Consider the following 144179-nt stretch of genomic DNA (forward strand, 5'->3'; position numbering starts at 1 on the left):
ATAAAGTTGAAACAATTAAGACACCAGGCCTATTACAACCTTTATCCATTCCAAGCCAACGTTGGGAGGAGGTTTCAATGGATTTTATCACAGGTTTACCCAAGTCTGAGGGAAAGAGTGTCATCATGGTGGTAGTTGACAGACTTACCAAGTATGCACACTTTTGTGCATTATCACACCCATTTAAAGCCAGTACAGTTTCTAATGCATTTATGGAAACAATTCAAAAGCTACATGGAAACCCAAAGATTATTGTAAGTGACAGAGATCCCATTTTCACTGGAAATTTTTGGACAAAATTATTTTCTTGTCTTGGTACTCAGTTAGCTCATAGCTCATCTTATCATCCTCAATCTGATGGGCAAACTGAGATAGTAAACAAATGTTTGGAAGGATATCTTCGTTGCTTTGTATCTGATAAACAGACACAATGGGTCAAATGGTTGCCTCTGGCTGAATGGTGGTATAACACTTCCTTCCATACATCAACAAAAATGACCCCATTTATGGCACTTTATGGGTATCAACCACCATCCATCACATCATATTTAAGAGAAAATTCTAAGGTTCAGGCAGTGGAACATCACATCGAACATCAACAACAAGTCCTCCAACTCTTAAAGGATAACCTCGTGTTGGCACAAAATAGAATGAAACAACATGCAGATCAACATCGCAGTGAAATAAGTTTTGATGTAGGTGATTGGGTATTCCTACGGCTACAACCATATAAGCAAATGTCCCTAAAGCAAGCTAAGAAGGATAATAAACTATCACCAAAGTATTATGGTCCGTACAAGGTGTTGCAAAAGATTGGTACTATGGCATACAAATTGGAGCTTCTTGCAGCTTCTCGATTGCACCCAGTTTTCCATGTTTCATGTTTAAAGAAGGTTATAGGTGACAATCTCCCAATTCAAATAATATTGCCAGAACTTGACGAGGAGGGAAAAATTATATTGGAACCGGAAGCAGTCACAGAAACAAGAACTCGACAGCTACAAAATCGATCAATTTCAGAGTATCTTATCAAGTGGAAGAACTTATCTGCTGAAGATACCACATGGGAGGATGAGAATTTTATGCAGAAGTATCCAGAATTACTCAAGCGTTGAGGACAACACTTTTTTGAAGGAGAGGGGCATGTTGGGTCCCTATAATACTAGTGATTACCCCATTACTATTATAGTTATACCCCTTATTTATATTGTTGTGCCCCTATTACCCCCTTGTTGTTATTTCTATGCCCCATAGAATCCCTCTATTGTTATTTTTGTGACTTTATATTATTATTGTTAGGTCGGCTGGATTATATTGTGACTCCTTAGACTCCTAATATAGAAAGGAGGTTTTGTCATTTGAATCATCCAAGAATTGTTCATTTATGTAATGTAAAGGAGATTGCCCCATCGAAGAGGCTGAATTCTAAGGCGTTGATCTATCTTTTCTATCTTTTCTTGAGCTGGTTTCATAACCCTTGCTCACTAGAGAAATTAGCCTCCCTGGATAATTCAACCTTCTCCACAATTTGACCCTCTTCTTCAGCAACTCGACCTCCCTCTATCCTGAACTTTGGCCTCCTTGAATTTATCTTGAAATTCCCTACTACACTTCTCCTCACTTCTCTTCATTCTAGTTGAGCCTCTTGCTCTAGAGAAAATCACTTCCTACGCAATTTGTATGTCACCTCTCCCTTAGGCTTATTTTGTAATTTATTTAAGCCAAAATCCCTAACCCTAATCACCTAAGTGATCAATGGCTAAGATTAAATCATAAACTCACTTAATATCAATAATTAAGATTGCATATAAGTCACTTAAATAATTTTATTATTTATCCTTAGAATTTGGCCTAATAGTCCGCATTAATTAAGTGGATTAATTATTTTACTTTTTCTAAGTTAACCTTAGGAAAGAAACCATAAAGTCCCTTAATCCACCAAGAAATCACCTAATAAATCAAGAATATTCTACATGCTAAGATACCAAGCCAATGTAGAAGACGTTATAAACCTACAAAAACTTTAACACTCCCTCCTAGTAAGGAGGGGATCCTCCACAACCCCCATATTTTCTATGTAAAACACAAACATCCCTTTCACTAGATGCTTGATGAGAATATCTGATACTTTCTCATATATGGATATGTATTTCAATCTCACAACACCTCATTAGACTTTTTCTTTGATGAAATACTATATTTTGAGAGATCTTAATGAAACTCTTATTATCGCACTGAATCACAGTGGGCCCTATCTCAGGGCCAAATATTCTTATGAGCACCTTGCATATCCATATGACCTCACAACTCATAATACTTGTTGGCATGTACTTTGTGTTTTCTTTGTTAAGTGTTTCTTCCTGTTATACCATGAGATCATAGATGATCCCAAGTTGAAACAACAACTTGAAATACTCTTCCTATCTATTTCATTCCCTACTAAATTAGAATTGTTGTAGCCCTGTAACTCCACTCCACCAAATTTGGCATACCTCAATTCAATCACCATTGTACCATGAATATACCTAAGAACATGGTTTTCTTCCACCCAATGAACCCTCCTTGGCCCCACCTTGAAAACGTTGAGTGTGTTCACAACAAAAAATATCTAGCCTAGTATTGACCAGATACATCAAGGATCCAATAAAATTTATATATAATGTGGGATGCACCAACTCACCTTAGAGGAACTTAGCTTCCTCCCAAGTGCCTCAAATCGCTAAGGTTTCCCTATATACAACTCTTCCTCAATCATTCCATTGAATAAGGTAGTCTTAACATCCAATTGATGAATCCTCCACCCCATATCTAAGGTGTTACATATAACCACCTTGATATATACATATCTGGTGACAAGTAAAAATGTCTTATCATAGTCTGCTCCCTCCCTCTAAGATAACCCTCTCACCATGAACCCTTCCTTGTACTTATCAACACTACCATCTATTGCATGCTTTATCTTGAAGACCAATCAAGAAGTGACCACTAACTTCCCTTTAGACCTCAATAGTATATCCCATATATCATTCATCATGAGGGAACTATCCTTTCCCATCATGTCGTCTCTCAAACCTTCTAGTATATTACATCATCAAATGTAGAAGTCTCGAACTCGCTGATGTTTCTCGTCAAGGAAAAATAACTAGAAAATATAGGTGGTAGTCTAATCTCCGTCAAGGTGTTGCTAGGAGCCTCCAAAATTTTCTTAGCATTTCTTAAGATCTATTTATCCCATCGTGAATTCCTCCTCATAGAGCTCAAAGGAACATCTCACTCTGATTGATCTAAAGGATGTGCTCTACTGTTGATGTTTTTGGTCCCTTCTCAATCATTGGAGCCTCTCACTCCCAATCCTCTACCACTATTGGATCTATCCCATGTGGCCTCTTAAAGGTCCTACCCTCCCCAAATATGACATCCCTCTTTACCACTATCTTCCTTTGTCCTAGAATGTAGACCCTATATGCCTTTTAAGTCTCATGCTATCTAATAAAAATGCTTCTCTCTGATGAGCATTGTAATTTAGTGCTCTTCTCTAAAGGAATGTGGACATACACTAGACTATCAAATATATGAAGGTGTATCACTTCTAGTATCACTCCTATAAATCCTCCTCAGGAGTCATTTCTTGTACTACTCTATGAGGATTCCTCTTATGTGGATACACTATTGTGTTACAAGCCTCTACCCACAAGAAAATAAGAAGATCCTGATCATAGATCATGGCCTTAGCTACTCTGAATATACTCATGTGGTTCCTCCCAGCCACTCCATTATGTTGTGGATTGTACGGAATTTTTATATATTTCTTGATTCTTACTTCCCTACAAAAATCCTTAAACTCATTAGAGGTATACTAACACTTAGTTTATGATCTATGCATCTTGATCTTCTTCCCTATCTAGTTCTCCACTATATATTTGAACTTTTGAAAATGATTAACTACCTCATCCTTGATCTTCAGGAACTAAATCCATGTCCTCTTCAAATAGTCATCTAGGAATGTCATAAAATAATTTCTCCCTAAGCTGGACTCCACTAAGATAGGACCACAAATGTTAAAATGGACCAAATCCAATACACCATTAGATCTAGTCTAACTACTAGGAAATGTTTCCTTGGAATTTTTTCCAAGTGCACATCCCTTACACACACCATCATGGCCTACACTAAAATTTGGGAAACCAATAACTATCTCCCATAATAGTGATATAACCCTATAGTGTATATGTCCCAACCTACTGTGCTAAATCTCACTCTAGTTGTCACTACTATGTACTGGGATTTCACTAGATATCCTCTTAGAAAATACATATTGTTCTCCCTATTGCCTATGACTCACCTCACACTAGCATCAACCACTTTTAGCTTAACAACTACCTCACCTACTGCAAAATTGACCTTGACTCCTCTATCCTCCATGGAAAAAAATGAGAGTAAATTTTTCTCCAAGGTAGGTACATACATTACCTTCTCCACCTCCATAAGAAGTCTCCTTGAGTCTATATAGAACTATATATTTATAATCCCCTCCACTACATACATGGTATTGTCACCACGCTCCACATGAAGATCTCTATTCTTAGTGCCCATACTAGTTAAGATATCACAAGCGTTTTTATCTTTCTCATAGAGTTTCTATTGCTTTGATACCATGGAATTTTTTCTCATACTAGATCATATTTATTTTACTTCAAAAATTTATTAAAACAAGAGAAAATATTTATCTCAAATATTTCTATATTTTCTAAAAAGTAAGTACACTGGTATATTAACTTCAAAATGTAGAGAAAATAAAATGAACAGAGCAATCACAACACAAGAAACAATTTACACCCAATAAAAACTTCCTTCACTGAATTTCTTGAGAAAAAATTGGGTTAGACCCATAGAGTATACATATAAAAATACAATTATTGGGAAATTGGAAACTTGGCCCTACTAGGAAAATTGGACCCAAAGAATTTGGCCATTGGACGTCAAACAATGTGAAGAACGTTATCCATGGAGAATTAACGTATCTCACCAACAAATCAACCACCCTTTCTCCCTGTCTCATATGATCCCCATCCACAAGAGAATTTAGCCTCCCTGGATAATTCAACCTCCTCCACAATTCATCTCTCCTCTTCTACAACTCAACCTCCCTCTTTCTTAAATTTAGTCTCCCTGAATTTCCCCTGAAATTCATTGTTGCACTTCTCTTGACTTATCTTTATTCTAGCTAGGCCTCTTTCTCTAGAGAAAATCACTTCCTCCATAATTGTGTGCCTTCACCTCTCCCTTAGTATTTTTATAATTTTACCAAGCCAAAATCCTTAACCCTAATTTACTAAGTGATCAATGGCTATGGTTAAATCCTAATTGTCACTTGAGATCAATAGTTGAGATTATATTTTAGTTCATTAAATAATTTTTTTACTTATCGTTAGAACTTTGGCCAAATACTCCACAATAATTAATTATATTAACTATTGTACTTTTCCTAATTTAACCTTGGAAAGAAAAGATAAGATCACTTACTTCACTAAGAAATCACCTAAAGAGGCAATCACATATCTTCTACATGAGACCAAGCCAATGTAAAAGACCTTCCCAAGCTACAAAAACTTCAACAACCCCAAGTCTAAGAGTACTCATCAACATAGGCGCCAAATGGCTAGCAAGGTACTAACTAGGATTCTTGTGGAAAAGTTCGTTATGCAACCAGATCACAAAACAAGAGAAAATATAGATCAATGACTTGAAGATAAACATCTTCAAGGGGGAAACCTACTTTACATCACATAAATGAAGAATTATTAGATGATGCAAATGGAAAGACCTCCTTGATATATAGGAGTCTAAGGGGTCACAATATAATTAGAGCCTATATAACAATAATAGTGTAAGGGCACAACAATAACAATAGTGGATTTCTATGGGGCACAATAATAATCATATGGGTGTTGGGTGTAATATTTAAGGCATCCTTTTCCCCATTTTTGGCCATTTTCCCTCATTTGAACCTACAATCTCCTTAGTACAATGTCACTCCCTGCCATATTTTCTTTCACATATTATTGTGTTATTTTCTGCAAGTATTAAATGAAATGATACTTTCTTTGGGATGCCCAACTAGGGTATCTTTGTAAGAGCTTTTTGGAATTGCTACTAATAGCCATGGATGAAAAGTTGTTTCTATACCTTGTTGTTACACGGTTTGAGTTGTTGTTACACCCTGCATTGCCATTTTTTGTTATTATACCATTAAGCTTTTGTTACACCACGAATTATCAAGACTATAGCTACTATTTTCGAAGGCAGCTGGCAAGGGCTACATAAATAAATTCCATGCGGATAGTTATGAATATATGAGCATTTACAATTGTGTCTAAACAAGGGTGGTGTAACCACAACAATCATTTATTTAAACACCTTGTAACAAATTATATCTTTTTATTATTTGTGTTAGCTTAATCAACGTGAGTATTGTAGAGTCTCATGAATTATTCATTTTCCTAAATTTGGAGCTCTGTAAAGACTTTAGAAAAATAGTTTAGTCTCATGTCAGAGGGAGGATGGAACAAATACAATACCGACATTTTGATCTTGTACACCTTAGCTATTTTTAATATAAGCATATCTGGTGATGTTACTGCAATTTCAGTATTGAATCCTTAACTAAGTTTTCGTTTTTGTCCCGCACCCTGCTAGGGAAAAAGGGATCTCCTCTTTAGCAGGGATTGCAGTGTTGAGAAGATATTTGTTTCTTTCATGTGTTGGCTGTGGATTTATTATTATCATTGTACATGTTTATTTTGGGATAGATACACGTCTACTTCCAAAGTTATTTTGTGCTATCACACAGGTTAATCAATTCCATGTTATTTAATTCTTGTTATGAAGTTGGATTCTTTCCTTATCGAGTGTGTTTTATTTCTACAATGTGCCTTTTATTTCCTACAAGTGTTTATTTCCATTCTGCAAGAGTATTTTAATTTCTGCAAGCGTTTTCAATGACATCTTTTCTTTTTTACGTGGTTGTTAAATGTATAAACACAGATAGTGCATACACCTTCAAAATAAAAATACTTACCTTGGTTGATAGTTAATGATTGTTGTTTAGTTACTTTAATAAGTGATCAAATCAACCAAACATTTTGGAATTGTTTCTGGGGAAGGTTTTCAATGATACAATCAGCCAGTGCTTTCTTTTGAATTTCCTTTTGATAGAGTGTATCTAATTTTATAGGCATCGGGCGGTAAGACGAGAGGTAAGAACTTGTGCATTTCTCTAATATACATGAGCGAGCTCACATCTGTATTAACCAGAACACTTAGGGTGTGTAAACATTTGAATTTTTTTTGATAGAGTGTCTTTAATTTTACAAGCGCTGGGTGGTAAGATGAGAGGTAAGAACCTACGCATTTCTCTAATATACCTAAGCGGGCTCACCACTATAATAATTAGGACACTTAGGGTGTGCAAATAATTACACATAGGGTTGATGTGTAGAATGTATGAGTGAAGAAGAAGAAAAATGTAGGAATTCAAATAAATATGTAAGCAAAGGGGTCACAAAAAGAACAACAAAAATATCGATCAAGGGAAAAAAAATTCATCCAAGAATTGATCTCAAAAGAAGAAAGAGAGTTTTCCACACTACATAGGGACATGAGAAAAATAGGCCCATAGAAAGCTACTTATTCTACATAAAAAACAATAGTATCTAGTTTCTCTATTTTAGGACCCCATTTTCCTCAAACTAGCCTACAAACTCCCAAATCTGTAAACTCAACTCAGGAACAACAAGGAGAAACTAGTGGCAAGGGTTTTGGATTAGAAGGAAAAGGGGGAAATAGTGGGAAATATCAAGAACCAAAATCGAGATAGCATTATTTTACTTTCCAATACCCAGAATCAAGCAGTGTAGCAAAACAGCCAACCCCAAAACAATCTGAGCAACTATCACAAGAATCCTCATCTACAGAACATTCATCTGAATAATATTTTAGAATGATACTCACGAGAACAAGAATCATGATAATTTCCAATGGGATATAACACAATAAAACAATGATAGGAAATATGCCAATATTACCACTTTTTAATTTCCAATAAGTGATATAAGGGGAGAAGCTCCCATGAAAAATATCCCTCTATCAGCCCTTACACCTTTCTAGGGATTGAATGTAGAAGATATTGATACTTTTTTGTTTGAGTTTGATGTTATGTACAGGAGTTATGATTACACTTCATATGCTCAAAAGCTAAAACTATTTCCTGCCACTTTGAAAAGAGAAACATTAAGATGGTTTATGGGACTAGGTTCTGCTACTATCCGAACATGGGGATATATGAAGACTATGTTTTTGGAAAAATACCAGTATCATTGTTGAACCAGAGATCTAAGAGAGGATATATTCATAATGACACAGAAGGAAGAAGAGAACTTGAATATTATGTAGAGTAGTTCCATTATAATCTACAAAGGTCCAAGCATAACAACCTGGATCCAGATATTTTGAAAATAATAGTCATCCGAGGAAAGAGAGATGACTACCTTGACATATTGAACCTGTCAGGAAAAGGATATATATCTCAGGAGCCATATGATGAGATAATAAAAATTTATTAAGGTGTTCGTGAGGATCATCACAAGGGAGAAGTATGGCATGGGATGCCTTTATTAAAATATAGAAATCTGTGAATGGAGGTGTGACCAGAGCTAAGATTGGAAACATGTTTGAAAATATCAAGACCGATCTTCTCAGTACCTTATCTGCCCAAATGACAACAACACAACTAAAAAAGGAATAGGTTGAATTTGATAAGCCCTTGGTCATGTTCTGCCCAAAATGTAAAGAGAAACATTCCCTGAAAGAATGGAGAGTCAATAGCATTAACTTGTGCAATCTTTGTGACTTGGAGCATTCTACAGGCTATTTTCCAGAAGTCCCAAGACTGAAGGAAGAACTCAAGGAATTAGGTGAGGAGGCTTTGTCTTCTTACTTTATCTAGTCTAGGAAGTCTTGGAAACCACAACCACCAGGTATGTCTAAAGACTTTCAATCCACGGAATAATGTATATAATGCTCAACAATTTCCATGGCAGTATCCCACTCCTCTTCTAGCTCAATTTCCTTCACCATGAAACCGATGGTATCCTTCTCTAACTTATTAGTATCCTCCATCTCAATTATACTCTTGGCCTCAGAATTGGAGGGGCAACTCTTTAGGCCCAGTCCCTTCTTCATTACCAGTGCAACAGTAATTGCAACTTTCACCTCTCCCATCATTTGCTACCACTCCTCCCATACATCCCCAATAACATGTACAATCTAACCCTAACCCATATAATAAGGTAGATCAAAATACAGAAGTCCCAACTTCTTTCAAGGCTTACCACATTACCCCTATTAGATGCATTGAGATCCACCTTCGATCAAGAAAATTAGTAAACTCAAAAACCTCCCCAGTTATTACTAAAGAGGAATGTGAATTACCTAGGGATGATCTTGTGGATTTTGATGAAACTGCTACACTTGTAACAACTAATTCAAATAATGCCGATGCATCTGTAATAGCCAATACAACTGCTATAGTGACTAAGGATCCCCCATATCTGCAAAGATTAGTTAAAACTAGGATGATTCCACAACCTGAATCTGATTTTCTCAAGGAGTTAAAGAATCTACACATAAGGATGCCCTTGCTGCAAGCCATTAAAGATGTCACAATCTATGTGAAAACAGTGAGAGATCTATGTGTTAAAAAACCTGGGAGGAAGTCTAAAGATCCCGTTACCATCCATGTGATAGGAAAATTGTCGAAACTAATGACTGGTCAACCTCTTTGGTTAAATACAATGACCCGAGAATCTTGCAGTCACTATTTATATTGATGAGAAACCCATTCTGAACACATTAATTGATTTAAGGGCAAAAATCAATGTAATGACTAAGGAAATATCACCACTTTAGGGTTGCACAGGCTCAAACAAACACTTACAGTGCTATAACTAGCATCTAGGCCACGTGTTAAACCTGAAGGAGAGGTAGAGGACGTAGTCATCACAGTGTATTCATAGAGGTATCCAACAAATTTTTTTATTTTGCAAACCAAATCAAATTTGTGGGGACATCCCCTAATATTAGGGAGGCCTTGGCTGGCTATTGTGGACACATTCATAGGTTGTAGGTCGGGCTTCATGACAATTTCAAATGGAGAAGCCACAAAGAACCTCAGCATTTATCCTCCTCCAAAACCAAGTAAGGATTTGGGAAATCCCCTATGTGATGAATTTGAACATTAATCAGATCATTCCCAGCCACTCCTCACTCTTGGCAAAGCCCAATATTTTAAGAATGAAATAGAGGATTACATTATCAATGGTGTTATCAGTAATTCCCTTGTTGTTACCTCTATTAATGATTTAGGGGTAGAAGATACCACGGAAGACATGAGCCTAGAACATATGAAAACCACCCCTGATCTAAAGATCATCCCTGTTGAAATAAAGTCGGGCAAAAATCTAAATGTTAATCCTAATTTGACTCTTTAACATAACATGATGTTGTTACAGCTTCTACATAGATATAAAAAGGCATTTTCATGGGAATACATAGACACGAAAGGCATTCACCCCAACCTATGTACCCACCATATCTACTTGAAAGGAGACTGCAATCTTGTTAGGCATCCAAAATAATGCATGAACCCAATGCTTAAAGAAGTAATAAAAAAGAATTGCAAAGTCCTCTAAATGCCAACTTCATTTATCCCATTTCCAAGAGCCAATTGGTATCTCCACTTGTTATTGTTCCTAAAAAGAATGGCAAGTGGATGATCTGTGTATATTACGGAGAAATTAACAAAGCCACTCAAAAGGACCATTTCCCTTTTCCATTTATAGATCAAGTCCTTGACACCTCATCTGGAAAAAAAATCTTTTCATTTCTAGATGGGTTTAGTGGTTATAATCAAATACAAATTTCCCTAGAGGATCAAGATAAAACCACCTTTATTTTCCCTTGGGGGACTTTTGCATACAGAGTTCTTCCTTTTGGACTCTTTAATGTGCCAACAAACTTCCAGATGGAAATATTGGGAATATTTACATATTTCCTAAATGATTGTTTAGAAGTATTCATGGATGACTTTACACCTTATGGTGAGCTTTTGAAACAACATTAGCCAATCTCGAAAAGTGCTAGGGCTATGTGAGAAAACTAATGTTTCTTTAAGCATGAAAAATGTCACATGATGATGAATGAAGGAATTGTGCTTGGGCATTATATTTATGCTGCAGGAATAAAAGTAGACCCTGTTAAGATAGAAGTAATTATGAAAATTCCAACTCCCAAAACATAGAAAGAGGTATGTAGTTTTTTGGGACATGCAGGGTATTACAGGAGGTTTATAGAAAAAATTTCAAAAATTGCATCTCCATTATTTTCTCTTCTTACTAAATATATGGAATTTGTTTGGATAGGGAAATGTGAACGTGCCTTTACATATTTAAAGCATTGTGTATCAAAAGCCCCTATTTTGCGAGGACTGAACTAGGACCTGCCGTTTCACATAGCAATAGATACATCTGATACTATTGTGGGAGTTGTGTTAGGTCAAGTATAGGATAAGAAGCCATATGTCATCCAATACATCAACAGTAATTTGACTCCAATAGGGTTAAATTATACAGTTACAGAAAATGAGTTTCTTGCAGTAGTCCATGCCAATAACAAATTTAGACACTACATGACATGTTATCAAGTATTTGTGCACACTGACCACTCTTCCATTCGCTTCTTACTGAATAAACTTGTTAATAATTGTAGGGTTACACATTGGTTGTTTTTGTTACAAGAATTTCATATAAAAATCTTAGATAAACCTCGAAAAGATAATGTAGTCGTTGATTTGCTTTCTAGACTAATTGTCAATAGTGATTGCATGCATGTTGAGGATTATTTTCTAGATAAATATCTTTTTACTATTTCAACTCACTCACCATGGTATGAAGACATAGTTAACTACCTTGCTGTAGGGATATTTCCACAACATCTAGCCTCAAAAGAAAAGAAGAATATTGTTTAGCAAAGTACAAGATACTCTTGGGTAGAAGGATACCTCTACTACACAGGGCTAGATCATAAAATTAGGCATTGTGTGAAAGAGGATGAGATTTTTGACATCTTCAGAGCCTGCCATGAGGGACCTTGCAGAAAACACTTTGCTAACAAGAGGATAGGGCATAAAGTGCTTTCAATGGGATATTATTGGTCTACTATATTCCAGGATGCAAAGCAATTTGTGAAGGGATGTGACAGTTTCCAGAGAATGGGTCAACCACTCTAGTCAGATGAAATATCATTGCAACCTCAAGTAGTCTTGGAACCATTTGAGAAGTGGGTCTTAGACTTTGTAGGACCAATTAATCCTTCATCTAAATAGAAGTTCTACATTCTGTTTTGTACAGATTATGTCACAAAATGGGTTCAAGCAAAGGCACTAACCAGGGTAACTGAACAGGTTGTTTCAGGTTTCCTTGAAGACATTTTTGTTCATTTTGGAGTGCCTCGGGAAATAGTGACAAATGGAGGAACACAATTCACATTTTATTTGATCCAGAAGTTAGTTGCAAAATTCAATATCTGTCATAGAATTACCTCACCATATCATCTACAGGAAAATGGTCAAGTGGAGAGCACTAATAAGGTTATTGAAGAAATTCTCACTAAGATTGTAGCCATAGGAGGAACTGGGATGATAAACTTCCTGAAGAACTATGGGCATATAGAACTACATGGAGAAATACGACTGGATTTTCACCATACGAATTGGTGTACGGTAAAACCCATTATTTCCCATTGATCTTGAAATAAAAACACTCAGAACAACATTGCAAGTGAACCAAGATTTGATTACAACTCAAAAACATCAGTTGAATTAGATGAGAATAGATTGGCTACCATCCAGGAAACATACATCATCTAACAGTAGAGGGCTATCTCGCATGACAATTTTATTAAAAAGGTGTTTCACTAAGGCGATTGGGCTCTACAGATTCACGATTCAAATACTTCAAGGGGAAGCTTTGGACCAAGTGGCTAGGTTCTTATGAGGTAGATACATTCTTTGAAAATGGGACCATGAGATTAGTTACCAAAGACGGTGCCAAAGTGCCATTGCTTGCCAATGGGCATCATCTTCGGTTATATCATAAACCAACCTATAAAATACATTTGTCAACATTGTCATGGGATGTGATCTCCAAGTTATAAGACCAGGGGAAAATTCTCTTGTGGTGTCAAATTCTTAAATTCTAGTAAGTGTAGCAGCTGAAAACCAACCTTCGTTGGTAGTTGATACACCAAAATAATAATAACAATAATAAATTAATTAATTAATTAAAAAAATAAATAAATAAACAAATCTGCCTGTGAAAACCTCTTGTGGGGTGCAGGTAGAAAGTTGTACCAGCTACAAACCACTTTGTGGAATCTGATACACATTTTCCTTTAATAAGTTTTGTAACAACATGATATCTATGATATATGTGTAACAACATGCTGGTTACAAGCCCGTTTTTATTCATTTCACTGTATTATTTGGAGAATTCTTTTGTAGGCACAAAATTGTAATGTCGTCAAAAGAATACATTGTTGTAATAAAGTATTGTTGCAAACATTATTCAACCATCATGGAGAAATTCTTTTGTTGTTACATCTATAACAGTCCGTCAAATGAATATAGCTATCACATGAAACCAGTTGTTGTTGTCCGCTTCAATAATCACCACACTAGCACTCTGCTTTCGACATCAATCAAATCACCGTCTAGTAAGTCATTCAAAAAGGAATATTGTTTTTTTCTTTATTTAGAAATTATGGCAATTAATACGACATTTCATTTTTATGGCCAAGGATGGACTTTGAATTTAAGTTGGGGGTGACAAATCATTTTTTGATATGTGACATAACTTGGTTTAAAGTGACAATACACATTAATCATTACTACCTTGCATGATTGATTACCTCATTAATTTGAAGTGTATCCAAGTCATATTTTCACACCTTTGAATTAAGGATGAAATCATAACCCGTGTTGCACAACTTTCAGACTTGATATCCTTTCCTATCACCCTTATATACGCTCTGACATAGCTCTGCACTCTCATTGCACAGATTTTTCAGGAATTGTGAGAGTAAGTAGGGGAAAATTCATAAGTAATTGTGAAGGATACATAACAGTGAAGGATGAGGGGAACGACGATAATGCATGAACCAGATTCCACTGAGGCTTTGGAAAAATGTCTGGAAGCATATCAAATATTCATTGAAGCAGGGTGGATTGAATTTTTCGAGTGACTCATGGGGTCGGATGAGAATGTTGCTCTGGAATTTTCTCAAAATTTTAGTAGGAATCAAACATAGGTTAGAGGCCTAAGACTGGATATTACAAAAGAAATGACCGCTAGATTAACAACACTTTGACCGGAAGGGAAGAGGTGGTTCAATCAGAAAATTAATGACCCGGCTCTTAAAGCTGAATTCTTGCAAGGAGAAGAACAATTGGTCAAGAAGGGAAGAGGAATTGATCATCTTTCCCTTCCTCAATCGTGGAATGATGTTTCCCTATTCATTATTAAGTACATTACATGTGAGGGGCACTCAATGATAGTCTTTAACTATCATTTTCCATTGCTGAGCCATCTTCGGAATGCACAATCGATCAATCTTCCCTATTTCCTATTGGAAAATTTGAAACATATGGCTGTAGTGGTAAAGGTAGCCTCACATCCAGAGAGTTGCATTACCAATCATGGTCTCATAAATTTGATCGTGATGGAAGCTCTAGAGCAACAAGGAAGAAGTTGGGAAAATTTTATCGGTGAAGGAATAGAAGCCCCACAATAGGGACAAGTTGAAACATCTACAGATGCTCCAGGGGAAGCTGATATAGCTAAGGAGCAAGGAAATTTTTCGAGAGTTAGAGTCAAGAAAAGGTAACTTGAGAAACTGGTGGGTGGCATGATACTGAAGAAAAGTGTTAAGGTTGTTGCTCAATCAGAACCCTCGCCACCAAAGAAGAAAGCAGAACCCTCACTGTCAAAGAAGAATCTAGAACCCTTGCAATCATACAAGAAAAGAATAGGTTAGAAAAAATAACAAAAGGAGAAGAAAAAGAAGAGGAAATATACCAACCAGGAAGGCACTTCTTCTCCTAGTAATAACGAAACCCGAATCTTGTTGCTTAAAATTGAGAAACTAGAAGAAAAAATAAGAAATTAAAGCAGCAATTAGGAGGTAGAAAAATGAAAATGAAGGTTTCGTGTCTCAATACATTGGCTGAGGCTATTGATAAGTTAGGATCAGAAACCACCTAGGGGCCTTTATGTATAACATGTGTTGAGGGTTTGGCAACAACAGGGTATAATATTTACGTTGCAGACACCATCTCAGAAGGAACCCAAACAGAACCATGGGAGGCTAACACACAAGAACCTGTTGATGATGTTGCTGATATACAAGAACCATCAGTTGAAACAGAGCATCCCATGGATTTTAACCTAGAAACTGATACACAAGAACTAGTCAATGACGACTGATACACAAGAACAAACAGTTGAGATAGAGATTTTTAAGGAAGAAAAAATGAGATTTGTTCCACAATAACTTGTCAACAATGTTGTTGATACACAAGAACCAGTAGTTGAGGCAGAACAACTCAAAACATGAGATGTTGTTACACCCTCTAATGCTATCACACATGAAACTGCATAAGACCCTAAAGCAAGGCTGCATTCAAAAATACTTTTGTTGGTATTGGAACTGCAGAATTGGAAGAAAATGGTAGTTTCCCTAAAAAAGGGAATGAATTTTTTGGAAGAACATCATAATTTTATTCATAACCTTAAGGATCAGTGGGTTGAATAATTGCTGACAGAAAAGTTGATAAAGTGGGAAACGAGAAAAGCTAAGATGGAAAAGGAAAAACATAGACAACAACTAAAACAAGAGGTCAAGAGGCTGACCAAGGAGAAAGGTAAAATTTATGAGTTAGCCTTAATCATTTTGGGTTGTAGGTCGTCATCTCCATCCTACTCGATCATCTTGCGGGAAAAGAATTAGTTTTTCCAATTTTAATTTATTTATAAGAACAGACCCTACAAGAGTAATTCCACTAAAACTTTTATGCATGTATTTCGTTCATGTGATTTCGATGAGCAGAGTTTGTTATTCGAACTCTTTTTACATAATATATTTGTTGAGCATTCTAGTTTACAGATCAATGTAAATATCACCCCTATGTTGGATTTTTGTAGGTAAGTCCTTTCATATTTTTTATGAGAAATCAATTTGATTGGCACCTTGCCACAAAATCATATGTTATGAATGGAGAATGTGCATCCTTGATGGTAATATCAGAACCTAGTATGGCCACTATTATGAGGCATGGATTCAAGAAGTTTTCAATAACCCTGAAATGATAGAACAATTGTCCCTCTATAGGAGAAGGATTGTTGGGTTGTGTTTTAATATTCATGAACAATTGAAAAGTAGAGCAGTGGTCAAGAGCCTGAAATGATGGGAAACTTGTAGTGACACATCACAAGGAGGGGATCCCTTTGAATACCCCAATTTCGTGATTGTTGTTACTCGAGTCCCTGAATATGTACCAATTATAAAAATGATGGGAGTTTTCTAAATGGGGCTCAAATTCAAGTTTCCTTTGATTTGACTCCTAGTTGAGAAATACCATCCTCACTTCGACCTAAATAGATATGATGAACGTTCTTGGAAACAACTACTTGTCTACCCACGGGTATAAGAAAGATGATGAAGACACTATTGGTGCATATGACTTCACAATAATACATCAGCAACATGGCAGTGTCACAATAGTTGAGGACATGTTGACAATGTTGGACCCGCTAACATGTCAGGCGATCTCCCCTATAAGAAGTCTCAACTAGACCTCAAACCATTTGGTGTAGGGGTCCTAAAAGTGGATCGTATGGTATCGCCTTTAATGTGGTTGCACACAGACTCAAATAAGGTGTCCTTTTTGGTAGGAAGGGTGTGACCTATACGAAAATCCAAGGGAGGTGCATGAATGGTTCTAACACGTGAAAAGTGGGATGAGTGCACCCTTTGGAAACCTGTGTTAGCACACGGCTTGGAACGGAACACACGAGTGAAGATGCATCACAAACTGGAAATAAAGTTAGCTAAGAATCCAAAGTGATGGTTAAACTAGCAACACACCTCAGTAAGATTTATACATACTTATATAGAAAGAGTCCATACATGCATGCGTAAGCAAAAAATACACATATCACTAGAGTAACCAAGATAGTTGAGATACAATAACAACATATTCATGAAACGTGATGCCTTTGTTATATTAAGAAGTGAAAGTTCCAATCATAAAGTACAACCATGACCAACCACTAGTCCTGATAGGGAAACATTACAATCACTGCCAACTGCTCCTCCAAAGAGATGTACTAGCTCTGCATTGTCAAGAAGCCAAGGCTCGTTACAATACTCTCCAAGATTTCTCTAAGATACTCCTATCAGAAGCTTGGCTAACAAAAATCTTGTACAATGATTTATTAGATACTATATATAAAAAAGGGTGGGGTGATCCTTGACATTCCCCTTTCTGACTATTCATCTACCCTCATGACTCTTCAACTACTCTATTGTTGTTACATTCAGCTATTGACACTTGAACTTCCACTTGACAAGATGTTACATGCAATCTGCACATGTACCCATGTGAGACAAAATATTCTTGAGTAAGCCATACAAGACAGCACTATGACTCAGACAACTATGGGACGACCAACTCTTTGACATCCTCATGATGGTCGACAGTAGCGAACAGATGCCAAGCTTGGTAGTACGTGATGGTGTTTGTGTACTATGTGGTGACATCTTTTTGGAAACGAACTCTTGCATATTTTTCATCCGAGTACACTGCTTTGGCTCCTTTGTCCAACTTGTCTGATAACATGCACATCATTGTCTTGAATGCGACCAGACCAATGACATATTGATGCATGGTGTCAACACTAATCACCAAATCTGCATTGGTGACTACACACATTAACTCGTTAAAATATTAGTCTAGCTCCAGTCGAACTTGTGCATTTTTCTTTGCCTTGGTTAGTGTCCCAATTGATGGGATCTCATTTGCATGCACAACAACATCCATGCTTCTGAATACCCATGCATGGGAAGTCTGCAAACTAGTGATGAGTTGCGGGAGTTCTTCATAGTTTTGTATCTAACTCTGGATGTGTCCCTTCAACTCAACTTCTCTAGGCTTCATCATCTTGCGAAAGTGTAACAGGGCTCCCTTATATCTCATTGTCCATGTTTTCATGCAGTAAAAAATAGTATGCAAGTTTGACAAATTATGTTCTCTCCTAGCACATCATTGCTGCCAATCGTTGAAATGGACAACTGCCTTATGCACAGTAGCAAATCTAGAATACAACGCCAGCATGATTTTCTCAAGGGATGATACCTCATCTAGTATCACCTTCTTCAACTTTGCTTGGGCAGATGCTATAACTAGTTCTCCTCCTTGCTTGGCTCTCTATAACTCCTTAGCCATTTGCTCATTCTCTGCTATCAAGAAGAGAACACTTGAGCGAGTGGCTTTGGAATATGCTCTAGTAGCATTGGCTAATGTTGCTGGATGCTTGTGCATGTTAAATACGATCACTCATTCCTCAAACTACGCAGGAGATGTGTGTTCATCTGGAGTAGACAATCTACATGATTTCATAACTCTATGTTGCGACTCATCGAATGATATGTTGTGCATCTATTCTTCTGGATTGTCTCCAAGGATCTCAGTATCTCCTTGGTCGCTTGGGGCCTACTCTACTTCTCAATCCAAAGAGGTTGGTGGATCAAACAATTGGTGGTAAGGCAATAAGTCCATGTCTGGCACTAATTCTGGCTGCTCCATCTCTGTATCCATCTGCTCAAGTACTCGTTCAATCTCTTGAGTGAATTATTGCTCCTATGACTTCTCACCCTGTCTGATTTGCACCATCTTATTAGATGCATCTACTACTTGTATTGGCGCAGTTTCATCAATATATGCATGTCGCGCCCCCTACTATATTTTTTCCTGTTGTGCTTCCTTCTCTTGTCTGAGCAGCTCATATTCCTTCTCGAGTTGCTCCTTAAACTCATGCAACTCCTTCACTATTTCCTCCATCCTTTATTTTTCTCTTTGCCTTTGCGCAGTCCTGCTATCGCATTGTTGCCTCTTCACCTATATTTCCAAAGATGCTTTCTCCAAAAGTGGGTCTGCTCTGAACTTGCAGCTTTGTTCTGCCAATATGCTTTCAATAATCTTTCTCTTGCCCTTGTCGTGCACTGATATCTTTACATCTGATGCTTCCAGTGCTCTCTTGGATGCTGCTTCGCTAAACATTCCGCAACGATGCCGACCGATTCATTGGGCTTGGAAAAGCTGTAAAAATATCTCTGTGGGTCTTCCTCAGCCTAATGACATGCCGCACAGATCCACGGAAACTCTACTCTCGCGCGGTGATCCTTCACAAAACAATTCGGGTCATAAGGATTGAAGCTTTGGGTGTCGAAAGTAAATTTATTGAACTCTTCTATCTCAGCATCTGCATGCTTGAGATTTTATATCTTGTACAACCCGATCTGCAATGGAAGACTGGGTCAAGGTGGCTTCATATTCTAGTGCAGTCTAGTTGGCAGTCCTGTCAAGATGTGGTATGACACTTCTTGCATGACAAGCTTTTCCATGGAAAAATTTGACAAAACATGCGGAGGATTCTTTGCGTTGTACATTCGTATGAAGGTTCCAAGAGGTGAGGCATACCAATCCGCTATGTCGATCAATTCCTTAATTACTACCTTCGACATGCAAGGTGGATCCTACTCAAATTTCATTTTGTATACCGGGGTGACAAAAAGATTTGACAGTTGTGTGATGTCTCCTCGGAAGTTGCTTTCAGAAAACAGTTTAAAATAAGTATTGATAGAGGTTTTCGCAGGTGTCCATGCCCACTTCAAGCCTAGGAACTCTTGATGGGAACGGATTGCATCTAAGCTGTAAGCGAACATGTAGATTTCTACTTGCTAACCTTTGTGCAGTTGTTGAGATCCTGTTACATGTTCCTTCGGCCTATGAGCGAACATGTCAGACCAGTTTCATGCTTTTCCTTCACTGGACAGTTGGTCCAACATGATCACCCAACTGCGCAGGAAGGTCTCCTTTCTCTCTTGGCCATACGAGCGACACACAAAGATGACAAAGTATTGATATTCCTTTCGCAGTATCTTCATCTTGTGAATCTGGTTGGGTATCATCCTGATTTTGGCTGACTCCTTCACCCAATTCTTCAAGATACACTTGGAGTTTGCATTACTACTGGGTATGATGAAGGGTGTCTCCTTGGTGATCACTCACTTCGGCAAGTGGTACATCACCTGATAGTCTTGTGCCTTGAAAGTGGCAATATTTGTCTCACTAACGCTTCTCAATACCATCATCTCATGGTCAGGGTGCAAGATGCTCCAATGTATCATGTCCACGCATGGGAACGCGGGATATCTGCATGAAATCCAGTACAAGTCAAACTTGTGAATGTTCACATAGACTTGGCAGTCTTCAAGATCTTCGTGTCTTCATAAATCGGAAATCTTGTAGAAACTCGCTTAACTACATCTCTAATTGCGCTTCCTTCGATGTCCTTTGACCCTGCTCTCTTGGAATCAATTGATCCTGAATTGCTGAGAGATGGATGAACACCTCCTATATCTGGAGACATGGCGACATGCATGGAAATAAATCTATCAGTTAAAACCAAAGCAAACTTGAGGACTGACACGCAACATACCTGGGGAACTACTGGTAGGGATTGTACAATTTTTTTTGTGAGGACGGGAGACTAACTCCTAGAATTATGCAAAAGGTAGTCCAAACTGTTGAGAGGTTGTTTGAATGCTGGAATTGTGCAATGCACAATCCAGACTGTCCTATTGCGTGTTGAGATTGTGCAATGCACAATTTCAGCTGGCAAGTGATGCAGGCCTAGGGACTGCATTGGGCAATTTTCTTAGCCAATAGAACTTACTCTCATTAATACACAAAGAAAGACTAGAGGAAACTATCTGGCAATATTTGTGCATTTTTTGGGAGGAAGGCAGAGCCTTCCCTCTTAGAATTGCATAATTTTGTCCAAGGAAGCCAAAGTCTAGGCCAAGGTTCCCTAGACCTGTCGATGGGCAACTGAAAGCATATGAAGATGTGAATGTATGGCGATACTAAGTGTAAGAAGTAGTGAATGAAAATGTATGCAAACAGTGAATGCAAGATTTAGAAAAGGGAACAACATGGATGTGTGTGAAACGAGTTGCTGAATCGGTGATTGTTCATGCAAAATAGTGTCATGCATGCGACAGTAGTGAGGTGCAAATGAAAACTGAAGCGCTGATTGTACAGGCTAACATGCATGTAAATGAGAACAAGCATTCGTAGAAATCAAGAAGATAGAACTCACACAAGCCAAAACACAAAAACAGACATAAATGTTGCAAAAGGAAATTAAAGCGAACTTACGCGGAAATAGCTGAGCTGGATGTGTCAAATACTCCAGTATGTGTTGTGGGATGTCAGAACTCCACGATTGATGTGAAGAATGAACTTTGAAGCATCAAATAAATAAGTTTGAGACTCATGACGCACATGCCACAAATCTAGGAAAAGATGACACTTGGAGGAAAGTTTCTGAAACAATCTTTGCATGTAACCTCTAGCTACTAAAAATAGTTCCCTAAAATCTAGGTATTATTTTTTCATGTTGCTCTTTTCTATTTCGAGAAACAACAGTCCATGCATGCAAGTCAAGTTGTTGGGTCTCGAGTGGAACTGGTCAACCTGAAGGTAGATGAAATAGCGTGCTTGACTGAGAGGGATTTTTGTCCAATTTTTGGGAGTAGTTGGGCTGGCTGTTGAGAGGGATTGCACAATTTATGGGAGGAGAAGTTGAATGCTACCCAAAATTGTGTAATTTCTGGGTTGAGCTGCACTGCTGGGCCAGATTGTACAATTTTCTTGAGGAAGGTTGTTTAAATGGATTGCACAATTTCTAGGCCTAGCAGGCTACCCAACAGATTTGTGCAATTTCTAGAGGGAAGGTTGGTTCCCCTCCAGAATTGCGCAATTTTCTAAGGGCGCTTCTCAACCAGTACCAGGCCTAAGTCTGGAGGGGTATCTTTTGAAGGGAGTGAATCAAACTAACATGCACAGGTTGGCAAGCTACTAGAAAACTAATGAAGCCTATGTACTTGACAGTTCAAGACAAGCCGCTAAGGATGGTTGGTAGTGAGGCTCCAAAACAAATCTAAGGAAAAATTTTGGAGGGTGGTTATAGCCGCTACAACACTTGGTGACACCCTGGTAGAAATCCATCTCTCTGAATGGACCTTGTTCATGAAAAGCAAGTCTAACCCCTCAAGAAGTATTGATCATTTCTCTGTTCGTCTTGGTTTCAACACATGATTTATCGTAAGATGTAGCATTTGCCAAGCTCTTGGTTAGCCGACACACATTCCAAGCCAAGTCAACGCAGTTGTTTCGATTGGGGATGAGAGGTATATTGTTGCATAAGTAGTATGTTCATCAGAGTTTTAGTTTCATCTCTGGTGTTGCTCCATTTCTAGCAGGCTTGGACAGTACCCCGGTGGATTCACACAGGAACACAAGCATCACTCCACTGCCAGCAAGCCTGGTAAGTACCTCAGGGAAGTTACTTGCATCACCTCTTTGCGTAGGAAGCCTTTCTCTTCTTTCGCCTTATTCAGTTTTCATTGTTTTCAAATTTTTCACATTTTCATTTTTTCATTTTTCATTTTCATAATTGTGCATAACACTTATTCATTTTAGGCGTAGTAGAGGGATCCTGACTTATTGAGAGTAGAAGAGGTTGTTCCTTCATAGAAGTAGTTTATATGTACCTCTAACATGCTTGTTAAGTTTTTCCTCCTCACCTTACTCTACTTGACTGAGCTGATAGGGATTAACCCAAAAACAACTGACTAGAATAGGTGACACTAGTTAGACCGCAAGCGTTGTGTTTTCACAAAGGTTCACTTCTAACAGTATGTATTTTCCATTGGAATTTCATGGACTTAAGATAACAAGTTCTTCATACAGAGGTAGGACATCAGATAACCAAGTCTTGAAAACTGCACAAGTCCTCTTGTACTTTACCCAACTTGTTTCAAGAGTCGCACATGGTTCCATGCAAAACTAACCTACGAACGTAAACAAGCAAACAAACAACAAAACAAAGAAAAAGCAGAACTAAATGTGTGAGAAAAGCGAGTAAGAAAAAAATAAAGAAATCAACCAAACATGCAAAGTAAGAAGCAAACATGCATGCAAGCAAACAAACCAAAAGCAAACACTACTCCTACTCCTAAGCTAATGGTGCATGGGTCTACTCACTTGAAGTGATACATCAAATGTAACCATCAATGCATTGGTCGATCCATGTTGGTGAAGGCATGGTTCAGGAAGAACACAGTTGTGTTGTTGACAAGGTTAATCCTCTCTGTGGACAGAGACAATCCATCTAGCCCAATGAGTGGGTCTAGCAATTAAAGTGACAATCAACTAGATGATGCAGGAGCATTCAACGCAAGAAAAATCATTGTATTTTAGTAGACATAGGGGTATTGTGTTTTCAAGGAAGCTGGTTTCCTAAGTGTGAATTAAATGTAATTATTAATGTTTTGAGTGATTTTAATTAGAGAATCTAGAATAGGGATTTAATTGAATATGGTGAGGCATATTTGTGAAGGTTCTTGAATGTAGGAGAACATGAGAGAATTAGGATAGTTGAGAGATTGAGGGATTTGAGAATTAATTGTAAAACTTAGATTAGGAGTTAGTTCATGAATTTATGGATTAGAGAGGAGTTTTAGGAATGAGGGAGAGATTTAGGAATTTTGTTGAGTTTATGGATCTAAACCATAAATTGGTTTTAGAATCCCTTTTTATAAATGAAAGCCTAAAAGGGATGATCAGAAGTTAGTCAGAGGTTAGAAAAAGGTTAGATAGGTTTGATTGTAAGCCTATGGGCAGAGTGTGAAGCAAAGGCCACTAATTATAATAATTAGGCCCGAGAGATAGAGTCTCAATATGTAATCATTTGTTTTATATTTATATACAGATAATTTGATCCTGAGTGTAAGTGTGTGATCCGAATATTGAATGATGTAATCAGAGATTTTCATAGTTTATATATGCAGGCAGAATTGAGGCGAATACAAAGAGGAGGAGAAGAGACAAAGGATCATGTGGATCTTTGAACCATTCGAAGGATCAATTAGAGGCCAAGAGGACAGCGATCAAAGAAATCACAAAGTTAAGCTCACGCAGAAGTGAATTGAGAGCGAAAGGACGAAAGCATTGAAAACCCGAAACCACAGAAAACTGAAGAAAAATCTAAGTGAAGCAGAAGAGTGAAGAAATGAAGTATCACGCACAGTATCCATTGGATCCCATAGATCAACGGTCATTGCATGGTGGAAGAGAACGAAGGATAATCAGCAAAGAAGTGGTTTCGCAATAGGAAGTGGTATTTTGAGTGGCCTCAAAACCATAAGTGGTATTGAAGGTTAGTCACCCGATTCCACTAACCGAGAAACACGTAGCAGCGAGGAGCATAGAGGAAACTGCTTTTCGGGCAGTTAATCCCTGTACTTATTGTCGACCCAAAATTAATGTCAACCGTCAAATATGATGGAGGAAGTTCGACGGTGGAGGATTGTCATGCAAGTTTTTTGATCAGCGATCAAAGGTATCAGCAATCGGGGTTTCGGAGATCGGAGTGCAGCACTGTGGAAAGGTGATAACGGTAGACCCGATAAGTCATATGGCTTGGTTAATGATATTTGAAATCCGATATTTCGTTATCGCATATCTGTACGAAGACCATAGATAGGTGGAAAAGGTATTTTTTGCGGGTATTTCCTTTATAAATGGTTTATAGAGGATTAAGCACGAATATATGAGGTTTTATATATAAGTCCAACGTTATCAAAGGATGGAAGGTTTTATGTGTTAAAATATATGTAACCAATGTTAAAGAGGGGAAGGTTATATATATGCGGTTAAAGGGTTAGCGAAGGTTTAATAAGGGTTAATGAAGGGTGAATGAGTCCTGATAGGATGGATTATAATGAAAGGTTAAATAAAGTCATATTTGAATTCTTGAGGGGTGATTAAGACCCGATAAGTGTATATGGACTAGGGGTTAGCCTATGTTGGGCATTAGTTAATCATTCCGCATAAGAATTGATTAATGGGGCCTTAACCTTATATTTAAGATTTAGCTTGGTAGAGAGTTAAAATTCCTGTGACAGACAGGCTATGTGCATAATCCATGCAAACTGTGGGTGTAAGCAGGGGTGACCCTGCGTCATTTGGTATCAGAGCATAATTGTGATTGAAATAATTGATAGCAGAACAGAATAAGGGAATTCTGTAGAAAAGGACTTAGAACAGAGATGTGTTTTAAGATGTGTATGTAGGAAAGGGAGATCATATTTTAATCTGATAAATAGTAGGCACACAGAGATAAAGTGCAGCAGAACTTGCAGATGCAAGAAAAAGAGGACAATCCATTCAAAGTACAGGTAAATGGTGGAACAAGATCATGCAGAGATCTTGAAGGTGAGATGATATGTTTTGTTTGATTTGATTTGAAGATTGGAGAATGTGTGGGTTTTATATTGATGCATAGGTAACAACATAAGGAGGTGAGAAGATTGCAGCGACCTAGAGCGAGGAGTGCTCAATTGGTTCTAGGGGAAAGAACCAGAGAGATGCTAAAAGACTGAGCTCAAAGGAGAGAAGCTTAGTGAGGCATATGTAGAAAGGAGAAGACTTGTTACTGCAAAGGTATTGTTGCAGATCACAAAGGTAATTCCACAAAGGATGTGGGTAGAATTTTCAAGGTAATGAAGGAAGTTGGTAATACTTTCTAAGTGAAAGAAGAAGTGGTTAGAACCAAGTATTTCATGGTGATTGAAATACAAGAGGATAGTTGTGTTCTTGAGAAGTTGCAGATGAGTTGAAGCCTAAAGGAGCAGAGAAGAGTGCTCAAAGGAGGTTCCAGAGATATAGAACAAAGGGCTTGCCAAAAGACCGAGTATAGAGGAAATCTATGTGAGGTAAGTGGCAGCAGGGAAGATTTGTTGCTGTAGAGGATTCAGTGCAGCTCATAGTAAGTGAGTGAGGAGCTCACAAAGATAGAGAAGAAGATTGCTACTGATAGTCATAATAGAGGTTTTGAAGAAGACCACAGCAGAAGAAAGGTGGAGAAAGAGAATGTCAAGGCAAATGGCAAGAGGATGAGTCAAGAGGAGCTTGACAAAAAGATTGCAGAGATGAAAGAACAACTCAATGTATTGATGATGATACTTGAGGAAAACCAAAGATTAGGTTGGGTCTTGAGGAAAAAACTAGTGAGGTGGCATAAATTACAAAGGAGGCTACAAAAGAAGAGAAGTCAGTAGGTGAATATGCAATTAGCAGAAGAGATGATGAAGCTTGAACAGGTACTGGGTGTTCAATTGAGATCTGAAGAACTCAGAGAAGCTGAATTGGAAATGGAAGTATCCATTTGTGAACCAGAGCAGGGTGAAGTTCTGGGTGAAGAAGAAGGAATTATTGATGATTTTTTGAACTGTTGGAAAAATGCAGACCAGCAGGAAAATGTAAAACCTTGTATTGTTGAATCTAATAATTTTGATGTGATTACAGGTTTTGTAGAGGATGAGAAATATTTTGAAGTTGTCCAAAGGATGAAAGAGTATCTTTCAGAAGATAAAAACTCTAAAGTAAAGGAGGATGGAGAATATCTCTTAAATGAGAGAAGCAGTGATTTACTGCAGCAGAAAGAATTTGATAATGCATTGATATTTGAAACTGTGACAACACAGGAACAATTTCTTGTGAAAGAAGGAGATCAAATTCAGACTGAAGAGATGATATGTGAAGCAACAATTGAGACTGTTGAACCTTGTGATTTTGAAACTAATAATTTAAGTATAAATGCAGGAACCGTAAGTAATGATGAAGTACTTATGAAGTGTCATAGAGAACTTGAATGGTTGGAGTATTTGCTAGAAAATTCAGAGTATAAAAGTGTGATTGCAGAGGAAGGAATTCACTACAGTGGACAAGGGCAAAGAGTCATCATAGAAGCAGATTGTATGGAGGAGAGTCTAGTTGACAATCTCGTGAATTCTGTTGGGAATTCAAATCAGCATACTGATGTGCTAATAGAGAAGGAGAAAACAGAGCAACATACTGATGTGTTTGAGAGAATAATTTCAGCAAAATCACATAAAAAATCATTTGTCGACGCGTTTCGAACCAACTAGTGTGGTTCATCGTCAGGACAAGTTGAAGATCAAACCTGAGCGATGCGTTAAATAGGTAATGCAGGTTATTCCAACAGCTATATTTGACCGGGCAACGGATAAAAAGACTTCTAACGGCTATATTTGACCAAGGCCCAGGGGGAGGGGTCAAGGTTGTTAAAATAAATTATTAAAATAAATTTATATTATTAATAATATTAATAATTTGAATAATATTAAAAAGTATCAATATTATGGAATAATCCTGTTAAGAATAATATACAGATATTATAATTCCTAATATCAGGGTAAATCCCATATTTTTTAAGTGACCATTGTTTTATATAGATGTTAATAAACATTATTGCTATTATTAACTTCAAGTTAATATTACTAGTCTAGGGTAAATAATCCAATATTACTAACTTATAATGTGAATAATTCCACTAATATTATAAATATTAACTATTTTATTTATTTATTTATTATTATTATTATTATTATTCATAGTGATATAGTTATAATGCTTATTATAATGGTAAATTTATTTCTAAAAACAAAATTGACCTAATGTTATATTAGTAAGACAATAATAATATAATGGTCTAGGTTGAAATTTTTTTTTTTTTAATTTATTTATTTATTTATTTTTTTAACCGATTTTAATGATATTCTATTAAAGACTAATTAAAAATAATAAAAACCTGATCAAGGGAAGAAAAAACATAACGAAGGCAAAAGGAAAGCTTAAGAAACCAAAAGGCCAAGGAAAGGAAAAACGATGGACGAGATGAAAGGCTAGGAAGAAAGGGCTAGGATCCAACAATTACTAATCTTCCAGTCGTCATCCCTATTGAGATTATTAGGCCTTTTCTCAATTTCAAGGGCTTCCCTAAATTTTCAATGGTGAAACTGCACAACTTTCGCAATAACACTAGCTTCTTCGATACAAACATGATGTCTAGTCTTCTCGGCATGCTCTGCAAGGGCAGAGGACTTGGCCCTACCATGCTTTAAGTCTGCCGAGTGCTCACTAATCCTTTGATTAATGGAACGACTAGTCTCACCAATGTATGGTGTCCCACAGGAACAGGGAATGACATAGACACCTTTCATAAGGCGCTGAGGCCTTATGATTTTTATTTTAACAATTGTTTTATGAGTGTAGTTTTAGTTGCAGATGCTGGAGAAAATTTGGCACAGATAAGCAGCCAAATGGAAAAAGAATATTCTATGAAGAATTCAATCCATGGAACAAAGATGTTCAATTGCTGAAGAGAATGTTGGACAGTCATGATTCAATGCAGAAAGAGATAATCATGAAAGAGGGTAAGGATGAAAGGGAGGCCATTGTAATCAGAATAAACGAAGAACAAGTAAGAGTAAGTGATAGCATTAGACAACTTCAAGGTTAAGAACGACAGTTTTAAGAGTTAGTGAACAACAACAACAACCTGAAACAGAGAAAAAGAGGAAGAAGTAAGTGGCAAAGTATGGACCAGACCAAGAATATGTTGGACACGGAGATTGAAGAAATGTGGCAGTTAATTATGAAGTAATCCATATGGAGGAGATTAACAGCAGCAGGAAGAATGATCAATCAGAATTTGGAACTGATTGAATAGAAGAAAATGAAACAAAAGATAGTTGACATACAGCAACAACAAATGTACAAGGCATTTGGATAGCTACAAACTAAAGTTTGGGACCCTAAAGGTTTTTTATCAACATATGAACACGCATGATCAGGAGATCATGAAAATTTTCTACTTTGGCAGTTCGATGCAAGAGCATTCAGCCCAAGAAAAATCATTGTATTTTAGTAGACATAGGGGTATTGTGTTTTCAAGGAAGTTGGTTTCCTAAGTGTGAATTAAATGTAATTATTAATGTTTTGAGTGATTTTAATGAGAGAAGCTAGAATAGGGATTTAATTGAATATGGTGAGGCATATTTGTAAATGTTCTTGAATGTAGGAGAACATGAGAGAATTAGGATAGTTGAGAGATTGAGGGATTTGAGAATTAATTGTAAAACTCAGATTAGGAGTCAGTTCATGAATTTATGGATTAGAGAGGAGTTTTAGAAATGAGGAAGAGATTTAGCAATTTTGTTGAGGAGTTTATGGATCTAAACCAGAAATTGGTTTTAGAATCCCTTTGTATAAATGAAAGCCTAAAAGGCATGATTAGAAGTTAGTCAAAGGTTATAAAAAGGTTAGATAGGTGAGATATTATCAATTGTAAGCCTACGGGTAGAGTGTGAAGAAAAGGCCACTAATTAGAATAATGAGGCCAGAGAGATTGAGTCTCAATATGTAATCATTTGTTTTATATTTATATACAGAGAATTTGATCCTGAGTGTAAGTGTGTGATTCGAATATTGAATGACGTAATCAAAGATTTGCATAGTTTATATATGCAGGAAGAATCGAGGAGAATACACAGAGGAGGAGAAGAGACAGAGGATTGTGTGGATCTTTGAACCATTTGAAGGATCAATTAGAGGCCAAGAGGAAGCTCATTGTATATTATTGAAAGAATAAGGCGAAGCTTACAACCATAGCCTTGATGTTGAAAGGCTCTCCTTGAGTGGTAATCCAAGTCCAAGCCAAGATATTCTCCAAACACTCCTTCTCCAAGTCTAATGCATAGCCTCTAAGCATAAGCTCAGCATAGGGGTGCAAATGGACATAGACCAACCATTTGGAAATGGGAGAGGAGGAAGTTATAGGCTAGGAGAGGGAGTTAGGACTTCTCCAAAGATAGGATTAGGCCCTCATCTCAAGGAGGTAGCTCATAGGGATAAAACAAAGAGGCCAAGTTGAAAGGATTCGACCTCATCTATTTGAAACAACCTCCAGCTCGTCACTCTGGAAGCTTCTAGATCACGAAGCTTCTCATCCTCTTTGGGAAAATTACCTTTTTGGGATCATTGCGGGTATGCAAGGGAACAAAGAGATCCCATCGCTAGTAAAACACAGTGCAGTAGGCGACCATCAATGTTTTGAGCTTCATAAGAGTGGTGACCCTTATTTTAGTGTTTTAAGGGCTATTTCTTCAGGGAAAGCTCAAGACATTTTCCAAACAAAGTATTAGGAGGAATCTGAGCTATATACATGGATGAGTATATTGTATAATGGTCATGTTTCAAGCACTTCAGGGTATGTCACAGGGAAGTGCAGGAGCTGTGAAAAAATACTTTGTAACAGATGCCCCCTAAAGCATGAACGCAGAACGAGGATTGATGGCTGAGATGCTTTACGAGCTCTTGCAATGACGAGGACATGCACTTTCAGGAGATCTGCAAATCAATGACACATATACATATACATATTTGAGATCAAGACATGAATCCACGGCATGGACGCAACCATCCGGATGATGAAGACCATATGAAAAGATCCATGATATGGGCGCAACCATCCAGATAACGAGGATCATCACAAATATAAAGTCCCGCGGTATGGTCACAACCATCCTTATAGTAGAAACATGTGTACAGTCATGAATGACATATAACTCCATGTAGCCCGATTCATAACAGACAAGTCTTAGGGTCTTGTGCTCCATCTTGTCATGATCAACGTACAAATCCTAACATGCAAATAAATGTGTTGAAGTTGAACATGCTAGAAAACCACCTGATTACCGGCCAATGATGTGGACCGTTAATAGGTACGAGAGAAACCACCAATAATGACAATGGCTCTCAAGGTAAAATAGTACGATTTGTGAATGTGATAATGAAGATGAGGTCGAACACTCATGGAATCACCCGATTGAAAGCCAATAACGAAAACATGTTGTCAGATGCAAAGAACTTTCCATTAAGGCATGCAAGCTCTAAGCTAGTGAAAGGGAGTTTCTAAGTCATCTTCTTGGATAACGAGCTGAAGTCAAAAAAAAGTGACCCATCGAAGGAGGGTCATAATGATTCCCTCATCATCGACATGAAATAAGGAATAAAGTGGAATAATTTTCAAGACTGTAATAATCAGTCAAACGGTGTGTAATGTCCCTTAATAATAAATAATAAAAATAATAAGTAATAAATAATAATAATAATAAATAATATAATATAATATAATATAATATTAAAAATACAAGAAAATAAATAAAAAATAAAAAATAGTAATAATAAATAAAAATAAAATAATGAATAACAATAATAAAGCTGTAAATAAATAGAAATAGAAATAAAACAAGAAAGCAGTGAAAATCAGTAAAGCTATCAAAAAGTAAAAACAAAGAAATAAAACAAGAAAGCAATAAAGTTGCATGTGGACACATGGAGTGTGTGCATGTGGTTCCCCTTCCACTGTTTGCTCTATTTAATAGATGATGAGGAAGATAAGAGGCATTCTAGCATTCCATCATTCCATGATTTCATCATCCATTCTCTTGGGAGAATAGTGTTATAAGACAAGGATACCCTAGCAGTAGTACGTTGATTTAGGGCTCGGGGGTGGCCAGTTGTAGCAAGATTTTGTGCAATTGAGCCTACGGTTGGGTGGAGAGTTGTCCCCAAGACTTTGTTGCAAGTAGCAGAATTCCACTAGTGTTCAACTAGCGTTCCACAGGTAAGTTATCTCTCTTTAATCATATTTTAGTAATTTAATGTTAACTAGTTGATAAATTGCTTGCTGATTATAAATCGCTTGATTAATCTAATTAATTATGTGTTGTTATTTCGGGGTTGTTACATATGGTATCAGAGCAGGTTCAAATCTTAGGGCCTATAGACATTTTAATGTAGAAAACCTCGATCTAAATGATTTAACAAAAAAAAATACAGTCACATTCTAATGATTCTATCCACTTAAAAGGAAATATTACAGTCACATCCTTTATTCTTTATTCTTTGATCCTTGCCTCTTCAACTTTAAAATGGGGTGCCTTGTATCGAGCTACCTTTTGGTGGCTACACAATTTGCGGGATACCCCATAGCCCAATGGTAGGATTGTTCTTTCATGTGAATTGTCTAGCTGTCTTTAAAACTATTGTTTCCAAATTTTTTTTTGCAATAAAGGAAGCCAAGGTATCAAAGTTTCATTTTCAGAGTTTGGTTGCTTCACTCAAGTCCTTTTTTTGAACTAACCCTTTCTTAGATCTTGCATAGACTTGAAGAGTAGCTGGATTCTGTTGGCAAAACATTTCTTGTATTTGAAGACTTTGGACTAAGTTTTGGACTAGTTATTATTTTTTTGGTGAGATTTTTCTTTTTATATTTGTGCGTAGTTTTTTGTTAGGATCACACAACCTCCTCTTTATTAACCAGCCTGCTTCTTTGCCTCTGATTAAGTTTTATTAATTGGCCGACCTTCATAACTTCTGATAATTTTAAAATCATGGAATGATGGAATGCTGGAATGCCTCTCATCTTCCTCATCATCTATTAAATAGAGCAAACATTGGAAGGGGAACCACATGCACACACTCCATGTGTCCACATGCAACTTTATTGCTTTCTTGTTTTATTTCTTTTGTTTTTACTTTTTGATAGCTTCATTGATTTTCACTGCTTTCTTGTTTTATTTCTATTTATATTTATTTAGAGCTTTAGTATTGTTATTTATTATTTTATTTTTATTTATTATTACTATTTTTATTTTTATTTATTTTATTATATTTTTAATATTATATTATTATTATTTATTATTATTATTATTATTATTATTATTATTTACTATTAAGGGACATTACACTGTGTATAGGTAAATAACTGCAAATTGGACTTCTCTTGAACATATTCGCGACACGACCCCAGAGTGTGGGAGAATTAGACTCAACATAGGGCTAAAGGTCATGATGAAAAATAGGAATAGTCAAATGAGAGGCTAAATGGATCACCCAAACCTAGGAGGACAAGTGACTGAGCGAGGATATCCCAAACCCGACAAGAGAGCAGAAGAGTGTCATGTTCAAGAGCAACATGTTGCCTATAAAAAGAATGTTTCATGTTCATTTTTCCCCACCATTTCTAGCGAGTACCTCTTTATTTTTACACAAACTTGAAGAGGATACCATATTCTTGTTGTATAAGTTCACCCTTCGGATGAATCCATCCTATTAGGTTTTACGCTTCCTAGGAAGGAGAAACTTAGTCCCATCATGGTGACAAGTATTTCGTCGTAAAATTTTAACGAGTCTGACACAAGAATAACTCGGTGTCCTTTTCATATTTAGAGAGTTTGAAAAAGAGACGAAAAATAAAACTCCATCATGTCCCTTTTCGTAATTTGTCTCTCGAACCTAAAAAGGTAGAAAACAATATCTGAGAGAACCTCTTGACCATGTTGATCAAGGTGTACCTTTTTCATAAATAGTCAATCTCAGCCCGGAAAAGGGGTAAATGTATACTGAGACGACATAAATTCATTTACTTTAACGAGTTTTTAATGACAAGTACTCGACAATATTTTCATATTTTTGGAGTTTGAAAAGAGCTGAAAGGGGACTCCACCTAGAGGAATGAGTGGTATAAAAGGATAGCCACTGGTTCCGGTAATGATGGAAACGCTCAAAAACATGTAATGGTAAAGATGTTGGCTAATAATGCCACTCATTACAAATGTTCCTTAGGTATCCTCTTCAAGAGTGACATGCTGCCTATACAAAGGATGTTTCATCTTCATTTTTCCCTGTTATTTCTAGCGAGTACCTCTTTATTTTTACACAAGCTTGAAGAGGATACCATATGCTTGTAGTATACGTTCACCCTTCGGATGAATCCATCCTAGTATGTTTTACAAGTCCTAGGAAGGAGGAACTCAGTCTCGTCATGGTGACAAGTCTTTCGTCATAAAATTCTAACGATTCTGACGTAAGATTAACTCGGTGTCCTTCTCATATTTAGAGAGTTTTAAAAAGAGACGAAAAATAAAAATTCATCATGTCCATTTTCGTAATTTGTCTCTTGAACCAGAAAAGGTAGAAAACAATATCCGAGAGAACCTCTTGACGATGTCGATCAAGGTGTACCTTTTTCATAAATAGTCAATATCAGCCCGAAAAAGGGGTAAACGTATACTGAGACGACATCAATTCATTTACTTTAACGAGTTTGAAATGACAAGTACTTGGAAATATCTTCATATTTTTGGAGTTTGAAAAGAGCTGAAAGGGGACTCCACATGGAGGAATGAGTGGTATAAAAGGATAGCAACTGGTTCCGGTAATGATGGAACCGCTCAAAAACATGTAATGGTCAAGAGGCTGGCTCATAAGACCACTCATTGCAGATGTTCCTCAGGTATCCTCTTCAAGAGCGACATGTTGCCTATACAAAGGATGTTTCATCTTCATTTTTCCCCGTTGTTTCTAGCAAGTACCTCTTTATTTTTACAAAATCTTGAAGAGGATACCATATGCTTGTAATATAAGTTCACCCTTCGGATGAATCCATCCTAGTAGGTTTTATAAGTCCTAGGAAGGAGAAACTCAGTCTTGTCATGGTGATAAGTTTTTCGTTGTAAAATTTTAACGAGTCTGATGTAAGAATAACTCAGTGTCCTTTTCATATTTAGAGAGTTTAAGAAAGAGACAAAAAATAAAACTCCATCATGTCCCTTTTCGTAATTTGTCTCTCAAACCCGAAAAGGTAGAAAACAATATTCAAGAGAACCTCTTGACCATGTCAATCAAGGTGTACCTTTTTCGTGAATAGTCAATCTCAGCCTGAAAAAGGGGTAAACATATACTGAGATGACATCAATTCATTTACATTAACGAGTTCGAAATGACAAGTACTTGGCAATCTTTCCATATTTTTGGAGTTTGAAAATAGCTGAAAGGGGTCTCCACCTAGAGGAACGAGTGGTATAAAAGGATAGAAACTAGTTCTGGTAATGATGGAACCGCTCAAAAACATGTAATGGTCAAGAGTCTGGCTAATATCTCATTGTAGATGTTCCTCAAGTATCCTATTCAAGAGCGACATGCTGCCTATGCAAAGGATGTTTCATCTTCATTTTTCCCTGATATTTCTAGTGAGTATGTCTTTATTTTTACACAAGGTTGAAGAGGATACCATATGCTTGTTGTATAAATTCACCCTTCAGATGAATCCATCCTAGTAGGTTTTACAAGTCCTAGGAAGGAGAAACTCAGTCTTGTCATGGTGACAATATTTCGTCGTAAAATTTTAACGAGTCCGACATAAGAAATTCTCACTGTCCTTTTCATATTTAGAGAGTTTGAAAAAGAGACGAAAAAGAAAACTCCATCATGTCCCTTTCGTAATTTGTCTCTCAAACCCGAAAAGGTAGAAAACAATATCCGAGAGAACCTCTTGACCATGTTAATCAAGGTGTACCTTTTACTTAAATAGTCAATCTCGGCCTGAAAAGGGGTAAACATATACTAAGATGACATCAATTCATTTACTTTAACGAGTTCGAAATGACAAGTACTCAGAAATCTTTTCATATTTTTAGAGTTTGAAAAGAGCTACAAGGGGACTCCTCCTAGAGGAACGAGTGGTATAAAAAGGATAGAAACTGGTTCTGGTAATGATGGAACAGCTCAGAAACATGTAATGGGAAAGAGGTTGGCTCATAAGACCACTCATTGCATATGTTCCTCGGGTAAGGGTAAAACAACCAAGTGAAAGCATATGATCATCCAAAGAGATGGTGACATTGGAATCAAAAAACCAAGGCTCATCTAACAAAAACCGACTAACAAAAATGGAAATCACGAGATGTAAGGTGAGAATTGTTTCATATTTACACAAGCTTGAAACACAGGAAACTACGCTTGAGTATACTTGAAGATGGTTTCATTTTTAAACAAGCTTGAAATGGAAACAAACTGTGCTTAGATTTGGTTTCATTTTTACACAAGCTTGAAACAAAGATAAACTATGCTTGAGATAAGTTTGCATGCCCCCACATAATGACTCAATTCAAGGTACATGCCTCCCAAGCTTCATTTCATTCACCTAAGTAGACTACTGGTTACTAACAGGTATATGGAATGAAGGTTCACTTACGAGATCAAGTGAAAGACTCTACTGGGATTTTACGATATCTAATCAAAGACTCGAATTGGAAGGGGATTTATTTCATTCTTTAAGGAGCTTGACATAGGAAAAAGAACCATGCTCATAACCTATATCATTTTTTAATGAGGTTGACATAGTAAAAGAACTATCCTCATGTTCCTTGTTTCATTTTTTAACGAGCTTGACACAAGACAGGGAACTTTTCTCCAGATCCTTTGTTTTCATTTTTTAAGGAGCTTGACACAAGACAAGGAACTTTGCCCCATATCCTTTGTTTCATTTTTTAAGGAGCTTGACACAGGACAGGTAACTGTACTCCATAGCATTGATCACAAAACAACAGAGGCCATGGCTTCCAAGAGTCTCTCATCAGACAGGAGAATAACACTGTAGAAGGGATACATATCTAGGGATCCAATTGAAAAATAGGGTTTCAACGCCCCTAGTACATGGTGTACTACATCACCTACTAGATCATCGGTAGATGTGGACATGGAATAGGTGGTCGCGTAATTAACTTGTGGCGGGGGTGGTAACTCTTGCACATAAGAACCATTCAGGGATGATGGTTTAGTGGGATTTAATTTAGGAAAAATGAATGTAAGTTCATCAATGATCACAATGCTTCTTTCATACGGGAAACACATCACTCGAAAGAGGTAAGAAAAAATAGCTCTCATGACGTAAACATAGTCATGGCCAAGGAGTATATTAAAATCCAACGGACCTTGGACGACCATCACGTCTATATAAATAGTGTTTCCTCCCAAAGTAATAGGCAACTTAGGAAGGATCCCTAACGGTTGACTGGTTCCTCCATTAAAATATAACAAATTCAGGGTGACGGGGACAAGCTGAGGAGAACCCAAAGCTTGCCAAGTAGTTAGGATAGAATACTAATAGACATACCCTCGTCTATGACTGTGCTAGGTACGGCCATATGGTAAGCCTATATTGTAATCTAGAAAGGCACATAAGATGGAAGGCAATATCCTTCCAGTCGACTCCAATCAAAAGTAGTGACTAAACTACTCAGAGGAGGTGTCGTAGGAACATGAGATTTGACTTCTTATTCAAAGGGAATATGATAACTGCTCTCATGCACCTCAGGAACAAGAGTATTTACCTCCAGTTTATTTGAAACTAAAGAGACCAAAAGAACCTGAACAGTATGAGGTTCACTCTCTACCAAAAAGGTATGGTTAACTGAAGGTGGGGTCAAGTCTACCATTTCTCAATCAATGGTTGGTCAAGAATGGACTCACGAGACTCACCTTCAGAGAGAGTGTGATTGACCAAAGATGACTTTCAATCAAACTCTGAATCAACTAGTGGAGAAACAGGGGAAAGCTTTAGATACCCAATCGAAAGATGAGGTTCAGAAGTTGTAAGGTTTTCCAAATATTTTGAAGCTTCATCCATAAGAGGACAAAGGTGAATGGGATGATTACCTACACAAATTACAGGGAAATTTTACTTTTCCCTTTTTCCCATATGCTTTACTATTACTAGTTGAGGGTTTGTCACCTGCATGATCGCTATAGGATAATGACAAAGGTCGATGTGAACATGTGGGCCACACTTCTAAGACCTTCGGAATACCATGACAATTCTGAAGAAGGTGGTCACCCTTACATAACATGCAAGGTAATTTTACTTTCCAAGGCTCGTTGGAATATTTTTATTCATTAGTTGCATTCATAGCAATGGATGCTTGGTTTCCCCCTTACTTGTTTGGCTTCTTCTTATTTGGCCTCTTCTTCTTCTTCTTAGCTTCTTGATTACTAGAATCCCGACTTTCACCAGGTGAAGAGGAAGAATAGGGTGAAAAAATCAGTGAAGAAGGCAAGGGGTCAACTTTAGGATCAACATGAGATTGATGTTGTTCAAGTGGAGGAGAACTTGGTTGAAAATCATTTTGGACACTCGAAACCACCGAGGTCAAAAATAACAAAATTAGCAAACCAATTGTCAATCCAGGAAGGGACAACATTTCCATATAAGGAGCACCAACATTTCCAAAAGAAGGAAAAGGACTAGGATTCCTATTAAATTGGTTTCCTTGACTAGTAAACTCAGGAAATGTTGCCATCAGTATCAACCTAAGATCTACTAAGGAGCATTTCCATAGGAATGATGTTGTTCTACGGTCAACTAATTTTATAATTTGAAACAAAAGCGTTTCCTTTTGCATGTTTTAAGAGTTGAGAAAAGGGAAAAAAGGTGACTCTAGTCGCTTTTGTTGGTTTAGCGAGCTCGAAAGGACAAGTTGATCGATGATCTTTTCAAATTTAAAGAGTCAGAAAAGATTGAAATGACCACTCAGGTGACTCTAGGCAAAATGAGTATCAAGTAGTCGTGAACTGCAATATACACCTCAACAAATAAATTTACCAAGGACTTGACATACGAGTAGGCAATCTCCCCGAAAGTTTTGTTCGGTGTAACGTGTTTACAGGGTGGTAGACTCGGCTTCCTATGGATAAAGGTTTGCAACCTATGGGGGTCTCCCTTTATATGCACAATGATACGGGGAGTACAAGTCCGTGCTAGCGCTGTCTAATGGCAAAGTGAATGATAGATGCTAAGTTTTAAAGACACTCGAACACGTCTCTAGCCTAGATCACTAAATATGAACGTTAATGTTTCAAATGCTCCTTATATTAATTGATAGATTTTAAAGTTGATCTTGGAATTATGTTTCAATTTCAAGGCCTTAATGATGTTACCTATTCCTAAAATACAAACTAGATGATGAAATGAAATCCTTCATTTCGATGAAATCTATCTATGTAGGGAAGAATATCACTCAAATCATGAATCAAACCAAATGAAAAAGTGCATCCATGACAATACTCAAACGCTAAATGAAAACTATGAAATCTAATCTTTCATATGATAAGAAAATGCAATGCCAAAACAAACCTTAAAGAAAAATTTCCTTAAGATATAATGATGAGTTTTTTTCTTTTTCAAAATGAAACTAATGTCATCTAGTGAAAAATTAAAAGAGAATGCAAGCAAGCCAACAAATATGAAAATATATTTCACGTCAATGATTTGAAGGAAACTCAAAATTCTTCAAAAACTATGAAAAGAATAACACTTTCACTTTCACTTTTCAAAACACAAAATTCAAAACAAACACTTCCTTTCGATTCCAATGAGACAATCAATTTGTAATATATTGTTTGTCAAAGAGAACTTAAGAAACTTCCAAAGTAACTACTAATGAAAATAACTTAAGACACAAGAACCAAAAGTGATCTGCAAAGGATGTCTGAACACACAAAGAATCCTTAACACAGGTAATAGATCTATGATAACTGATGAGAAGACCAACGAGTGGACGAAGGTTTATCTAGAAGACCTAGAAACCATAAAAGGTTAATCAAACTTCAAGGACACTCAAACCAAGTTAAAAGGTGATTGAGATCAGAAAATGATAGATTCAATGAAGATCACACTCATAAATCACTAGGAGAAGGCAAAATGGAATGATCGCACCTGTCAGGAGGAAAGTAGTGATCGTTGCTATTGTAATAGACAAAACCTGAAATATCATTGTGACTATCAGGGTCAAACCCGCGATGGTCGAGGAAAACAAAAAATAAACTCAAAATCTTCAAGAACAGCTCAAATTAAACACCTTCGGACATCTACCAGAAAGTGAAACTGACTATAGACAAGCAATGAAGTCTAAAACTGGATGGTTGATCAAACTCTTCAAAAGACAAAGTGTAGAAATGGAAGGAAAGGGTCATAGGCTCCCCAGTGGAGTCACCATTTTGTTGAGAAGGTTAATCCTCTCCGTGGATAGAGAGGATCCCTCTAGCCCAATGAGTGGGTTTGGCAACTGAAGTGACAATCAACTAGACATCTTCCTAGATTATAATTGAAAAGTAAAACCAGAGAGATGACCAGCCCCATTCTGATGCTATTCCAATTTCCTTTGTTGAGATCCTCGAACCGCTTGTGTCACGGACTTGTTCATGCTCCTCTCAGTGCTTATGTACCTGCACAAGTGATCAAGATACAACAAAGCATTCCAAAACCAATAGCAAATCCAATAATAACTTAGTTGATCAAGGAATACCAAGCTAATACATACATGAACATATATATTTTGGGAAGATGAACCAGTAGATGTATATTATTTAAAGAATAAAGGGAAGCATACAACCATAACCTTGATGTTGAAAGGCTCTCCTTGAGTGGTAATCTAAGTCCAAGCCAAGAAACTCTCCAAACACTCCTTCTCCAAGTCTAATGAATATCCTCTAAGCACAAGCTTAGCATAGGGGTGCAAATGGACATAGACCAACCATTTGGGAATGGGAGAGGAGGAATTTATAGGCAGGGAGAGGGAGTTAGGACTTCTCAAAATATAAGATTAGGCCCTCATCTAAAGGAGGTGGCTCATAGGGATAAGACAAAGAGGCTAAGTTGAGAGGATTCGACCTCATCTATGTGAAACAACCTCCAACTTGTGGCTCTGGAAGCTTCTAGATCACGAAGCTTCTCATACTTTGGGAAAATTACCTTTTTGGGATCATCACAGGTATGCAAGGGAACAGAGCGATGCCATCACTGGTAAAAAATAGTGAAATAGGCGACCATCTCTATTTTGAGCCTCATACGAGAGATGACCCTAATTTTAGGGTTTTAAGAGCTATTTCTTCAAGGAAATCTCAAGACATTTTCCAAACAAAGTCTTAGGAGGAATCTGAGCTATATACATGGATGAGTATACTGTATAATGGTCATGTTTCTAGCACTTCAGGGTATGTCACAGGGAAGTGCAAGAGGTGTGAAAACATAATGTGTAACATGTGTGAACTAGCAAACATGAAATATATAACAATGAAGAAAAGCACACTCTGAGTTTAAATGCATCCACAAAACATAAGTGAGTGCAAGTGCATTGCATGCAATCCATGGACTTACCATGATGTTTTGTGACACTATGTGCAGATTTTAAGCATACACATACTCTTGACTATGACATGCAAGCAAACGAAAGAAACAAAGAAAACTTGTGTCATGCACGTTTACTTGCTATATAAGATTCCTCCTATGCATGAGCGATGGGATTGTGTAGTTTGAGTGGAGGAAGCATTATTGGTGTGTGAGATTGATATTCAATGCATACATATGAGTGATGAGGAGCCTTAGGTGATTCAACAATTTCCTGATCGAAAGTGAAACCAACCTCAGGACAGTGAGGTTCTAACATAACCATCATCTCAGGTTGAAGTGCCTCAACAGTCTACGGAGTTTCGACTTCGTCGACAAATAGATCATCATAAACAGGTGGCTTGGAAATATCAACTGTGATAGAATCATCATCGTGATCGAATAAATAGGTAAATATATCACGACAGCTACGATCAACAAAATCAATGATTTCATCGGCATCCTCATGATCTGATGAATAAAAGAGAGGGGTATATGAGAAGCGAAAAAATTCACCCTCTTCGTTTTCAGAACAGGTAGATGAAAAATTAAGTGGATTTTCAATGAATGGTTTGTCCTCTCCGTTGTCGGATGATGGACTGGCATCATGTGTGTTCTGCGAATGATAAACAATGGGTGCATCCATAGATGGAGATACACCTATGAAATCAAGGATGGAAGAATCACCAAAGATGTCAGGAAAACATGGAGGAGGAGGCTTGGACAGAAGGGAGTCATCCTTCACCAAGGGTTGATGCTCAAGATCCCAGTCATACTCTTCATGAATGATAGTGTTGGCTGGTTATGCAACACCAACTCCTTCAATGTCTTAATCCTCATTCACGACAGGTGTAGATTCCGGAATGGGAGAACACAAGACAGTGCAATCCAGAGGATCAACAGAACATGAAGACAGAGGTTGAGGTAAAACAGGCATGTCACAACCCATGGGTTTCGTAACCAAATCTGCGTGAAAATTGAGAGAAGTGAAGTTGGGAGGATGTGGCAGTTGAACAGACGTGTGTGCATGCTTTCCCACATCACTATGCAGTGATGGAGTTATTTGATGAGGGGACGGTGGACAATCACTTGTGACAACGACCATGTCCATATGTGATTGTGCAGCTCCATCATCGAAGTATGCTGAGTGGGTCCTGGGCTTGAACTTTCTTTTAGGATTAAAATATTTGGTAAGACAGTACTCAAATTTGTCCATGAGATATTAGAATTTCATCTGACTTTTCGAAGCTTGAAACTGCAACACACAGAAGCGGTCCCAAAGTTCCATAAGCGATTCATTCGGGGACTTCCGTTGTTGTAACAATTTGTGGTCAACAGGTTCTGGATCAAAATGATGGAAAGTAGATTCAATGAGATCACAAAACTGCTCAATTGAGTGCACACCGCTGGGAGGCAGACTGCAGCACCACCTTAGTGGGGATTCACGAAGTGTGTATGAAAGCAGGAGACTGATCTCTTCTACATAGAACTCCTCTGCATCATCAAGGGATGCATAGAAGTCTTCTAAGTACTCAGGCCATGATACTTCACCTTCACCATCATACATGATTTCAAATAAGAGATCGAAAAAATCCCCCATGATGTTGAGAGGTTCGGCATGCGAAAAACATCACAGAGGGATGAGTGTGACAAAATCCACGATCGATGTATAAAGGTTCAAAATAGTATTAGAGGACACAACTTGTCATTTGGCCCTCCTTCTAGCGCCAGAAATGTTGGCGATGTTGGACCCACCAACATGTCAGGGGATCTCACTAGTAAGAAGTCCCAACTAGACCTCAGTTTGTTTGGTGTAGGAGTCTCAGCAATGGGTCGTACGATATTGCCTTGATTGTAGTTGAAAACTAAGGCAAGTAAGGTGTCCTTGTTGGTAGCAAGGGTGTGCCCTATGCAGAAATCCAAGGGAGGTGCATGAACAATTCTAACACATGGAAAGTGGGATGAGTGTGCCCCTTGGAAACCTATGATAGCACACGGCTTGGAAGGGAACACATGAGTGAAGATGCATCACAAACTAGAAAGAAGGTTACCTAACAATCCAAAGTGATGGTTAAACTAACAGCACATCTCAGTAAGATTTATAGATACTTATACAGAAAGAGTCCATACATGCGTGCATTAGCGAACAATACATATATCACTAGAGTAACCAAGATAGCTGGGATACAATAGCAGCATTTGCATGAAACTTGATGGCTCTGTTATATTAAGAAGTAAAATTTCCAATCATATAGTACAACCATGACCAATTACTAGTCCCGATAGTGGAACATTACAGTCACTACCGCCTGCTCCTCCAAAGAGATGTACTAGCTCTACACTATGGAGAAGCCAAGGCTCATTACAATACTCTCCAATCTTTCTCTAATATACTCCTGTCAGAAGCTTGGCTGACCAAAAGCTTGTATAATGAGTTATGAGGTATTAAATATAGCAAAGGATTGGGTGTCCTATGACATTCCTCTTTGTGACTGTTCATCTACCCTCATGACTCTTCAACTACTCTATGACTGTTACATTTAGCTATCGACATTTGAACTTCCACTTGACAAGATGTTACTTACAGTCTGCGCATGTACCCATGTGAGACAAAATAGGATTAAGTGAGCCATACAAGACATCACTATGACTTGGACAACTATGGGAAGACCAAATCTTCAACATCCTCACGATGTTTGATGGTATCGAACCGATGCCAAGCTTGGTAGTCTATGATGGTGTTCGTGTACTCTGTGGTGACATACTTCTAGAAATGAACTCTTGCCTCTGTTGCATCTGGGTACACTGCTTTGGCTTCTCTATCCAACTCGTCTGATAACATGTGTGTCATTGTCTTGATTGCGGCCGGACCAGTGACATATTGATGCATGGTGTCAGCACTAATTACCAAATCTGCATTGGTGGCTATGTGCATCAACTCGTCAAAGTATGAGTCTAGCTCCAATCGGACTTGTGACTTCATCTTTTCCTCAGTGAGTGTCCCAATAGACGGGATTGCATGTGCGTGCACAACAAAATCCTTGATTCTAAATACATGTGCATGGGAAGCCTACAAACTAGTGATGAGTTGCGAGAGTTCTTCACAGTTCCAGATCTGGCTTCGGATGTGTGCCTTCAACTCAGCCACTCTAGGCTTCATTAGCTTGGGAAAGTGTAACGGGGCTCCCTTGTATCTCATTGTCCATGTTACCATGTGTTTGAAAATAGTATGCAAGTTTGACAAGATATGTTCTCTTCTAGCACATCGCTACTGCCAACCGTTGATATTGACAACTGCCTTATGCACAGTCCAAAATTTGGAATACAACACTCGCATGACTGTCTCAAGGGACAATACTTTGTCTAGTATCGTATTCTTCAACTTTTCTCGGGCGAATGCTGTAACCAGTTCTTCTCCCTCCTTGGTCATATGTAACTCCTTAGCCATTTTCTCATTCTCTGCTATCAAGAAGCGAACACTCGAGCTAGTAGCTTCGGCATATGCTCTGGTAGCATCGACCAATGTTGTTGGATGATTGCGCATGTCATATACAAACACTCATTCCTCAAACTGTGCAAGAGATGTGTGGTCATCAAGAGTAGACACTCTGCGTGATTGCACAACACTATACTATGACACGTTGAATGATATGTTGTCAATCTCTTCTTTCAAATTGTCTCCAAGGATCTCAATATCTCCTTGGTCACTTCATACCTTCTCTGCTTTTGGATCCAGTGAAGCTGGTGGGTCGACCTCTTGGTGGTAAGGCATGGGGTCAATGTCTCTCTCTAACTTTGGCTTCCCCATTTTTGTATCCATCTGCTGAAGTACTCGTTCAATCTCTTAAGTTAAGTCTTGCTCTTGTGACTGCTCACCCTGTCTGCTTTGCGCCAGCTACTTGGATGAGTCTACTACCTGTATGGGCACAATTTCATCAATTTTTGCATGTCACACCCCCTGTTGTATCTGTTCCTGTTGTGCTTCCTTCTCTTATCTGCACAACTCCTGTTCCTTCCGAAGTTGCTCCCTCAACTCTTGCAACTCATTCATTGTTTCCTCCATCCTCTATTTTTCTCTCTTCCTTTGCCCGTTCCTCCTATCGCATTGTTGCCTCTTTGCCTATATTGCCAAAGATTCTTTCTACACAAGTGAATCTGCTCTGAGATTGTAGCTTTGTTCTACCTCTGTGATGTCGACAATATTTCTCTTACCTTTGTCGCACACCGGTATGTTTACCTATGTTTTTGTTGTTGGTGGTGCTCTCCTGGATGTTGCTTCACGCTAATTCGCTAACCATTCCACGACGATGTCGAGTGGTTCATTGGGCCTGGAGAAGCTATGACAATATCTCCATGGGTCTTCCTCAGCCCAATGACACGCCCTGTGGATCCATGGAAACTGTACTCTCACACAGTGATCCTTCATAAAACAATGTGGGTTATACAGATTGAAGCTTCGGGTGTTAAATGTAAACTTCTTGAACTCTTCTATCTCGGCATCCACATGCTTGAGATTCTATATCTCTTACAACCCGATCTGCAACAAAAGAGTGGGCCAAGGTGCCTTCTTCTTCCGGTGTAGTCTAGCTGATAGTCCTGCTGAGATGTGGTATGAAACTCTTGCATGACGAGCTTTTCCACGGAAAACTTTGGAAAAACATGTGAAGGCTTCTCCGTGTTGTACATCCATAGAAGGTGCTAAGAGGTGAGGCATACCAATCCGCTATGTCGATCAGTGCCTCCATTACTACCTTTGACATGCAAGGTGCATACTACTCAAATATTATTTTGTATATCGAGATAACAAAATGATCTGACTGTTGTGTGATGACTCGTTGGAATCTACATTAAGAAATTAGTTTACAATAAGTATTGACAGAGGTTTCCACTAGTGTCCATGCCCACTTCAAGCCTGGGAACTCCTAAGGGGCATAGATTGCATCCAAGATGTAAGAAAACATGTAGATTTTTACTCGCTGACCTTTGGGCAGCTGCCGAGCTCCTGTTACCTGTTCCTCCAGCTTGTGAGCCAACATGTTAGACTAGTTTCATGCTTTGCCTTCACTGTCCAGTTGGTCCAATGTGATCACCCAACTCTACAGGAAGGTCTATGTGCTCTCTCGGCCATACAACGACATGAAAAGATGACCAAGTACTGATACACCTTCCACAATATCTTCGTCTTGTAAATCTGGTTGGGTGTCATCCTGAATTTGGTTGGCTCCTTCACCCAGTTCTTCAAGATATCCTTGTACTTGGAATTACTGTTAGGTATGATGAACAGTGTCTCCATGGAAACCATTGGCTTCGGCAAGTGGTACATCTACTGATAGTCCTACACCCTGAAGGTGGAAATCTCTATCCCGTTGACACTACTCAATACCATAGTCTCGGGGTCAGTGTGTGAGATGACCCAATGTATCATGTCTACACATGGGAATGTGGGATATTTGCATGCAATTCGGTACAAGCCGGACTTGTGAATGTTCACATAGACTTTGCGATCTTCAAGATCTTCACCAAATGTGCCTGAGAATGTATCATTGGCCTCATTCCATTTCATCTTGATGTATTTGTCTACAATTAGCTTGGTGTATTCGTAAATCGGTAAACTCGTAGACACTCACTTAACTGCATCTCCAGTTGCACTTCCGATGGTGTCCTTTGACCCTGCTCTATTGGAAGCCATTGATCTTGAACTGCTAAGAAACGGATGAAGACCTATTATATCTAGAGACATGGCGACATGCATGCCAAGAAATCTGTCAGTTAAAACCAAAGAAAACTTGAGGACTAACATGCAACATACCTAGGAAACTGCTGGCAAGGAATGCGCAATTTTCACTGGGAGGCCGAGAGACTGACTGTTGGAATTGTCCAAAAGGCAGTTCAAACTATTGGGAGGCTAGTTGATTGTTGGAATCATGCAATGAGCAATCCAAACTTGAATTATGGGAGCTGATATTGCACAATGCGCAATTTCAGCAGGCAAGTGGTGCAGGCCCAGGGATTGCATTGTGTAATTTTCTTGACCAGCAACCATAGCCTCTGAGAATTGCACAAAGAAAGACTAGAGGACACTGTTTGGCCATATTTGCGCATTTTCTGGGAGGAAGGCAGAGCCTTCCCTCTCAGAATTGTGCAATGTTTTCCGTGGAAGGCAGAGTCCAGGCCAAGGCTTCCCAGACCCACCGACAAGAAACTGAAAGCATATGAAGATGTGAATGCATGGTGATACTAGGTGTAATAAGGAGTGAATGATCATGCATGCAAACAACGAATGCAAGATTTGGAAAAGGGAACAACATGCATGTGTGTGAAATGAGTCCTTGAAGCGATGACCATTCATGCAAAACAATGTCATGCATGCGACAACAGTGAGATGCAAACAAAAACTGAAATGGTGCTTGTATAGACTAACATGCATGCAAACAATAACAAGTGTTCAAAGAAATCAAGCAGACAACACTGACGCAAGCCAAAACACTAAAAGCGACAAAAATAATGCAAAAGACAAGTAAAGGGGACTTACCTGAAAATAACTGAGTTGGATGTGTCAAAGACTCCTAGATGTGTTGTGGGATGTCAGAGATCCACGAACGATGTGAAGAATGAGCTCTGAAGTGTCAAATAAATAAGTTTGAGGCTCGTGACATGCATGCCACAAATCTAGGAAAAGGAGACACTTGGAATGGCTAAAGGTTGTAACAGACTCAGGGTCTTAATTGTCTCAACTTTATATTTTGGCAGACCAAACATTTTGCCACAAGATTTAAGGTTATCCCAGAAAAGATACTTTTAACCTTGTGGTAAGTTTTTAAAAATCCTAAGTGCACTCCTAAGGGGGAGGTGTGCAATTCCAAAATAATATTTTGTTTGAGTTTGGAATTATTACAAATAAATAAGCAATATGTGTACCACAACAATTCATCTTTCCAGATAAATGTATCATATGTACTAGGATCTTGCTGCAAATTTTTAATGAGTGTCCACACTGTTGGAAATAATACTGAGAGGGGGGGTGAATCAGTATTATCTAATTCTTTTAATAAATCTTCCTTATTTGTTCTTTGAATTATTTTTGCATGTCAGTACCATAAAATAATGAGCATGAACAAAGAAAACAGATAGTCACACCAAAGAACACAAGATGTAAGGTGGAAACCCAATGTGGGTGAAAACCACCTGCTGCAATATGTCTCTATCTTCTTTCAAATTAGAAACTCCATTTACAATGGTTTTGTACTAGTGCAATCCTTTACCAGTACGCAGGCTACAACCTGCAGAGAGCTACAACTCTCTCTCTTGTTTTCGAGTCCCTCCTAGAAGGGAGCTACAACCCCCTACTTCTTTTCTTACAAGGACCACTTTTCATAAATTTTCAAACTGGATCCATAAGCATCAAATGATCATCAAGTATAAGAAAATCACCCAGTCAACTGTAGTAACCAGATCAACAATAATAGAACCAAACCTAGAACACAACAATGATAAACAGATATTTCAAGAGAAGTAAGCAGCTTCACCCATGTACTGCCTGCTTACAGTACGCACCCTGCTCAACTGCTCGCCTGCTTACGTATGCACTGTAGTCAACTGTTCACCTACTTACGTACGCACTGTACTCAACTGCTCACCTGCTTACCTACGCTCTGTATCCATTGAACTGCCTACAGACCTCCGCACCTGCAACCCTTCTGTGCCTGCGTACCGGCGCACCTGAAACGCTTCGTTCCAGCGTATATACGCACTTTTCTTTCACTGTACCTGCGTACCTTCGGGCATAGATGATTTCAAGACTTCAAGAATAACCCAGACAGTCAGATCTACAGATCTGATCATGCGCCGAAGAGATCTCAATCCATCAGTAGATTCGCCTTATTTAGATCTAGACATTACTCCCAAGAGATCATAATATTTCAGATCTAGCTCTCATAAGATGTTCAACCCAAGCACATGCACAACCCAAATGATCTCCTTTGCTTTATATAGGAAAGCTCTTCCTTAAATCATGGATCAATACCATGGGCCGACACCATAATAACACAAATACCGTCGGCTAGCTAAACATAAGAAACCCCACGTGTGCTTTTCTTTCCCTTGAAATGTGTGCACTGGGGTACGCACCTCCTGGACGGCTTATCTGCGTATCAGGCCGCGGTCCCTTCACGGTGTACCTGCGGGTACGCAATTTCTGAACTGATCTCCTGCGTACTTCTTAATTTTCAATATATTGAGAGCCTTGCCATGGGGGTTGCCATCAAGTACAACATCTGTAACATATAGCCATACCAGAAACATAATGCCAACAATCTCCCCCTTTGGACTTGATGGCAACCTCAGAAACTTCAGCTTCATTCTCCCCCTTTGACATCAAGGGCAAAGGGTTATGCTCCCCCTGAATATGAACCAGATCTGCAGCGAAGAACCATAATCCATCATGAAAGAGATAGAGACATATTGCAGCTACTTCCAAGATCTCCTTCTGAACATCCTCCATGATGCCAACAATGCATTATATGCTCCCCCTGAACCTGTACCATCAATCAGAAGAGGTTTAGCAATAAGATGATGCATCAACAACCCCCAGCTTTTGCCTGAGGTATTCAAAAGTGTCCCTGGGCAATGGTTTGGTGAGTATATCAGCAACTTGTTCCTTAGAAGGAACATACTCCAACTTGACCTTCTGTTCAAGCACTTGTTCCCGGAGAAAATGATACTTGATTGGTATGTGCTTGGTTTTTGAATGCATAACAGGATTCGTTGAGATGTTGATTGCACTTGTGTTATCACATAAGATGGGGATTGGTGGTGTACAAGTGATTTGAAAATCCTGCAAAGTCTGCATCATCCAAAGGAGTTGGGTGCAACAAGATGCAACAACAACATATTCCGCTTCAGCTGTAGACAAGGCAATCGAACTCTGTTTCTTGCTGAACCAAGATAATAGTCTGGAACCCATAAAGAACACACCACCACTTGTGCTTTTCCTGTCATCCACGCTTCTGGCCCAATCTGCATCTATATAAGCATGAAGTGTAAGATCTGTATCTCTAGGATACCATAAGCCATAATTTTGAGTCCCTTGAAGATATTTGAAAATTCTCTTCACTGCCTGAAGATGAGTCTCCTTCGGATTTGCCTGAAATCTTCCAACTATTCCAACTGCATGCATGATGTCCGGTCGGGTACCTGTCAAATAAAGTAAACTTCCAATCATAGATCTGTAGGTTGGTTGATGTACTGTTGCAGATTCATCATTTGCACTGAGGCTACATCCTGTGACCATGGGTGTACATACTGGTTTTGCATCTTCCATACCATATTTCTTCAAAATCTGTTTGAGATACTTGGTTTGAGATAAAAAGATTCCTCCTTCTTTTTGTTGGATTTGCAAACCAAGGAAATATGTCAGTTCTCCTAGCAAGGACATTTCAAATTCTTTCTGCATGACCAAGGCAAAGCTTTGACTCATAGCTTCTTCATTGCTCCCAAAAATAATGTCATCTACATACACAACAAGTATTAGTAATTTGTCATTTTCAACTTTTATATAAAGATTTCTATCTGCTGATCCTTTTGAAAAACCTTGTTGATGAAGATATTTGTCCAAACGGTAGTACCAACCCCTTGGAGCTTGCTTGAGACCATAGAGAGCCTTTTTCAATCTGCATACAATATTTGGATCATTTCCAAGAATGAACCCATCTGGCTGTTCAATGTATACTTCTTCTTCCAAGTCTCCATTCAGAAAGGCTGATTTCACGTCCATTTGAAATACTTTGAAGTTTTGAAAACTTGAGAGAGCAAGGAACATTCGGATGGCCTCAAGTCTTGCAACAGGAGCAAAGGTTTCTTCAAAGTCTATTCCTTCTTGCTGCGCATACCCTTTACAAACAAGTCTGGCTTTGTTTCTAATTACTTCTCCATTTTCATTCAATTTATTTTTGAAGACCCATTTTGTTCCGATAACATTCTTATCCTTTGGTCTAGGAACCAGCTCCCAAGTGTTGTTCTTTTCGATCTGCTCAAGTTCTTCATCCATTGCTTTCACCCAACATTCATCTTTGCATGCCTCTTTCACATTTTGTGGTTCAGTAGAGGACAGTAATGCCAAATAGCTTGAAGCTTCTACAACTGTTCTTCTTGTTTGTACACCTGCTTCTTTCTGCCCCATAATCTGAGATTCTGGATGATTCTTCTGAACATATCTGGATGGAGTCTTTTCTTCTATTCTTGTTTGCTCCTCTGGTTCTTCTTGAGGTTCTTCTTCTTCATCATTCTGTCGTTGGGGGTAGCCTTCATCTTCTTCGATGTCTTCATGATGTACTTGCCTAGGAATGTATCCCTTCTCATCAACCACTACATCAATGCTGTCAACAATTCTGCCAAGTCTTTTATTGTAGCATTTGTATGCTTTGCTATGTGGAGAGTAACCAAGAAGAATGCCTTCATCTGCTCTAGGTTCAAGTTTGTCAAGCTGCTCATCAGTATTCTTGATATAGCATTTGCTCCCAAAGATTTTGAAGTGCTTTACCGAAGGAGTCCTACCACTCCAGAGCTCATGAGGAGTTTGAGTGCTGTTCACCTGGACATTTGTTTTGTTGAGAATAACAACTGCAGCATGTGCAGCTTCACCCCAGAAAGTTGCGGGAGTTCCTGACTCATCAAGCATAGCACGAGCCATTTGTTGGACTGTTCTGTTCATTCTTTCCACAACTCCATTTTGCTGAGGAGTTCTTGCTGTAGAGAATTCTCTTCTTATCCCATGTTCTTCACAGAAATCGAAAAATTCATTTGAAGTAAATTCCCCACCTCTGTCGGATCTGAGGCACTTAATTTTGTGACCTGATTCATTTTCAACCAAGGCTTTGAAGGATTTGAATTTTTCGAATGCTTCATCTTTGTGCTTCATAAGTCCTAACCAGACAAACCTGGAGAAATCGTCAATGAATAATATCAAGTATTCTTCTCCTCGAGGTGTTCTTTTCCTGAAAGGACGGCATGTATCTGTATGTACTAGCTCAAGAGGCATGCTAGTTGAACCTTCTTTCTCTGGAAAGTTAGTTCTGGTTTGTTTTCCAAACTGACATGATTTGCATATGGTGTTGTCAGGAATTTTGATATCTGGAAGATCGCGAACTGCCTGATATTTGCATGCTTTCCTTATTTGTGAAAAGCTTAGATGTCCCAACCTCCGATGCCATAACCAGTGCTCATCATCCTTGCTCAGATAGCATTGTTGTTGTCCTTCTTCAAATATGTACAGATTATTTGGAGTTCTTTTGCCTTTGATCACTGTTTTACCTGTATCAAGATCACAAACAAGACATCCATTTGATCTGAATATAACCTCGGTTCTTTGATCACACATATGGCTGACACTTAGAAGATTATGCTTCAATCCATCAACATACAAAACATTTCCAGCCTTGACCTTTTCTTTTAACTGAGCAATGCCTTTTCCTTTTATAGTTGAAGGAGTATCATTTCCAAAAGAGACTTTATTTCCCTTTTCTAGAGCAGAATAAGACTCAAGTTTTTCTTTATCACCTGTCATATGCTTCGAACATCCACTGTCAATGTACCATAGATTTTCCTGTCCCTCTGCATAAAATGCTATCCCACATCTTTCTGTTTGAGGTTCCTTTATTCTCCATGTTTTGGTGCTTGAGGCTTGTTCCTTTTTCTGCTGAAACCTGCTCCTGCATTCAGAGTCTTCATGACCAAAGTTATTGCAAATAGAACATTCAACTTCATTTTCAAGAACCGAAAAGTTGTTATAGGTCCTTTTTGTAATCCCCGTCATACTTCTTTGTTTTTGAGCTTCCCTAGTCATGATCGTTTTATATGCAACACATTGAGCTACTTTATGACCAAAGTTATGGCAAGAAAAGCATTGTCCATTGAAGAAACTATTGCGGTTATCGAATCTACCAGCCAATTGATTGTAATTTCTATTGTTATCTATTCTTGAACCAAATTGAGAAGATTTTACCTGTGGCTGGTTGTAGCTTTTGTTCACCCTTAAGATTTATCGCCCCTGATAGTTTCTGTTTGTAATTCGTCCCTTCTTTACCTGATGATCTTCATTGTGCTTTTGCTCATTTCTTCTTGCTGCATCAAGATAACTTTTTGAGGTGGATGCTTGAGAAGTTTCTCCATTATAGCCCAGACCTGTCTTGTTTAGTGGAGACCGCTGCACATTCATAATCTCATCCAAAGTTTTAGATCCTTTGACAAACTTAAGATTAATAGCTTTTGTTTTCTCAATCTCTTTTCTAAGACCAACAATTTCACCTTCTAATTTTTCAAGATGTTTTTCTTTTTCATCAATTTGAAATTGTAGAGTATCAATGATCATATTCTTTTCTTCTATACATCTCTTGAGTCTAGTAATTTCATCATAAAGGTTATCCACATCTATAGCATCCATATAATCATCATCTTCAAATGCCATTAACAACTTATATTCATTACCTCGTTCATCTTCATCACTGTTTGATAGACCATCACTATCTTCATGAGTGTAGTAGCTTTTCTTATTTGCATTCTGTTTCTTGTTCCATCTAGCAGGTTCCTTTCCTTTATCCTTATAAGGACATTTTGCAGCATAATGACCTACTCTTCCACAAGCAAAGCATTTAAAAGGTAACTTACCTCTGAACCTTCCAGAACCCCTTTGAAGATTTCTGACAAAATTTGATTCTTCTTCCTCTTCTTCTGGGACGTGGCTTGCTTCATAATAATCTCCTTTGCCTAATGCCTTGAAAGCAGCTTCTCTTCTTTCTGATGGACCTCCCTTTCTCATTTCATAAGCAGTTAGAATTCCATGTAGCTGAGACATAGTAAGGATTCATAGATTTTGCTTTTCTTCTATTGCAGATAATTTAGATTCAAACTTGGGGGATAATGATCTTAGAACTTTTTCAACCACAATAGCCTCTTTTATTTCTTCACCCAAATTTTTCATACAATTAACAACCTCATCTACCCGAAGAAAATAGTTAGCCACACCTTCATCATTATACATCTTGAGAGTCTCATACTGAATTCTGAGAGTTTGAAGTTTAGCACGCTTTACCTGTTCATCTCCTTCATAGCTCGTGACAATTTTGTCCCATATCTCTTTTGTGGATTTATAGTGCATTACCTTCATGAATTCCGATTGGGATATACATCCTAATTGAGTACTGACTACTTTCGCATTTGTTTCATACTTCTTTTTCTCGGCTGCATCTATAGGAGTGGCTGAAGGAAAAGCGTAGCCTGTCTCTACGATGTCCCAAACTTCTGTACCAAGAGATTGAAGATAGGAAGTAACTCTTACCTTCCAATAATTGAAGTTTGTCCCATCAAAAACCAGTGGCCTGATTGATGCTTCTCTCTCGTAGTTGCTCATGATGAACGATCTACCTTTTCTGAAGGACCCGCTCTGATACCAATTGTTGGAAATAATACTGAGAGGGGGGGTGAATCAGTATTATCTAATTCTTTTAATAAATCTTCCTTATTTGTTATTTGAATTATTTTTGCATGTCAGTACCATAAAATAATGAGCATGAACAAAGAAAACAGATAGTCACACCAAAGAACACAATATGTAAGGTGGAAACCCAATGTGGGTGAAAACCACCTACTGCAATATGTCTCTATCTTCTTTCAAATTAGAAACTCCTTTTACAATGGTTTTGTACTGGTGCAGTCCTTTACCAGTACGCAGGCTGCAACCTGCAGAGAGCTACAACTCTCTCTCTCGTTTTCCAGTCTCTCCTGGAAGGGAGCTACAACCCCCTACTTCTTTTCTTACAAGGACCACTTTTCATAAATTTTCAAACTGGATCCATAAGCATCAAATGATCATCAAGTATAAGAAAATCACCCAGTCAACTGTAGTAACCAGATCAACAATAATAGAACCAAACCTAGAGCACAACAATGATAAACAGAGATTTCAAGAGAAGTAAGCAGCTTCACCCATGTACTGCCTGCTTACAGTACGCACCCTTCTCAACTGCTCGCTTGCTTACGTACGCATTGTAGTCAACTGCTCACTTGCTTACGTACGCACTGTACTCAACTGCTCACCTGCTTACCTACGCTTTGTGTCCATTGAACTGTCTGCGGACCTCCGCACCTGCAACCCTTCTGTGCCTGCGTACCGGCGCAACTGAAACGCTTCGTTCCAGCGTATATAGGCACTTTTCTTTCACTGTACCTATGTACCTTCAGGCATAGATGATTTCAAGACTTCAAGAATAACCCAGACAGTCAGATCTACAGATCTGATCATGCGCCGAAGATATTTCAATCCATCAGTAGATTCGCCTTATTTAGATCTAGACATTACTCCTAAGAGATCATAATATTTCAGATCTAGCTCTCATAAGATGTTCAACCCAAGCACATGCACAACCCAAATGATCTCCTTTGCTTTATATAGGAAAGCTCTTCCTTAAATCATGGATCAATACCACGGGCCGACACCATAATAACACAAATACCGTCGGCTAGCTAAACATAAGAAACCCCACGTGTGCTTTTATTTGCCTTGAAATGTGTGCACTGGGGTACGCACCTCCTGGACGGCTTATCTGCGTATCAGGCCGCGGTCCCTTCACGGTGTACCTGCAGGTACGCAATTTCTGAACTGATCTCCTGCGTACTTCTTAATTTTCAATATATTGAGAGCCTTGCCATGGGGGTTGCCATCAAGTACAACATCTGTAACATATAGCCATACCAGAAGCATAATGCCAACACACACCTCTTCACAATTCTTACATTCCTCTCTTGCTTTAGTTATCCAATCAGGTTGGATAATATAAATGGCACAAAGAAATGCTTCCACATTCTCATCATTTCTTCACAGTGCATATGCAACAACATTTTTATTCCCTTTTTTGTAGATGATTTCAATGTCATAACCTAACATCCTTGTGAACCATTTTTGTTTCTCTTCTAAATATAATCTTTGTTACAAAATGTATTTAAGACTATCATGATCTATTTTTACCTTGAAGTGTCTTCCCCTTATGTAAGGTCACAATTTCTTTAGTGCATGTAGTATTTCCAACATTTATTTCTCTTAAATAGGTTTGTTTAAATACTTTCCCTTGATTGCACGACTTTAAAAAGTAATAGGTCTTCCTTCTTGCATTAAAATAATACCAATTATATTTCCTAAGGAATCACCATCCACAATAAAGGTTTTTTTGAAGTATAGTATAGTTAATACCTATGCTTGGCACATTGGCTCTTTAATATCTTCAAAGGTCTTAGTTGCTTGTGGGGTCCAAGAAAATGCATATTTCTTTAGTAATGTTGTTAGAGGTGCTATTATTCTTCCCATAATTCTTAAAAAACTTATGATAATACCTTCTAAATCTGAGAAATTCTAGAATATTCTTTAGGGTTGTGGGAATTTTCCATTCGTTAATGTTTTAATTTTGTTAGGGTTTACCTTAACACCCTCGTGAGATAAAATATGACCCAAATATTCCACCTCCTCTACTCTAGAGAAACACTTGTAGATTTTTGCATATAATTGTTTCTCCTCCAATAGTTTGAGCACCCTATCAATATGTTAAACATGACCCTTCCAAGACTTGTTGTAGATTAGTATATAATCAATAAATATTAACAAAAATATTCTAAGGAATGGTTTGAAAATGGAATTCATCAAACCTTGAAATGTGAACGTGCATTACGAAGGCCAAAACGTATGACAAAAAAAATACATAATGTCTTTCATGAGTTATGAATGTTGTTTTTAGAATGTCTTCAATGTTCATTCTAATTTGATCATATCCTGAATGAAGATCCAACTTAGTGAAGTAAATTGCTCCATGAAATTCATAAATGAAAGGAATGGGAAATTTATCTTAAATAGTGAGATTTGTGAGCTCCCTATAATCCATACAGATATGCCATGATCCATCCTACTTGTGCATCAATACTACTGGATTAGAGAAATAACTTTGACTAGGTTGAATTATACTGGCCTCTAGCATTTCTCCATCATACGCTTAATTTAACTCTTTTGTGAATAGGGATACCTGTAAGGCCTAATTTTTTGGAGGTACAATTCCTATAATAAAGTGAATAGCATGATCATAATGACGAATAGGTGGGAGTCCTTTGGGGGTCTCAAATACCTTGGAATGATTGTCCAATCCTTTTTGGAGATCTGGAGAAACAGATAATTTCAATGTTTGAACCCCTAGTGAGCATAATTGTGTAATAAAAACTTGTTGTTCTTTCTTCAAATGATTTTTCATGCCATTAGATCTAATTATGTTCCATGGTTTTCTTGTAATACCCCTTAATTCAATTCCTTTCCTTCCCAAAAAAGTCCAAGAAAAGTTCTTGAAAATTAAAAGTTGTTGTCCCCAAAGATTGTAACCATTGGACTCCTAGTACAACATCAGCATCACCCATTGGAATGGAAAGCATTAGACTATTCAATAAATATCCCCCCATGGTTAGCTTGATATTATGGAACTTTCCATGACAATTTATAGTTCCTCCATTTGCAACCATCACTTGGCACTCTAGGGTTGTATATAGAAAGTCGTTTAATTCCTTGGCTCTCTTACAATGAAAAAAATTATGGGTACTACCCGAATCAATCAACACTATTACCTTTTTATTCTTGATATATCCTTCTATCTTGAGATTTTGAGGAGTGGTAATTCCTACCAATGCATTACAATGCATGATAGGATTCATTTGTTCTTTCTCTGGGGTTGGTTCCTAATGTATATGCTCTTCTTTTGATGTTTTGTGTTCCTCTTCTTCCTCCTCTTCACAATATATGTAAAATAATTTATTCTCAACACGCTTATGAGCTTTAGTGTATTTTATATCATAATTGTAACAAAGCCATTTTTCTCTTTTTTCCTCCAATTGTTGTGGTGTCAACCTTGTAGGTTGTGGAAGGCTAGGAGCAACAACACTTCCATATTTATATTTTTGGGTGATATACTTCCTCGTTGCCATAATTTTTCTTTCAATTTTTCTGGACATCGTGAATGCCTTCTCCAATGAATCATGTTCCTAAAGGTGAGCCTCATGTTGGATGTTATCCTTTAAATTCCCTATGAAGACATCAATCTTATGCTCCTCTATAATATCAGCTACCCTGATATTCAATTTTTGGAAGTCTTCAATGTGTTCCGCCATTGAACCCTTTTGTTTGATATTTATCAATTGGATAAAGTAGGTGTTTCTCTTCGTATCCTCATAATGTGATATCATTTATTCCATAAAAATTTACCAAGTGACAAATGGTTTATCATAACAAAGCCATCGATACTGTACAAAATGATTGGGTTCTAAATATAAAGATGTAATCAGTAGCTTTTGTATGTGTTGCACATCATGTAGACAAAATATTGCTCCATCTGTAGTATCCATGTTGTTAGATCCTTGCCATAAAACTTCCTCATATATATCTTTTGAATGTGGTTGGTCTTAAATCCAAAGTTAGAGTCTCTAAAATTATGATTAACATTCCTTTTTTTCTCATCATGAGTTTCATGGAATACCTTTTCTCCATTAGGAAGCATTTCTTGTAGCAATTTTATCACACCTTCCATGTATGATTTTAAACCATTATTCAAACCATCCATATTAGCTTCCATGTTTTATTTGATCCATCCTTCAAACCTTTCATATCTTCTTTTAGTTCATCTTGGTTTCCCTTTCTGAGAGCGAAATTTGTTGCACTTGGTCCCGTAATTTTGATATATCATGTTGCAATTCTTCATCTTCATGCATCATAGTAGATCTTTATGGGGTCTTAATGGGTGTAGAATTATTTTGTAGGAGAAATTTTAGAAACAAATACTAATATATATGCTTCAATATTCCCTTGAAATTACTTCAAACTTTTTTTTCAAACAAAAGTTATGCAATTTATTAAAAAAATACACAACTTTTTTTCACTTTTAGGAGGTCAATATTGAAATGGTTGTATCTCTGTAATTTCAACTCTCCAAGGTATCAAATTTCATTGTATGGTATCCCTTTGACTTGTCTTTTCAACTCCACAATTCAGACCGAGATCGAATTCCTCAAGATAAATTTGTGACCAATCTCCCATGATGACATGGCTATGTACTAGTTCAATAGAGTGAACTTGTACATAATTCCATGTGTCACTGTTTCCACCTTCGACCCAAAAAATGATACATGGAAATATGTCATCTGTGTAATTTTAATCACCTTTTACTAAATTCAAATATGATGCTCTTAGAGAAAGTCATGACAATTTTCCCTATGTCACCTATTTGAAGTTGAATTCTAGAGCATGCAAAAACCCTAAATTATTTGCACAATGTATTAGAAGATATAAAGAAGAAGGATCTGAAATTTCTACAAAAGATTAAACAAGATTTTGGCTCCACGTGGTCAAAATTTCAGCTTCTGAAGTCTCATATACAAAATATTATTGCGAAAATTCCAAGATGACCTATTTGAAGCAGCAAAACACTAGAACCTAAAGATTTGATACCAAATGTTATGCACCATATGACAAAACAGAAGAAAAGATAGATAAATGGCTTGAAAATTAGGCTCCTCTAGGGAGTAACCTCCTTTAAATCACATAAATGAACAATTCTTGGATAATACAAATAACAAGACCTCATTGGCATATATAGGAGTCTAAGTGTCACAATATAATCGTAGCCTACATAATAATAATAATGTAACAGTACAATGGTGAGCCCTATTATTAAACCAAGAATGTTGCAACTCCCAAGGGCTCCAACTCAAATTATCAGCCTGTGGTTCGTACAAACTTTGAGGTGACAGTGTTATATGCACAACAGAAAATATTCCACTCATGCCACCTTCAGTTATGACATTAGATCAAAATTTCTGAGAGACCCTTCCTCCTACTAAATTAGAATAAAAGCTTGCTAATAAAGGTACAATTGGAAATTGCTTCTAGCTATTAAATTAGAAATTTCATTGACTCAACTTGTAAGTTCTAACTAATCAATTCATGAAAGGACAAAGGCTAATCTACTTGCATAAAGAAAGATATTTTATCTTGCAAAATTCATCAACCTACCACATCTACTTGCATAAGGGAAGCTAATTTCTCTTGCATAATTCATCAAACTACCGATCAAAATTACATGTACCATCTACCTAGTTCACACTTGCTTATTAATTAGTAACCTACTTGCATGATTAAGAAACTCTCTACTATGTTTTTGCAGTGAAGAATAGGAAGGGTTGGAGTGGCCTAGGAGCTTTCCCTAATCATAAAATCATATCTAGGGGTAATTATGGATCTTGAATAAGTCAAAGTTGTAGTGGGGATCAAACTGATGAAGTTAAGTGCTGCTATAGGTTTTCTACAAGCAATTTCTACAGGAGGCCTATAATGTTACAGGAGGGATTTCGCATGGTTTTTGAAGGTGAAAATGTTGTCTTGAGGGTATGGAGAGGTGGATAGAAGTTGAAGCAAATGGAGGGAGGTTGGTTTGAACCCCTATCCAAGCTCATGGCCTCTCGGAGGCCTGTCTTGTAGTAGGATGATTTCTCTCAGTGTACTAGCATTAATGGATTATAAAATAGGCATTTGGGACAAAATTTGGAAGTGGAAGGATAAGATGTAGGAGCTCAAGATGGAATTGGTAAAGGTGCCCTTCCCTGCAAGTCCACCATCCCTGAAATCAATCTCATGCATGCATCCATTTATCATTAACAAAAAGAAATATCTTATGATGGAAAAAATGAGTTGAATTTAAATAACATCTAATTCAAGCAATACCACTGATTAATCACTAAACTGGTGTATGAGATACATAAATAAAATGTAAAAAAGGACAACTAACACTAATCCATTTCCAAGAAATCATAAACACAATTTGTTTGGACTGTGGTTGTGAATCCTTCCACTCATTCTCCCATAAGAGAGGTGATGTAGAGGCTGCAACGATAGAATTTTATATATTAAACTCTTCTAAAGTGCTAGAAACTATGAACTACTTGGAATCAAGAAGAAAGATAAGTACACGAATAGGCACCAAAGCCTTTGGATTGGGCTCAAAACCAGGGGCCTCGGCCCTTTGAAACTAACTCGGATGTAGCTTAAAATTTAGCTTCTCATTGTTAAAAATTGCAGGTCTAATACATCACACAAAAGTTTAAAATAACAATGTCAAGCTTGAAGCTCAATAGCTAAACCCAAAAAAATAAAAACTTTGAATCCTAATGGGATATTCCTCTAGTTTATTTATACAAAAGGGTAGCTAAAGAAACTCTCTTGAAAGTAGGATTGGTTCCCTCCTTGATCTCAAAAATTGTGGATCTCGTCCCTCTTGATCTTCACTTGGACTAGGAGTCACTCAGATGTCAATGAACTCAAACTAGTGAGAGAGGATATTTTCCTCCCAATCCAAGTTTAGGGAGTTAGGGAGCTTAAAAAAAACCCCTAGATTCTCTCCTAGTTGTCTCCATCAAGCCCTTGCATAGTAATAGCCTAAAAAATGCTTCATTTTCCTAGAATTAAACCACATTAGGCCACATACTATGAAAAGCACCTTTTACTCCTCTTACTAAGCATAATATAACAAAAATGTGAATTAATATAAGAGAAGGATAGTTTTAAGGTTGGAGGATGGCATATCAATCTTCAAAATGTACCTATTGATGGGACTCATCATCACCCCATTGTTGAAGGGGTTGTTGATCTTCTGAGCAACTCAGTAACCCATGTGCATCTCTTTTATGGCCCTTTTGGCCTCCCTGGCATCCCAGGCTCCTTAGATGGTGTGCCCTCTTGGGGGTAAAAACCTGCATTCCTCTTTATCTCTATCCACTCCTTTTGCTCTCCTTGCTTCATTTCTTCCTTGTTATATGCCTAACAGCAAGGGTGGACTGAGCTTGAGTCCTATCCACCTAATTTTCATCCTCTGCATGATCCTCTTCTACAATGTTGTTCTCTCCAAGGCATTCCTTAGCCTTTTAGCAAAGTGATATTCTCTGATCTATAGACTATGGGGTAAGGCATGCCATCTCCTCTAGAAATCTTGCAAAATTTTTGTTCCCAATATCTTGAATGTTTCTTCAAAGTGTAAAATGGCTTGCTCTTGGGTAGCAATGTTTTTGGGTGTTAAAGCATTATCGTTGGAGATGAGACTATGATTGCTAATGACAACCTTTGGGCTCACTAGCTCTGCCTTGATATACAATGGTTCCTTTTCCTCCTTTGTCATTACCCTTTTCGCCTCCTAAGCTCATTTCTCCTCGTGAGTCATCCAAGGTACTAAAGCCATCAACTACATATCTCCCAATCTTGAATTCGGATCCCAAAAATTCATATTTATCAAAGTGAGGTCATGCATGTAAAATTCTACCAAATTTTCCTCGTCTTCCATGTTAGTTTGGTTGCAAAATTCAATGAACTTCTTGTAGTCCTAAAAAGGCAGAGATCCATATTGTCCCAAAGTTTTGATTTGGAACTGCAACCACTATTCTTTGAGAAATAGGGCCTAATACTTTCAGGGTTGTATGCATTACAAAGCTTTCATGGAGAGACTTTCCATGGTCGAAACTTGTGTTTCCTTCTCCTGCATCGTCTCTCTCAACCTCATGTTTTCTTCTTGTAGTTTCTCCTTCTTCATAGACTCTCTCATTCTCAAATCACTTAACTCTTTCTCCATTTCAAGGACATTTTCTTCCATCAAGCCTACATCCTCTAAATTTTTAGGTTCATCAATTTGCATCCATATGTGGGTTCTACCTCTCTCTATCTCTAAGTCATGAAGGAGTGGGATTGCAATTTTTTCAAGGATAATACCTCCTCAATCAATGAATTTTTAGTATGAGCTCAAGCTAGTTTGGGGCTAGGTTCTTGGAACTCTTGTAGTTCATTTCCAACAATCTTTGAGGTGGTGGCCTCCTCTTGTAACTCTTTCTTGTGTTCTTGCAACTTCCCTTGTCCTACTTGTAGTAGACTCTACCCCTCCTGTAACAAACATTGTCTCTCCATAGCAAAACCTAATCCTCCTATAGCTTCTCTTTTTCTTCTTCCTCAGAGGCATATTGTAACCTTGGCTTCTTGCAGGTGACAAACCTAGTGGTAGGCCTACTCATAGGTGTTATAGGTGACTTGGTTTTGGTTTTAGGAATAGTGAACTCCTCAATTTTTCCTTCACTAGGTCCTATTTCTTCCTTTTTTATTGGTGACTCATCAATAATTATAGTTACCTTTGTAGGAGCTTGTGGCTTCCCTTGTCTAATTCTAGTTCTTTTCCTGGTTCTAAAATACATTTCACTTGGTCTTGATTGATTCCTCTTGGTCTTGACAGGAGTGCCCAATGTAGCTAAGGTTGTAGCTACTTCCCATTCAGGTTCTTCTACTGCTTGCGGTGGAGATGTCTCCTCAGAGCTTATTATTTATTCTCCTTTCTTCTCATCCTCTTCTCCTTTCATCACTACTTATCTTTCCTATGTATTTTCTCCCTATTTTTCCTATCTTTTTCTTTCTTCCTCTTTTGTTCTTGTTTCCTCTTCATACTCTATTTTTTCTCCTTCTTCTTCCTCTTTTTTTCCTTCTCTTCCCTTTCTATGAAAGTCTCCCTATCCATGTCCATAAATTTGTTCCATATGACAAGGATTCTCAAGTGGTTCAAAGCATCTACCACTATCAACTTGATGAGGCCATGGTGAGCTAAATGTTGGTGTTTTCCTTCCCTTACCTTTTGATTCATCTCCATGATTGACTGCAGAAGGAAATGAGGGAGACTAAGTCTTTGAGAAAGGAGTAAGTATGTCTTGAATCTCAGCTCCTAGAGCAGCGTGAAGTGGTAGGCATAAACCACACTTAATCTCCCTTCACAAGATATATATTTAAGGATATGGTAAGCTACCTCATCCCAAGGGTAAGACAGATTTTCTCTTCTCACTCCATTCTTGTATTCTACATGCTTCTCTTTTGAAAGGAAGAAGTTTTTCCTAGATGTGACACTTAATTTTTTGTCTTATTTGCTCCACCTAATTCCTAGAGGTAAGGTGGTCACTCTGCTAATGGTTTCAGGGCTGAGAGAGATGGCCAACCCTATGAAAATAGTTGTGGCATTGTCTTCCTCTTGAGAGTGTAATGCCATGGAAAATTCATGGGAAATATCATCATCATACCCATTTAGCAACTCAAAGAAACCCAACCACTAATGTCTTCTAAATTTGTCAACCCCAGGTGAATTCTCCTAGTGTCTGAGGATTCCCTTCTGTTAAATCCTCCCCCCCATCTCTTCTCTATTACTCCTTGATGCTATGTAGGTGTGGAATTCAAAAAAAATTAAAACAGTCTCAGTGGTGAAATAGTGGCACAATGCTTGGTAATAATGAGGAAGAAGGGTGCTCGAATTGATATCAGCCAAACTATTTTCTCTTCTCTTCACCTCAAAAAACTTCCAAAATCACCCCCTAATAATCAATTGACTGCTATAGGCTCTTAATTTAAAGTAGACTGCACATTAAATTGGGTGTAGAAACCGAGGGTGTCACTTCCATATTATCAAAGAAATTCTAGTGTGCATGAATGTTTTGAGGCAATATCAAGCTACCGAGACTCTTTTTTCTCCTCCTAACTCTTCCTGTAGTTCCTCTCAGCCCTCTTGTAGGAATTGCAAGCCTACCTATGGCACTTGCAGGTGGGGTTCGAAACTCCTTGGTGGCACTCTAGGTTGCTTGATCCAGTAGCTCGTTCTTCCTCTACCTGTTTTTGGAATGAGTGATGGTGCAAATGAAGCAGAGCCAACACATAATATCCTCTTTTGGTTAAAATATTGGAGAGCTCTAGTAAATTGGAATTAACACGAGTTTCCTCTTTTGGAATGTTTTCTCCACTAACTATTGTCATTTCTCCCTCCTCGTGATTATCAGCCCACTCTTTAAGGACAACACTTCTTTTTGAGTTGGCGTTTCCATGTTGCATGTGTGCTTTAACTCACACTTGAGTTTACTAGTCGAGGGTGGCCAAGTTCGCTAGCCACCTCCAGCCTATTAAAACACCTTTTCTCACCCAAAACACATTCTTTCATTTTTAAACAAAGGGAGGAGGTTAGGGTTTCCATATTTGAGCCTACCTGGGGATCGAACAACTGCAGAGATTTGCATGCTAGAGTTGGACAATATATCATTATGATCAAGGGAGTTTACCTCTTTGACTTATTTCTTGTGTGTGTCTTCATTCTTGATGCTACCTTGACCGTTACTTTTTCTATGTGTTTGCAGGTGCCTCTTTTGATATCCAAGCTACTTTTGGTGATGGAAATCCTCCCTAAGAATGAGGTGTCTCTTCATAGTTGCAGAAAAAGCTTCACAAGACCTTCTAGTGGTGGAAAGGAAGAAAAATAATTATATCAGTCACTGTTGTGTGGCTGCGCAGACTACTACAGAATGTGTTTCTTCCTATAACAGTGTGTTATTAACCCCTTGAAGTCTTCAGTTTTCATGAGGGAGATGATGAAAATCTATGAGGATTGGGTTAGAGTCATTGAAAAGTAGTGTAGGCATTGTATAGATAGAAAATAGTAGGTTCTGGGTTTTTCTTAAGGTAGGATAGAGTGGAGAATTTAAGCAAAGTTTTGGTGAAATGAGTGGATGGGTGATGGATGGATGATGAAAAAGTCATAAGAAGACCTTATATATCATTTATTAGAGTCAGGATGGTATTTTGGGTCCTTTTCCTCATCAAATATCCCTCTTGTAGCTCCACAGGCTCCTTCTGCAGCATTACAAGACCTTCCTATAGCAATACAGATCCTTCCTGTAGCATCACAGAGAGGATGTGAAATTTGGATTTCTTGATGATGGGATGGTGGAGAGAGATAGTAATATGAATGGATAGAATGGATATGAGGTGTATGGATGGAGGAATGTATGATATCCTGTAGGCCTTGGCCTATAGCCATGAAATCTTCCACCATGTACAATTATACAAAATAAAAGAAAGGTCAGCCAACATGATATAAGATTCTTCCTTGTTCTCCTTTTCTTTTATTTTTTATTTTTTATTTTTTCTCTTTTTTCTTGAGACACATAAGATACCTCAGAGGAGGTTTTCAGCCTACATGCCTACCCTAGTTGTGTTATGAAACCAGCTCAAGAAAAGATAGATCCACGCCTTAGAATTGAGCCTCTTCGAGGGGGTAACCTCCTTTACATTACATAAATGAACAATTCTTGGATGATTCAAATGAAAAAACCTCCTTTCTATATATAGGAGTCTAAGGAGTCACAATATAATCCAGTCGACCTAACAATAATAATATAAAGCCACAAAAATAACAATAGAGGGATTCTATGGGGCACAGAAATAACAATATGGGGGTAATAGGGGCACAACAATATAAATAAGGGGTATAACTACATAAGTAATGGGGTAATCACTAGTATTATAGGGACCCAACATGCCCCTCTCCTTCAAAAAAGTGTTGTCCTCAACGCTTGAGTAGTTCTGGATACTTCTACATAAAATTCTCATCCTCCCATGTGGAATCTTCAGTGGATAAGTTCTTCCACTTGATAAGATACTCTGAAATTGATCGATTTCGTAGCTGTCGAGTTCTTGTTTCTGTGACTGCTTCCGGTTCCCATATAATTTTTCCTTCCTCATCAAGTTCTGGCAATATTGTTTGAATTGGGAGCTTGTTGCCTATAACCTTCTTTAAACATGAAACATGGAAAACTGGGTGCAATCGAGAAGCTGCAGGAAGCTCCAATTTGTATGCCATAGTACCAATGTTTTGCAACACCTTGTACGAACCATAATACTTTGGTGATAATTTATTATCCTTCTTAGCTTGCTTTAGGGACATTTGCTTATATGGTTGTAGCCGTAGGAATACCCAATCACCTACATAAAAACTTCTTTCACTGCGATGTTGATCTGCCTGTTGTTTCATTCTATTTTGTGCCAACACGAGGTTATCCTTTAAGAGTTGGAGGACTTGTTGTTGATGTTCAATGTGATGTTCCACTGCCTGAACCTTAGAATTTTCTCTTAAATATGATGTGATGGATGGTGGTTGATACCCATAAAGTGCCATAAATGGGGTCATTTTTGTTACTGTATGGAAGGAAGTGTTATACCACCATTCAGCCAGAGGCAACCATTTGACCCATTGTGTCTGTTTATCAGATACAAAGCAACGAAGATATCCTTCCAAACATTTTTTTACTATCTCAGTTTGCCCATCAGATTGAGGATGATAAGATGAGCTATGAGCTAACTGAGTACCAAGACAAGAAAATAATACTGTCCAAAAATTTCCAGTGAAAATGGGATCTCTGTCACTTACAATAATCTTTGGGTTTCCATGTAGCTTTTGAATTGTTTCCATAAATGCATTAGAAACTGTACTGGCTTTAAATGGATGTGATAATGCACAAAAGTGTGCATACTTGGTAAGTCTATCAACTACCACCATGATGACACTCTTTCCCTCAAACTTGGGTAAACCTGTGATAAAATCCATTGAAACCTCCTCCCAACGTTGGCTTGGAATGGATAAAGGTTGTAATAGACCCGGTGTCTTAATTGTTTCAACTTTATTTTTTTGGAAATCCAAACATTCCGCCACAAACTTTTGAATATCTGATTTAAGGCCATCCCAAAAAAATTCCTTCTTAACCCTGTGGTAAGTTTTTAAAAATCCTGAGTGCCCTCCTAAGGGAGAAGTGTGCAATTCCATAAGAATCTTTTGTTTTAGTTGGGAATTCTTACAGAGGTATAAGCGATCTTTGTACCATAACGAATCATTTTGTCAGCTAAATGTATCAGAAGTACTGGAATCTTGTTGTAGCTTTCGAATAAGTGCCCACACTTCTTCGTCATTCTTCCATTCCTCCCTTGCTTCGTTTATCCAATCTGGTTGGATAATAGAAATGGCACACAACAATGCTTCCACATCCTCATCCTTTCTTGAGAGTGCATCTGCCACCACATTTTGCTTCCCTTTTTTGTAGATGATTTCAAAGTCATAACCCAACATCTTTGTGACCCACTTTTGTTGCTCTTCAGAGGATAATCTTTGTTCTAAAAAGTATTTAAGGCTATCATGATCCATTTTTACCTTGAAGTGTCTTCCCATTAGGTAGGGTCGCCATTTCTTAAGTGCATGGAGTATTGCCAACATTTCCTTCTCATAAATAGCTTTGCTTAAAAACTTTCCCTTGATTGGACGACTTTCAAAAGCAATGGGTCTTTCATCTTGCATTAGAACAGCACCAATTCCATTTCCTGAAGCATCACATTCCACAATAAAGGTTTTTGTGAAGTCCGGTGTAGCTAAGACCGGTGCTTGGCACATTGCCTCTTTAAGATGTTCAAAGGCCTTTGTTGCTTCCGAAGTCCATGAAAATGAATCTTTCTTCAATAATGTTGTTAGAGGTGCTGCTATTCTCCCATAATTCTTAACAAACTTGCGATAATACCCTGTCAACCCAAGAAATCCTCGCAGATGCTTTATGGATGTGGGGATTTTCCATTCCTTAATGGCTTTAATTTTGCTAGGGTCTACCTTAACTCCTTCATGAGATACAATATGACCCAAATATTCCACCTCCTGGACTCCAAAGAAACATTTGGATCTTTTTGCATATAATTGTTTCTCCTCCAATAGTTGTAGCACCCTGTCAACATGTTCAACATGATCCTTCCAAGACTTGCTGTAGATTAGTATATCATCAAAAAATACTAACACAAATTTTCTAAGGAATGGTTTGAAAATTGAATTCATCAAACCTTGAAATGTTGAAGGTGCATTGGTAAGGCCAAAAGGCATGACCAAAAATTCATAATGACCCTCATGAGTTCTAAATGCCGTTTTCGGAATGTCTTCAATCTTCATTCTGATTTGATGATATCCTGAACGAAGATCCAACTTGGTGAAGTAAATTGATCCATGCAATTCATCCAGTAATTCATCAATGACAGGAATGGGGAACTTATCTTTAATAGTGAGCTTGTTGAGCTCCCTATAATCCAGACACATGCGCCATGATCCATCCTTCTTGTGCACCAATACTACTGGAGCTGAGAAAGAACTTTGACTCGGTTGAATTATACCAGCCTCTAGCATTTCTGCAACCATACGTTCAATTTCACTTTTTTGACATAGGGATATCTGTACGGCCTGATGTTTGGAGGAACACTTCCTGGAATCAGATGAATAGCATGATCATGATCACGCATAGGTGGGAGACCTTTGGGAGTCTCAAATACCTTGGAATGATTGTCCAGGACTTTTTGGAGATCTGGAGAAATAGATGATTCCAATGTGGAAACATCTAGCGAACATAATTGTGCAATTACACCTCTTTGCTCCTTTTTTAGAAGCTTTGTCATGCCATTAGAGCTGATTATCTTTCCTGGTTTCCCTGCAATACCCCTTAATTCAACTTCCTTTCCTTTCGTAGAAAATTTGATGAAAAGTTCTTGAAAATTAAAAGCTATTGTACCCAAGGATTGTAGCCATTGGACTCCTAGTACAACATCAGCACCTCCCATTGGAATGGAAAGCATTGGGCTAGTCAATACATATTCTCCCATGGATAGCTTGATATTATGGCACTTTCCAGAGCAATTTATTGTTCCTCCATTTGCAATCATCACTTGACACTCTGGTGCTGGATATAGGAAGCAATTCAATTCTTTTGCTACCCTACAATGAATAAAATTGTGGGTGCTTCCTGAATCAATCAACACTATTACCTTTTTCTTCTTGATTTGTCCTTCTATCTTGATGGTTTGAGGAGTGGTAATTCCCACCAATGCATTACAAGATATGGTCGGATTTATTTTTTCTTCATCTAGGCTTTGTTCCTGGAGTATATCCTCTTCTTTTGACCTTTCTTGCTCCTTTTCTTCTTCCTCTTCACAATCTATGTAGAATAATTTCTTCTCAGCACACTTATGACCTTTTGTGTATTTGCTATCACAATTGTAACAAAGCCCTTTTGCTCTTTTTTCTTCCAATTTTTGTGGTGTCAACCTTGTAGGTTGTGGAAGACTAGGGGCCACAACACTTCCGTCTTTATAGTTGTGAGTGGTATGCTTCCTAGTTGCCATAATTTTGCTTTCCATTTTTCTTGCTAACCTGAATGCCTTCTCTAATGAATCAGGTTCCCAAAGGCGAACATCATGTTGGATATTATCCTTTAAAGACCCTATGAACACATCAATCCTATGCTCCTCTGGAATATCTTTTACCCTTATGTTCAATTTTTGGAACTCCTCAATGTGCTCCATTATTGAACCCTTTTGTTTGAGACTTATCAATTGGCTAAAAAAAGTGTTGCTTTTTGTATCCTCATAATGTGCTATCAATTCTTCCATAAAAATTGCCCAAGTGATAAATTGTTTACGAGAACAAAGCCATTGATACCATACAAACTGATTTGGTTCCAAATATACAGTTGCCATACATACCTTTTGTGTGTTTTGCACATTATTGAGATCGAAGAATTGCTCCATCTGTAATATCCATGTGGTGGGATCCTTGCCATCAAACTTCCTCATATCGATTTTTGGAATATGGTGATTCTTCAATCCAACATTAGCGTCTATGGAATCATGATTAACATTTCTTTTGTTCTCATCATGAGTTTCCTTTACTACCTTTTCACCATTAGTAAGTATTTCTTGTAGAAAATTTGTCAAATCTGTCTTCAAATCTGCCATGCATGTCTTCAAATTTGTGTTCAAATCCATCTTCAAATTGTCCATCTTAGCTTCCATGCCATTAATCTTAGCTTCCACGCCATTTATCTTAGCTTCTGTTAACTTTTGTGAGTGTGACATTTGTTGCACTTGTTCTTGTAAATTTGATATATCACGTAGCATTTATTCCTCTTCTTCATGAGTCATGCTAGAGCTTTCAGGTTCCTTACTAGGTGTTTGCATTTTCTTCCTTGGGGCATCAGTTACCGATAATAATGCTTTACTATGCCCTTTGAATTCTGTTAAACCAAGCTTACACAAAAATTAAAAAAAAAAAAACTACACACCTTTTTTCACTTTATAGAAGCCTGATATTGAATCTGATGTATCTCTGTAATTTCGGATCATCCAGTTCTGAAATTATGACCTGTAGTAGCCTTTTGTGTCCTCTTTCCAAAGCCACAAGTCTGACCCAAATTGGATTCTCCAAGGAAGAGTTATGTGAAATCTCCCACAGTGACTTGCTTTTAGACTAGTTCAGTAGAGAGAACTTGTACGACGTGCCACGAGTAACTGTTTCAACCTTTGGATCTGAAACATGCATAAAAGAAACTACAGTGTATCCTCTTTCTGTACCTTCTTATGAAATTTAAATCCGATCCCCAGAGAGAAAGTTATGACTATTTTCCCCAGGTCACCTGTTTTGAATGTAATTCAGGAGTTTGCAAAAAGACAAACTTCCTCAGATCATATCTCCACAAATATTACGCGAAAAACTCTGAAATTCAGACCCAAGGTTTGGCACGATTTCTTCTCAAATGGGTTTTTTTTGTGACTTCTAAAACGTCACAGAAAAAATTTATAGCGAAAATTCCACGATGACCTGTTTGGAGCAGCGAAACCCTAGAATCCAAAGCTCTGATACCAAATGTTATGAAACCAGCTCAAGAAAAGATAGATCCACGCCTTAGAATTCAGCCTCTTCGAGGGGGCAACCTCCTTTATATTACATAAATGAAAAATTCTTGGATGATTCAAATGACAAAACCTCCATTCTCTATATAGGAGTCTAAGGAGTCACAATATAATCCAACCGACCTAACAATAATAATATAAAGCCACAAAAATAACAATAGAGGGATTCTATGGGGCACAGAAATAACAATATGGGGGTAATAGGGGCACAACAATATAAATAAGGGGTATAACTACAATAGTAATGGGGTAATCACTAGTATTATAGGGACCCAACAAGGTTCCTCAAAAGAGGTTTTCACCTAGGGATATTTATTATTTTTTTCTTTTTGTTTTTTTCTCCTAGGAAAACTTAGAGATGTTTTCAACCCTGGAGTTGGCCTCAGATGCCTCATAGAGGTTTTCATCTAGCCCTTATTATTTTTTATTTTTTCAAATTTCTAGGAATGTTGTGGATTGGAAGCTATGAAAATTCCAATCACATTTAATAATTTTCCGACTGAATTGATAAATTCCTCCTTGGACACAGGTCTTCTATATAACTTCAACCTGTAAGAATTTACAAGAAAGGAATTCCTTCCTCATCAATGGTTCTGATCTGGACAAATCTATTTTCATGACACTTTTCCACTAGGTATGGACCCAACCATCTTGTCATTAGCTTCCCTTTAAACTATTTGAACCTAGAATCATATAACAATGCTCAATCCCCTTCCTGAAAAGTATTTTCCTTGATATGCTTGTCATGCCAGACCTTCCTTTGCAACTGTATGACTTCAGTGTGTAAGAGAGCTTGCATTTTGAACTTGTCTAAGCCATTAAGTTGGATCAACATTTCTTGTTGTATTGTGGTGACATCTAAGTCCAGCTAATATGCCATTTTCAAATTGTTATATTCAAACTCAATATAAAGCAAATATTTATTCACATAAACCAAATCATATGGAGTGAATCCAGTGGTGGCTTTTCAAGTGGTATTGTTGGCCCAAGTGGCCTCTACTAGTCTCTCTACCCAAGCTTTCCTACTGCTGCTAACAAACTTGGTGAGGATGCTCTCCAATGCTCTATTTGTGACCTCTACTTGCCCATTTTCTTGAGGGTGATAGGTAGTGGATGTCTTCTGCTTGATATGGTGTTGCCTCATGAGATCTTCAAACAAATTGGATGTGAATTGTTTCCCTTTATCAGTGACTACCTTCCTTGGATACCCAAACTTGTAGAAGATCTTTTTTCTTAAAAGTTTGCCACTTTGTGCTTAGTTGCTTCTTTGACTTGCTTTGTCTCAACCCACTTTGTCAAGTAATCAATGCACACAATGATGTACTTTTATGTCCTGAAGGTGGATAAATTGGCCCAATGAAATCCATAGCCCACTTTTCAAATGGATCTAAGGCCACTTGAGTTTGTAGGGGCATTTCATCCTTGGGAGGGGGGTTTCCCATTGTTTGGTATTGATCACATCTAGTGGTATATCCTTGCATCTCGATGTAAAGTGGGCCAATAGTAACCAACCAATAAAACTTTAAAGGTTGTCCCTTTTGTAGAAAAATGACCTCCACAAGGCTCATCATGACATGTTGAGAGGATGTCGAACACCTCCTTTTCTCTTACACATATACTCAATATTTTATCTAGTCCCAATCTAAAAAAATTGCCCCCAATCCAAGTGAAAGGAGAGATCTTCCTTACAATCTTTCTTTTCTCCCTAGATGATAGATTAGGAGGGAACCTCCCAAAAACCAAGTAGTTTTCTATTTCAACAAACCAAGGAGAAAGAATCGATATGGAAAATAGGTTTTCATCTACCATTTGATCATCCACCATCTCTTCATTACTTCTAAGCAAGGTTAATATGTACAAAAAATCTGCAACCACATTTTCTTTCCCTGGTTTGTCAATAATAGTAAAATCAAACTGTTGTAACAATAACAACCATCTAATTATCCTAGCATTAACATAAGGCTTGTTCATGAAAATTTTGATGGTTGTCTGGTCAGTATGAACAAAAGTTTGGTAACCAGTGATATAGTGTCTAAATTTGTTTCAAGAATGTACTACAGCTAAGAGCTCGTTTTTAGTGACAGTGTAATTCAACTCAACTTTAGAATAATTATTCCTAATGAAATAATTAGAATAAGACAACTTATCCTCTACTTGTCTAAAGGATCACCCCACAGCTTTATTTGATGCATCAATATGGATATGGAAAGGCAATGCCCAATTGGGACCCCTTAGGATGGTTGTAGTGGTCAACTTTTCTTTCAACACTTCAATGACCTCTTGACAACTGCTGGTCAAATAGAAATCTGAATCTTTGGCTAGTAAATCAAACAAAGGTGAAGCCAATTTACTAAAGTATTTGATGAATATCCTATAATACCCAGCAAGTCCCAAGAAGACCCTGACACCTATTTTCTTCTGAAGGGTAGTCATTGTTTTGATGATGGCAATTTTGTTTGGGTCTACTTGTACCCCTTCCTTGGATATGTATTGGCCAAAGATAGTCCCCTCATTCATCCAGAACTCACATTTCTCAGGTCTTAGAGAGAGATTTATTTCAATACATTTCTTCAAAACCTTGCACAGATTGGAGAGAGCTTCATGGAAATCACATCCATATGGAGTGAAATTATCCATGTATATTTCAACAGAGTCATGAACCAATTCAAAAAAATACTCAGAAATACCCTCTAGAAAGTAGTTGGGGCATTACACAAACAAAAATGGAAGAACTCTATATGCAAAGGTACCCCAAGGACATGGGAATGTGGTCTTATCATGGTCTTCGAGGCTGAACTGGATTTGATTGTATCCACTAAATATATCCAGGAAGGAGAATAATTTCTTCCCTGCAAGGCCATATAGGACTTGGTCAATGAAGGGCAAGGGAAAATTGTCCTTCTTTGTAGCCTTGTTGATTTTCTGCACAGACTCTCCACTTCCCATTCTTCTTAAGGACTAACACAAGAGGTGACACCCACTCACTATCTGAAATGGGGTATATAAACCCTGCATCCAATAGTTTTTGCAGCTGTTCTTTCACAATGTCCTTAATAGATGGGTTCATCCTCCTTTTGGGTTGGCGCAAAGGCTTGCATCCCTCCTTGATGTAAATATGGTGAATACAAACTAAGGGTTGTGGTGAGCGCCAATATTGTAGTAAGAATGCTACAACTCTTGGGCTGCCAACTTTACTTTTATCAACCCGGTAGTTCATAACAAACTTGGAAGCGTCGGTGCTATATGCACAAGTACTAGTTCTCACTGCAGGTTGTCACTTGGTCAGCCGACGCAAGATCACTAGGAGCTCAAGCCAACTTCTTTAGATTTCAGAAGAAGCTCTATGTGTGATGAAAGGAAAGAAAGATTACTCTACAGATGCTATTCGAATTGCAGAAAGGAGAAAGACTGGAATGTAAAGCAAAACCTAGTAAAGCCTAATTAACAAGCCAATTCTACTTCTACCAAAAGCACTATGAAAACCATGAAAGAAATTCCATTACCTACTCAAGTGTTGGCATTATGATTCAAGTGTTGTCCTTGATGGCAACTCACTCAGAGGTTGGTACAGGTGATGGCAACTTAATCAGAGGACAGATCTTAGTACAGCATGCCAAGAAAGTTCATACACGCAGGTTCATTAAGCCCAAGTCGCGTATACAAGCAGGTTCACTATATACCAAGTCGCGTATACGTAGGTTCTCTATATATCAAGTCACGTGTACACGCAGGTTGGCTTCAGTAAAAGGGCGTGTGTGTGGAAAACTTATCTTTGGTCCACGACGGTTATTCCTTGGAAGTTGTGCCTATGGTTTTGGACCTTGATGTCTCGACGAACGTGTTGATCCCTAGTTTTGAAGCTGATGGTATTGGGTTACTATGGTTTTGGACCGTGGTATTGTAAAGGGCCTAAGGCTATATAAAGAGAAGATCATTGGGCAAGTTGAGGCAAGTATTGGGTGTCTGACGAAGTGAGAAGATCTGGTATCACTGTTTATCTGTTCGGGACGCTTGGCAAGGGTCGGATCTGACAGCGAAGGCATAAGTAATTATTTCTAGATCTGCACGCGGGTTGCCTTTGGAGAAAGAGCGTATACACGCGGTTTTGGTACAGTGAAGTAGCGTATGCATAATAAGATTTGATATTTCAGGTTGCTGTTGATTCTGGTGGTTGTTTCAGAGTTCTGGGCTCTAGTTTGGGTTCTGTGTTCTTGATGACAGGGTTTCAGTGATTCAGTATTGGGTTGTTTAATGAATTATGATGCAAGTATAAGTTGATGATTGTATTGCTGTAATGTTTGTTTTGTACTCTTGGATCCAGTCTGAAAATTGATGAAACGTGGTCCTTGAAGGAAAGAAGGTTGTAGGGTCAGCACCTACGTACTAGTAAATGGATCGGCTAGTACAAGAGCTGAGGGGGTTGTAGCTCCCTTCCAGAAGTAGTTGGAAAACGAGAGAGGGTTGTAGCCCTCTGCAGGTTGTAGCCTGCGTACTGGTAAAGGACTGCACCAGTACATTGTAAAAGAAGTTTCTTATTAAAAAAAGAAAGAGACGAATTGCAGCAGGTGGTTTTCACCCACATTGGGTTTCCACCTTATATCATGGTGTTCATGTGTGTGGCTCTTGTGTGATGTTCTTTTCTGTTATACTGCACCTGTTTACTGTTAATATGCTTAATAATGTTCTGATGCATTTACTGAAGATTAAGCTAACTGAATTATAAGATCTCTAGATATACGCTGGTTGCATTAGACACAGTAGCGTGTACACGCGGGTTCACTTAATTGAAGTAGCGTATATGTTTCTGAGTATGAAATTGGAAAGGTTTTACTGATCTGATAATACTGATTCACCCCCCCCCCCCCCCCCCCCCCCTCTCAGTATTATGTCCAACAATTGGTATCAGAGCAGGTCCTTCAGAGGAAGCTTGATCGCTTGAAGGAAAAGATCCATCAGAATGGCTAATCCAGAAAGAGAGGCACACATCAGGCCACCAGTCTTTGACGGGAACAATTTTACTCACTGGAAGATAAGAACCACTGCATATCTACAATCACTTGGAGCAGAAATTTGGGGAATCGTAGAAGGAGGATACAAATTCCCATCAGCAACTCCTACAGATCCAGCAGAGAAAAAGCAATATGAGATCAATGCCAAAGCTGTTACTGTCCTATTGAGTAGTTTGACACAATCAGAATTTATGAAGATCATGCATTTCAAATCAGCTAAGGAAATATGGGACAAAATCGTCACAAGCTACGAAGGAGATGATCAGGTAAAAATATCAAAGCTTCAAACTCTCAGAATCCGGTATGAAACTCTTAAGATGCATAGTAATGAAAGCATAGCTAATTATTTCCTGCGTATGGATGAGATTGTGAATTGTATGAGGGATCTGGGTGAAGAATTTGAGGAAGTTGTCTTAGTTGAAAAGGTTTTGAGATCTCTGTCTGCTAAATTTGATTCTAAAGTATCTGCCATAGAAGAAAAGGAGAATGTGCAGAAAATCACCATGTCACAGCTTCACGGGATCTTAACTGCTTTTGAAATGCGACAAGAGGTACCACCAGAAGCCGTATTCGAAGTGTCAGAGGAAGAAGATGAGGTAAATTTTGTCAAGAATCTTGAACGGGGAACTGGACGGTTCAAAGGTAAGCTACCTTTCAAATGTTTTCTATGTGGTAGAGTTGGTCACTATGCTGCTAGATGCCCTCATAACAAAGGAAGGATATCTGAAGAAGATGGTAGAAGCTATTATACCCATATTACAAGTCCATTCAATGATAGTGAAGATATTAGAAGTCTCATGGCACATGAAAAGAAGAATGCTTCATCCAATAATAGCAAAGATATTAAAAGTCTCATGGCACATGAAAAGAAGAATGCAGAAACTGAAGAAGTTACCAAATTAAATGAACAATTGGAGACAGTAACTAGGGTAAGGGAGAAATTGCAGGATGTAGTAAAGGATCAGAGCATAACTATTCAAAGGCTTGAATCAAAGATCCTCTCTCTAAAAGAAGATCTTAAAAAATCAAGAGAACAGAACAAAGAAGCTCTTGAAGATCAAGAACATGAAGTGATCAAACTAAAGCGACAAGTCGAAGAAGGAAGAAAAGCTGAAGAAGACCTAAGGAATCAGTATCTGATAAAGGAAGAACAACATCAAGTTGAGGTAAATATCTTGAAAGGTAAACTAGAAGAAAAGGATAAGCTTTTACGATTTCAAGATAGTATTAAAGTCTTGGATGATATTCTTAATAGCCAAAGGTCTCCTGCTATCAAAACTGGTCTTGGTTTTCATGAATATGTTGAAGGTGAATCTAGTTCACAAGGTGAGGCAAGAAACTCTAATGAGAAATCTGAAATGCTCAACAAGGAACAACCAAGGAAAGAAATTCCTCAAGGAAGATCCTTTACTCCTAACTATGGACGTGATAGACGATTATTTCCTCCACTGAATAATGTTGAATGTTATGTATGTCATAATCTTGGACATGTTGCAGCCAGATGTAGAAGTAGAATGGTTCAAGAAAGATCATCGCATCCCAGGTATTTCAGAGGATATTGCTTTGCCTGTAATGCATATGGACACAAAGCAATTGATTGTGATAGAAGGAACATGAAAAATGTAAGGTGTTATAAATGCAACAACTATGGGCATAAAGCGAGGGAATGCAGGAGTAGATTTCAAAATTCAAAACAAGAGGACCATACATCATCACAGTTCCAGGAACTGAAGAAGACAAAGACAGAAAGGTGCGGCATAATTCAGACAGCTGACATAACAGACACAGGGGAATCTGAAAGTGATGAAATTCAGTATTCCATCTTGCATACGCTGATATAATGAAGACAAGTCGCGTATATACGCGAGGTACAGGCTGCAAAGTCGCGTATATGAAGAAAGGGCAGCAGAACAGACCCAGGTTCAGTCATGGTTGGCTCAGGCTCAGGGGGAGCAGAACAGACTCAGGAAATGGTTCAGTCATGGTTGGCTCACACTCAGGGGGAGCATATACTTCAAATCATTCATTGTTGGCATTATGGTTAGAAGTTGCTGATGAAACTAAATGATACATCTTGTTGTTTGATCAAAGGAATAGTATTGTAGGCTGATGCTTATGGTACAGATCTGAATGGCTGGTCTTAGAACCTGCATCTGCTCAGGGGGAGCATGGATGGATTGATACAACTTGGCATATACAAAGGGGGATCCAAATCAGAAACTTCAGCATGTACTCAGCGGGAGTATGGACAGCAGTATGGACAGCAAAAGGTATACCAAAGAGGAGAATATCTTGGTCCGCCCTTTGCCCTTGATGTCAAAGGGGGAGAGTGACTTGGTGTGGTGGTTGCCATCAAGTCCAAAGGGGGAGATTGTTGGCATTATGATTCAAGTGTTGTCCTTGATGGCAACTCACTCAGAGGTTGGTACAGGTGATGGCAACTTAATCAGAGGACAGATCTTAGTACAGCATGCCAAGAAAGTTCATACACGCAGGTTTGTTAAGCCCAAGTCGCGTATACAAGCAGGTTCACTATATACCAAGTCGCGTATACGCAGGTTCTCTATATATCAAGTCACGTGTACACGCAGGTTGGCTTCAGTAAAAGCGCGTGTATGTGGAAAACTTATCTTTGGTCCACGACGGTTATTCCTTGGAAGTTGTGCCTATGGTTTTGGACCTTGATGTCTCGACGAACGTGTTGATCCCTAGTTTTGAAGCTGATGGTATTGGGTTACTATGGTTTTGGACCGTGGTATTGTAAAGGGCCTAAGGCTATATAAAGAGAAGATCATTAGGCAAGTTGAAGCAAGTATTGGGTGTCTGACGAAGTGAGAAGATCTGGTATCACTGTTTATCTGTTCGGGACGCTTGGCAAGGGTCGGATCTGACAGCGAAGGCATAAGTAATTATTTCTAGATCTGCACGCGGGTTGCCTTTGGAGAAAGAGCGTATACACGCGGTTTTGGTACAGTGAAGTAGCGTATGCATAATAAGATTTGATATTTCAGGTTGTTGTTGATTCTGGTGGTTGTTGCAGAGTTCTGGGCTCTGGTTTGGGTTCTGTGTTCTTGATGACAGGGTTTCAGTGATTCAGTATTGGGTTGTTTAATGAATTATGATGCAAGTATAAGTTGATGATTGTATTGCTGTAATGTTTGTTTTGTACTCTTGGATCCAGTCTGAAAATTGATGAAACGTGGTCCCTGAAGGAAAGAAGGTTGTAGGGTCAGCACCTACGTACTAGTAAATGGATCGGCTAGTACAAGAGCTGAGGGGGTTGTAGCTCCCTTCCAGAAGTAGTTGGAAAACGAGAGAGGGTTGTAGCCCTCTGCAGGTTGTAGCCTGCGTACTGGTAAAGGACTGCACCAGTACATTGTAAAAGAAGTTTCTTATTAAAAAAAGAAAGAGACGAATTGCAGCAGGTGGTTTTCACCCACATTGGGTTTCCACCTTATATCATGGTGTTCATGTGTGTGGCTCTTGTGTGATGTTCTGTTCTGTTATACTGCACCTGTTTACTGTTAATATGCTTAATAATGTTCTGATGCATTTACTGAAGATTAAGCTAACTGAATTATAAGATCTCTAGATATACGCTGGTTTCGTTAGACACAGTAGCGTGTACACGCGGGTTCACTTAATTGAAGTAGCGTATATGTTTCTGAGTATGAAATTGGAAAGGTTTTACTGATCTGATAATACTGATTCACCCCCCCCCTCTCAGTATTATTTCCAACATCAAGGAAGTAAACAACATCTAACCATGCTATTTCTGGAAGTAAATAAGCAGAAAAACATATTTTTGGATTTTTATGTGTTTTTATGTGAATTTAATCATGCATCTAATTTATTGTGTGTGAGTGTGGCAACGAACAGGTGGCATTAGAGGGCGTTTTTGGAGCTTGGGAGGATGTAGGATGGTGTGGATGGGTCCTAGGAGGTCTTAGGTGGCCTTATGAAGCCTTTTCCCACACTCGGCCTTCAAAAGAAAGCCTACAAGAAAAACTACAGGAGGACACAGGGAAACTACAGGAGGAAAATAGGAAAACTACAGGAGGCCTACAAGAGGAATCCAAGAGAAATTTTTGTTACTTTGAGGGTATGAGAGTGGGTGGAAAAGGTGGATGAAGGTTGGGATGAGGTGTTAGGGTGCCTAAGGTCTACCATGAACCACCAAGAGAGAGAAATATGATTGGATTTGCTCAAGGAGAGGAAGAAGTTCTATGGAAAATAAAGGAAGCTAAGGCAGTATTGAAGTGAGGTTTGGGAGACCTATAGGGCATGGATCAGATGGAGGGTGTGATTTCTAGTAATCTAGCTTACTTCTGGAAGATAACTATTGCATAGAAACTGATAGTCAACCAAGAAAATCAAGCAACAAAGGAAATGAGTGCATCCTAGGAAAAACCAGAGTTTTGCATAAAAATGGTTTAAACTATGATGTATGAAAGGAAATACTGAGAAATGTTGCAAGAAAGGAAAGAGTACTATTTCAAATCAGGAAGTGAACATGATAAAGGAGATCTAAAACAAAGAAAAACCAGACTATCAATCTACTAAAAAGCTACAAACACTAGAATTCCTATGAATGAGGAAAATTTGTGTCTTTGGGGCAGCAAGAGAGTCTTTGCCTCAAATCACGGTCCCAGAGGGAGGAAGAGAGACTAAGGCACTATTGCTATCCTTTTGAATCTTTTATGATCATTGCTTAACCTACTATAGAAAGCACCAATGGAAGCAAACTACTAAATCATTAACAGCAACCTATTCCTAACCATAAGGAAAATACATCTAACAGCAAATTAATCTACAAACTGAAGTAAAGCATACAAATACAAGTAAAGAGAAGCTTGGCTGCTTGGATTGGGCCCTAACCCAAGAGCTTAATCCCTCTGAGGTAACTCAGTGCTAGCTCAAAAAGGATTCCATCTTCATTATAAAAACAATAGCAAGATTACATGAAACTGTCACAAAATAATAAGCTTGAAATTTGAGCAGAGTTTACATAAGAAAAAATACAACCCTAGTGAGGCCCTAGGCCTTTCTACTTATACATCTGAAGCTATCAAAAACTTCATTAAAATCAAGGGGACTTGGCTTCCAAAACTCGAGATAACTCTTAATCATCTTCCACGCTCGGTTGCCTTCTAGTGCATGATTCGGCTGCTTGTACTCCGAGAAGAATGAAGGGGAATTCGAAGTGAGGAGCAATAAATGAGGGGGATTCCCTCCTATAATTCATCTCCTCTATCTACTTCAAGTTATTGCTTTAGTTTGGCCACTAGTTCCTTGACTTTGACCTAAAAATCCATCAATAATCTGCATTAAATACATGTTAGACCATATGGCATAATAACTAACTCAACGCACCCTATAAGCATAAATATAATTAGAAAATCATACACTAGGCTAAGAGAATGGTTGATTTGACTAGGTTAGGAGGTAAAATGAGCCCATATAATTACCCATTTATGAAGCTTATCATCACCCCCTACTGAAGGTGTTGCTCATCCTCTGAGCAACCTAGTCAATCTCTTCATCTTTTATGGCCCTGGTGCCCTCCCTAGCATTCCAGGCTTTTGATGTGGTCTACTCATGTTCTCCATAAAATACTATTGTTATGTCGATGTCCTTCCACTGCTCCTTTTCTTCTTCTTCTCTTCTACCTTCCAGCATGCCTAATAGGAGAGGAGGACTCAGTTTGAGGCCAATCCAGTTGACCTTCAGTCTTTGCATGGATTTCTTGTACATTGGCACTCTTTTCAATGCCTCCCTCAGCCTCATTGGGGAATGGTATTCTCTGATTTGCAAGTTGTGGGGTAGGGTGTTCCATCTTCTCATGCATGCATGCACATAGTCATCCCCAAGTAGCATTTTCATATCTTCCAAGTGTGCAACGGCTTGTGCCTAATTGGCTAGATATTTAGGGGCAATCTAAGGGTCATTGGCAAGTAGGTTGTGTGTGTTGATGAGTGCCATAGGATATGATGGCTCAACTCTTATCATTAATGGTTCATTCTGCTCTTTTATCAACAATCATTTCATTTCTGTTGCCCTCAATTCTTCATGGTTCATCCATGAGGCCATGGCCATTAATTGCAGACCCCCTAGCTTGGCATTGGGGTCCTGTTAGCACCTAAATCTGCCCTAAGCTGAAGGAAGGCAAAATTCAGGGTAACCAAAAACCACGCTCAGTCTGGTAGCTAGCCCTACCAGAACATGAGAGGGCTCTCTTCGAGTCACGCTCAGTGAATAGAAAAGCAAAAAACGGTCTGAGATGACTTACAATGAAATATTGATCTTAGGCTAGTAAGTGAATATGGATACAATAAACAATTTTTATGAATGACCGAGCTTCTGGGATGGTATGGGACCAACGGTCAACAAAGAACAGAGAATTTCATACCAAGGCACAGATTACTTCGTGAGGCAAGGCAAGCGGAAAGTGTAGCAATTTAGTTTGGAATAACGCGGAATGGAGAGATTACTGATGAGTGTGAAAAGGGCATAGGAACATGAATCCTTTTCAACAAAAGAAGAACACTGAACATGAAATTTTCCCATAGGCAGAGCAATAAAATTGAATTCTACCTAATCTCACTCAAAAAATTTCACTGGAAATGAACATGAATTGAATTATGAAACATAACGAAATACATATGAAAACAAAAGAGACACATTTGCTACACTCACAACCACAAGAATCTCATGAAACAGAACCACTTCCTTTCATTAATTCTCTGTCAAAAATAGACAGTGAAGAAACAGAGTTTCTTTCCCACATTCTCCTAGAAGTTACAAACTAACCGACCCTTTGCAAATAGCTTACATACAATATATAGAATGTCCCATGAAGAGATAGAACGCCCAAGGGTTGGGGAGTTACTCAAATCATTACAAAATGGAGATGAAGAGCCAACCATCAACTACAGGTGCAGCGCTACAAACATGACATTTGGCTTGGGTGACCGTTTGCCTTCCTTCGCCACTTGGATAGAAGTCCATCTGGAAAGAAAATGCTTTAAATGTTGCCTTTGGTGCCAAAAAACCGAAGTGTAGGTGAGCGGGACCACTTGGAGAAGTCGCAAATTGAAATTTCGCGAAACGGAAGCAAATTTGGCAATTTTTCCTCTGTGCGCCGCGCCATTTTCTCTGTGCGTCGCGCCATTTTCTCTGTGCGCCGCGCTACTTTGGGGCCTATTTTGGGGCACTTTCAGGTGTCCAAAATGTGCCCAAGTGGGCTTTTTGGAAAGCTTGTCCTATCTAATTTCTAACCCAACTGGAATTTCTGAATTTGGTGCTCATTTTCCCCTCCAAATCTTCATTCTCCCAAGACTGCTTCCTGTGTGTCAAAAAAGGAGCAGAGAGGCCATTTTTCGGGTGCTTTTGACCTCCTAGAGACTCAGATCTTGCCCAAATTTCTTGTCTAGGCACAATTAGTCATGATTTTCCATGCTAATCCAAAAATGCAAACCATTCCTCATTTGGAGCTCTATATTTTTAGCGTCGCACCAGTGGCGCGACACACAGTGAGAAAAACCCTGTGTTTTGCCCAAAAATTTGTCATGTGACCAAAAATTCCCCAAATTTCTTGAAATTTTGGCTGGAGGTTCTCTATGGGGTGTTATGATGGGCCAAGGAAGCCTCAGCCAATATTCGAAGCCAATATTTCTCTTTTGCCTCTTTTTCTTTTCTTGTTGCTTTCCTCAATTTCGCCTTCAAGCTCCTTATCCGGGCCCTTGCACTCATATTTCGTGTCCTGTAATGATAAGCCATGTATCTCAGCAAGGAAAGGTCCTAATCGGCCTTGTCCAGTAGCCTCTCCAATTGCATGTTCAAACTCTCGAGATGGGCCTCCCGACCCCCATTGATCTCTTTCTCCAATGATGTGAGCTCAACTCTTCTCCTTTGAGCAGCTTGGCGATGCTCACTAATGTTTTGCAACTCCATAATCACTCGCTGGTCCTCAAGCTGCTTGTTTCTCTGCTCCAGGTACTTCATGTTCCACTTGGCCCTCTCCAAGTGAAGGGATAAGGCCTCAATCACTAATTGCTGCTCCTGGATGATCTCTGTAAGCTCTGCATTTGTTGGTTCTCTATCTGTCTCATCATCATGGAGGAGAACGAATTCGGTCTCTCGTTCACCTGATGGCCCTTCCTCCTGCACTGGATCCTTACCTCTGCCCTGCTTATGTGATGCTGATGTTGGAAGTGAGGCCCCTTCCACCTCGGGTGGAGATAACACTCGCTTTGCCGCTGTAACAAAAGTCTACTGCCTCTCTGATAGGTGATGACTACTGGCATAGTAGCAGTCTCATGGCGCTCATACTGATGTGATGGACCACCTATCTCATGCTCTGCCTCTGATACTACCTGTGGAGCGCTAAAGAAGTCACGGGAGATGAAGTCCTCCCAAGCAATACCCTGCAATCCCAACTGATGATCCACCAAAATCCAGATAAGAACAAAGTGACATTGTTGAGTTGTTGCTGAGCGGTCTTATGCTGCATGAAATTTTTCATCCGCTCTATGTTCCCGCAAATGAAAAATGGGAGGTTCATCATCCACACGCTGGTAAAGTGCATGAACAACATGATGTGATAGGCATATAGTCGAGAAAACCTCCCCTCACAACTGAAGTACTTCATGATCAATTTTATGAGCGGAGCATACTCATCTCTCAAAAATATGAATGGGAAAAATCTCATGAGCTGACTCAAACAACTGGCCTTAATGTAAGGCTCATAATGATGCCTCTCCACCTTTCTCTTCTTATTCCACTGTTCTCCAACATTTTGTATGCCTGTTTCCACTTATATGGCTTCGGGTGTCAATGTGAAAGTGACCCCAGCCAAGATAGATTGACCTCCATGTAGGTGAAGCGCAAAAAGACGGGCCAACTCATGGTGAACTCTGACATTTGCCACCCTTTGAAAAAATTCAAAACATGCTAGGTGCTAGAAACATGACATAGCAAGAGGGCATGCCTACAACTCAGTGAGGTTTTTGGATTCATCTCTAACATGTTTGCCACTCCGGTGATGTCTCCTGGGGGCCTGTTCTCCTGAAGCTGTATCACTGTGGGTCTCCACCTCATACTCTGATGAAACCTCGGATGCCATGACTACTGTTTATAAACTGAATTTAGGCTGCCCTTTTGATGATGGTGAAAGCTAGGTTGTTTTGATAATCTGCCACCAAGGGGACAATGAAACAAGGGAATATTAGGAGGGGAATAATATAATGGGAACAGGGGTTATAGGGAGAATTTTGTTTAGGGACATGTAGGGGGTTTGGGTATTTTTGATAGGGTAGGGTTTGGGTTTTTGGCAAGGTAGGGTTTTAGGGTTTGTATTGAGTAATAGGAGGAGGGGTAAGGGAATATGAGTTTGGTAGTGTTAGGGTAGTGATATTAGAGAAAATGGCATAGGGGAATAAGGAACAGGGGTAGGGTAGGAAAAATAAGCCATGGCAGCAATAACACTGTTACACAACCCTAGCAAGATGGTTTCTTGGTGTCTTTTTATGGTTGCTTTAAGAGTTTTGTTTCATTTCAACCATGTGCATAAAAACCACCATATCTTTATCCAATTTGATGAACAAGTGAGTTTGACAGCCTACCTTGCAATTAGAGGGGCTTCACCAAAGATTTGAGGGAGTTTTGGCATGTTCTAGGCGCTTTGTCTCTGTGTGCCACCCGCAAAGCCCAATGCGCCACGTGCCGTGTGTGCACAGCGCTGTTTAGAAATTAACACTGCGGGCGGGATCTGTGTGCGCCGCGCCCCTGCCTGTGTGCGCCGCGCACCCTGAAATTTCCTCCAACTGCTCCAAATCGCGCGATTTCACACTCCACGACCTTGCAATGCTTCTCTAAGCTCTTTGATTGCACAATGACTTGGATTTATGATGGAAACTTGTTTATATAGGCTTGGAGGTCATGTTTTAAATTTTCTTTTTCAAAAAACCCACTTTCTAATGTCCTGTTTGGCACCTTCTTCACTGATTTTAATATAACCCTGATTTTCACTTTTTCTCTGAATTTTGGGCTCAAACGATGAAAGTTTCGACACTTTTTGTGGGGAATGCATGACAGAGCATTTGGCCACGAAAACCATGACTTCACCTGAAGAAATCAACTGAAGACTCTTTTTGAAAATTTTGTCATCAATAGCACTTTTTGACTTTTCTTCAAAACAAAGTTTTGAAGAACAGTCGAAGTTTATCAATATGATGATGAAACACTGCGGATCATTACTTTGCAAGGTCATCACTCTGGCCTGCATGGCTTTACTAGACATATTAAAGACCAAATTGTTTAATTCCTAGACCAAATGACCGAAAATGACCTTTGTCCGTTAAAGGACTAGACCTTGACTGTTATGAACTTTTTTTATTATTTGACACAAAGACATAAGCCAGCAAGAGCCAGACACGAGGGGAGATGACTAGCATGACCTTCTCCATCAGATCATGGCATGCCCCTAGCAGAATGCAGCTGAGTGAATGGAGCGGTACACCTAAAAATGAAATGCATAAAGAGTTTTGATCTCTGACGGAGGACTGACCTGACCGACTCTAACAGGTCCCACATATTCATGTCTATGAGGGCCATGTTGTATAGGTAGAACTCTGCCATATTTGCTTTATCCTCTGAGGTGCTTTGGTCACACAAATCCATGAACTACCTGTAGTCTTGAAAAGGCATGATGCCTCTTTGTGCCAAAGTTTTTATTTGGAATTGGAGCCATTGATCCTTCAGATAGAGGCCATAAGACTTAGCTGGTGTTCTACATTGTAATGCTTCCATGGATAAGCTGGCCATGTATGCCAAATAAGTCTCTTTCTCCAGCGGCTGCCTCCTTAGTATTTCATTCTCATTCTCAAGGTGGATTCTTGTGATGGCTTCTCTATCTCTAAGAGCACTCAATTCTTCGCCCATTTCCTTAAATTTGTTTTCCATGTGGCCAATATCCTCAACTTCTTTGGACTTGGCTATCTGCATCCACCTATGTGTTCTCACTCTCTCTTTCTCCAATTCAAAAGATAGTGGAATTGCAAATTTCTGTGGGATTATCTTGCCTCCCTAAAGTAGATTGTAATAGGAGGCATGACTAGGCTGGGGGTCAGGTTCTTGTAGCTCTTGTGCTTCCTCTTTCATCTCGCACTGTCCTCCTACCTTTTTCTCAATATTTTGGGTCTCCTGTAGTTGGGACAGTGTCTCCTGTAGCACTGTTTCAGCTTTCTATAGGTCTGGTTTGGGGTCCTATAGAACTGCCTTTCCCTTCCATGTATAAGATCTTGGAGTCCCCCTTTCATAGGTTATAGGTGTCTTGGAAGGAGATTCTTTCACCTTGGAAGATGGTGAATCTTCAACGGTAATGGGAATCTTTGAGGAGGGCTGACGTTTACTTGTTTTAATTCTTGTACTCTTCCTTGCCATGAAATACATGGACGTTTTTCTTTTCCTCTTCTACTTTTGCTTGACCGTGTACTGAGGGCAGTGAAGGTAGCTACTACTTCTCTTTCCAAAGTTTCAGGCAACTCTTCTCCTTGCTCTGCCTTCTCTTCCTCCTTTTCTCCCTCTTTTGTCTCTTTTTTGTCTCTTCAACTTTTCCCTCATCCATTTCTTTTCTTTCCTCCTTCCTTTCTTGCTCTGATATGTCACCACTGGCTTCATCTTCTCCTCCTTTCTATTCTTCCTCCTCACTAATAGCAGGACTGACATCATAGGTTAATGCCTTTATGTCATCCTCAGCTGTCATATTTCGAAAAACTTCCCATGCTATAGGGAGTGTAAGTGTATGGAGGGTTTCTTCTACTAGGATTTTGATTAGGCCATGGTGAGCTAGCTGCTACGAATTTTTTGCATGTACCTTGGTGTTGCAGTCAATGAGGGACTGAAGGAGAAAGTAAGGGATTCTGAGCTTTTGAGGTGTTGTGGTATCCATGCCATATCTCAAGTCATGGAGGATTCTGAAATGGTATCCATAGACAATGATGTGTCTCCCCCCACAAGGAATTTATTTGATTATTTGGTAGCTAACCTCATCCCAGGGATATGGTATACTATCCCTCCTAATTCCATTTTTGTCTTCAACAAGTGTTTCATTATCTTGGAAAAAATTCTTCTTGGCAACCTGGACAATTGGTTTCTCATCTTTACTCCAAGGCAGCCCAAGAGGAAGGGTAGTGATGCTACTGATGAATTCAGGGGTTATTTCAATGGAGAGGCCTTTAATGGTTACAGTAACATGAGTTCTTGTGTGAGGGACCAGAGAGAGAGAAAATTCTTGAGCAAGTTCATCATTAAACCCTCTAAATTTCTCAAAGAAATTCATCTAGTTTTCCCTTATGAATATATCCACCACTTGAGGATGTGCATGGAGCCTAGTGGAGTTAGTGGGACCCTTTCTCATAAACCCCCCTATCATACTTCCTGTACTTCTTTTGAAAACGAAATATGGAGGTGGAGACAACGACTTCCTAGTGAAATAGAAAAACAGAGGAGACTGTAAAAAAAATTTAAACAGAAATCCTTTTTATGTATTTCTACCCTCCTAAAGACTTATTTCATCCTTAAAATTGAGACTAACTCTTTCTCATTTCAATATTCAACAGAGAGAATTCATGAACTATACCTCTTTAGAGTGAAATCCATGCCAAAAAACGTGTTTTCTTCCTTCAAAATGACTCACTGCCCCTCCCGTAGGAGCCCATTGTCCCTCCTATAGATTTCCTATAGGTGCTCTTGTAGAAAACACCGAGAGGAAGAATATGGAGGAAATTGATGGAGGATGGTGGTTACAAGGCTGTGGGGGCACAAGAAGACTATTGTGTGGCTGAGTTACGAGGAGAAAATGAAGAAAAGGTGGTGAGAATGCGCAGGGAGGAGTGCTCATTACCCTTTATGGATATTTTCGGTTATGAGTGTTGAGTTGGCAAGGTGTACATTGCCCGAATTAGGATTGTTGGTCCCCACCTACTTGGTCATCATGGCCCCTCCTCATAATCATCCCTCATTATTGCATCGGAGTTAACTCTTCCTCCCACTACCTATCCTTGGCATCTTATGCTTGAGTTGATTGTGCGCACGTGTGGGTGACATCTCGGTGAAGTGGAGTCAACTACATGAAGGTGGCCAAGTTAACTGGCCACCTTTCAATTTCAACCATCTCGTTGCCTTCGTATGATTTCTAATTACACAAATGCAGATAGAGGAGTGATTTAGTTACTTACCTGTGATCCAAGTGTATTTGTTGTGAGGTGTTGTGGCTTTCTCTGTTGCATGCCTTCATTTTCCTTCATGCATGTTGTCTCTGCTTGCTTATGTGTGTGTTGTGCTTTTGCAGGTTCCTCCCTTACTGGAGCTAAGCTTCATGTGCCTTTTCAACCTACAGATGTGCACTCTTTTGCTATTTTTGTTGGATTTCTATGGGATCAACTGCTACAGGAATTCTTACAGGAGCTCCTGTACCTACTTCTCCCCTTGAAACTTCAACTTTTTCCTATGTTTGGAGCTCAAGAATGATGCCAGAGGTATAGATAAATATGGAGGGATAGTAGGTAAGCTTCAAGTAAGGTTAATGGTGCCTTTTCCTCTTTTTTGTTTTTTTCCCAGAACTAAAAACGGGTTTTCTGTGGTTTTTTTCTTAGACAGGGGAAAAAATAATGATGCTTGGAGTCTGATGCAGGCTTGGAAATGATGGCAAGGAGGCTTGAAGATGGTAAGAGGGATTATAGGTTCCTAATGAAGCTATTCTTGTCCCTGAAATTGCCTTCTGTAGACACTGTTGGCTCTCTGTAATTCCTACAGGAGCCTCTTGTAGAAAACACAGAGCCTCCTATAGAAAACATAGTTTTGAAAGAAAAGGTACAGTGGGGTGAAAGAGATGCCAAAAATGATGGAGGAAGGTGTGGAAGAGATGAGATGGATGCTGGTGTGAATGTCAAGGTCCCCTTGGCACCTTCTTCTACTCCCTGTAGTTCTCCTGCAAACCTGCAATGCAATAAAAATTCATATTTTATTCTCTCTTTTTTTTTTTAAACAACTAGGGCGCCTCAAAGAGGTTTTCACCCTAATTGCCTGCCCTAGGCACCCCCAAGGGAGGTTTTCACCCAGGGATCTTATTCCTTCTTTTTTTCTCTTTTTTTCCTTTTGACATCACTGGGCCACCTCAGGAGAGGTTTTCAACCCAATGATGGGACCCAAGCACCTCATGGTGGTTTTCACTTGAGTCCTCATTTTTCCTTTTTCTTCACTGAGTGGGTGAAGTGGGAGCTAGGACATGCTCCACTACCATCACTATTTTATTCAAATCTTCAATAAACTCTCACTTGGAGAGGGGTTTCTTGTAGAATTTCAACCGATTTCCATTGACAAGCATGGGGATGGCTTCATCATCAATGGTTCTGATCAGAACTGAACCATTGTCATTGCATTTCTCCACAGTGTAGGGTCCCAGCCATCTTGTCCTCAGCTTGCCTTTGAAATCCTTGTATCCTGAATCATAGAGTAGTGCTCAATCTCCCTATTGGAATTGCTTCTCTCTGATATTTTTGTCATGCCATATCTTTCTCTGAAGCTGAACTACCTCTGTATGGAGAAGGGCTTGCAATCTATATTCATCCAATCCATTGAGCTAAAGTAATCTCTCCTTCTGTGCATGGCTGAGGTCTAGATCCAACTGAGCTTCCATCCTTAGGGTATTGAATTCAAACTCTATTGACAGCAAATCCTTCTTCCCATAGGCTAGTTCATAGGGTGTGAACCCGGTGGTGGTCTTCCATGTTGTGTTGTAGGCCTAAGTGGCGTCAACTAATCTGTCCGCCCAGTCTTTTCTGCTACTGCTCACTACCTTAATTAGGATCCCTTCCAATGCTCTGTTATTGACTTCCACTTGCCCATTAGCTTGTGGATGGTAAGGGGTGGAAGTCCTGTGCTTGATCTTATGATGTGTGAGCAGGTCTTCAATCAAGCTGGAAGTGAATTGACTGCCCTGGTCTGTGACCAACTCTCTTGGATACTCGAACTTGTAGAATATGTTTTTCCTCAAAAACTCAGCTACCTTTTCCTCTGTCGCTGCTTTGATTGCTTTTGTCTCCGCCCACTTTGTCAGGTAGTTAGTGCACACAATGATGTACTACTTTTTCTTTGAAGGGGGGTTGATAGGCCCCACAAAGTCCATGCCCCACTTCTCAAATGGCTCAAAGTTCACCTGAGGTTGCATGGGAATTTCATCCTTTGGAGTGGGTTTCCCCATCCTCTGATACTGATCACATTGGCTCGTGTATCTCCTCACATCCTGATGAATAGTGGGCCAGTAGTAGCCTGCTTGAAATATCTTGAAGGCGGTTCTTTTTGCTACAAAATGACCTCCACAAGGCCCGTCATGACAGGTCAGGAGGATGTCAAAGACTTCCTCCTCCCTGACACATCTTATCAAGATCTGATCTGGGCCAAGTTTGAAGAGATTGCCTCCAATCCAGGTGAAAGGGGCACTTTTCCTTACTATCTTTCTCTTCTCTTTTGAGGATAGGTGTGGTGGGAATTGTGCTAAAACCAAGTAGTTTTCTATATCAGTAAACCATGGAGAGAGTACTGATATAGCAAATAGGTGTTCATCTGGCATTTGGTCATCCACCATTGCTTCTTCACCTGCAGTAAAATTTACTCTAGACAAAAAGTCAGCAACAACATTTTCTTTACCAGGATTATCAATAATGGTCAAATCAAATTGCTGCAGTAAAAGCAACCATCTAATAATGTGAGCATTTACATCTGTTTTGTTCATTAAATATCTAATTGCAACATGATCAGTGTGAACAAAGGTTTGATAGCCTGTGATATAATGTCTGAATTTGTTTAAGGAATGCACGACAGCTAGGAGTTCCTTCTTGGTCACTGTATAATTTAGCTCTGCCTTTGACAAGTTTTTGCTTATAAAGTATATGGCATAAGGTAACTTTCCATCAATTTGTCCTAAGGCTGCTCCTATCACTTCGTTCAAGGCATCTGTGTGAATGTGAAAGGGTAGGGACCAGTTTGGGCCTCTGAGAATTGGGACAGTCACTAGCTTGCTCTTCAAGGTATCTAAGGCTTCTTGACAGTTTTTTGACCATATGAACTCAACATCTTTACCTAGGAGGCCAAACAAAGGAGAGGTTATCTTGCTGAAGTCTTTAATGAATCTCCTGTAATATACATCTAAGCCTAGGAAACTTCTGACATCTCTCACCTTTTGAGGAGGTGGGAACCTTTGGATGATGGCAATTTTGTTGGGGTCCACCTGCAGTCCTTGTTGAGATATTGCATGACCTAACACAGTCCCTTTGGTCATCAAAAAATCACATTTTTCTAGACTGAGGGACAAGTTCATCTCACTACACTTATCTAGAACTCTTAATATGTTAGATAAAGCTTCCTAAAATTCAGAGCCATAAGGAGTAAAGTCATCCATGTATATTTCTACCGCATCATGAACTAGTTCAGAAAATATACTCAATACTGCTCTTTGGAAAGTGGCTGGAGTGTTGCACAAACCAAAAGGAAGGACCCAGTATGCAAAGGTACCCCAAGGACAAGTGAAAGTGGTCTTATCTTGGTCTTTTGGGCTAATTTGAATCTGATTGTACCCGCTAAACCCATCTAGCAAAGAGAAAAACTTTTTCCCTGCCAGACCGTCTAACACTTGATCTATGAAAGGTAAAGGAAAATGGTCTTTTTTAATGGCTTTTTCAATTCCTCATAGTCGACATAGATTCTCCACTTACCATTTTTCTTTGGCACTAGCACCAAAGGAGAGACCCATTCACTGTCAGAGATGGGATAGATGAATCTTACATCAAGCAATTTCTGCAATTCTTCCTTAAAAATATCTTTAAGTGCTGGATTCATCCTCATTTGAGGTTGCCTAACTGGTTTGAAATCTTCCTTGATGTATATATGATGAGTACATACTGAAGGGTGCACTCCCTTCATCTCCTTATAACTCTAGGCGAAGGCATCTAGATGTTTTCTCAGTAGGCTGCATAGCTCCTTCTCCTGGGAAGTAGATAGGGATGGATTGATTTTCAATGTTCTTTCTAGGCCGAACTCTATATTTTTGACATGGAGAGAAGTAGGGTCGGCCACACAGAGATCAGTTGAGGGGTTGTTTTGGGTTTCTCTTACTATGTCTTCTAATGGTGATACACTGGGAGGTGGATTCTGAATCAAATTTTCAATCATATCATCCTCATCTTGCGGTTTTCCCCCCATGGCGATTTCTAATGCAAAAAGTGGTGCAGAATAAACTTCATCCTCATCCTCCTCCTCCAACCAGAGAGGTAGATCATGTTCTAGCAAGGGTTGGGCAGGAGGATATAGGGTTAACTGCTTGGACATGTGCCCATTCTTTATGGTCATGTTCCCAGCTCAACAGTTGATGTAGGCATCGGTTGTAGCCAACTAGGGTCTTCCCAAGATGAGAGGATACCTAGTGACCTTTGCCTTTCTGGAGAACTAAGAAATCAGCAGGGTACTCCCAAGAATCAATGGATACCATCGCATCTTCCACAATCCCCTCAGGGGTCACTGTGGAGCGATCTATTAGCTGCATCACTGTCATGGTCTTCCTCAAGGAGCCTTGGAGGTTTAAGTTTGAGCATTGTGTCATTTTTCATCACATTAATGGAAGCTCCCAGATCAATCAAGGTATGTGGGACCATTGTGCCATTGATGTGGACATCAACTATTGGGCTTCCAGGATCCAAATATTTTGGACAGATTATCTGCCCCAACATCAGGTCAGACAGTTGTCTTACGACATTGATGGTTGGGGCATCTCTCTTGTGCCTTCTTGGATGCCTAAATCACTTCTCTTTGATCAACCTATTGTAGATAGGCACATCTTTTATGGCTTGGAGAAGTGGTATCTTCACACATAAGTGTTTCAATTCTCCCAGGAGTTCAGCCTCTTCTGGGGTAGGCTGGATTGTCATGGATAGTCTCTCAAGAAATGGTGGATTTGCTTTAGGTTCACTTTCCTTTTTATCTTCTTCAACCTCCCTTGGTGGAGGCTGGCTATCTGGGAGAACTTTCCCGGATCGCAAGTTAATTTCTTGAATCTCCACAACATAAGTTGGGCATGATGGTTCCCCACTATACACTTTTTGAGCCTGTCTGTTGTTCGGGTTTGGATTTGGCTGGGCAGGCATTTGGGGTTGCCTTGGTGGAGCAGAAGGTAACGGTTGTGGTTGGGAAGGTGGTGGAGGCAGAAGAGCGGGAAGAGAGTTGTATTGGGGCCTCCATCCCTGATGAGATGCATTCTACTTAGGTTGTGGCTGAGCATAGGATTGAAATGAATGGTTGGATGGTTGGGCATGATATTGAGATGTGAAGGACCAAGGATGAGGTGTGGAATAGGAAGGATGAGTAGGGGGGCCCAAGAAGGTATGGAGAGGACTTGGTTGGGGTTGTAGTATTCCTGAGATGTCCCTGGAATCCCCTGCTGGTATGGTCTAGGTCCATGCGGCCTCCTTTGGTTTATGTAATAGATCTGTTTAGTGACTCCTTCGGCCCCTTGGTATACATCTTTAAGTCTGCGCAATGAAGGGCACTTATCTATAGAATGATTTTCTTCACAGACTAAACAAACCTCTATAGAGTTCAATAGGCATTCATTCCTAGGATGCCTCCAGGTGCATCTAGGACAAAAGATGGCCAAAGCCCTCTCTGCTTCCTCTTGTTTTCTTTTGATATGTAAGGTATCCATTTGCACAGAAAGAGTCTACAACATCTCACTCTTGAAGTCTTCTTGCATGTTTCCAATTTCACCTTTAATGGATGAATTGGAGGAAGAGGTATTGGCTATGGGTTGACTTGCCCTACCTTTCTTTCTGGCTACTCTACAATGGTTTCTAAAAACAATATTTATGTCCTCATAGGATAGTTGGTAGATGTCTCCCCCGGAAAATATATGGAGGCTGCCTAAAAGGTCTTCTTGAATTCCCCTGAGCAGGACCAACTTCAAAGACTCAGGGTCAAGTGTACACTCGACCCTTTTGTAATTGAGATGGAACCTCTCTTCATAGTCTTCCAGGGACTCATCACTTCCCATGGTCATTCGGAAGATTTCTTCCTTAGTATCTTTTGACCTACAATAGTCTCGGTACTTGTTGTTAAAGGCCTGGTGCATCCAAGCCCAAGTTGTGATGCTATTTCCAAGTAATCCCATGAACCAGCACAGTGTTGCATCCTTGAGAGTAGAAGGGAATAGTTTCAACTTTTTCTCGTCTTCTACATAGTCATAAGTTTGATAGATGACAACAAACTCAAACAAGAAGGTGTCAGGATCTTCTGTAGTCATACCATTGAAGTGAGGTAGGGCTAAAGGGAGTATATTCTTCATTTTGGTGTCCCCATTAGTCTCCCTAATGGGGAAGGTACCCTTTATTCTCTCTCCATTTCCCATGAATTTCTATTTTCAGCCATTGGCTCCAAAGGAATGTTTTCTTCTTCTTCTTTCCCTATAGGTTCTTCAAATATGTCTGGCTATTCACCTAAGGGTCCTTCTTGATTACAGCCACTGAAGAAGAGATAAGGTTGGCTGTGTGAAGCAGTGGGGGTGTTGGGCAAAAAATTTCCTGAGTTATCTTTATTCCTACAAGGCATGAAAGGAAATCTTTTTGGTTGGTGTTTGTTTCTTTTTCCCCACACTGATAGTACCTACAGAAGCTGAAATTGTGATTGAACAAAACAAATTGCAACTAGTTGAAATGAACTTGCTAAATGGAAATTTGTAGAATTGAAAAGGAAAGCAAGGAAAGGAAAAACTGAAGGGAAAGAAATGACTAGTCTACTTTTGCTGAAATAAACTATTAGCAGAATGTTGCAATAGGAAATAGAAGAAAGTAGTAATTACAGAATACTCTAACGCTTCCCCAAAAACAGTGCCAAAAATTGGTGAGCACCAGTATTGCAGCAAGAATGCTGCAACTCCTAGGTTGCCAACTTTACTTTTATTAACCCAGTAGTTCGTAACAAACTTGGAAGCATCGATGTTGTATGCAGAAGTACTAGTTCTCTCTACAGGTTGTCACTTGGTCAACCGGCGCAAGATCACTAGGAGCTCGAGCCAACTTCTATAGATTTTAGAAAAACCTCTATGTGTGATGAAAGGAAAGAAAGATTACTCTACAGATGTTATTCTAACTGCAAAAAGGAGAAAGATTGGAATGTAAAGAAAACCTAGTAAAGCCTAATTAACAAGCCAATTCTACTTCTGCCAAAAACACTATGAAAACCATGAAATAAATGCCATTACCTACTCAAAGAAGTAAACAACATCTAAACCTGCTATTTCTGGAAGTAAATAAGCATAAGAACATATTTTTGGATTTTTATGTGTTTTTATGTGAATTTAATCATGCATTTAATTTATTGTGTGTGTGTGGCAACGAACAGGTGGCATTAGAGGGCGTTTTTGGAGCTTGGGAGGATGTAGGATGGTGTGGATGGGTTCTAGGAGGTCTTAGGTGGCCTTATCAAGCCTTTTCCCACACTCGGCCTTCAAAAGAAAGCCTACAGGAAAGACTACAGGAGGACGCAGGGAAACTACAGGAGGAAAACAGGAAAACTACAGGAGGCCTATAGGAGAAGGCCGAAAGCAATTTTTGTTGCTTTTAGAGTGTGAGAGTGGGTGGAAAAGGTGGATGAAGGTTGGTATGAGGTGTTAGGCTGCCTAAGTTCTATCATGAACTACCAGGAGAGAGAAATATGCTTGGGTTTGCTCAAAGAGAAGAAGAAGTTCTATGGAAAATAAAGGAAACTAGGGCATAATTGAGGTGAGGTTTGGAGACCAATAGGGCATGGATCAGGTGGAGGGTGTGATTGCTGGTAAGCTAGCTTATTTCTAGAAGAGATCTTATGCATATAAACTGACAATCAACCAATAAAATGAAGCAACAAAGTAAATGAGCGCATCTTAGGGAAAACAGAGTTTTGCATAAAAATGGTTTAAACTATGATGTATGAGAGGAAATGTTGAGAAATTCTGCAAGAAAGAAAGCATGAAAGAGGACTATTTCAAATTAAGAAGTGAACATGATAAAGGAGATCTAAAGCAAAGCAAAACCAGACTATCAATCTACTAGAGAGCTGCAAACACTAGAAGTCCTATGAATGAGGAAAATCTGTGTTTTTGGGGCAACAAGAGAGTATTTGCCTCAAATCATGGTCCCAGAGGGAGGAAGAGAGGCCAAGGCACTATTTCTAGCCTTTTGAATATTTTCTGGCCACTTCTTAACCTTCTACAAAAAGCACCAATGGAAGCAAACTACTAAATCATCAAAAACAACCTATTCTTAACCATAAGGAAAATACATCTAACAGAAAATTAATGTACAAATTGAAGTAAAGCATACAAATACAAGTGAAGAGAAGCTTTGCTACTTGGATTGGGCCCTAACGCAAGAGCTTAAGCCCTCTGAGGTAACTCAGTGCTAGCTCAAAAATGATTCCATCTTCATTATCAAAACACTAACAAGATTACATGTAACTGTCACAAAATAATAACCTCAAAATTTGAGCAGAGTTTACATAAGCAAAAAATCCAACCCTTATGAGGCCCTAGGTCTCTCTACTTATACATCTGAAGCTACCAACAGCTTCCTTAAAATCAAGGGGGCTTGGCTTCCAAAACTTGAGATAGCTCTCAATCATCTTCCACTTGCTCGGCTGCCTTCTAGTGCATGATTCGGCTGCTTGTACTCCGAGCTGAATGAAGAGGAATTCAAAGTGAGGAGCAATAAATGAGGGGGATTCCCTCCTATAAGTCCTCTCCTCTATCTACTTCGAGTTACTGCTACAATTTGGCCACTAGATCCTTGACTTTGACCTCAAAATCCATCAATAATCTGCATTAAATACATGTTAGACCACATGGCATAATAACTAACTCAACTCACCCTATAAGCATAAATGTAATCACAAAATCATACAATAGGCTAAGAGAATGGTTTATTTGATGAGTTTATGAGTTAAAATGATCCCATATAATTACCCATTTATGAGGCTCATCAGGATGCACACCTTTCATTTCCTTATAGTCCCAAAAGCAAAAGAATCTAGGTGTTTCCTCAACACTTTGCACATTTGTTCTTCTTGTTTGGCCGAGAGAGAAGGTTTGATCTTTAAGGTTATGAATGGGTCAAAATCTACAATATTGACATGGTCTAGACTTCATTCAATAGGGGATAAGTTGGCCCAAGGATTAATCCCATATTCTTTCATTAACTCATCAATTGGTATGGGAGTGTGAGGTTGATTCTGAAGGATATGGTCAATGAGATCATCTTCATCACGTTCCCCCCCTCCTGTAATAATATCCAGAGTGCAGATTGGGTGGGGGGGTGTGGTACATTTCATATTCATCCTCCTATTCTAACCACAAGGGTAATTCATGCTGAACAGAAGGCTCAGAAGGAGGATACAATACCAATTGTTTGGAGAAATGTCAATTCTTATTGGTCAGGTTCCCAGCTCTACAACTAATGTAAGCATCAACAGTAGCTAACCATGGCATTCCCAATATGAGAGCGTAGCCAGTAAACTTGGTTTTTGGCTAGAGAACCCAGAAATTAGTAGGATACTCCAAAGAGTTAATGCAGACAATAACATCTTCAACAATTCCCTTAGGAGCTTGCATGGAGATGTCTGTAAGTTGCAACACTATGGTGGTCTTTCTCAGAGCCCCTTGGAGGTTTATCTTTACAATGGTTTCCTTCATCATCACATTGATTGCAACCCCAAGATCAGTCATGGTGTTAGGGACTATAAGGCCAACCATGTGCAAATCTACTACAGAACTTCCAAGGTCTAGATATTTCGGAAATATCACCCTCCCAAGCATCGAATCAGATAATTGCCCAATGACATTTATGGTGGGGATGGCTCTTTTTCTTCTCCCATGGTTTTCAAAACATTTATCCTTGATGAGCTTATTATAGATGGGAACATCTTTAATATCCTGGAGAAGGGGTATTTTAACACACAAATTCTTCAATTCTCCTAGAAGTTCAACCTTTTCTGGGGTGTGATGGATAGCGTGGATCAATCTCTTAGGAAATGGAGTTGAATTGACTTGAGAAACACTCTCTTCCTTTTCTTCTTCAATATTTTCAGGTGGAGAAGGTGGGTGGTTATCTGGAAGCACTCTCCCAAAACTGAAGGTTGATCTCCTAGATTTCCATACCATAATCAAGATAAGATATCTCTCTAATGTACATCTATTGTGCTTTCTTATTGTTCGGTTTCGGATTTGGTTGATCAAGAATTTTAGGTTTCTTAGGGGGGATGGGATGAGTGAGTTTTGGTTGAGGTTGGTGTGGAGGTAGTAAATAAGGAGGTTGGTTAACTTGAGGCATCTACCCTTGTGATGGGTTTCCCCATTGAGAAGATTCGGTGGATATGGTTGAAAATGGTTGTTGATGGGTTGAGGAGGATATGGAGGAGAATAATTTCAAGAAGAAGGTGTGGAACAAGACAGATGAGTGGAAGAGTACCAAGGTTTCAAGGGTTCATTTTGATTTGGATTATAATAAAGAGTAGTGTGCACCTTGCAGACCTTGTTAATATGGTTGAGCTTCGTAAGGTCTTCTTTGATTGATGAAAAAAAGTTGCTTTGACACACATTCTTCCCCTTAATATACAACTTTTAGTCCTAGAAAAGAAAGGCATTTTTCTTTTGCGTACTTTTATTCACAGACTACGCATACTTCTATGACATTCAATGGGCATTCATTCCTAAAATGTCTTTTGGTGCATCTATGTTAGAAAATAGCTAGTTCCCTTTCTGCTTCCTCCTACTTTCTTTTGATTTTCGTGGTATCCATTTGTAATGAAAAGGTATGCAACATTTCACTCTTGAAATACTCCAACATGTTACCTATCTCATTCTTAATGGATGTTGTGGAGGGAGAGGAACTGACCAAGCTTTGACTATCCCTACCCTTCTTCCTGACAACCCTAGAGTGATTCTTGAACACATTTTTAATGCCATCATAGGATAACTGATAGATATCTCCTCTAGTTAGAATGTTGATGGTTTCCAACATATCCTCCCTGATCCCTCTGAGAAGAACTAGATTGAGTGATTCATGATCAAGTGTGCAGTTGGCCCTCCTATAATTGAGTTGAAATCTCTCCTCATAGTCTTCTAGGGATTCATTAGGTCCAAAATTCATCCCAAATATTTCTTCCTTAGTTTTGTTGGACCTAAAGTAGTCCCTGCACTTTCTTTTTGAAATCTTGTTGCATTTGGTCCCAAGTAGTGATGTTACCCATAAGAAGACCCACAAACTAGTGCAAGGTTGCATCTTTAAGGGTAGACGAAAATAACTTCAACTTTTTCTCATCAGAGGCATAGTCACAGGTCATACAGACAACATCAAATTCAAACATGAAGGTATTAGGACCCTCAGAGGTTAATCCATGGAAGTTTGAAAGGGTAGTAGGGCTTATGTTCTTCATTCTAGCCTCTCCATTGGTCTCTCTGATAAGGAAAACCTCATTGTCCATTTTTTTAGCCATAGTTTGGGTAGGTGAAGTGGGTTCTTCTTCTTCCCAAATAGGTTCTTCAAAAATTTCAGGTTGCTCACCTAGAAGGTCTTCTAACTCCCCTACAGTCACAGAGGTGTTGGGCCTTGAAATTGTCATTCACTTCCATTACATTTTCACTTATATTTGCATATTGTCACCTTCACTCCATCTCTATTTGATTACATTTACCTCCATTTAATTACATTTACCTTACCATTATCATTATTGGGTCACATTTATATTTTTCCAAACTTTATTAATTCTTAGCATTTTTAAGTGAATTTATGGTTAAAAATTAGAAAATAATGTGCATATGTTTATACCTAACAAGTGGGATGAGATTGTTGACATGTGTAGGTCAAAAGGAAGCTTCTAAAAGACCCTTATGTAGCTTCCCAGAACCAAATTCGAATTTGAGTGGGGAATATCATGGGATCATGAGGATATGTGTCTCATTTCTTATTTGTATTGAAACTCTAAGAAGACATGTGTCTTATCATTTCCTATTTTGATTGTAACTCTAGAGATATGGGGAGAGATTCATGGACTCTCATCAATGAGATAGCTTCTCATCTTTTTGTATAAATAGGGAAAGTTTTCTCCTATCATTTTCATGTGTAAAATTGGAGTTATGCTCAAGCTTTGAATACAGAATTAGATTGTGGCACCTCACTCATGAATGTTCCTTCATTTTGACTTGGTTTTACTTACATATGGAGTATCTAGATTTACCATCTCTCACACTTTTAGATCAGCTACTTAAAATGTGTGAGATTTAATTGATTTTATATATTAAAGTTCATTTTCTTTCTTAGTATTAGTTTTAGAATGACTGTGTAATCTTTGATTTTCTAAAAACATTTCAATAGGAAAGATTTATGTATTTTCCAATTGGATTAAGTTTGAGGCAAGAGCTCATAGTTTTTTAGTTTCCTTTTATGTTCTATTATTTACTTTTTTAGCTCAAACTATCAATTCAGTGTATAATTGAATAAAAGATCAGGACAAGAAGGTGACTTCAAATTGGGTGATTGAATGCTTGACTTATGCAATCATTAGGCTTTACTTTTTCATGATTTTATATTTGCTTTTAAGATCCTCATTTAATTGCATTAATTGATATTCCTAAAGATCATTCTAAGAAATCGATTTAATCATATTTCAAGATTGAATGGTCGAATATCTAATACATGCAATTACTGAGTTATTTTCTGCACACTTTACTTGATTTTCTAGGACATTAGAAGTAAAAAATAGTTGCTTACACATCATCTCAAAAATTTAACACTTCATAATTGAATGCTGGAGTAACTAAGTATACATTAGTTGTTTTTTATTTCATAGGTTAGTTGAATTTCATTTTCATTATTTGAGTTCACAGATTATATGAATTGGTTTTCGTTATTTTGTAGTTAGATTGATCTAAACTGAAAGATAATTTCTAGCACATACAGTGCACACATTTTTCACAAGTTTATGAAACCCCAGGGTTGACAAATTAAATGACAGGCAATCACTTTGCTCCAACATTTTGGCGTTGTTGTCAAGGAAGTGTGCATAGGAACTAGCTTTCAGTTTAGAGTGTATTTTATTTGTTTTTTTTTTACTAACCATTTATGGATAAAGGGTCTAAAATGCAGCCCAAAGACTACATTGTGGAATGGTATCAAAAAGCGGTTACGCCACAATATTCATCAATTCTTCAAGAGATCCTTGCAGCAAATAAAAAGGTCAAGTCGATTTTGCATATCCTTACAAACAATCAGGTACATTTTTCAAGTTTGAATATGAGCATTTCAAAAATTCTAATCCGTAAATGGCTTCATTGGAAGCATCAATATAATTAAAAAATAAACTAGTTTTAGATAGATAGGAAAAATTATAATAATTTTTTATAGTTTTTAGGATAAATTTGGTGTTTTATGGTGCAGTAAGAACCACCCATCTATTAACCCTTGGTAGGAAAAATGTGAAATAAAACAAATGGTTGAGAACAAGGAGCACAAGCGAATATCGCAAACGATAATTTAAGGTATGAGATCAAGCCTTTTCATTTTATTTTTGCAAAATTTACAAAGGAATCGATTGATAAAATCTTGACTATACTGACAAATTAAATCTCTCAAGTATGCTCTTCTTCTGCACTTCGTGTGACCTGGAGAATCAGAAAAAGAAATTTTTTTGTTAGTATATCATAAAAACATTATTTAGCTACTGCAAGACTTGCAAATCCATGTGCAAAAATCCTTACCTCTATAATGCAAGAGTTTTTTGCGGGATTACAAAAATGATGCGGTTAGATTTCTTCAAAGCGTTGTCTCATCTTTTATCTCATTCTAGAATTTGAGACCCCAGAATTGTCTATAGGATGATTGATATAGTTAGATCTTCCATTTTCCTTTGCTAGAAAACATTCATGCAGCCACAAGCCCAACATTCAAAACCTGCCAATCAAAAATCATGGGAACATTTCTAGAAAACGCAGCAGCATAAACACATGATTTTAAAACGCAAAATCCGAACAAAACTAGGGTGAATCTGAAAAAAATGAAACGTGGGTTTTCTATAGAACGGGGGCAAGTAGGTAACTATGAGTGCTTTTCTAGATTTTGCAACCATTTAGGAGAAATCCAAAATTGATTTTTGCAGAAAGCGTAATTGCGAGAAAGCATAAACTGTCTTGACACCCGATTTTAAAACGACTTTTCTAAGCAAACCCGGGCAAATCTGAAAAAACTGGGACATGGGTTATTTTTATGGAACGGGATGAGGTTAATAACCCCAAAACTGTTTCCTTGGATTCCTAACCATTTGGGAGAAATTTAGGGTTCTTCAAAGCTTCATTTTGCAGATTGTGTGAGGAAAAAATGATTTGTTTTGAATTGTTTTAACATGGCAAGTTGAAAGCAGAAAAATCCAAGTGAATAACAAACTCTGCTCCACATGGCATGTGGTCTAAGAGTCCAATTTGATTTAATAAATTTGATTTTAGAAGAATCCAAGTGAATAACAAACTCTGCTGCACATGGCATGAGATCTAAGAGTCCAATCTAATTTAATAAATTTGATTTTAGACACATATGTGTCTCATTCTCTATGTGTCTCATGATTAAAAAAATAAAAAATAAAAATATCATTTTCTTTATTATAATTTTTTTTTAAAGAAAATTAAAAAAATAAATAAATAAATATAAAATATATATATATATATATATATATATTGCAATGATGCAATCAACTTTTTTGAAGCAATTTATAAAAACGAAAAATACTTGCAAAATTTGATTGAAATAATTTTTTGTACAAGTACTTTTTCATATTTTTTCCACTTCAAATATTTTTGACAGCGTGTTATTTTTGCAGCATAGATGAGGATTCAATAATGGCTTGCAGAACAATTGGAAAATTATGATTTATGAACATTTGGCATTAATATTATTGTTGTGTATTTTTGTATAAATTTTTAACTTGCACAGCACAGGAAATCTTTGTAATGCCAATTATTTTACTGAGCACAGTGCATGAAATCATCCAACAACAGGGAGTTAATTTAATTTTCATGGTTATTTCTTAAAAATGGATTGTTATCAATATCATGAATTGGACTGAATATAACACTTTTGATTTTCCTTAATCTGTTTTATTTGACATTTACATTTTGCATAAGAATTAGAAAGTAATTTGGCCATTTCTTTTTTAACACTTATGTTCTTTATGTAAAGTTTTTTTTGCAAGTTTGGGATGATCAAATGATCATTGAAGAAAACTAATTGTGTGCACAATTGGTCTTCAAAGGACCGATTCCATGAGAAACATAAGAACAAGTCCATGTCCATATCCACCAAAACCATTACCTTTCCTCCCTTTTGAATTATAAATCCAACCAAGCAATTCAAAGCAATCCATAGTCATTTTTCCCAGCAAGAGTCAGTTGTTCATTTTCCTTTATTCACATACACTTTCTACCTAACCCACAAATAAAAGCAAGAAGCTCACTTACATGCTTATTGCCCATTGTCATTATTATTTTCTATTGTCATCTTCCATTTTCATTTTTCATTTCCTATCCTTTTTCATTTCGCAAATAAACCCTGCTTGCATTATTGAGTCCATAGCCCTTTGAGTCTAAAATCCTTACAAAAACACTTTGAGGCTTGCATGCCTTAATGGCAAGTCCTCATGTCGACGAACAATGGGAATACATCAATGTCCCTTGTTCATCAGATCTTCTAGGAACTCAACAACAACAAAATTATTCGTACTTAGCAAGATGTGTTTGGGCACCTTGACTCTCAGTGTCATCAATAGTGAGAGTTTTCATGTTGACTAGTGGCATCCATTAATGGCCACTAAATCAACAATTTCCTGCTATGTTTGACATCAGAACATTTATTCACATAGCAGGAATTGTGCCAATGAGTTTTGAAGACATGAAGACTATCATTTTCAACATTTTGGAGAAAATGTAGAAGATATGCAGCTACAAAGCCAGAGAGTAGCTACGGAATCAAACAACAGCTGCAGAATCAGATGGCAGCAGTAGAATTAGCACTATTCTGCAGCAGATTCAGCAAGTTTTAATAAAAGAAAGCAAAAGTCATCTTGACTCTTTTCTCCGTGACTTGTCCAACCACTTGAAGAAGATTATGATCAGAATTTTGCGGCCACCACACACATATAGTTCATCCATTTTCAAAGGGTAAGTTTAGGTATGTCATTTTCTAACATTTTACCATAGAATTCCTTGAAAAGCTAGAGTGATAATTTTTGGAAAAAAAAAACATTTCTCTTCATCATCTCATAAAATTTCCAATATCATCAGTTGGGTGGGGGGAGGGTATACATTCATATTCACATTTTCCATATTCATATCACTTTCAAAAGCCCACATACTTTCAAAAGATATTAACTATTACATTATTTTTATGAGCATACAAAGGCTTGTCAAAAGTACTAAAAAGAGAATTGGATACAAACACAATAATGGTTGTCACACAAGAACCAACTATGATGCAATCAAATAAAGATATACTTTGCAACAATAATCAAATTATCATTATGCAAAGTTCAAAGATAAAAAATGAATGCAACAAAATATGGTTGTAACACAAGAACCAACCATGTTGCAATTCAACTGATTTTTTTTGCAGAAGTATGAAGTTATCAAATGATATAATGCAACGTTAAGCCAAAACTCAAGGATAAAAAAGAATTAATGTAATAGAGTGCATGAGGACATGCAATAGCTTCAGTTGGGGGGTATGTTGGGCCTTGAAATTGTCATTCACTTCCATTACATTTTCACTTATATTTCCATATTGTCACCTTCACTCCACCTCTATTTGATTACATTTACCTCCATTTCATTACATTTACCTTACCATTATAATTATTGGGTCACATTTATATTTTTCCAAACTTTATTAATTCTTAGAATTTTTCAGTGAATTTATGGTTAAGAATTAGAAAATAATGTGCATATGCTTATACCTAAAGGAGGCTTCTAAAAGACCATTATGTGGCTTCTCAAAACCAAATTCAAATTTGAGTGGAGAAGATCATGGGATCATGAGGATATGTGTCTCATTTCCTATTTGTATTGAAACTCTAAGAAGACATGTGCCTTATCATTTCCTATTTTGATTGTAACTCTAGAGACATGGAGAAAGATTCATGGACTCTCATCAATGAGATAGCTTCTCATCTTTTTGTATAAATAGGGGAAGTTTTCTCCTACCATATTCATGTGTAAAATTGGAGTTATGTTCAAACTTTGAATACAGAATTAAATTGTGGCACCTTACTCATGAATGCTCCTTCATTCTGACTTGATTTTGTTTACATATGTAGAATTTAGATTTACCATCTCCCACACTTTTAGATCAGCTACCTAAAATGTGTGAGATTTAATTGCTTTTATAGATTAAAGTTCATTTTCTTTCTTAGTATTAGTTTTAGAATGACTGTGTAATCTTTGCTTTTCTAAAAACATTTCAATAGGAAAGATTTATGTATTTTCCAATTGGATTAAGTTTGAGGCAAGAGCTCATAGTTATTTAGTTTCCTTTCATGTTCTATTATTTACTTTCTTAGATCAAACTATCAATTCATTATATAATTGAATAAAAGATCAGGCCAAGAAGGTGACTTCAAATTGAGTGATTGAATGTTCGACTTGTGCAATGATTGAACTTTACTTTTTCGTGCTTTTATATTTTCTTTTAAGATCTTCATTTAATTGCATTAACTAATATTCCTAAAGATCATTCTAAGAAATTGATTTAATAATATTTCAAGATTGAATGGTTGAATATTTAATACATGCAATTACTAAGTTATTTTCTACACACTTTACTTGCTTTTCTAAGACATTAGAAGTTAAAAATAGTTGCTTACACATCATCTCAAGAAGGTAACACTTCATAGTTGAGTGCTAGGTAACTAAGTATACATTAGTTGTTGTTTATTTCAAAGGTTAGTTGAATTTCATTTTCATTATTTGATTTCATAGATTAGATGAATTGGTTTTCGTTATTTTGTAGTTAGATTGATCTAAAATAAAAGACAATTTCTAGCACATACAGTGCACACATGCTTCACAAGTTTACGAAACCCCCAGGTTGAGAAATTAAATGATAGGCAATCACTTTGCACCAACAAGAGGCAAGTTCATATTCACCGAAGAAGAGTGAAGGCTGACTATTTGAGGGTGTGGGGGTTTTTTGTAAACAAAATCCTTGATTATCCCTACTCCTAAGAAGCATGAAAGAAATATATTTATGATTTTTTTTTACTTTTTTAAAAACGATATGCAAAACATAAAATAATTCTTAAGCAGAAACAACATCTACTTAGACACCTCCCTACAACGACACCAAAATGTGGTGAGCCCTAGTATTACACCAAGAATATTGCAACTCCCAAGGGCTCCTCAACTGAAATTATCAACCTGGGGTTCATACAAACTTTGAGGTGGTAGTGTTATATGCACAATAGATAGGATTCCACTCATGCCACCCTTGGTTATGAAATTAGATCGAAAGTTCTCAAAGACCCTTCCACCTACTGAATTAGAATGAAAGCTTGTGGATAAAGGTACAATTGGAAATTTCTTCTAGGTATGAATGTAGAAATGTCATTGACTCAACTTGTAAATGCTAACTAATCAATTCATGAAAGGACAAAGGCTAATCTACTTGCAGAAAGAAAGTTATTTTATCTTGCAGAATTCATCAAACTACCACATCTACTTGCAGAAAGGAAGCTAATTTATCTTGCATAATTCATCAAACTACCATTCAGAATTACATGTACCATCTTCCTATTTCACAATTTCTTATAAATCAGTAACCTAATTGCATGATAAAGAAACTAACTCTACTATGTTTTTGTAGTGAAGAAAAGGGAGGGTTGGAGTGGCCTATGAGCTTTCCCTTATCAGAAAATTATATTTTGGTGTCATTATGCATCTAGACTAAGTCAAATTTGTAGTGGGGATAAAAAATGATGAAGGGAATTGTTGTTATAGGTTTTCTACAAGCGATTGCTACAGGAGGCTTGTAATGCTATAGGAAGGCATGTAATGCTACAAGAGGGCATCCGAGTGATTTTTGAAGGTGAAAATGTTGTCTCGAGGGTATGGATAGGTGGATGGAAGTTGAAGCTAATGGAGGGAGATTGGTTTGAGCCCCTATCCAAGATCAGGACCTCTTAAAGGCTTGTCTTGCACTAGGATGAGTGCTCTCGGTGTACTAGGTAGAATGGATTATAAAACATGGTTTTGGGGCAAATTTTGGAAGTGGAAGGAGAATATGAAGGAGCTCAATATGTAAGTGGTAAAGGTTCCCTTCCCTGCATCTCAACCATCCCTGCAATCAATCACATGCATGCAACCATTTATCATTAAAAAAATGAAATAACTTATGATAGAAAATATGAGTTGAATTTAAATAACATCTAATTCATGCAATAACATTGATATAATCACTAAAATGACTTCTAAGCTACATAAAGAAAATGGAAAATAGGACAACTAACACTAATCTATTTCCAATAAATCATAAACACAATCTTTTTGGACTATGGTTGTGAATCCTTCCACTCATTCTCCCATAAGAGAGGTGATGTAGAGGCCACAACCACAGGATTTTATAGATTAATCTCTACTAATATTAAAGAAAATATGGACTACTTGGAATCAAGAAAAAACATAAGTACAACATTGACCAAATCCTCTGGGTTGGGACCAAGCTTAAGGGTATCATTCCTCTGAAACTAACTCAAATACAACTTAAAATCCAACTTCTCAATATCAAAAAATGCAGGTCTAATACATCACATAAAATTTTAAAATAACAATGTCAAGCTTGAAGCTCAATAGCTACACTTAACTGAACAAAAACTTTGAATCCTAATGAGATCTTCTAATTTATTTATACAAAAGGGAAGTTGAAGCAACTCCCTTGAAAGTAGGGTGGTTCCCTCCTTGATATTGAAAAGGGTGGATCTTGTCTCTCTTGATCTTCACGTGTACTAAGAGTCACTCAGTTGCCAATGATCTCAAATTAGTGAGAGAGGATACCATGATCTCAAGACGAGTTTAGGGAGTTAAGGAGGTGGAAAAACCCTCTAGATTCTCTCCTAGTTGTCTCCATCAAGCCCCTGCATAGTAATAGCCTAAAACATTCTTTATTCTCCTGCAATTAAACCACAATAGGCCACATATTATGACAAACACATTTTACTCCTCTTACTAAGCATAATATAACAAAAAATGTGAATTAATGTAAGAGAAGGATAACATAAGGCCGGAGGATGGCATATTGATCTTCAAAATGTACCTATTGATGGGACTCATTATAGAAAAAATAATAATAGTGGGATTCTATGGGGCACAACAAAAACATTATGGGGTCTAAATGGGCATAACAATAACAATAGGGGGTTACACTAATAATAACAATACAGGGGCTACACCAGTATTATAGGGACCTAACAAAGGTAGGATGTACCACTAAGCTATGACACTTATAAAATGATGAGTGAATGCTAGTATTGCAAAATAATGTGATTAATCATATGGAAAGAAAAAAAAAAAAAGTCAAGATGCAAAATGCAAGGTGGAGAAAACACTACCCTATACATAAATTATTGAAAGTGTTACCCACCACATTAGACCTAATGTTGTCTATAGTTATTGAAAAACATCACAAAACTACAAGAGCTCAAACACCACCTAAAAAAATGAGAATGCCACTAACAATAGAAATCAATTTTTAGTCAATTTGTTACAGACATGAAAGAGGCTAAAAAATATAGAAAATTAGGTCAATTTTTTTCATAAAATGGGTTAAAAACCTCATTTTTACCATTTAGTTTAGAGTTTTACCCCACCATAGTGTTACTTGGAAAAACTACCTTTGATATTTACTGCAAAATATCTTGAGATTTAACTAGTGAAATAAACAATCGTTAGTGGTAGGTAATTCTTGATCCTTTTCTATTTCATTCATCCATTTGATTGTTTTCAACTAAATTTTGAGCTAGATATTTTAATTTACAAAGGGAATTTGTGCATATGAAGGTCCCTTTCTCATGGGTAGTGTATGGCTAGACATATATACACTAGTATGAAATGGCTATTTAGTTACTAAAAAAATGACTAAAAGTTGCATATAAACAATCATTTTTCAATCGGTGACTAATAGTAGCTAATTTACAGTATCTTATAATGCGACCAGCTTTTAGTCATTTTTAGCTTAGTCATTAATTGGTTATCTCAATTTTAGTGTCTAGTAGTATATTTAGTCATTAATTTAGTCATTAATTGCGACGACAATTAATGACCAAATATACAACAAAATATATTACTATGTGATCACCCAACAAAACCAATTAATGACTAAAGAAATATGACCAAAATGTTGGTAGTGTTATAAGATACTCTAAATCAGCTACTAATAGTCATATATATGCAAATTTTAGTCATATTTTGAAACCAATTAATGACCAAAGAAATATGACTAAATTCAGTCGTGTTATAAGATACTGTAAATTAGCTACTAATAGTTGTATATATGCAAAATTTAGTTGTCATTTGTAATCACAAATTTATCATTTGCAATAGTCATTTATATGTTTTGGTAGTTTCACATTCATTATATAAATTTCATTCACTTTCATTAATAATCATCATAAACAACTAATTAGTGGTTGTATATTCATTTTATTTGTGTTCATTGTTAATTAATATAAATTATTAATTTAGTAGTTTTATATTCATTTTTTTTGTGCTCAGTTTTAATCAACATAAATGCATTAGTATGATTTTCTGACTATACTTAAAAAGTACCATACAATATTCATGCTCATCTAATATGAAAACACATGAATCATGTAGTCTCATAAGTTGATAACAACACAAAAAAATATCAAATACAATCGTAAATAATTTGAACCACAAATTTTACTACGTGAAATGCTAAGTATTACAATATGAATTTCCAACTAAATATTGATTGGGCTACAATTTATACATGAAATATTGTTTAATCACTTCAAAACATTCCCATTATGTTGCCAATGCATTTCACATGTCTTTCCACCTTTAAAACCATTCAATAGTTTGCCTCTAAAAACTGTGTAACGGATAACATCCATTAATATTCAAGAGTCGTGATAAAGAATAGAATCTTCATTCTTTGGATAGTCTAGGGATGGAAGATGAATCCAAGGTCTTCGATTTGCAACCAATAGATATTCATTTAAATACTAATAATGTGATCTCATCTTCTTTTCTAATTAAAATATCTATTAAAACTTTTATCACTATTTGCAATATAATGAGAATATAGAACCTCCTTTAAAACGCAACGAAATTTTCACAAAAACACTAAATACAATGGCCCCACTTAAACACTTCTTTCAATGATTCTCCACTATAAAAGTTAGAAAATGTTGAGATCTACAAATTCATGATTGAGGTAGGACTTCATACACTTCATAAAAAAAATTTATAAAAATATTGATATTTCAGTGAATGTTCAATTAGAGTATTTAAAACAAGTAAAAAAAGTTCCTCTTTGACATGAGGAAAATGAAAGAAAATAAAAAGAAATAAATGAGAGAACTTACCACCGAAATTTCCAGAATCTGCACCATAAAAGTATTGTGTAGAATTCTTCCCATGAGAAATAAAAAGGTCAAATGTCCATTGCATGGTCACATTTGAAGCAATAATTAGACACAAATAACTAAACCAAAGATTTTGAAATGAACATACACACCTAATATAAGCATGCATCTTACAATTTGTAGCTAGAAACTCAGTTTACTTTTACAAGCTATGGAGTACGATTGCCTTATGTACAACAAATGCATTTTATATTTATCTGACTGTTGACATAGTTTAATACATAAAAACAAATTTCTAGTCCATTGTTATTTCTGTGTTTAGCTTATTTTACAAATCCTTCATAATTTTGTGTCTTAGAGATTGTCAATTCTATATTTTTACAGGGTACAACATAAAATCAAGGTTAAAAAAAAGACACTTCAACCAAAAACAACAACCAAACCATACAATCCTCAAATGCTACATGAAAAATCTAGGAATTCAATGCCAAAGGGAATTTCCAAACCTTTTTTGAAATTTAAAGGAAGCACAATTTGATATAAAAAATGTGCAAACTTGTAACAATTTGGTTTAAGAAAAAAACCAAGGTATTTGAAATTTGGGTCCAAGTCATTTTGGGGAAAATGAAAAGTATCCTCTACATGAAAGGTAGGGACCTTGGGAAATTCATAATCTAGAAGGCATGATTTTTCGTGACTAATCTCCATGCTTGTGGCAGGTGGGTTTTGGGGCTTGAGAATCCATGTATCTAGCTATTTCATATGCATTCTACTTCTTTAAGTTTTGTGCACATGTGGTGGTATTTATTGGGAATCCTCTATGGTATATCACCACAACAATTCTTCTTTTTTGATTTAATCTATCCTTCCCTAGATAAGTAACAATACAAAAATACAGTGCAATGAAATGTGACTAGCAATAGAAACTCTTCATTCCAACTATTCTTTCAAGTGACACATACTTGAATAACACACACTATTTAACTCCCGCTCCAATGATACAAGCACCAGAATCACCTAGCGGGCTTCTATGTTTTAAGTTGAAATCATGATTTCAAGTAGATTTGAGTTGCATTAAATCGTTCATTAATGTATCTTTAAACTTGAAAGAAAATAAGAAAAGGAAATGGGAAAAGGAAGCATTATCACTACCTAATTTTTATTAAGAGCTGATGATTTTCAAAAGCAGTTGCACTTGTCGAGGAACTTGAGTTTGGAAATGAATTCAATGTGCAAAAGATTTAACCAAAATAAAATTTGTATGGCAAGGGCAGATGAAATGTTACTCTTGCTTGATGAAATTAAGGTTGTAATTCCACATTTGGCCATGCCCGACATTATTTGTATATTTATGCAGTGTTGATAACATCTTTGATTTTTGGCAATGACATAAAAATTTGTGATTTTTGGCAATGTGCCTAAAAATTGTGATTTTTCATTCAACTGATTTTTCAGCCTGAAAATATCACGACCTTTCCCATGAAATAAACATTATTTGGTTTACTAAAAATTATTAAAAAAAATCCAGTTTTTTACGAGCAGTTGAAGACTCAACTTGCTCAACTATGTGGGGATTGTTGGACTAGGCATGATAGCTGTGTCAAAGTTGATGTGATATTATGAAGCTAGGTTTTTAATGCACACAAAGCAAGCTATTGCATACCAAAAATTAAGATATACCAAAAAAAAATTAATAACCCCAAAATGCTCCTTTTCAAAGCCTTAAAAATTATAGCTGAGGTAGACCACGATATCATCCTCCACTATATACTCATCCTCATCCACTCATTACCTATGTTGGAATACAAGGGAGACATGTGTTCATATATTTTTTTACGTTAGTAGATCCTCCATGGTAACTATCCTAAGAAGAAAAGGAAGACGTGTGTTGAGTTAAGGCTCGGAAGCGATTATTCTTTGTGTATATTGACCAAATTTGCGATGTTTGTTTAAGGATCAAAGATAAATTATTATCGTGGGGGAATTCCCCTTGATATCTGATGAACAAAGTATATGAAAATTGTTTTCTCGAGGGAATTCCCTATTGTGAAGAACTTCTCTTGTGCCTAAGGTGTAGAGATGGATTTGGAAAATTAGTACAGAGTTTTTCAGTGCATCAATGACCAACTAATGGTTGTAAATTGTAAATATTTTCCATTAGCTATATTTCAAAAATTACCAATCAAATTGAAGTTGTGAGAGCTTTCAAGTGAAAGATATGAGACCAATCTAAAACTTGTATATATCAAAGTGAAGGCTAGTATTTGGTTGTTAAATATTGGAGACATTTTAAAATGGACATGATCCCCTAGGTTTTCCATGTAAGAAAAGGAGAAAAACTAATTGTTAAGCCTACATTAGAAGATGTATATTACCATTAAGATATATATTCACATCATATGCAACATAAATTACCCTACTTTGGAGTGCATAATGGTATAAATATGGGAAGGGATGAGAGTTGGAGTTGCAACAAGGAAAATATATTTTCCCATATCATCTTAAAGGAGTAACCATAGACTAAAAGAAAAGAGTTAATTGTAATAACTAGAGACAACAATAGCTAACAGGAGTATTGTCAAAACACAAAGACCTTACAGCCAACAGTGTGAACTGATCCACCAAATAGACAAAATCGGGATGGGCATTGAGAATACAAACACATTCACCTTGTTAGATTTTATTGTTATCGATGAGAAGTAAATATTTCATACTACAACCCTTCACATAATCTTACTCAGGTTAATACATGCTTGTTTCCTCCAAACATTTGCAGTACACCAAGTCTAAATCTATAGTCAATTTCCATGGGGTTTCTCGGTATTAAATTCCCTTACGTAACATCAAAGAGTTTCTTTGCAATTTATGAGATATGTATTGAAAATGCAACAAGAAAATCCTAATTTAATTTTGTCCTGAATTAAATTGGGAATAAAATTATAATTCCACATCTCATGACTTATATTAGTTAACTAAGTTAATTTGACTTAGTTGTCTCAGTTAATTCGAGTTGAGGGTCTAACATGAGTCATGTAGAGTGTATCCTACATTATAGGAGCCCTGATTGAGTTTATTTTGAGTTGTAATTAATATTTAATTTAGTTTAACTGAGTTAAAGCTAGTTAAACTAGTTCCAACTGTTGAAGGAACTAGTGGGAGGTCTAGTATTGTGGTGCTGCCTACAATGTAGTGTGGTGTTGCCTGCAGTGATCAACCAGTAAACTAATGGTTCACTCATAAATAACTCATACATGTCATATCTGAGAGTTACCCAGTTGAGATTGGAGTTTAGGGACAGTGTACTATCAGTTTTACAATCATCTGAATTGTACAAGTGGTGCACGCAGTAAGTGGAAGGCCTATGAGGATTGCACAATTCCAATTGAGTGATTTCCATAATTAATAGGGGTTTATTTCCCAAGGAAATAGGGACTTGGGAAAGCAGAAAATTGGGTAGGTATTGGGCTGGGCTTGTCTAGGAAGTTGTAAGACAAATAGAGATAGTACAGAGGTTGCTCAAGCTTGAGAAAAACATTGTAATCTTCTAATATTTTATTACTAATGCAATATACAGATAGAAGGGGTTTTTAGCTATGGCTTCCCCAGTAAATCATTGTGTAATGTGTTTATTGCATTCTTTCTCTTGTATGCTTCATGATTTCAAGATCATTTAATTGTTTCCGCTGATGAGTAGAGTAGATTCAAGTCTATTGTTTTAGCAGACTACAATTAGCAGTTTGAGTCTACAAGGAATTTCTACATGGTATTAGATTAGAAATCGATCTAGAATAGGAGAATACGATCTTTCCATTTGTAGATGAAATCGAATTTGCAGTATCATACTTCACAACCAGTAGGATGTTGTTCTACGGATTGAGACTCGAATATGCCCTTGATGATAGTTTGAACTATATTGCTTTGAAGGACAAGATGGAGATAGTGTTGGAAGATAACGGGCTTAAGGAATTCATAGACAAAGATATTCCTAAGCCTCTAGTAGTTGATGCTCAATATCTAGCAGAGTGGAGAAAATGTGTTGCAAAGGTGAGAAGGATTATCCTAGAAGGAGTTTGAAATCATATTGTCTCAAACCTCCACGATAAGGAGACTCCATATGTGATGTGGAAGGCTTTGATATACCTATTTCAAAATAGCATTGACCATAGGAGTTGGCACTGAAGGAAAAGCTTAGAAAAATAAAGATGGAGAAGGGAAACACAATACCAAAGTACTTTACCATGCTCACCAAATGTCTAAATGATATTGGAAGTGTTGGTGTGATAGTTATTGAAGATGATATGCTCAACCTAGCACTTATAGGTCTTCCCAAGAGCTAGCACAGCTACCAAGACTCAATAAATGGGAGGGAGAAGCTACCAAAGTGGGAGCGTTTCTGGTCCGTTTTCGTGCAAAAAGGATTTGGTAGAACATCAGAGATGGATCCTCATCCAAGAATGATGAGGAGGAGAACTATGCCTTAACTAGAAGGGCGAAGAAAGGGAAAGTGAACTCATCCCATTCCCAATCAGATTCTAGTTATGGCAGAAAGAAGAAGGACATGTCGAAGTTTAAATTTTTTCACTACCATGAGCTAGGACACTATGCCACGAAGGGTCCACACAAGAAGGCTGGCAAGAAACCCTCATGAGGAGCGGAAGGTGAAGCTCTTAATTCACAATTCAAGATGGATTTCACCCTCCTCGCTTGCAAGGTGACATTGATGATGGTTGTGTGTGGTATCTAGATAGTTGAGCCTCATTTCATATGACCAGCAACAAAATATTCTTCAGCGACTTGGAGGAGAAGGACCTCCAAATGCACATCGAAATGGGAGATGATGGGAGGTATAACACGAATGGCATCGATACTATTACCTTTTAGAGGGAATCTATTTCTCCTCTCTAATTAAAAAATTTCATGTACGTTCCGGGTTTGAAGAAGAATTTGGTTTTAGTTTCCATGTTAGAGGACCGTGCTTACGATGTGATATTTATAAAGGAAAGGCTTTCCTTCATCACATAACCTTAGGACAAGTGAAGCAGATCGGTGTTTAGGTGAAGAACCTCTAGAAATTGGATGTATAATATTGTACTTCTTTAAGCACAAAAGTATAGAAGGTGCAGAGCCAATACATCGGTGAGTTGTCACATAGAATATCAGATTAGTTGTGTTGGAAATAATACTAAGAGGGGGGTGAATCAATATTTTCATATCAATAATTTAATTTTCCAAACAAATTTGTATACACTACTTTAGCTAAGTGAACTAGCGTGTATACGCTACTGTACTTAAAGCAACCAGCGTATATGCAGAGAACTTTTGATTTACCCAATTTTCATGCATTGGACTTTAACTAGTAAATCAGAAATTTATTAGATAGTGCAGTAAAATCAGAATAAATCATCACACATGAACACCAAGATATAAGATGGAAACCCAATGTGGGTGAAAACCACCTATTGTTGTCATCTCTATCTTCTTTTAATAATAAGAAAATCTGTTTACAATTTTGTACTGGTGCAGACTTATACCAGTACGCAGGCTTCTACCTGCAGAAGGTTACAACCTTCTCTCATTCTCCAGCTTCTACTAGAAGGGAGCTACAACCCCCTAACTCTTGTATTAGCCGATATGTTTACTAGTACGTAGGTTGCAACCTACAGAAGGCTACGGCCTTCTTTCTTTCTCCAAGGACCACGTTTCATAAATTTTCAAATTGGATCCATCAACAATATCATAACTATAATTCAATCATCAAATACATCTGCATCAACCAATCACTTTTTGAACCAACCACAACCGACTCAATCAATCACTTTGACAACCCATCAATCTGATCATTCAAAATACTATCACTAGAATACAGTAACCAGAACCCAAACCAAAACCCAGAACTCTGCAACAGCAAACAGAAACAACTAAAACATTCTTTATAAGGTATACGCTACTTCCATGTGTCCAACCTGCGTGTATACGCACTTTTCTCAAGGCCAACCAGCGTATACATCTGCAAATATTAATTCATAATTATGCAACTATTTCAGACTTTAGTTATACCCAGATCATAATATTTACAGAACAACATATGCATCAGTATTTAGATCTAGAATAAGCATGATCAAACCATATAAACATAATTCATTTCAAGCCTTAAGATTTTGATCCATCATTCGATCTTATCATCCATCAACCACTAAGGTTCATCCCTGGTTTAGATCAAGCACAGCACCATAAGCCAATAACCTGCATACTAGATCTCACACTTCATCAAATATTCGATACTTGCACACCTGGCCTAATGATCTTCTCCTACTTTTATAGTTTTAGGCTTTTCTCAATACCATGGACCAAAACAACTTAGGACCAATACCTTGGACCAAATACCTAGGGTCAATACCTCGAACCAGATACCTTGGATCAATACCATGGATCAAAATACCATGGACCAAATACTTTAGACCAAAAACTTAGTTTTCCAAGGTATACACGCTTTTCCTTATGTGAAAGTGTGTGTGTATGTATACACTACTTGTGGTCAATGAACCTACGTGTATATGTAGCTTGGTCAAGGTAAACCTGCTTATACCTCTCTTTCTTCATTCTATGTAGTCTGATATGTAATTCTTTGTTTTTAACCTGCTGCACTATGATCTTTCATCTGAGTGAGTTGCCATCAATGAAAACACCTGTTGTTACAAGGAAAAGTGTCTATATAGAACTTCTCTATCCCACTAAAGTGTGACAGCTACCTTAGAAACAAACAGAGAAAAGCTACTTTCGTTTTTACTTTATGAATTATAGATAGAGAGGAACAGAAAGACCAACCTCTATCTTGCGCTAATCTCCTTATTTGATTCCCCTCTTCTTTGATAGTCTTTAGCTACCTGCTCCCTTGCACGCCCAGCTTCACAAAGTACCCGTAAGATCACAGAAGCATAGCACTATACAAAGACATGGATCTATAATCATAAACAATCTAGGATCAGATGTAAATTGACCATACAAATGTAACAAGCATCAATGACACAAGAGCATGGAGGAAAACTTGAATAGCTTTTATTGATAAAACAAGAAAGAGCCAAGAGGAGTTACAACCAGTTGTTCTGACCCAGCATCAACCTCCCAGCAAAGAAGCCCCTCTTCACCTCAAACAAAGCTTAGATCACCCAACAATCTGATGTTTGTCTCAAGAAACCAACAGCAATTCCTTAAAATATGCAAAATTCCAGCCTCTGGATCTCTAGGATGAGGGATCCATATATAGATGTCTGTAATGGAGATGAGTCAGCTCATGATTTGATTAGTGTCTTCCCTCTGATAGTTCTTGCTTCCACTTGGAGATTGATGGTCTCTTACTCACCCTTGGTCGAATTCAATGAGGCAAGTGTCACAGGAGAAGGTTCTGGAAGCTTCCATTGCCTCTCCACCTCGCGGAATGATACTGCCATTTGTCATTTCTCACCCATAGCACCCCACAGAAGGGATTTTTGAAATGCAATGCACCCACACAGTGTATTTAGGTGAGATGCAACGCACTTGGCCAGTGGAGCAGCTGAAATGATCCTGTTTTGACCAATTCTGAGCAGTTTTTCATGGAGAACTTCTCGGAGAAGCTGTAATCTGTTTACCTTGTTCCTTCAGGGGTTAGAACAACACTTTTAGGGACTTAGGAGCCCTTAGTTTATGGACATTTCATGCTTGGGGTTGTAGGGCCCAAAAATGTCTATAACAGTTGCCCCCTAAAGCATATGAGGTCGTTAATCTTTTGATGTCGGGTGAAATGCTTTATCATGAGGATCCGAAGTTCTTTCAATGCTGGGAGGAGACCTATAATAAGATACAATACAATACATTATCTTCATAATATTTTCATGATCTAGCTAAGGCGAGCATTCCCATGCTCAACTTTATAAATTCATTTTCATGTACATAGGACAGACAATCGTCTGGGTGTAGATTGATGATTTTGATAGAGCCATCATCCTTTTGATTCGATGATTATCTGTGCGGCAATGATGTAAATTTGATGTCCTTATTTCCCTGAATATATATCGTAGCCCGGATGGATGAAACTAGATCCAGGGTCTTCAATCTCGTTCGATCTTCACTCGAAGTACAAGTCGATCCATGTGAAAGTTGTTCTGGAGTCGAACATGGAAAGACATCGCCTGATTACCAGCCAATGATGTAAGCTATTAACAGGCGCGAGAGGAATCACCTATAATGATAATGACCCTCAAGGTACTGCAGTACAATTCACGTGGTGTGAATAAAGGACTTGGCGTCGAACACCACGCAAAATATTTCAATCGAAGGCCATTGATTTAAACCTGTCGCCGGAAGTGAGAAACTTGCCATTGAGGCATGCAAGCTTCAAAGTACTGAATGGGGTGTTCCTAGATCAACTTCTTGGATAATGAAATGATGTCGACAAGAAGTGATCCGTCACAGGAGGGCCTTAATGAATCCCACATCAATGACACAGAACAGAGCAAATGATTTTAATGGAGGTGAAAACGATCTAGTGATATAAGGTTCAGGGTGGCGGTCATGAAAGAATGGAGTATAAATGTATGGTAGTGGGTGAGACACAGGTGAATTCTCTGAATGACTTCTCTTGAACATATCGGAAACACTAATGTGATGGATTGGTAGCATTAACCCCAAATGTGGATGGTATGATGGGACCATGGTGATGTGACCGGTGAATGAAACAACCCAACCCGACTCGGACACAGAGTGGAAGTGTCATGTTCAAGAGCGACTTGCTACCAACAAAGTTTCTTCAAGTTTTCTTCCCAATTTTTCCCCAATCATTGCTGACCAGTACCTCTTTATTTTTGTCAAGCTTGAGGAGGATAACATATGCTTGTTCTATAATTTTCCCTTCGGGTAAACCCATCGCTATGTTTTAATGAGCCTAGCGATAGTGAAACTCGTTCTCGTCTATAGACAAGTTTGTCGCTATTAATCTTTTTAACGAGTTTAACGACAAAGATAAATCAGTCCTTTTAAATTTTAGAGAGTCTGAAAAGGAACGTAAAGGTAACTCCAAAATTCCTTTTTCGTCATCTAATCCCTTAAGTCCGAAAAAGTATAAAACAAAAAAGAAGGGATGAATTTTCGATACTTTTAACGATCCAAACAAAAAAAGCGCTCGATCTTTTTGTGTAATAATCCCTCAGGTCCAAAAAGATTAAAATTTAGAGGAGGGATAGCACTTCCTGTCCCTTTAACAAGCTGGAGAGGCCAATGGCTCGGCAATATTTTCATATTTTATGAGTCAGTTGAAAAGAGCTTAAAGGAGACTCGTCTTTTGAGGAACGAGTGATAAAATGGGTAGCAACTGATTCTATGTAGGGTTTGGAATTTTCCAATCACGGCAGTGTTACAAGGATGGCTAGTGAAATCACTCTTTGCAGCTGTTCCTCAAAATGGGTAAACAATCAAATGGAGGTGAATGATCGGCCAATGCAAAAGTGGAGGTGATGGTGCAAACACGACCAAGGCTTTAATGGCTGAAGTACTACATTCACATGGTTATTTACCGGGGAATAGTTCATTTTTTAACAAGCTTAAACGCAGGGGGAAACATTTGCTCATGGCTTATGTTTATTTTTTAACGAGCTTGAACTATGTGCTAAAACTGCTCGATGAAATGATCTCTTTTTTATTTTACCATAAGTAGCTTTGTTCTTTCAAAGATTATACTGTATTTTCAATTGCTTCATCAAACTAGTCAAAAATGAACAATACATGCTTGAAAAACGAGTTAGAACACTAATATTTTACTTTGAACTACGTAAAAAGTAATTGAAAAGTGTTTTTACCTCTCATTTTACCATTTCATTTGAACTTTGGTTTGTTGGAGCTTTGGAGGTGCTTTTCCCCCTTTGATTTTCATCAGCTGATTTCGGGAGATTCTTTGGACGATTCTCGGTGCTGTCTGGACCAGGTAGGAGCTAAACCTGAGCTCTTTCATTTCATGTTTTCCATTTTACATTCTGAGCTTGATTCCTGGTTTTTCTGAGCCTCTGGGGTTTGAAAAACTCGTTCTGCCTTCAGCACACCCTCTGTGTATCGAAAGGTGCGTTGGATGTTGGCCTGTCTAATGGCCATCTGACATGCAACGCACCTAGAGCACTACTGTAGGTGCGATTGGCGCAGAGAAGGAATTTTATGCACAATTTTTTATGGAAATTTTGCCTGTTTCTTACCAAAATCAGGATCTAACCCTTCTCTTGTTTGTTTTTCATATATCTTGGAGCAAGATGACCATTACATGGCGAGAACGTGAGCATGAGGAAGAGGACATGCTTGCCCTACATGATCCGGTTACAGTAAACGCATTGCGGAACTGTGGCTTGCTGAAGTTTTTCCGCATTTCTAGAATGAGACAACATATCAACTTACTGTAGTATTTTCTCGACGCTTGGGATCCTACCAACCAAGTGTTCCAGATCAGGGGCAAATCTATCCCCTTGACTGTAGTAGACATCTATTTCTTGACTGGCTTGTCGAGGCGGGGTGCCCCCATCTCCTTATCGGGTTCGGCCCGAGGAGGTGACTCTTTGAGATATTATGTTCGCCGGTATTGCAGAGAGGGATCTCAGCCGAGTAAAGACGGCAAGATCATCATCCGTGATGTCACTGACAGGTCCCTCAGGACTATTCTATTTACTTTTGGTAGGATGGCTAGTGGTGCGGCTCTTCATGTAGCCAACCGATCTTATATGCAGTATGCCTTGGAATGCCTCCAACCGAAGGTGTTCAACTAGTGCGACGCAGTACTTCTTGTGATGAAAGAACAACTGACCAAGATAAAGAGCAGGAGGTTGAAGAACTTTGGGTATGGTTCTATTTTGACCGCCTTTGCCTTGGAGAAGATACCACTGATGCAGCCGCAGTATATTGCACTCGATTTACCTTCACCTACTGAACCACTTATTCAGAGATGGGATGACCATATGTCTAGGCATGCTGGTCAGTCTCATATTTCATTTTTTGATACCTTCTTTAGGTGGTTTGATCGTCAGGAGATGGTTTATTCCGAGTATCCATATGCTGGCATGGACTTCCGGGGTGATCCAGATTTAGTACTGCCGGATGGCGAACAGTGGGGCGCCATTGGTAAATCCTTTGACCATATTCCTGTTTATCGTTTTTCATTTATAATGTCCTTGTGCTTTATTCTATCAAGACTTTAATCAAACTCATGTGCACATGCAGATGTTGGTCCTGTTTGGCCCGTAGCACGCCTGAGAGTGCCAGCTACCGCCCCAGTAGGAGAGGCTGTTGGAAGGGCTATCCTTCGCGACCTCGATGTGGCCGAGACTCTCACAGCATTACAGGAGCAGGTTGAGGGCCTCACTCTTGGTATTCCAGATGTGAGGACTGACGAGTTGCCCTTGAGGTTGTAGCGACATACTACTCGTGTGCCAAGACGAATTTTGTCTTGGTTACAGAACATTTTGTGTAAACCATAAACAGTTATATATATTTTTTATTTTCGGAGTTTTATTTTGGTTAAGTTACATGATCCAAATGCAAACATTGATGGTATGTTTCTTTTTATAAATGTTGCAAATGTCTATCTAACACATAATTTGCCAATGAGTCAGTTAATGTATTTAAGTTTCTGGAAATATGTTGATATTGAATAACATCGAATTGTCTTTCCAAAATCTTAACCCTTAGGAACATGCGATAAATAGCTAGATTTCGAACAGAATAGATACCAGTGAGTTGTAGTATTACGAGTTGTGAGTCTAGCCTGACAATCAGTCGGCGTATACCATGTGTGATGGCATCATAGAGAATTCTATCAACGTGCTATATTCAGCGATGTTATTTGTTGATCGACCAATACATACCCCTCTGAAACTTACTAACTCGCCGCTTGAATCAAAAATGGCCCAGGCTGCGGAAGATAGGTTCCACGAACTATGACTTGCTTCGTCGGCATATCCAACACATGACTCCAATAGGTTTGACATCTGCAACAAATGTAAAAAGTGGATTACTTGACCAAAATAAACACTTTAGCGAAAACAAAAACATAACAAAAGCATACAGGTTACCATTATGCATAGTAACGCTTGAGGTACAACCCATTACGAGGTTGCGCCAGTGGAATTTCGTCATAATCCATTAACTCGTAGGCTCCTTTTGCTAACACTCGTTTAACAATATAAGGGCCCATCCATAAAGACTTAAATTTACCTGCTCCCAATTTATCAGATTCTTGGTCATAAAGCAAGACCAAGTCACCTTCTGAGAAGACACGGGGTTTGACATTTTTTTCGAACTGTGCTTTGACTCGTTTATTATGGGCTTCGTTAGCCAAAGCGGCATCACGATGGGTTTCATCCAATTGGATTAGTTCCAAGAAACGAGCTTCTTCTTCTGAAGTTCCGGGGAGGAGGTCAATTGCGAGTTTCAGAGACGAGATTTCGCACTGGATTGGTAAGACTGCTTCCAGGCCATATACCAGTTGGAAAGGTGTAAACCCGGTTGCATTCCTTATCGATGTTCGGTAAGCCCACAAAGCTGAGTACAGGATTAGGTTCCATCTTCTTTTGTGAACTACAATCATCCTTTGCAGCATTCACTTCAGGACTTTGTTGATTGCTTCAACTTGTCCGTTGGCTTGCGGATAATATGGAGTAGAGCTGTCGTGAGACAACCCTAGTTTGGCAGCTAATTCAACCATCATGTGATTGCGAAAATGCGATCCATGATCTGTGACTATAGCTTGTGGTACGCCAAATCTGGCGACTACATGATTGAAAAAGAAGAGGGCAGCTGTTTCACCAGTAATATCTAATGTAGGCATCACCTCGGCCCATTTGGTAAAATAGTCAACTGCGACTATGATATACCCATGCCCCCTGGTCGAGGTGGGGTTACATGTCATGAAATCGATGCTCCATTTGGCGAATGGCCCAACAACAACTATTGGCTGCAGAGGTGTGGTTGGTCTTCTGGTTTTGCTATCAAAAATTTGACAAGCATGATAACTTCTGACTGCGGTTATGCAATCTTTGAACATTGTTGGCCAGAAGTATCCTGCTCATAAGATTTTTTGCGTTGTAGCATAACCGGATTGATGCCCGCCACACGCGCCCAAATGACAATCATTCGGGACTTTTTCGGCCTCCTCATGGGTGAGGCACCTTCTCAGAACTGTATCGATACCGCGACGGTAAAGTGTATCACCGACGATCATGTAGTCTTTTGCTTGGTATCGAATACGTTTTTGTTCGGAGCGGGAGGTGTTTGGCCTATATTTTTGGGTTTGGAGATAAATGATTATATCCCCATACCACTCATTGCTTGACGATATTAGAAACAAACTTTCGTCCACGATTGTTTCATCGGATGTTTCATCGTTGGACGACGATGGGAGATCGCATAATAATTCTGCGAAAACCAGAGCTTTCTTTGACTTGGATTTTACAAATTCTAGATCAAACTCTTGCAAGATTGCTATCCATTTTGAATATTTGCCCCCCAGCAACTGTCGCGATAATATATAAGTCATGGGGTTGCAATCTGACAGAATGGTAGTTTTTCAAAAGAGGACATAGTGTCGAAATCTCTGTATCGCTTGAACAGCTGCGAGTGCTAGCTTTTCAACATAAGAATATTTTATTTCTGTATCATTTACGTTTTTACTTAAATAATATATAGGATGTTCAATTCCATTGACTTCTTGAACTAAAACCATTGCGATGGTCGTATCTATTGCAGCCAGATACAAGTTAAAATCTTTTTGATAATCAGGAGCGTACATTAATGATGCTTTCATTAGGGATCCTTTTAAAGCATCAAAGGAAGCTTGCGCAACCTGATCCCAGACAAAGGGTACTCCCTTTTTCAAAAGACGCGTATAACCTTTAGCAAGTTCGACGTAATTTGGAATGAACCTCCTCAGAAAGTTTGCTTTCCCTTGGAGTTTCTGAATCTGAAGCAAATTCGAAGGTGGAGGCAAATTTATGATTGCCTGGACCTTACATGGGTCGAGACGAATCCCGTCCTTTGAGACTACAAAGCCAAGAAAACGACCAGAACTGACGCAAAATACACATTTGTGTGGATTGAGTCGTATCTTGTAGTGTCGGCAACGTAGAAATATCGCTCTTAAATGTTGCGGGTGATTAGTCCGCTTTCGCGAATGAGCTGGAAGGTCATCGAGGTATGGTTGAACGATGTTTTTGATGTCATGGAAGGCATAATTCATTGCCCTCTGAAACATCGCCCCAGCGGAGTCGCCATTTTGTTACAGCGAAAAGTGTCTATATAGAACTGCTCTATCCCACTAAGGTGTGACAGCTACCTTAGAAACAAACAGAGAAAAGCTACTTTTGTTTTTCCTTTATGAATTATAGATAGAGAGGAACAGAAAGACCAACCTCTGTCTTGCGCTAATCTCCTGATTTGATTCCCCTCTTCTTTGATAGTCTTTAGCTACCTGCTCCCTTGCACGCCCAGCTTCACAAAGTACCTGTGAGATCACAGAAGCATAGCACTATACAAAGACATGGATCTATAATCATAAACAATCTAGGATCAGATGTAAATTGACCATACAAATGTAACAAGCATCAATGACACAAGAGCATGGAGGAAAACTTGAATAGCTTTCATTGATAAAACAAGAAAGAGCCAAGAGGAGTTACAACTAGTTGTTCTGACCCAGCATCAACCTCCCAGCAAAGAAGCCCCTCTTCACCTCGAACAAAGTTTAGATCACCCAACAATCTGATGTTTGTCTCAAGAAACCAACAGCAATTCCTTACAATATGCAAAATTCCAGCCTTTGGATCTCTGGGATGAGGGATCCATATATAGATGTTTGTAATGGAGATGAGTCAGCTCATAATTTGATTAGTGTCTTCCCTCTGATAGTTCTTGCTTCCACTTGGAGATTGATGGTCTCTTACTCACCCTTGGTCGAATTCAGTGAGGCAAGTGTCACAGGAGAAGATTTTGGAAGCTTCCATTGCCTCTCCACCTCGTGGAATGATACTCCCATTTGTCATTTCTCGCCCATCGCACCCCACAGAAGGGATTTTTGAAATGAAACACACCCACACAGTGTATTTAGGTGAGATGCAACGCACTTGGCCAGTGGAGCAGCTGAAATGATCCTGTTTTGACCGATTGTGAGCAGTTTTTCATGGAGAACTTCTGGGAGAAGCTATAATCTGTTGACCTTGTTCCTTTAGGGGTTAGAACAACACTTTTAGGGACTTAGGAGCCCTTGGTTTATGGACATTTCGTGCTTTGGGTTGTAGGGCCCAAAAATGTCTATAACACCTATATAATAATGCCAACAATCTCCCCCTTTGGACTTGATATCAACAACAACACCAAGTCACTCTCCCCCTTTGACATCAATGGAAAAGGGTCATGCTCCCCCTGAGTACATGCTAAATTCTATGATATGCTAAAATGTACTGATAGAGATCCCATGATTGAGTCCATGCTCCCCCTGAGCACTAGCAAAGTCTGCAAGAAGATAACATGAATCTATACATCAACTATCTGAGGATGACCTTCCTATCACCAATGACTCATACATCCATCTCCCAACCAAGTGGGGATATACCAAATTTGACTCATCCACCAACCAAGTGGGGATATACCAATTGTTTATACATGACAAAACTAAGAAGTATTACATCATCCATGCCATGCATAGTGGGGTTACAAATTAGGTCTTTTCATGACCTTTACATTAAATGATATACATGACATTTATAATAAGGACAACCGATCTAAACAAGACCATAATAGTCATCAGCGACTATCATACACCATAGATGATCTGCATCATCAGCAACTATCATACACCATATATGATCTGCACCATCAGCAACATCAGGATCAACAGCCTATATATTTCCATAATCAAAAGAGTCACCTAAATCAAAACAATTATGTGGATCTGTACCAAGATATTCTAAGATAATGCCAACATTGCATTATTATAAGCATATGCTCCCCCTGAACCTGTGTCAGATGTTCACTGTCAGATCTGAGTATTGCATATATCAGTAAGAAATATCAAGGAATCATCATCAATCAAATATACATCAAGTTATCAACAACTTATGAGGACCAACATATTTCCACATGTTATCAGCAGATTGTAACCATCATCAAACAGAGCAGATAATTGACAGAGCCATATCAGACCCCTTTTTTCTGAGTCTGGCCCACTACTTTTCCTCAAACCAACATATACGCAACTGTGCCCACAGAAACCCGCGTATGTACACGACTACACTTCATGAAACTCGTGTATAACAACCTTTCTATGAAAAAATAGGATTTAACAGCAAGATGATGCAACAACTACTCCCAGCTTTTGTCTGAGATATTCAAATGTCTTTCGGGGCAGTAGTTTAGTGAATATATCAGCAACATGTTCTTTGGAGGGAACATACTCCAATTTTACCTTTTGTTCAAGCACTTGTTCACGTAGAAAATGATATTTGATGGGTATGTGCTTGGTCTTGGAGTGCATTACTCGATTCTTTGAAATATTGATGGCACTTGTATTATCACATAGAATGGAGATGGGTGGAGTACATGTGATCTAAATGTCTTGCAAGGTTTTCATCATCCAAAGTAGTTGTGTGCAGCAAGATGCAGCAACCACATATTCTTCTTCAGCTGTAGATAATGCAATTGAAATTTGTTTCTTTTTGAACCAAGAAACTAACCTGGAACCCATATAGAATGCACCACCACTAGTGCTCTTTTTTTCATCAACACTTCCTGCCCAATCTGCATCTGTATATGCATGAATAGTAAGATCTATATCTCTAGGATACCATAAACCAAAGTTCTGTGTTCCTTGAAGATATTTGAAAATCCTTTTGAATGCCTGAAAGTGTGATTCCTTTGGATTTGCTTGGAATCTTCCAACTATTCCTACTACATGCATGATGTCAGGTCGGGTACCTGTTAGATAAAGTAGACTACCAATCATGGATCTGTAAGTTGGTTGATGTACTGCTGCTGATTCATCATTTGAGCTGAGACTGCATCCTGTTACCATTGGGGTACATACTGGTTTAGAATCTTCCATGCTGTACTTTTTCAAGATCCATTTGAGATATTTGGTTTGTGAAAAAAAAATACCATCTTTATTTTGTTGAAATTGTAGACCAAGAAAATAGGTAAGCTCACCAACAAGGACATTTCAAATTCTTGCTGCATTACTGAAGCAAAATTCGGACTCATGGATTCTTCATTACTAACAAAAATTATATTTTCAACATAAACAACAATTATTAGCAATTTATCAGTGTCAATCTTTGTATATAGATTGCTATCTGTTGTCCCCTTTGAAAAACCCTGTTGGTGGAGATATTTGTCAAGACAATAATACCAAGCCCTTGGAGCGTGTTTTATACTATACAGAGCCTTTCTGAGTCTGCATACAAGTTTTGCATCATTTCCAAGAATGAATGCTTCTGGTTGTTCAATATAGACTTCTTCTTCTAAGTCTCCATTAATGAAGTTAGATTTTACATCCATTTGGTATACTTTGAATTTTTGAAAACTAGAAAGAGCAACATCCTTATGGCTTCAATTCTAGCAACATGTGCAAACATTTCTTCGAAATCTATACCTTCTTGTTGAGCATATCCTTTACAAACAAGTCTGGCCTTGTTTCTAATAACTTCTCCATTTTCTTTCAGCTTGTTTTTGAATATCCATTTAGTTTCTATGATATTCTTATCATGAGGTCTAGGAACTAATTCCCAAGTATTATTCTTTTCAATTTGATCAAGTTCTTCATTCATGGCCTTGACCCAACATTCATTTTTCCATTCTTCATTTACATTTTGAGGTTTGGTGGAGGATAGTAATGCTAGATAGCTTGAGGTTTCTGTAATAGTTCTTCTTGTCTGTACACCTGCCTCTTTTTCCCCTAAAAGATGAGTTTCTAGAAGATTTTTCTGAACAGACCTGGACGGAGTCTTTTCTTCTACCGTTATCTCTTGTTATAGTGCTTCATTGGTTTCTTCTTTAGAATCATTGTGATTTGATGTGGGAAAATAATCCCCATCTTCTTCATTGTCATAATCTTCGGTTTTTATCTGTTTTGGATTTTTGCATGTTTCATCAACTACAACATCAATACTTTCAACAATTTTCCCAAGTCTTTTATTATAACATTTATATCTTTTACTTCGGGAAGAGTAACCAAGAAGAATACCTTCATCTGCTCTAGGCTCAAACTTACCAAGTTTTTCATCAGTCCTTTTGATATAGCATTTGCTTCCAAAAACTTTAAAGTATTTTACCGTAGGAGTCTTACCATACCAAAGTTCATGTGGAGTTTGAGTGTTGTTTACCCGAACATTTGCTTGGTTGAGAATAGTTACGGCGACGAATACAGCTTCACCCCAAAGGTTGCAGGAGTTCCAGGTTCATCTAGCATAGCTCGAGCCATTTGTTGAACAGTTCTGTTCATTCTTTCTACCACTCCATTTTGTTGAGGAGTCCTTGCGATGGAGAACTACCTTTTTATTCCATGTTGTTCACAAAAGTCAAAGAATTCATCTGAGGTAAATTCCCCTCCTCGATCAGATCTGAGGCATTTGATTTCGCGATCTGATTCATTTTCAGCCAAAGCATTGAAGGCTTTGAACTTTTAAAATGCTTCATCTTTATGCTTTAGAAGACCTATCCAACACATTCTAGAAAAATCATCAATGAACAATATAAAGTATTCTTCTCCATGAAGTGACTTTTTCCTTGATGGTCCACATAAATTAATATGAAAAAAGTTCAAGAGGCTTACTAGCTGACCCTTCTTTTTCAATGAAGTGAGATCTAGTTTGCTTACCAAATTGACATGGTTTGCGTATGGTATTTTCAGGAATGTTGATATTTGGAAGATCATGAATAGCCTGGAATCTGCATGCTTTTCATATTTGAGAAAAGCTTAGATGTCCCAATCTTTTGTGCCATAGCCAGTTTTCATCATTTTTGCTTAGATAGCACTGTTGTTGTCCTCCCTTGAGTATGTATAAATTGTTTGGAGTTCTTGTACCTTTGATCATGGTTTCTCCTATATCAAGCTCATGAACAACACATCCGTTTGATCGAAATACCACTTCATTTCCTTGATCACACATTTGACTGACACTCAACAGGTTATGCTTTAGACCATGTACATACATAACATTCCCAGCTTTAACCTTTTCTTTCAAGAAAACAGAGCCTTTACCTTTTATGACAGCAGGAGTGTCGTTTCCAAATGAGATATTCTTTTCTTTTTCTAAGGCATTATATGAGTTAATTTTTTCTTTGTCACCTGTCATGTGTTTCGAGCATCCACTGTCGATGTACCACTGATTTCCCTGTCCTTCTGCATACAAGGCTATACCACATCTTTCGGTTTGAGGTTCTTTCCTTCTCCATATTTGAGATTTAATGGAGTTTTATCCTTTTGAGATATTTGCCAAAATTTGCTCCTGCATTCAAATTCTTCATGGCCAAAGATGTTACAGATTGAGCATTCTATTTCATTTTCAAGAAGAGAAAAGTTATTATAGGAACTTTTCTTGATCCCTGTCACATTCCTTTGATTTCGTGCTTCTCTAGTCATGATGGTTTTGTAAGCAACACTTTGAGCAGCTTTGTGTCCAAAATTATGACATGAGAAACATTGACAACTAAAGAATTTCCTGCGATTATTGAATCTATTAACCTGGTGATTGTAGTTTCTATTGATATTCATCTTTGAAGCAAATTGAGTATGATTTACCTGAGGTTGGTTGTGGCTTCTTTTCATCCTTTAAGTAAATTGAGCCTGATTTACTTGGTGATCTACTTTATGCCTTTGTTGACGATTGTCATACTATTCACTGTTCTTTGCTGCATCAAGATAGATTTAGTGGAGGTTGACGACTTCTGTGATTGAGATGCTTCTTCAGTATATCCAAGACCTGTCTTTATCATAGGAGAACACTGCACTTTGATAATTTCATTTAAGGTTTATGATCCTTTAGCAAATCTAATATTGATAGATTTTGTTTTCTCAAGATCCTTTCTTAGACCCGCAATTTCACATTCTAGTTTTTCATTGTGGTTTTCACTTTCAGCAAGTTGGTATGTCAAGGTATCTATAATCATATTCTTTTCTTCTAAACAGATTTTGAGTTTAGATATTTCTTCATGAAGGTCATCTTTTTCTAAACATCCCAAAAATTATCATCTTCATAAGCCATTAGAAGTCTATAGTCATTACTATTTTCATCTTCATCATTATTTGATAAACCATTGCTATCTTCATGAGTATAGTAACTTTTTTTACTTACACTTTGTTTTCTATTCCATTTTTTCAGATTCCTTCCCTTTATCATATTTATCTTTATGAGGACATTTGGGAGCATAATGATCGACTCTACCATAGGCAAAACATTTGAAAGGTAGTTTACCTCTAAATCTTTTGGAACCCCGTTGAAGCTTCTTGACAAAGTTTACTTCATCTTCTTCTTCTAAAATATGTCCTCATTCATTGAGTTCTTCATTTCCTTCTGCTGAAGCTTTAAATGTGGCTTCTCTCATCTGATGGGCCTCCTTTTCTCATCCCAAAGGTAGTTAAGATTCCGTGAAGTTGTGTCATAGTGATAGTCTGTAGATCTTGTTTTTCTTCTATGGCAAATACTTTTGATTCAAATTTAGCAAACAAGGATCTTAAAACTTTCTCAACTATGGTAACTTCCTTTATCTCTTCACCCATATTCTTCATGCAATTAACAACCTCATCTATACGTAAGAAGTAACTAGCTATACTTTCATCATTGTGCATCTTAAGAGTTTCATATTGAATTCTGAGAGTTTGTAGTTTAGCACGTTTTACCTAAGAGTCTCCTTCGTAGCTTAGAACGATTTTGTCCCATATTTATTTGGTTGATTTAAGCTGCATAACTTTGACAAACTCTGATTGTGATAGACTTCCCAATAATGTATTGACATCCCTGGCATTGGTTTCATATTTATTTATACCTACCGTATCTATAGGTTTGATTTGCATAACTTTGAAAAACTCTGATTGTGACAGACTTCCCAATAATGTATTGACAGCCCTGGCATTGGTTTCATATTTATTTTTACCTACCGTATCTGTAGGAATTGATGATGGAAATGTATATCCTCCTTCCACAATTTCCCAAACATCTATTCCAAGTGATTGCAAATAGGATGTGGTTCTTATCTTCCAATAAACAAAGTTGTTCCCATCAAATATTGGTGGTCTAATGGATCCCATGCTTTCTTGATTACTCATGATGATGGATCTCCCTTCAAGCGATCAAGCTTCTTCTGAAGGACCTGCTCTGATACCAATTGTTGGAAATAATACTGAGAGGGGGGGTGAATCAGTATTATCAGATCAATAATTTAATTTTTCAAATAGATTTGTATATGCTACTTCAGCTAAGTGAACTAGCGTGTATACGCTACTGTACTTAAAACAACCAGCGTATATGCAGAGAACGTTTTATTTACCCAATTTTCATGCATTGAACTTTAACCAGTAAATCAGAAATTTATTAGACAGTGTAGTAAAAGTAGAATAAATCATCACACATAAGCAACACACATGAACACCAAGATATAAGGTGGAAGCCCAATGTGGGTGAAAACCACCTGTTGTTGTCGTCTCTGTCTTCTTTTAATAATAAGAAAATATGTTTACAATTTTGTACTGGTACAGACTTATACCAGTACGCAGGCTTCTACCTGCAGAAGATTACAACCTTCTCTCATTCTCCAGCTTCTACTGGAAGGGAGCTACAACCCCCTGACTCTTTTACTAGCCGATATGTTCTCTAGTATGTAGGCTGCGACCTACAAAAGGCTACGACCTTCTTTCTTCCTCCAAGGACCATGTTCATAAATTTTTACATTGGATCCATCAACAACATCATAACTGTAATTCAATCATCAAATACATCTGCATCAACTAATCACTTTCTGAACCAACCACAACTGACTCAATCAATCACTTTGACAGCCCATCAATCTGATCATTCAGAATACTGTCACCAAAATACAGTAACCAGAACCCAAACCAAAACCCAAAACTTTGCAATAACAAACAGAAACAACTGAAACATACTTTATAATGTATACGCTACTTCCATGTGTCGAGCCTGCGTGTATACGTGCTTTTCTCAAGCCCAACCAACGTATACATCTGCAAATATTAATTCATAATTCTGCAGCTATTCCAGACTTTAGTTATACCCAAATCATAATATTTACAGAACAACATATGCGTCAGTACTCAGATCTAGAATAAGCGTGATCAAACCATATAAAGATAATTCATTTCAAGCCTTAAGATCCCGATCCATCATTAGATCTTATCATCCATCAACCTCTAAGGTTCATCCCTGGTTTAGATCAAGCACAATACCATAAGCCAATAACCTGCATATTAGATCTCACACTTCATCAAATATTCGATACTTGCACACCTGGCCTAATGATCTTCTCCTCCTTTTATAGTTTTAGGCCTTTCTCAATACCATGGACCAAAACCACTTAGGACCAATACCTTGGACCAAATACCTAGGGTCAATACCTCAGACCACATACCTTGGATCAATACCATGGATCAAAATACCATGGACCAAATACTTCAAACCAAAAACTTAGTTTTCCAAGGTATACATGCTTTTCCTTCTGTAAAAGTGTGTGTGTACGTATACGCTACTTGTGGTCAGTGAACCTGCATGTATACGCAGCATGGTAAGGTGAACCTGCATATACCTCTCTTTCTTCATTTTGTGTAGTCTGATCTGTAATTCTTTATTGTTAACCTTCTTCACTGTGATCTTTCATTTGAGTGAGTTGCCATCAAGGACAACACCTATATCATAATGCCAACAAGTTGCACCATTGAGCTTTGAATATCATGCAGAAAAAATCTACACAACTTCCCAAGGGTACACTAGAGTAGAGAGACACATGCAAAGGGTGTACCTTGGGGAAGTATGCCAAAGCTACCGTCTATGTTAAGGACAGTTTAGCGCAAGCAATTCTTGAAAGCGTTCACTCAAATGTGTGTTGATTTTTCTTAACAGCCTCCACGACCAAGCACAGGTATTATGTAATATTTGTAAATGATTTTTCTCGTACGTGTTGGGTTTTCTTCATGCAGAAAAAAGTTCATACATTTGGCATAGGTATTATGTAATATTTGTAAACGAATTTTCTCGTAAGTGTTGGGTTTTCTTCATGCAGAAGAAAGTTCATACATTTGCTAAATTTTGTGAATTTATATCTTGTTGAGAAAGATCCTGGCCAGAAAGTTAAAGCTATCAGGAGTGATAACAGCGGAGAATATGTGTTGAATGAATTCACAAATGTATGTGCATAAGAAGGAATTCGACAGGAATTAAGAACACCCCATAACCCACAGAATAATAGGGTGGCTAAAACGAAAAAGAGAAGTATTATGGGAGCTATGCGGGAAATTTTAAATGATAAGGGCCTACCGTTGCACTTGTGGGATGAAGAATTCAACACAGCTATATATGTGTAGAATAGGAGTCCTCATTAGATTCTTGGGTTGAGTACACCAAAAGAAGATTTATTAGGTAAGAAATAAGATGTGGCACATTTCAGGATATTTGTTTCATCATTTTATTGTCATGTTACTAAGGATGCAAGGAAAAATCTAGAGCCAACAACTGAGTTGGGCATATTTGTGGGGTACATTGATACACATCACAACTATCAGGTGTACTTACCATCTCACATGATAACAATGGTTCATAGAGAGGTGAAGTTCAATGAAGAGAAGGCCATGAGATGTTCCCTTGATAGGGAGATTCAGTTGCATGGAGAAGAGGATCTTTTAGCTCCAAACTAAGAATGCCAGGATGATGTGGAGCAACCACATGTAGTGGAGCAGAGAGTGGAAGCACCCACTCATGCAGAGACTTCCAAAGATGGAAGGAAGCACACCATAGAGGTGTACATATTGATGCCTGTTGCTAGAGAGAATGTGGGAGCACCCACATCACAATGTAGGCAGAGGAGGTCACCAGATCAGTACACTGGCTACATGGATTTGATGAGAGAAAGTGTATAGATTGAGCCATCCTCATTCGAGGAATAAGTGTAGAAAATAGTATGGGTTAATGCCATGGTTGACGAGTATGACTCTATTATCATAAACATTGTTTGGGAAGTGGTCCCAAGACCTGGAGACAAGTCAGTGGTGAGTTCTAGATGGCTTTACAAGATAAAGCAAGTAGCATATGGGAGTGTGGAGAAACAAGAGGCTAGATTTGTGGCCAAAAGGTTCTCTCAGGTGGAGGGAATGGATTACGAGGAGACCTTTGCACCAGTAGTAAGGTACTCTTGAATCATATCTATTCTAGCACTTTCAATGCAGATGGGATGGAATATACATCAAATGAATGTGAATACAACATTCCTCAATGGTGTGATTGAGGAAGAGGTGTACATTGAGAAACCGAAAGGATTTGAGACCTTCAACAAAGACTCGCATGTGTGCATACTCAAGCTGGTGTTGTATGGATTTAAACAAGCACCATGTGCTTGGTACACAAGGATTGACATCTATTTCACTAGGTTGGGCTTCACCAAAAGTGAAGCAGATGAAAACCTTTACCATATTGTGGTTGAAGTTAGATTTTTGATTATAGTATTATATGTCAATGATTTAATTCTAACGGGTTATGAGAAGCTGGCAAAATCTTGCAAATAGGATATTACAAGAGAATTCAAGATGAAGGACATGGGGCTCATGCATTATTTCCTTGGTATGGAAGTATGGCAAGGAGAGGAGGAATTGTTTGTCTCTCGGGGAAAGTATACCAACGAGATATTGAAGAAGTTCCATATGGAGAGTAGTAAACCCATGGAGACTCCGCTATTAGGGAATTGGACGAAGGAAGATGCTACTTTAGGTGAAGTAGTGAAGCCTACTATTTATAAGCATCTTGTGGGTTCACTTATGTATTTAGAACACACGACGAAACATATGTTTTGAAATTAACCAACTTAGTCAAGTAATGGTTAATCCAACCAAACTATATTGGAAAGAAACTAAACATGTGCTGAGATACCTCAAAGGAACCATTTAATTTTGTCTTTGGTACAAAACAATAGAGGGAGTGAAGCTTCAAGGATTCACATATGTAGATTGGGAAGGGAGTCCATCTGATAGGAAGATCACACCAAGGGGAATCTTCTATTGTGTGGTCAAACTGAGTGCAGTATTGACATGACAGGTGTGTCTGATTCGGACACTCCAACGCATAGTGCCCTGGTGTCCCGCAATTATAGAAAATGACCTATCCACGACCTCTACCAGGTAATCCTCCTCCTCGGCATCGTCTGCACCCTTGATATCCTCTATGCGCTCCCCCAACGCCCTAATCCGGAGGCCGAGTTTATGCTTGCATTTGATAGGTAGGCATTCTTTCAATCATCAATTCATAGCTACGACAGTGGCACTCATCGTGGCCCACCGATTTTCAGAAATCACAGAACAATTGTTGTGGTGTTTGAATGAACTTTTGCAGAAAATGACAATTATATGTTACATGTTTTCTAGCCACCTGACAAATAGTGCACCATATCGCAGGCCCCATACTTGGTCCTACTAGAGCTTCTTGCCTCATGGGAATTGGTTTCCCTTTGTGATATAATCCGCAAAGACTGGGTAGTGATCTTTATCATGCCCCTGGATTTTACACTTGAGGCACCAAACTTCCTCGTGTACCTCCGGCCTAGCCTCCTTTTCTTTTTTCAAGCTCTGCAATTCCAAGCAGAGGTTCTGCAACTGCGAGTGAATTTGTTGAACTCCCAAAGACGCATCCTGAATAGGTGTTTCATGCAATCTCATCACAATTTCCAGGGCTTCTGCCTAAGTCCCTATCTTCTGCTATGATAAAGCAATCCTCAGGTGGGGCAGGAGCGAGGCTATAAACCACTCGCAGTGCTGACTATCTGTGAGCTGCATGTTAGCTTCACGAATCACACACTTCAATCTTTGATCTAACTCTTAGGTAATTTCACCATCCCTCGTCGTGATTTCCTTGAATCTGACTATTGATTGCAATTCAGACTTAGGTTTACTGAATTCTTTGTTGAAAGCGGCCTTAGTGTCTACTAATGATGCCAAAGGGTTATCAATGCAGTACTTAATGTACCAGGTCAGTGCGCGATACTGTAGAGCGGTAGCCAACTGTGACTTCTTTATAGTGTCATCAGTGATCTATTGCACAGACCATACAGCAGTAGCGACGAACCAAAACTAATCTGTATCTTCACTCCATATACCTTTGAAAATTGGCAGCTTTAATGAGTTCGACATGTTGAACGACGATGGTGGTGGTGGCGTTGTGGGTGAAGTTGTATGCTATGGAGCTGAAGGTGGAGGTGGAGTGGATGGATGATGATTTCATGGAAAATCCTACCTTATCAGCTATGCAACACTCTATGGTGAAGCCTGTATTGTTCCCTCATCGTCACTCGAAGGAGGCCCAATCAACAGTCTATATTCTAGACCTTTCCTCCCTCGATCTTTGAAAAGCTTTCCACTTTTCGTAGCTCCAAACATCAAGGCAGTGGCATAACCTGTTTTTCACACAACAACATTTTAATCCAGGTATTCAAAGATCTTATATACTTACCTCGCAACCCTTTAAATAATCGTCGCTTTGCTTCGTTATTGCTAACTGAGGTATCAACCATGAATTCTGTCACAAATCCTCCTATGACTCGATCAAGCCAATGGTCAACAACGCATGCGATATTATCTACAAAAGCTTCCAACCTCCGAACTAGTTCCAAAGTCCACACTATTGGGCTGTCAAGTCTCCACCTTCCTTGGTTGTCTGCCAATTTAGTTATGCACTCGTATAGTTCAATAGGGAAGGTGTAAAAGAAAATTTCATGTATTTCTGTGTACAAATATCTGTCCAACCACTGTTCTTTTGACAGGCATGGATTCCTATTTTCTTGTGCCGTGAATTCGTGGGCATTTCTATCAACCACTTCTCAATTTCCTTTTTGGTCAGATTCCATTGATGCGACATCACACATCTCCTTAAGCAAATATTGGTCCCGACAATGGAACCATTTATTGGCTTAGTGGGTCCTGACCCAGGTTCAAAGTTAGTTGTGCCAAACAAAACCCTACACTACTGGCCCTTTTGGCATCAATCCATGTAGCGTGAAGTAAAGTCTCACCCGAAGCAGTATGGGGGGATGCCGGAACCAAGTTTCCGCATCCAGAGATCAGTGTGATGTCCTTTTATGTCCTACATCTACCTTCGCACCAATTGATAAACCCTTAGGTCTTGGTTCTACAACTATGTTAAAATAGCCTTTAGACCTTCGCGAAGGTCTGCAATCAGTCTTTACGGACCCTTAACAGTCTATTCATCCACTTAAGTGCACTAGAAAACAATCCTAGGTCAGAGTTCATAGAGATCTACTTAAGTATTGAATAAACATAACAGAGTTTATCACAATCTTCACGAACTCACATAAACATGCTTGCGTACATTATTTAACAGTTATTCAATAGGATTGCTTAGGTTTAGATCAATATTTCATAATACATTATTCATCAGCAGTGTATATTGCAAGCATAAATAAATAGAGATAAACAAATACACACAAGATTTCTTCAGTAACTTTCTTTATTGATCTTCATTTCGGATTTACACACTCAAAACTTCCCTGCGCACTCAGCTGCAAGGGTCGACACACTCAGATGCAGACTTTTCTCTAGACCTCCATGCACTCATCTATGGAGCCTTTCCCTTCTCTACAACTCACTTTCCATGCTATCGCCTATTGACCCATTAAATTCCTCATTATTTCCTCTATGACATGCCTTAGACTCTCTAAGACACACCTATTTTCAACTTTCTACATACAATCCATGGACCATGGGTGGATCTCAAAACCGACTCGATTTTACATAATCAAGGGGCTAAAGCCCCTTTTGACTTCTAACTATCTATGGGCTCCGTGTCCATAAATCGCGGAGACTTTACATAATTTTACAAAATTTACGTCCAAACTTGGGTTTTTAACCCCAAAACTAAGCTGAGGGACCCCATCCCAACATAAATGGAAATTCATACCTTATTACAACATGCTTGATGAAGATACCTCTTTGTGCTTCAGTGCAGCTCCTCCATGTTTGAATCTAGACCTACATACATGGAAACAAAAAAGGATCAAAGGCGTATGCAACATAAATAATTCAATAATTCAAACTAGTGATCAAGGGGACTAGTAACAAACATCATTCACAATGGACACATATAAATAACATAAACCATCCATGAAATTGATCAATTAATCCATTAAACAATGAAGTGAGAAGAAAATATTGTTTGTCTTAATTTCAGAAACATAAAGGAGCTATAAAACATGTGCCTTGATGTTGTGAAGCTCCTACCATTGATCTCAATCCTCTCCAAGAATGATAGGCTCTCCAACCTGATTACTCCAACATAAACTTACTCTCAGCAACCTCCCTCAATTCCCCCACCTATGGCTTGATTAATAGGACAAAAGGAAGTAGTTTGAGATCCTTAGTCCAAGGATGAGATCCACTAAAAGAGAGATAAGGCTCCCTAAAGAATGGGAATTAGTTCCATCAAAAATGAGTTTAGGCTCGAATAAACATGAGTTCAAGGCTTTCTATTGGTAATGATTCGCCCAACAATGCTTCTATATCTCATTTTTTATTTTTACTTTTTATTGATTGACCTGTGCAATTTTTGTTTAGACACAGAGCGCAGTTCTGCCCAGTTTTACAGTGGAAGAAACTGCACGTGCGGTTTTTGTTCAGAAAAACTGCGCAGATGCTCAAAAGAAATATTTTGTACCAAGCAATCCAGAAATTCCACTTTATTCAAGGTATATAAGTTGTTAACTTGTAAGGGACTGCTTCATGACACTTGGATGTATGGTGAGAGATCCAATTTTGATGATTATTTGTCATGGTTAAAAAATGAAGTGTAACAGTAAGATATTGCAATTGCATATAGGTAAAAATGTTTTGAATTATACTCGCCAAATAATAAGTGCATTGCACACTATTGTGAGAGGATATGAACACATAGATCATTAAGTACATGAGACATTGAATATGTGAGGCAAGTATTTGAGGATCAACATGTAACTCCATAACCATGTATGTAATAGGCAATAAATCTGAAAAAATGAGCACTACTCCAATGTATATAAATCAATGTATGTGTTGCTTAAACCACTTCCAACACTGCAAAACCACTTCCAATGTATATGTTGCTTAAACCACTTCCACTTCCAATTGATATTAACTTCAATGAAAAACTAACACTAACTTAATACGAAGTAGCCAACATAACTTTCAAAAAGGTTTTCAAGTTTTGAACCAGAAACATGATATGTCTCTCACTTGAACCATTGCAACAACCTCGAACATCCATTTCATCTGCATCATGCATTTTGAAGCTTCCATAGGGGTCTTTCATTTGAAGCATATATATTTTTAATTTATTGAACCCAAAGAAGATTGTCCTTCAACGGTTACAAGAGCATTAACATTTTTCTCCAATTCAGAAGGAAGCAATATAGACCACAGTTCTCTAATTTTGAAGCAATAATCCTTAAAAAAAAATTGTTTAAGAAAAATATATAGTGCTTCATTGATTCTAAGAAGTTCCCTAACATTAATAGCCACACAAATTGTGATTGTTCCTCAGTTGAATCTATTGTCCTACATGAACAATATATCAATCATTATGCCATGTCAATAGCCCTATGCTTCCTCCATAATATTAACACAATGAATGATCTCTACTTCCATTGAATGTTGCCACTGCACAATATGAAAACTTCCTATAGTTGCCTCTATATGGTTGGTTATGTATAACATTCTTCTTTCCCTTTTCTTTTCTGCCAAAATATTTTAGAGTATCAAAAACCCAAATGGATGTTACTATATCCCCAAACATTCCAGTGAGGAATAATTGTCAAATAGTTTGATGATGTGTCCATTGGAATTGGGACAATAATATAAATCTCAACAATGAAATTCATGATAATATAGATATATACATATATGTATATATTGCGAACATGTACTAGATCAAATGTTATCTCAAAGATTTAAGGCTCTTCTAGTTATCGAGAAAAAGGTTCAATATTTAAATTCTCAACCTGTTGAAGTGACAACAAGAGTTCTAGTGCTTGGGGCAGCAACCACATTACCTCTATTAAGGAGCATTCAGGTAGCAAGGCCGATACTAAGCCACATTGTTCCACTGCGTGAATGAGAGTGATGCTCCTCAATAGGTCCAATTCTTACCTTTTCAGCCAATTACAAATAACTCACAATCTCCTATATTGAAGAGACTCAATGTATCGTTTATGTATAACTTTACATTGCATATGTCGTGGATATTGAATGTTATAGAAACCAAGCATATCATATCTAAACTATTATATATAATGGCATATAGAAACTCAGCCTTGGTAGATAAGGGTGTTGTTTGAGGCCCTTGCTTTGGCAATGCATCTTGATGCTGAAAAGAGGTGATGCCCTAGTGTGTTGCTTTTCTTGGGAAGTTTATAGTTGTGTCGGAACCTAATATTCGATATCTTGTGCTGGAAAATATGACTAGAATGTTGATGGTAGCAGATATTCATGAGAGAATCAAAAAGGCACCAAGCTCAAATTATTACTTATTTAAAATATCATGACATAAGTATAAGGAGATGAGCTTTGGATTTGTTATATAGGATGTGAGATGTTACCAATGCGAAGGATATAGTTGAAGAGCTTTTATAGTTTATTACGACAATTGACTTTGCAATACAAGAGGAATTGTCACCAGTAATTGTTTCGGGCACTTCATCTACTTCCACTTAGAAAGTGATCCTCTAACCATTTTTCATTCCCTTCTCAGCTGTGACCTCGATTATTTTCTTCTCGGGTAAGACTTCTTCACCCTTGCATTTAGAGCACAAAAAATTTCGAGATAGTGACAACTTATTTGATGTTCTATTGTAAGGTCTTCCAATGATACCTTCAAGGGGTGAACAACATCTTCCCCTCTTCTTTACCTTTGGGTTCCCTTGCTGCTACCACCTCCATAACGATTTCCACCAAACAACGACTGGAATATATCAAATGGATCATGACTACCACTGCCACCCATTCCTTATTTGAGTGCATCCTCCCCGCACTGATCATAAGTGTCCATTTTCTCAAGATCACTAAGTACCTCATAGGCCTGAGCAAGTTCCTTAAACTTTTCCAGATCTCCACCCTTGTCCGGATGTGTTTTGATAGTGGCCTTTCTGTGAACTTTC

The sequence above is a fragment of the Pinus tabuliformis genome, chromosome 2_2, assembly GCF_031772625.1.
Source record: "Pinus tabuliformis cultivar Carrire ecotype Pingquan chromosome 2_2, CPIR1, whole genome shotgun sequence".
NCBI lineage: Eukaryota > Viridiplantae > Streptophyta > Pinopsida > Pinales > Pinaceae > Pinus > Pinus tabuliformis.